This window comes from Cibotium barometz, chromosome 15, assembly GCF_041138505.1.
Source record: "Cibotium barometz isolate CiBa-2024 chromosome 15, ASM4113850v1, whole genome shotgun sequence".
Taxonomy (NCBI): Eukaryota; Viridiplantae; Streptophyta; class Polypodiopsida; order Cyatheales; family Cibotiaceae; genus Cibotium; species Cibotium barometz.
In genome coordinates this window covers 43,691,718-43,795,294 of record NC_141060.1, presented here as the reverse complement: position 1 = coordinate 43,795,294, position 103,577 = coordinate 43,691,718, and the positions used below count along the sequence as shown (strand labels likewise).

General features: G+C 44.0%; 1 protein-coding gene across 5 annotated transcripts; it reads left to right on the top strand.

Annotated features, from left to right (window-relative positions):
• Positions 1-41,570: 41,570 nt before the first annotated feature.
• Positions 41,571-85,386, top strand: LOC147631339 (uncharacterized). Of its 5 annotated transcripts, none has more exons than XM_086809734.1 (11): positions 41,571-41,931; positions 42,005-42,096; positions 60,805-60,971; positions 72,193-72,533; positions 72,885-73,035; positions 73,158-73,410; positions 82,575-82,679; positions 82,815-82,896; positions 83,387-83,507; positions 83,660-83,708; positions 85,010-85,386. In XM_086809734.1, the coding sequence occupies exons 1-10, from the start codon at positions 41,628-41,630 to the stop codon at positions 83,685-83,687; spliced, it is 1,644 nt and encodes a 547-aa protein (XP_086665860.1). In that variant the 5' UTR covers positions 41,571-41,627; the 3' UTR covers positions 83,688-83,708; positions 85,010-85,386. The 5 variants fall into 5 exon arrangements, 4 of the variants coding, with proteins under 4 accessions (XP_086665860.1, XP_086665861.1, XP_086665859.1 ...); XM_086809735.1 differs by lacking the exon at positions 85,010-85,386 and having other exon boundaries at positions 72,193-72,320; positions 72,432-72,533; positions 83,660-83,978; XR_015267564.1 differs by lacking the exon at positions 85,010-85,386 and having other exon boundaries at positions 83,107-83,507; positions 83,660-83,978.
• The last annotated feature ends 18,191 nt before the right edge of the window (positions 85,387-103,577 follow it).

The window sequence follows — 103,577 nt, the reverse complement described above, 5'->3', positions numbered from 1 at the left end:
CCAATGAGAAATGCTCGAGAAAGATTTAAAGCGAGTGCACACCATGTAAGTACATTATTGTAGCTTTGTAACACTGCACTAGCCTCCACTTTCAACATTGAAAGTGTCCATTTGAAGGAGAATGGCACATTTCTCTATGATTATAATTCTAAGGAGAGACTTGTGCACCTACCTATCAGACTGTGTGTATGGTCTTTTTTTTAACTCACATACACATCATGCATAAAAGAAGTGATTTTGGCATAGTCAAAATAAGTAACTTCATCAACTATTGATATTAGTTAATATGTTGATGTACATGGATTCTTTGAGAGGTGTTTTCTATATTCTCATAGATTAGAGCCAAAAATCAAAAAGCATCATCGAATAAAGTTTGAAAATCTTGCCATACATATTACCATGGCATATACTATGCATCTACATGTATACTACCATCCGCATGTATATTTACTTATGTTCTTTCATCTCTATATATTTGGTTTGATCTCTTTGTATGTACCATGTATGTATGTTTACTCGGTTTCTCCATCTAATCTATGTTCGGTCTCTTTAGTTTCTTGCTACTATGCATCTACACATAGTGTACAAATGCAAACCATATATGTTTACTTACATTGTTTATATGGTTTACCTAGAAATGTAAACCATATATGTTTATACTTGGTATGATTTAGACATAACGGGGCCTAGGAGGTCCTCAAAAGAGGGCCTCCTTAGAAAATTCTTATATCTATCTTTTGGTGCGAAGGTAAAAATTCCAACTACACTATTTTCACCCAAAAAGTAGGCCAGGCATATCTTGGTAGTAGGTCGTGACTAAAATTCTCTCTTAAAGACACTTCACTATCTGGATATATGAACTAATAAAATTTTATTACCATAAATGCAATGTCTCGGTAAGGAATTTATAACTATTACAACTCAAAATCTAAGGGAAAAGTTGAACCATTTTTCATATCTCAAAATCCATTTTGAGGACAAAATCATAAACAAGAAAACTCAAATTATTTCAAAATGGAAGCACCACAAACGACCTAATCAACTCTTGATTCATCCTAAAAATATATTTTTCATGCCCAATTAGCACTTAAGAATATATTGGTCAACCTAGGCATCATAATGGCAAAAGAAAGTTACAAGTACAAGAAGAGACACAACTTAGACGTGAGGATCTAAATTCTTATCTCTTTGGTGTAATGGTTTCTCTATATTCACATGATCAAATTTCAAATTCCTATCTAAATTCAATAACCCAATATCATTGCTACAATATATATAGGCAATGGAGATGGAGAGTTGAAAAGATGGAGATGGCAATATATATAGGCAATGGAGATGGAGAGTTGAAAAGATGCAAGGGAGAAGGGAGGTTGAGTTCTTGCAAGCACACACACAATCTCACAAACCCTAAAAAGAGAACACACAAGGTGAGAGGCTGAAAATTGCTCTTCTTCTTCTTTAACAAAAAGAGGTCACACAAAGAGATAGATGACTACCCTAGAAGAGAACACACAAGGTGAGAGGCTGAAAATTGTTCTTCTTCTTCTTCAACAAAAAGAGGTCATAGAAAGAGATAAAGTGACTAACACACATACTAGAGTATATACAAGCGCTTCATAATGTGAACACGCTAAAGTGGAGTGGGTAGGTGTGGACTAGTCACAGTGTATTCCAATTGTAGAATCTCTGGTGAAGATATGTTGGTGCCAGCTACCAAACCCGCCAGTGATGTAAATGTTGAACGGTCATGCAAGCGCCTCGTGAGTGTCAGCTCATGTTGAGCTTGACATCTCAACACTCCTCCTCAAGCTCAACTCCAGCTTGTGAACTCTAAGCATATCTCAAAATCTGCGGAGCTTCTCAGCTCCCAAGGCCTTCGTTAAGATGTCTGCGACATGATCCTATGTGTTGACGTAGGCCAAGTCAATGTCACCTTTCAAGACTCTCTTCCTGATGAAGTGGTAGTGTACCTTAATGTGTTTCATCTGTGCATGGAAAACTGAGTTCCTGGCCAACTGTATACTGCTAAGATTGTCACAATATATGACAACCTTTCTCTCCACATGCAGCAAGTAGCTTACGTAACCAATATACCTCACACGCTACCATCGCAGCTCCTCTGTACTTTACCTATGTACTCGACAAGGCAACTATGGTTGCTTCTTGCTGCTCCATGTCACAATAGCACTCTCCAATGAAAACATAAATCCACTAGTAAATCTACTGTCTGAGATGCTACGTGCCCAATGTGCATCTGTGTACTCATATAGCTCTAATGGTACACCTGCTGCATAATCAACAATGGCCCTCAAATACTGAAGTGTGTGTTGCACACTGTCAAGATGTGGTTTGCACGGAACTTGCATAAACTGGCTCTCTAAGCCAACAATGTAACTCAAATCTGGTCAGCTGATCGTGACATTGATTAAACTCCCCACAATCTTCATGTACATAGTGGGGTCCTCCAACACATAACCTGCATCTGCACTGAGCTTGCCATTTTGATCTAATGGCACCGAGATTAGCTTACAACCAGCCATCCCATACTTGGACAACATGTCCAATACATACTGTGTCTATTTGACAGCCAAATACCATCAGCAAGTGTGCGAAACCTCAATGCCCAAAAATTAGCGCAGATCTCTCAAATCCTTCATGTCAAACTTCCTTTTGAGAATACTTTTCACATGCTCAATCTCTTCCAAGTTGTCACCCCCCCAACAATAAGATCATCTACATAGATGGTGATGATCACAATACCCTTATCACTCTTGCGCACATACAAAGAGTGATCTGCATCTGCCATATGAAAACCAATAGTGACAAGAAACTCAACAATCTTGTCATGACATGCTCGTGCAGCTTTCTTCAACCCCATACAAGGCCTTACTAAAAAGCTTACATACATACTATGGGTGACCTGTATCCTCAAAACCAGGTGGCTAATCCATATACACTTCTTCTTATAAGTCACCTTGCAAGAACATATTTTTTACATCCATATGATGTAAAAACCAGCCTTTAGCTACAGCCACTACAATCATAGCTCTCACAATTGCCATCTTTACAATAACTAGGGCAAACATCTCCTCATAACCAATAGACTTCATTCTTTGCACATTTACATGCCTAATTCTCATATGCCAAATGTTTGTATCTGCAACAACTCCTGAACCATTTGCAAACATTGCACTTTAGGCATATTCACATTCAATGTAAACATTATGCCCACTCTGTTCCCTTTTGCAAACCAAGCTCCACTTATCTTTAAAGTCTTCTACATAATGGCCATCACGGTTAAACTGCACCTACAAACCTTGCTTAATCATTTGGCCAACATAAACTATATTCTTTGTAATGTTCAGAACATGAAGTATATCTGCAACGTACTTCACCTTTCCATCTTGCATAGAAAATGGCATATCTCCAACATGGGCAATCGGATGAACGGTGTCATCCCCTGTTTCAACAAAACCTGGTCTTTCAAGACTCTTCATTTCCTTGAACCACTCACCATGACTTGTCATATGGTTCGAAGCACATGAATCAACATACCATACATCATCCTTACATGCTGCTACATCCTTTCCAGACACTGCATTAACTACATGTTGCATAACAAACAACCTCATTATTATCCTCATTATTTCTATTAGAGGACGCATAGTTATTTTGCTGCACTTTTCCATTTCGCATGTCATTCTGCTTCTTATAACAGTCTGCCTGCACATGTCCAGGCTTACCACGGTAAAAATAGCCTCGTGTATTATTATGTTGCCTTTGCCAATTACCACGACCTCTTTGACTCCCCTGCCTCTAAACTGGCCTCTTCCACCTCTGTGTTGTTATTGTGATTCATGGGACTGTTGTTGCTGACCATAATTTTGATTACCTGTTCGGCACCACCTTGGCCATGTCCACGACCTCTACCTAAACTTGTGTAGAAGGCCTACTGCTCTGAATTGTTTTTATTTTATGAAGACTGTTGATCTTCACCCAAATTCTTCTCTTCAATGATCAACATTGACACCGAATCTGTAAAGTTGGGAATGTTTTCCCGAGTCTGAATAGATGTCTTCAATGCCTTGTATTGTGGCCCGAGACCATGTAGACATACTTTCACCTTATCATCATCATCAACAAAAACACCAATAGATGCAAGGGATTCTACAATGCCCTTGATCTTCAAGGCATAATCATTAGACATGTTTTTCTTCTCCATAGTATGAAGCTCATTCTTCAACTGAATCTTTCGTGCCTTGTATTAGTTTCATACAGCTTCACCAAGGTGTCCCATGCCTCCTTGGGTGACTTGGCATCATGTATATGCCCAATCATAGTGTCATGTATGCTAATAGAAAGCAATACATGACTTTCCTTGCTCCTTGATTCCAACCCTTGTATTCTTTTACATCTGCATTAGTTAGATTAATCTCCAATATCTCTGGTGCCTTCTCTCATGTTCACCTTCAGTGTAGTCCCAATAGCCTTTTCCCATCAGAAAATTTATTAATCTAAACCTCCAAGCATGGAAATCGTTCTTGTCAAGCTTCTTTGCAACAATCTGGTTAATTCCATCATTTGACATCTTGTCTACAAAACAAACTCACCCAAAACAGCACTCTTGTTTGACCTCCACAAACTGATGTATTCTTTGCAGCGGTATTATGCTACACCCAAACTGTCACAACCACTGATCTCAACTTACATACATATACCCAATAGCACTTATAAGACCTCTTCATAGTACACACAGTGTCTGCACAACCAATCGCCCTTCCTCCAGTACCAAAAATAGATTTCTATAGAGAATTGAAACTTATCGATAGTGCCCGCCTGGCGAACTGAAAAACGGAGGTCTAGAGCACCTGAAATGTATTTTTGGCCCGAAAAATATCGCCCGAAGAAGAACATTATAGTTGCATTTAAGCTCCACTTCTACGAAGAAAGCTCCTCAATCGGAATTCGTTTGTTGGTGCCTCCCGAAGCCGACAAGGGTGTAGTAGCCAACACAAAGGGGGAAGAGTAGATGAAGCTCTTACCCTCGAACCACTTCCTATGCTTCTCTTTCTTGCCGCTCAATTCTTAGCATGAACCATGCTCTAATACTATGAAAAGATGCAGGGGAGAAGGGAGCTTGAGCTCTTGCCAAGCACACACACAATCTCACAAACCCTAGAAGAGAACACACAAGGTGAGAGGTTGAAAATTGTTCTTGTTCTTCTTCAACAAAAAGAGGTCACACAAAGAGATAAAGTGACTGACACACATACTAGAGTGTATACAAGTGCTCCATAATGTGAACACGCATACTAGAGTGTATACAAGTGCTCCATAATGTGAACACGCTAAAGTGGAGTGGGTAAGTGTGGACTAGTCAGTGTATTCCAACTATAGAATCTCTGGCGAAGATATGTCGGTGCCAGCTACCAAACCCGACAGTGATATAAATGTTTAATGGTCACGCAGGTGCCTCGTGAGTGTTAGCTCATGTTGAACTTGACATCTCAACAAGATTTAGGCTTTCTAAGATATTACAAGAGATTAAGACAAGAAGCTATTATTAAAAGCAAACAAAATAGTTTCTAGAATTTTCATGTTCAATCATTATTATAAAACAATAAACATCATCAAAACCATATTTTATAACTCAAAAAAAAAAGATCAAGATATCGAAATATCTAAACTATCATGACTACATAACCAAAAAAGAAGAAGTAAAGGAGAATGAGAACTCTCAAGGCTTAAGCAAACACAATTGGGAATTCGAAGAGCAGACGTAAAGACTTTCTAAGTTTTGATCAATAAAAAATCCAAGGAGGTGCAAGAAAAGAAAACAAAATTCACACAATAAAGTAAGTAAATTGAATATTTCAATAACTTTCTTTGTATTATGTTCTTTGTGATTTTATTATGACATTGATCTTAATCTTGTGTACAAAACAATATCATCAAATTTTGCTAAAGACGGATAATCTAGGATAATGAAGATAAGTCTTCCACCACCTACTTCATAAATTTTTACACTTGTTAAAGACTCAAGGAGAAAGAGAGTATGAAAACTTATGGTGAATGATGTATTTAAGAAGATGGCAAAGTCGACGCATAGGGTTGATTTTATTTATACTTGTGATAGAGCTATAATAAGTAGAAAGGGATATGATGTTATGTATATCATCATAATAGATACATTGCACTATTAAGGATATTATAAATGTCTACCTTCAATGCCAAAAGAGGTATTCTATATCCCTTTATAAATTCTATTGATATTGGATGTGCCTACTTTTAATGCCAAAAAGAGGTATCTATGTCCCTTTATAAATCCTATTGATATTGGATGTGCCTACTTGTGATAGAGCTGTAATAAGTAGAAAGGGTATGTATATCATATTGATATTGGATGTGCCTACTTGTGATAGAGCTGTAATAAGTAGAAAGGGATATGATGTTATGTATATCATCATAATAGATACATTGCACTATTAAGGATATTATAAATGTCTACCTTCAATGCCAAAAGAGGTATTCTATATCCCTTTATAAATTCTATTGATATTGGATGTGCCTACTTTTAATGCCAAAAAGAGGTATCTATGTCCCTTTATAAATCCTATTGATATTGGATGTGCCTACTTTTAATGCCAAAAAGAGGTATCTATGTCCCTTTATAAATCCTATTGATATTGGATGTGCCTACTTTTAATGCCAAAAAGAGGTATCTATGTCCCTTTATAAATCCTATTGAATTTGAATGCGTTCTTTATCTTAGATATTTTAGTGTGATAGGTTCAAAAACAAAAAGCAACTCTGCACAAATGTAGTTTAAGATGAACTTGGAGAACATGATCAAAACGTGTTCTCTAATAATCAAGAAAAAAAACGTGTTTTCAAGCTTTCAAAAGAGAATGGCCTCTTACTTAATATTGAGAAACTAGAAGACTAGATAGTATGCTTCTACAACATCACTCCAGAATGTATTTACTTTTATAATATAATATTGTTCCTTATCATCTCATGAGGAATTAACTAAATCTAACTTATTACTGTCAATTTAGAGCACAAGAGGATACAATTTTAAATCAACATGGATGAATCCGAATTGAAGAAATCTCAAAAGCTTCAGGGGTGAGGTTTGTCTTGATAAACAATGGATTAATGGATGTTACAAATAAGATGCTCAAGGTTGATCCCATAGTTTTTATAGTGTCCATTCTGGGGAAGATACATGGTGGTTAGTTGATTTTCAAGTTCCAAAGGAGATCCATAATATTCTATCTTAGCTTTTCTCCCTCTTTGTAGCCACTAAAGGTGCCCACAATGAGACTATTGTAGCCTGAACCATCCTCATTGGACTGGTCTAGGACATCCTTATTTTCCTCTAGTACAGCTCAACCATCGAGCTAGACTAGAAAGGACCTCAAAGAATCTCCAAAAGCATAAGGCTCAAGCATCATTGAAGGCATTGCACGTTGATTGACATCTCTCATCAATCACCGATTGGCATCTTCCCCACCAACGCACCTTTGGACCAAAGATAGAGGATTCTCACCAATGGCATCCTCCGGTGGTGAGAGTCACTTGAGCAATTAAAGATGCATCAAAGGAACTGGGGGAGGGGGATGCAATCTAGCTCTTCATGCTACTCACCTTTAGCTCAGCCTCTTCATAATTGTCATTTTATTCATTCCTTGAGTCCTATAGTCATTGTCTTTTTATAGGTTTCCACCTCACTATGACCACTATTGGGTGTGCACGGTGTAGTGAGGAGTTGTAACAACATGTGGAAGTAATACAAGTGATTCAATCTTCTTCACATGTGTTCTATCTGTTGTGTGAGCTAAGGACTCTAAGACATATTGTCGAGAGTAGAACCACCACTCTCGTAGTGTACTAGGCAGGTAACCTTGCTACAAGTACACTAAAATTCTTATAACCACTAAGGGTGTCCACAATGTGACTGTTGCAGCCTGGACCATCCTTATTAGACTGGTCCAAGACACCACTCATTGGACTAGTCTAGTTGGACCGTCCAACTAGACTAGAATGGACCTCCAAGAATCTCTAAAAGCAGACGGCTCACACATCATTGAAGGCACTCCACGCTAATTGGTATCTCCCTCATCAACTGTTGCCGATTGGCATCTCCCCCACCGACACACCTTTGGACCAAAGGTAGAGGATTCTCACCAACGTCTTGAACCCCACCCCGATAAGTAGTTATGCCGTTTACCAGGGCTTCCATTTAAAGCTTATAATACTTCTCCTTTTTACCTTCTAGCACACCGGGGTGAGACTCGCTGAGGACTTTCCATGGCATTCAAAGACACATCAAAGGAACTTGGGGGGGGGGATGTGATCCAACTCTTCATGCTACTACTCACCTTCGGTTCATTCTCTTCGTCGTTGTCATTTTGTTCATTCATTGAGTCCTATAGTCACTGTCATTCTGTGGGATTCCACCTCACTGTGACCATAGGTGTGCACGGTGTAGTGAGGAGTTGTAAAGCAACATGTGGAGGTAATGCAAGTGATTCAGTCTTCTTTGCATTTGTTCTAACTTTACATTCAAGTTTGTTCAAGTGTTTTTGTGTTATGTGTGAGAGATAAGGACTCTAGGACATACTGTCTAGACTAGAACCACCACTCTCGTAGTGTGCCGGGCAGCTAACCCTACTACACTCTCTAATATCCCTTAGGTCATTCAAAAATAATCAAGCAGTGATAATCTTACAATCTCATATGTAATAGAATTTGAAATAGAATGGTACTTAAAAGCCAATCTTAAAATTATCAAATCTCTTAACGATTGTGAGCAAGGAGCCATGGTAAAATTTTACTGCCCATTTTACAAGACAAAGCATGTAATACAAAACGAGAATCGAGAAATAATATGGATTGTTAATATTGTTGAGAGCTACTAAAAAGTAATGTAATATGCTGACATGTCGTGGGTTAAGATCAATGAGGTGTCCCATAATACACATACACCAAACCACCCGCCCCCCCACCAATAGCCATGTCTCTCTCTCTCTCTCTCTCTCTCTCTCTCTCTCTCTCTCTCTCATAAGCCTAATGAAATTGTTTCTTATCAAACACCACAACAAAGGAGATGGGACAATTTGTGGATGGTATGTCTTGCAAAATGCTTAATCTAGGAGGAGTTCAAATGCAGTAAGTTAATTTTGTGGCTTTGCAAGGATAAAATCTTGAGGAAGATACAAAATGTAAAAATACTTTTGGGGATCCAAAACCAAACAAAAATGAGACTCTACTATCTAAGCAACTTCTTTGTATAATTTTGACTTACATGATTATTACACTTTCTATCATTAATCGTGTTTATAAGTCTTCTTTTTGAAATGCGTGCATGTGCGCGCACGCGCGTGTGTGTAACCAAACATATGAAATCTCAAATTATCTCGAAAATAGATATTAAAAATATTAATATATTCAAGCCAAAAAGTTGGCCTCGCGAAGGACCAAATACAACGGGGTATATCAATTAGACCTTCAAGCCACACGACCAACTCACTAATAAAATAATGTGTGTGTGTGTGTAACCAAACATATGAAATCTTAGATTATCTCAAAAATAGATATAAAAATATTATTATATTCAAGCCAAAAGTTGGCCTCACAGAAGGACCAAATATAATAGGGTATATCAATCAGACCTTCAAGCCGTGCCACCAGCTCATTGACAAAATTCTTGATTGATAATGATGCTTCCCTGCTTTTTCTAATAGTTAGGATTTCAAATACAAAATCTTGAGGATAGTAACCACATGTTAATGTCAAATAGAGACCAAGAAACTTCTGCCACCATTATCTTAAATTTGTGACCATTGGCATTCACCTTTATTAATACATTATTGTGAACCTCTTCTCTTAGTATTCAAGCCATCTCTACGCATCGTTAATTTTTTAAAACCTATGAAAGCCAAAAGAGAGGTGAAGTTCATGTGTCTTAATTATATACTTGAATTGAACACTTGATGTGGCTCAGCTTTTGATTACTCAATACGTTATTATCCCAATCTGATCCCAAAATCCTTAAGAAAGCATATGAGTGATCTGGAGGAAGCCTTGCCATTTTGGGAAGTGTTCCAATTTAATCTCAAAATTCCTAAGAAAGAATGTGATTGATCTGGAGGAAGCCTTGTCATTTCGAGAAGTTTTCACGAAATTCTCAAAAGCATTTATTGAAGTTTGGGGAGAATAACACTTTATATTCTACATGTTGAGAACTCTCTCTCTCTCTCTCTCTCTCTCTCTCTCTCTCTCTCTCTCTCTCTCTCTCTCTCTCTCTCTCTCACACACACACACACACACACACACACACACACACAGAGTTAATGTTTAGTTAGTCATGTCTGTCACAATGCGTGTGTCCTAGATTCTATGTTGGGATGATGCAACAAGCACAGTGGATCGTTTAATCCTTGTCATTTCACAAGCTCACTTACTATATATGAAATACTACCTCTCTCAACATACTCTCAACATACTCAACTACCTCTCAACATACTCAACTACCTCTCATATTGTACTCTATACTAATATGTAATATTTTCCCCCTTCTTTCAGCATATACTACAAGCACATGACTATTGGTACATTATTAAGGTCTCAAGATAGAGTGCACAAGGGATGGAGAAACCTCACCGGAGGGCACATGGTGCATATTTCAAGTGCACAAGGCATGGAGGTGAAAAAGGAAGCAATGCATTGAAAAGGCACCTGTTGTGGTTCTCATCAACTTGCAAAGCATAAGATGTGTGTGTTAATGCAGCATCTAAACCATAATTAAGTAGAGAGGAGAGAAAATCAAAACCAAGGATTCAATAGCAGCAAATGATTATTACAAGGATTTGGTGTTCACAATTAAAGCAATGCTCAGTTAGACCAAAAATTGTCTCTTATACACACACATATAATAAAACAATGCTGAGTTTAGACCAAAAAAATGTCTCTTGTACAAGGATTTGGTGTTTGCAATTAAAGTAATGCTTATTTTAGACAAAAATTTATCTCTTATAGATACACATATAGTAAGCATTCTCTCTCTCTCTCTCTCTCTCTCTCTCTCTCTCTCTCTCTCTCTCTCTTTGGGCATAGCAAGCAACATGTTGAAATTATTAAGACCAAGATTGAATACTACCACAATGATTTTACAAGAAGTTGAAGCTGGTTTCAATTTGTCTAGCTTGAGATATCCACTCAAAGACTCCATCACTTCCATAATAGCTCCAGTCATGTTCACATTATCAAATTAATTCCGGGGTTTCTCTTGATCTCAATCAACTCCCAAAATCCCTAGCACAACAACATTTAGATTCCCTACCTAATCAGCAGACAGTCAGCTTCTATACCTCTTAATACATACCACTATGCCCTTTACTTGGTTCCAAGACTCTTGGAATCTCCACATAAGTCTCTCTCTCCAAATGCATATCCATAGGAACTACCAACTTGTTTGCCTCTCTCTCCTTCCTTGTCAGCTCTGTGGCCTCGTATTCAAAGCACTCCCTAGCTGCATCCTCTAATAACAAATCTGCCATCCTCAGCTTTTAGGCATCATCATCCATATTATTGTTCAAAGCCACCAATTTAATCCTCCTAAGAAACTGGGTGACATCCTCACCCTTTTGACCTCTGAACACATCATATCCAAAATCAACCATTGGTCCTGATTTGATTAGCCAGTGGATTCCAACTTGCTAACCAAAGCCTTAAGCAAGAGCCTTCTGATCCTTATTGGGGGCACCAAAGCATGTGTAGTGACTGGGTGATGGCCTCTACTACACCACCAATAGACACATAAGAAGAAAATGTAACAGGATCAAAACTTGGGGACACTGAAATCCTAGCTCGAAGGGTACTAACCAACCTTGCTCCTATCATGAGCCCTCTAGCTGACACCTCCAAATACCTCAACACTCTCCCAACCTCCCTATCTAAACTAGCTGCCACCTCCAGCTGTCTTCTCAGCTCATCATTGACCTCCAAATGCTCTGATCTTTCACCTATCAGTCTCTCTTGACCTCAGTTGACTTCCAGCTGACCAGAAACCTCTTTGTCCTCTTCAGATACACAAGAACAACAATGTCTCAATAGCCTTGAGACATCGGCACCATCATATCAGAAGAAAACACAAAAGAAACTCAAGGATCCCTTACAAGAAGACCCCGGCGACACAACCAATCAAATCCATTGCCACGAATGACAGGCCTTTTCCACACAAAAATAGCACTCAACTGACAGAAGAAACTGATATGAATCAAGTATCTAACGAAGTTCAGCTCATCAAAGATCCTAGGGGACATACCTCTTACAAGACTCTCTCGTCTCTAGCTCTACCTCTGCTTTGATCCAAACAATTTATCTCACTGCGTTAATTTCTTCTTTTACAAACTTGAAAATATGCAAGAACTTTAGCCTACAACAAACACACCTACGGAGGAGCTCACTCAACTACGTAGTCTCTCACTAGCGGTCTTGCTCCTTGGTGGACACTCTTGCCATAATCTCAATGAGACACCGACAAAACTTCCCCCAATTCTCCTTTTCTCTCCTCGTCGCCCCCTCCTTTCCTTCTGGAATACTACGCAACCCGGTTCTTTAGATTGCCCATGTGCTTTCTATTTTCATTTGTGCATGTGTGCTTATCCACTCAATTGCCACACATCTTTTGCCACTTTGGATACATTTCACACCATGTTATACCCACTTCATGTATCTACACATCACGTTTAGGATGGGCTTGAGATTCCCCTCCCAACGTCTATAGGTTCATGTCCATAGGCTCACGTCTGTAAGCTCATATCTACAAGCTCATGCATCTAGGTTCATGTCTCTAGACTCACGTCTCTAGGCTCACATGTTCAAGTTCACATCTCTAGGCTCACGTCTACATAGTGGGCTCACTTTCCTTACCCCAGAGCTGGTTTAACCTAGATTTTTGTGGTTTTTGAGTTTTCTTAGAGTTGATAGGGTATGATCAATGATCCTAAACCTCTTGAATAAATGTTATATAAGTAATTAAATGGTTTTTTATTGTTTTTTGATGGATTTGCACACTTCTAAGCAAGATTCAATGGCATATAAGTTAGCAAGAAGAGGGAAGAGGAGAGCTCATAAGTAAAACTATTACAAGGGAATGATTCTACATTGCTATTATATACAAATGGTTAGTTTTCACACTAGACTAGCCAAATCTTAAAAATGGTTAGTTTTCACACTAGACTAGCCAAATCTTAAAAATAGTCTGGTCTCTATTACTAGTCTTAAGCAACTATGTTCATGAAGTCCGACCTCTATTACTACTCTTAAGCAACAATATTCATGGAGTCCATCTGACTTTCCCTATTTGACATTAAGCATAAGGCAAGGCCACTTCATATGTTTTAACACCATCTTATAAAGAATAAGTGCTCGTTTGAGCAGGTAAGATGGCAAAGCACCTTACGCGATAGGTGAAGTATGTGAAAACATAACTTACGGAGTGGTTAACATCAACCAAGCCAACCACCAAAGAAATGCCTTCCAAAAGAAAAAAAAGTTATAGGCCTTTAAGATAGTTGTGAAGATCAACCAATTGATGAAGTAGAGACAAACCTCTCAAAGATAAATAACTAGACATTGCAAAAGAGAAAGGCTTTCTAGACATGAAAATAGAGACCAACCCCATGAGCTTGACCAAGTAAAGAAAGATAAGTATGAAGTTTTACAAAGCTAAGAAAGATGTGAACCTGTAAGACCCCAGCCCCATCGTTTCCTCTAAGGGTTGGTTAGTGAATATCTCAACTTGAGGGGCAGGAAGACTTATTCTAGACCTCACCTTGAACGATGTCTCCACGAATGGCTAATTGGGTGGATCTCCTTCGCAACTCGGGCTAATTCCACTAGTCGAGAAAGGCACATGATTCCACTAGTTGGAACTATAAAGCTCTATCTGTGAGACCTCACTACTCTTTTTCTAGATTTTTTTGGATTACTTGGTTGACCCATCCCCAATATCCTTGGGTCTAGCCAATCGCTCGACCAATCAACTTTGGCAATCGGATCACACATAATTAAAATTTCTTATGCTTTCATGCACGTACATGACCACTAATGGAATACGCACACACACTCTTTTTGAAAACAATGTTTGAATCCAAATAGTCTTTCACAAGAATCAAATTCAACATTCTTTTTAAACCAGCATCATGGCTTGGGAATGGCATCCAGGTCCATATCCATATTATTCCATTCCAAAATCATAGTCATATCCACTTCTTATCCACCTCTATAGCCATATATCATGGCTGTCAACTTCCTCATCATGTGCCTCCAATGGCCTCCCGTGAGAAGTCCCCTCAGGTGCATCCAGCAACCTTCCTAAGAATAACTTCCTCTAGCATCATGTAGGATCACCTAGTTCTTTAACCCTCTCTCCAAGTGTGCCAAAATCATACCCTTTTGTATGACCCAACAAGGGGGTTACAACCTCAATAGATGGTCACATGAGCCACTACGAGGGGGTTACAACCTCAATACAAAGTCACATGGCACTCAATGGCAACATGACCCATGCGACTACCAAGGGGGTCACGACCTCGGTAGTAGATGGTCCCCATGAGGATGCACCCATGGGAAACAATGCGACTACCAAGGGGGTCACGACCTCGGTAGTAGATGGTCCCCATGAGGATGCACCCATGGGAAACAATTCCATTTCCTTGTGGAGGATTCTCCTTTATGACCACTCATAAACTTTCAATATAACAACATCATTCCGAGTATCAAGTAAAACAGTCCTCCTCAAAATAGGTTTTTTCATGCTTTAAACACTTTGTTTTGCTGGCTTAAAATGTGTCTGCATGTAAAGTTGGCACCCTTAGTACAAATCGAGGAGAAGAGTATATGTCAAAGGAGTTTCATGCATCCATGGTTGAAAGAGACATAAAACGTCAGTGCACGGTACCTTACACACCTCAGCAAAATGGTGTGGCTGAGAGGAAGAATAGATCTCTCATGGAGATGGCACGTTGCATGGTGAAAGGCAAGGACTTGCCCCTCATGTTCATTGGTTAGAGATTGTTATGTGTGTCACTTACCTCACACCAAGGCCTTGCAAACAATTACCCCTTATGAAGCTTGCACTGGCAAGAAGCCTTTTGTGGTGGCTAATTTGTGTGTTTTTTGATGTCTTGCTCTTGTGCCTGAGAAATAACTCTAAAAGCTGGATGATAAGGCACTAAATGCATTTTTATGGGATAGCACAAAAGCAAAGGGTGTAGACTCTACCATCCGACCAAAATGGATTTTGGTGAGTAAAGATGTCTTTGTTGAGAACTCAATTCAACCCATTCTTTTATGTAAAAAATAATAAAATGTATGGTGACTTCTATATTTGTATAATACTAGACATCCATTTGTGGAGTAAACGAATGCTTAACAAGATGTTGCAAATCAGCCCATACTAACTAAAAATCAGCTTGAATTTTAACCCATAAATCAACCTATTGATGGGGCAATTGTGGATGATGCAATGGATGTTGAGATACATAAACCTCCTCATGTAAATCACCATTCAAGAAGGGAGTCTTGATATCCAACTAATGTATATTCTATCTATGACACGCTGCCAATGCAATAATACACCTTACGAGACGTGAGAGCAAAGGTCTCATCATAATCTATGCCCTTCTTGAGTGTAACCCTTTGCAACAAGCCTTACCTTGTATCAGTCAATGATACCATCAGCATTACACTTAATCTTATAAACCTCAATGGCCTTTTTACCATAAGGCAAATATGCCAAATACCGGTGTCATTTTTGAGGATGAGTTGTACTCATCCTACATGGCTTACATCCCCAATGATCATTTTCCTATGCTTCCTTAAAGGAAACAGGTTCCTCTTCCTTGCATATAGTAGCAATGAGAGCATGATCCACAAAAGAATAAGAATGCATGATGCGAACCTACACGTGTCTCCTCCTAGGCAAAGGAGTAGCTAAATGCTATCCCACAATGTCTACACTGGCATATTCAAGAATGAATGTATGGCTGTGTTCATCAAAAGGGATAGGAGTCTAAAGTATGCAGGTTAAGAAAAGCTTTATATGGCATTAAGCAAGCTCCTAGAGTATGATATGAAAAAATAAATGAATAACTGGTTCAAATGGTTTTTACAATAATCCAAATGAGAGTACCTTTACGTAAAGAGGAGTAAACATTGTTTATTGGTCATCATTTCATACATTGATGACTGTTGGAATTATACATTTCATAAGGTATATCTTGGGCTTTCACCATACATCGTGCCATGAGAGACCTATTCTTCCCATCATCCACACCATTTTGCTGAGGTGTGTATGGCACTGTACATTGATGCCTTATGCCTTTTCCAGCCATATATGCATGAAATTCCTTGGACAAATACTCCCCCCCTTGATCTGAACGAAGGGTGCCAACTTTACATTCACATTCATTTTCAGCCATGGATACGAAGTGCGTAAAGCACATAAAAACCTTTGACTTCTACTTTAATGGATACATCCAGCTATATCTGGAGAATCAACAATAAAAGTGACGAAGTAGAGATATCCACCAATAGATGGTGTCCTCATAGGACCACATACATCACTATGTATAAGCTGTAATTTCTTAACAGCTATCATAGATCCATCCTTTGGAAATGATGCCCAATGTATTTTACCAAGAATACACCCTTCACATGCATGTTTAGTAGGGGTCTCAAGAGTTGGCAACTCAAACACCATATCATCATCTCCTTGCGTGCCTCTTCCCCTTGGTTCGGATTGCTCCTCATCCAGGTTCAAGTCGGCCTTTTTCTTCTATTAGCATCATGGCTAATCAATCTCCCTCGGCCAGGCAAACCATTGTTTTTTCCGAAGCTTAGCTCACGGTCCTCTACGCTGAAATAGAGAAAGACTAAAAAATGACCCTTATTGCCAAAATCTTTGGATCTCACCCGTTCTGCCTCTCCAAGCTTGGGATTGGGTCTTGGCGGCTCTGCCTTCTGACCTCGCTCCACACTTTCGAGATGTCAGGTTGCATGAAAGAGGTTTCTTCCAGGTGGATTTTGATTTCGAGGATGCAGCCTTAGAGGTTTTGATTTCGAGGATGCAGTCTTAGAGGTTTTGAAGGGCAGCCCTTTGCCATTGGGCCCGAGGAAGGTTTTTTTCTTCCCTACTTCAGCTATTTTGACCCTGTTGAGGAAGACTGGAACCGTTTCCCGATTACTCTCAGATTCCTAGGTCTTCCTCACACATATTGGCCTATGCTACAGGCCATCGGGTCTTCAAGTGCCCCCCCTCCAGCCTTTGGGCTGGTTCTTCAAGTGCCCCCCCTCCAGCCTTTGTCGACATCTTCTGCCTAGGTGGTCACTGCCTCAGCGAATGTTGTCCCTAGGGTCATGGTTCTTACCCGTGAAATTGAGCTCTTTGAGGACTATGTTTTGCTTCCAGGCCCTTTGAAGCAATGTATAGAGATTGCAGGTAAACCTGATCAGTGTTGGGTTTGTCACAACAGGGTCACTTTGCTCGAGATTGCCCTCGAACTCGGGGTCGTAGTAGGCCTCGTAAAGCATGCTTCTCAGGTGCCACCTCCCTTGGTTCCTTCCCGTCCTTCAGTCCACCAGGTGTGGCGAGATGTCTCTCATGCCCGCCGGTGCGATTTATGGGAAGGCCTCCTCAGATCATGTACAGATAGATGATGTTCCTGGTCAGAGGGATGTGTCAGAAGCTGATGCATCTTTACAGAGAGATGATATCTCAAATCATGATGATTCTGTTAAGTCCTCTCTACTTGGAGGGGGCGATATGCAGGATGTTCAGCGCAGTGGGGATCATGTATTGTAGGATTTTCAACATGATGCCATTGCCTTTGATGCCTCGTAGGGGGAATAGGTTTCTCGTACATATGCAGGTACTGTGCAGGGCCTCGAACAAGGGCATGTCAGAGTGAACTTTGCCCCGTGGATTTTCCCATCCTCCAGCATTATGAAAGGCGTCCTCACGCTACCCATCGTCTTCTTAGATCGGGGGTCAAACCCTCTTCTCTTCCATGAGAATTGTCTCATGGAATGTTCAAGGCCTTGGAGGGCTTCCCACCCATGGTAGGAAACACCTTCAGAAGGACCGGCTTCACCCTGCTGTTACAGGAGGGTCTATGGATGTACTTTTGTTGGCGGGAACACAAATTGGATAGATCGATGTGTGGCAAAACTAGTAAGATGCTTTCTGGCCACACTTTTTGGTCCTCGACAGTTGGGACTAGAGGGGCTGTTTGCATTTCAGTGGCAGCATCTGTTATGCCTCATGTTATTGGGCACGGTGTTATCATCCCTGCTAGAGCAGAGTGGATCTTGATCATGCATGAGGGTCAGAATTTGGGAATCTTGAATATCTATGCACCTAATGTGAGAGGTGAAAGGGTGGCCTTTTGGGACACCATTACAAATGTCATTCCCCAGATTGATCATTGGATAGTGGGAGGAGATTTTAATATTGTTGAGCAACCTTCTGACAACAAGAAGGGTGGACACGAAGGGGGTTTACACCCTTTGGAGCGAACCTCATGGGAGAGGTTCACGCTTTCCTTTTTTGGCAGGGATTGCTAGACTGAGGATGACTTCCAGAGATGTCCAAACTCCTTATCTTTCTCTTGGCATAACTGCAAGAGCAAGGATGAGAGCATCTTTGCATGTCTATACAGTTTTTATGTGGATGATTGGTCCTTGGACAGAGGAGGCACCATTGCTATTATGCCTGGCACCACCAAATCCGATCATTGCCCCTTCGTTTTCTATCTCAAGGAGCCTAGGGTTTGCTCGACCTCTCCCCATTCTGTATCCCTGACTATCTTTATCTAGATGCTGACATCTCCCTTGAGATCAGAGAGATATGGAGATCTTGGGACGGTCCTGATCCTCATCATAATATTGTGCTAGCTCTTGAGAGGACCAGCCATCATTATCATAGCACTGCCTTGTCCAAGAAGAAGGAGGCTTTGGACAAGGAGAGAGCTATTAGGCGTAGGATTGCTGCTCTTCAGAGGGAACATGAAAAGCATCCACATGCATCTTGGATTACAGACCTCTTGACCACAGTTAGAGTAGAGCTGCAGTTGACCATGGATAGGAGGGGTGAGTTCGCATTTCATGCGAATGAGGCTTTTTGGACTCAGATGGGTGGTAGATGCAACAAAGAGTTTTTTTCAGCACACAGGCTTTCCCATAGCAGGGATTCTATGAGGTACTTGCAGGATTCACAGGGTGAGGTTCAGATTGAGCCTGATAAGGTTAGGGGTGATACTTTAGATTTTTATCGATCTTTGTTGACTGCACAGGTGCCCTCTCCTCAGAGAGATGTGGCACGGCAAAAAGTTCAGGAGTGCATGCCCAAGCTCATTATAGATGCTATGTGTTCTTCCATGGATGCCCCTTTCTCGAAGGATGAATTCCTTCACGCACTCCATGCTCTTTCCAGTGGTTCATGCCTAGGGGATGATGGTCTTTCTCCCTCCTTCTTTATTCTTTTTTGGGATCATATTGGAGATGCTATCAGTGTTTCCCTTTAGGAAATGTGGTTGTCGGGTATGATGCTGCCATACCTCGGAGGGGCTGATTCACCTTATCCCCAAGAGTGGGGACAAGATTAACATCAAGCAATGGAGGCCCATCACCCTCCTTGGATCTGTATATAAAATCTTAGCTAAAGCCATGAGTATAAGGTTGCACCAAAGGACTACATGATACACAGAATGGGTTCCTCCAAGGAAGAAGTATATTTGATAACATCTTTTCTTTATGAGAAGTTGTCGAGTGGGCAAAGTCTAGTCAGTAGCCTCTGTCATTCTTTTGCTTGATTTTGAAAATGCATATGACAAAGTGGATTGGGATTTTTTGGAGGGCACTATGGCACACATGGGTTTTTTCCAAAATTGGATAAGAGGGGTGTCCTGCCTATACACAAAGGCTCATAGCACTGTTTTAGCCTGGGGGGGGACGGAAAGCGTTTTCAAATTTCTCGTTCAATGAGGCATGGATGTCCCATCGCCCCTTTAGTGTACCTCATTGTAGCTGAGGCTATGAGCAGCAGGTTTCTACCGGGCTGCCCCCTGGTGTTATGGGCCTCAGGCTACCTTTATGCACAGAGGAAGAGTTTTTGGACTTTGAGTTAGCAGATGATACGCCATTGTTCCTTGAGGCTTCACATGATTGGTTATGTGCTTTCCAAACAGCCTTGGAGGCCTTTTGTTTGGCAGCATGAGCTACTATCGATTGGCATAACTCAGTTGGTTTTTGGATCAGTGATTCTCCTCTTGCAGATTAGGGTACAGATGTTGGTTTTACTTGGATTGAGAGACGATGCTTTGCCATATACCCTGGTTGTCAGGTGGGCATTGACATCTCCCCTGCACACAAGTTTTCTCCAGTGCTCTTAAGCATTAAAAGCAAACTTCATCACTAGAGTAGGAGGAAGCTCAACTTGGCCTCTAGAGCTTTGGTGGTTAACCAAGTTTTGCTAGCCATGGCTTGGTTTATCACTTCCTTCTGGATTTTTCATAAGGGCTGCATTGGCCAGATTTCTTCGCCTTATTCGGAACTTTCTTTGGTTAGGGCTTGATGGAAATGCACACACCAGGGCAGAGTTGCTTGGGAAACCATTATCAGGTCTAAGCAGGAAGGGGATTGAATATCATTGACCCTAAGGAGCAATGTAAGGCTTTGATTTGTAAGCTTATTGTTGTTAGGGGCTTTCTTCTAAGCACTGAGTCATGGAAGGACTTTCTCATGCAGGAGATGACGAAGTGTATCCCTGTTCGCGGAGGTGACTGGACTCTCAGCTCACGCTTTATTTTTTCGGATGCAATTCACCGCTCCCCTTCATCCCCCCTGGTTAGGTCCCTCCTATGGGCCTAGGACTGCTTGAGGAGTTTTTTGGTACACATCCCCCCACGTTCAGCGGATGAAGTTAACCGGCAGCCCATTTTGTGGAATGATTTGATCTTAGATGTGCATGATGGTAGGCCTCTTGGGGCAGCTATGAATATTCTTTGGGTTGGTTGGGAGACCCTATGCCCCACAGTGCTGGTTTGGAAGAGGCTTCAGAGCCTCACCGAGGTGAAGAGATTGGATTTCACGCAGCATTTGAGAGGCTCTAGCCGGGGGATTGCACAGATTAATGTAGCCATTCCCAACCACTGGATTACTGGATCTTTCTTGGAAGGCCGTCATCATTCTTGGTTTGGGGTTTTTTCTGGGACAGGTGTTCCTCTTCAAGTTATGAGTCTCCCCTTGCCTAGGGAGGATGATGTAACGGTCTTTTTTTCTCTACTACAGGATGGATGGCAACTGTAGAGATGTGACGTGCAAGACATTATTGAGGGCCCCTAGATTCGTCCAGTCAGAGTTGTTGGCTGGTTAGGGAAGCACGTCTTTGTTGACCCCTCCAGGGATGTTCACAGAGAGTGTTAGCCTTTGGTTGTATGGTGGCTGCCCTATCAGACATTTGCATTGGGACCCCGGTGAGTGGGAGTGGAAGGATGCTTGTAACCCTTTGAAAAGCATGCTTTTTTTCAGTTATACGGTGCAGAATACCAAACATCTTATCTTGGGACACATTCAGAGGGTCCCTACTTTTAGACCCCATTGGCAATATTACGGCATTTCGATTGACATTCAGAGGGTATTTTGGCGGAGATTGTGGCATTCTTATAGGAAGCCACAGATTTCCCCCTTTATCTGGGTTTCTCTTCATGGTGGTCTAGCCACCAATCAGTGGAGGTCTGTTACTGGTGCTTGCCCAGCATGCCCTCGATGTGCAGGAGTTTCGGAGTCAGTTTACCATTGTTTATGGGAATGCAAGGAAGCACATAGGGTTTGGTCTTCGATTGCACACCTCTTTGGTAGGATTAAGAGCGATGCTATCATTTCTTTTGGTTCTATCATTTGGTTGACACAGTCTAGGCCTCAGCTGAGATTCGAGGGGACTGACAGGAGCTTGGCCATTATGGTTAGGCAAGGAGTTTCTTGGCAGTGTTGTCTTCAGGATTCGCCACTTTCACACTTTGTCCCTCCAGCACAGAGGTTAGACAGCTCTTGGAAGATTATTACTAGCATCTTAGCCTGGAATATCTGGAAGGCTAGATGTACTGAGGCCATTGAGGGTACTCCCATTCTTGTTTCTCATCAGTGTCTTTGCAGGATTTGGAGTGATACAATTAACACCATTATGGCTACCTAAGCCAGAATCTAGGGATCTTCAAGGGCTGCGGAGAGGAAGCGCGGCCAGTTTATGAGAGAGTGGGACATTGGTATCTTTTTCACATCCTCTCATTCGGGACCGTATTGGCAGCACAAGGCTCCTGATTGGTTAAGATCTCCACCTTGCTTGGTGTGAAATCTCCATTTTGTAGATTTTTTTTCATACTTCATAGAAGTCTTCTTTCTGAAAAAAAAACACCATATCATGTCTTTGAAGGCGTAACAAACTGCCATAATTCAGATGGCCAAATCATCCATGCCATAATTCTACATCACTCATAGCACGAGTCGTTAGAGACTGAGCAAGCATCATGCTGCAACTTCTCAAATACATCCATCTTGTATAGGTCATGAAACAAGGAACCTGAGGCAATGATAGAATAACCATCATTTCTATCCTGAACTCTACATCTATCATCCACAAATTTCACCATCAAGCGTGACAAGGCTAAGGCTAAGGCTAAGGCCGAAATTAACAGCAAGTTCTTCTTAATGCCTATCACATATAAAACTTTAGAAAGAGTAAATGTGCCCCCATTTGCAGCAGTGAGCACAACTCCACCAACTCCTTTGACAGGATATGAGGAACCATTTGCACATGTGACGGTTCCTGCACTTGGGACAGATTCCAAAGATGAGAACAATTTTTTTTGTGACGTAATGTGCTTACTAGCACCACTGTCAAAGTACTAAGCATCCAATTCTGCCATTGACATGCATACATCATGAGCAAAAGGGTCATAACTGCAATGTACAGTCCATGCCCAATCATCTTGAGCAAAACTTGTAGTTTTCTTTTTCTCTGCACTTGGTGCAGATGCATTGTTGGAATTAGGGTTGCAGGAATGCACACACAACTTCAAGAAGATGAGGAAGCTTGAGCACAACACAGTAGTGTATTATGAGTGCCAAAAATGAAAGATGACAAGCCCTAGAAGATAATGGGCGTATATACAATGCACGGGGGAAAAAACCTCCTAGTGAGGGAAAAAGTGCCCCGGCGGTCCTAAGTGTGTTCACACACATCACTACTATAATATGGTAACAAATCCCCCCTGGAGTGATGCGGTGAACAAGAGCTAGCACTCATGTATAGGGAAGTGTCTAGCTATGTGGACGAATCCACAAAAGGGAGTAAGCCCAAAGCTTTGCGAAAAGCTTCGAACTTCTCACGAGGCAGAGCCTTTGTGAAAAGGTCTGCAAGGTTATCCTGTGTTGGCACATAAGCCAAACTGATCTCTTCTGCAGAGAGTCTCTCCCTGACATAATGGTAGTGCACCTCAATGTGCTTCGTACGAGCATGGAACACTGGGTTCCGCGCAACTGCCAATGCGCTCTGACTGTCAGTGAAGATGGTGGTGGCAGATGGCTGCCCAACACCCAAATCAGCCATAAGGCGTCTGAGCCACACACACTCAACCGTAGCTGTGAAAGCTGCCCTGTACTCAGCTTCACAACTAGAAGTGGCCACAGTAGGCTGCTTCTTGCTCAACCATGATATGCATGAGCTTCCAAGCATGAAGCAAAAACCACTCGTGGACACGCGTGTGTCATAACAACCAGCCCAGTCAGAATCTGAAAAAACATGTAAATCTGGCGGCAATGATCCCCCCTTGGGATAAAACAACCCAAGATGCCGAGTACCACTCAAATAGCGAAAGATACGCTTCACTGCCTGCCAATGCTTAATGCCTGGGCTATGCATAAATCTGCTCACCTGTGAGACTGCAAACTGAATGTCTGGCCTCGTAATGCATACATAAATGAGGCAACCAACAGCTGTCTGATAGAGTGTGACATCAAAGTGATCTCCAGCATCATGAAGACTCAACTTCAAACCTGTCTCCATTGGAGTAGCAATAGGCTTGCAGTCTTCAAGGCCAAATCTCCGCAACAATGTTTCAATATACTTTGTCTGACACAAAGCAATACCTCCATCACACTGCTTAAATTGTATCCCCAAATAATGATGCAAATGCCCCTGATCTGACATCTCAAAAGAGGCATTCAAATCAGCCTTAAAATCAGCAATATGACTCTTATTTGGTCCTGTGAGCAGCATGTCATCGACATAGAGAGCAATGATTAGATGTACACCATCCACACGTTTAACATACAAAGTGCTTTCTGTTGGACTATTCTGAAACCCATGTGCAGTCAAATATGCATGTATTTTTTCATACCAAGCTCGTGGAGCTTGCTTTAAACCATATAAAGCCTTTTTTAACCTGCACACTTTGTTTTCCTGCCCTCTTTGAACAAAACCACGAGGCTGCGATACATACACCTCCTCATGCAAATCTCCATTTAAGAACGCAGTCTTTATGTCCAGCTGATGTACATTCCAACCATTATGAGCTGCTAATGCACAGATGCTACGAACAGTGGTCATACGACATGTGGGAGCAAAAGTCTCATCAAAATCAATGCCCTTCTCTTGAGCATAACCTTTTGCAACAAGCCTAGCCTTATGGCGATCCACTGTGCCATCAGGCTTACGCTTCAATTTGTATACCCACTTAGTGCCAATGGCCTTCTTGCCAGGGGGCAAGTCACATAAAGACCATGTACCATTCTTCATAATAGCATCGTATTCTGCTTGCATAGCAGCCATCCAATTTTCTGAACTTTGTGCCTCATCAAATGAAACAGGCTCACTTTCATCGCACATACTAGAAACAGCCAATGCATAACAATCTGACGCATAAGAGGCACCATGAGAGCCAGAACGAGTGCGACTAGACAAAGGGGCATCCAACTTGCTGTCACGCAAAGTCTGCACCAGCCATCTAGGCATATTCCTAGAGCCCTCAATCTCTTGTCTCTCATCCTCAAGTGCATCATGCACATCTGCATCAGATATAGGCTGATCTGTGCCATCATTTAAAACCTGCATAGGCTGAAAAACTGCCTCATGAGGTATTGCACTTGACTGTGCACCACTGAAAAGAGGCAACAATGTATCATAGACATCACGTGAGCTGATATCTGTCTCCTTAGTACATGAAACCAAGGGCTGAACTGCATCTTCCACAAATACAACATCACGGCTAACCAAAATGCGCTTTGTCTGTGGATGATACAAACGATAGCCTTTGCTCTCAGCACTATATCCAACAAAAATACATTTGACAGCTTTGTCATCCAATTTTCTGCGATGTTGCACAGGCACTAATGCATATGCCAGGCAACCAAAAACACGTAAATGGCCAACAGATGGCTTGCGGCCATGCCAAGCCTCATATGGAGTGACAACCTGTAATGCTTTGGTGGGACACCTGTTTAGTACATAAGTGGCACACATGACAGCCTCAAGCCAAAAACCATGTGGTAGACTTTGACTCTTAACCATACATCTTGCCATTTCCATGAGAGACCTGTTTTTTCTCTCAGCCACACCATTTTGCTGTGGTGTATACGGCACTGTACATTGGTGTTTTATCCCACGCTCAGCCAGAAATGCATTAAATTCTGAAGACATATACTCCCCCCCTCGATCTGAACGGAGGGTGCCCATCTTACTTTCTGACACATTTTCAGCCATAACCAAAAACTGTTTGAAGCACAAAAACACTTCGGACTTTGCCTTCAAAGGATATACCCATGCATGCCTGGTAAAATCATCAATGAAAGTCACGAAGTAAAGGTAGTTTCCAAATGATGGAGTTTGCATGGGACCACAAACATCACTGTGAACAAGCTGCAATCTGCGTTCAGCTCTCACTGATCCATCTTTGGGAAAGGAAGCACGCTGCATTTTACCCAATATGCAGCCCTCACAAACATGCTTGACAGGTGCCTCAAGCTTAGGCAAAGAAGACACCATTTCAGATTTCTGCAGGCGCAGCAAACTTGCAAAATTCAGATGACCAAAACGTGCATGCCACAGTTTTGCATTTGAAATAGCCTGCGTATCCATAATAGCACATGCTGAATCCTCTACACATTTGCCATCCATATTGAGCTTATACAGCCCTCGACATAGTGAACCAGATGCAACAATGATGTCACCACAAGAGAGATCATGAACAGTACATCTGTCATCCACAAATTTTACAACCAAACCTGTTTTGGCAAATGCGGAGACTGACAGCAGATTCTTTTTGATCCCTGGCACATACAATGCATCAAAAAGTGTAAAGGTGTTGCCATTTGCAACATTCAGCACAATCTGTCCAACTCCTTTAACGGGATAAGAGGAGTTATTGGCACAAGTGACAGTATTCCCTGTGGGAGCAGACTCAAGGAAAGTGAATAAACTGCGCTGCGAGGTGATATGCTTAGTGGCACCACTGTCAAAGTACCATACATCTGAATCTACTGCAGACATACATGTGTCATGCAAAGATGGGTCATAACTGCACTGCGCATTGAATGCCCATTCTGTATCTAGCACAACATTAGCAGATTCATTGTTAGAAGGAGAGGCATCTGCAACAGCCATACCAGCCTCTTTCTTCTTAGCCTCTTTCGCAGCCAGCTTAGGACACGCTTTGATGACATGATCATTTCCCTTACAGTACTTGCAAAATGTCTTCTGTTTGTCACCCTTCTTCTCATCTTTGTCTTCCTTCTTTGGTTGCGCAGCATTTGCAGATTTCTGCTTACTAGAAGAAAAGCCAGCTTTACCTTTCCCGCTTCTCTGACTAGCACCGAAAGCTTGATCTGCGACACGCATACTATTCCTGTTTTGCCTTGACTGGTCTTCTTGCAGCAAAACAGAAACTAACTCCTCAAATGATAAGGCATTGGGATTGCCTTTCATCATCAAGCGAAGAGTGGAAGCAAAACCCTGATAAGAATCTGGTAGACCATTCAAAACAGTCTGCACAAGTGAACTGTCTGACAGGATTTCATCTGCAGAAATGAGCTGCTCTTTGAAATCCTTGATCTTTGTCAAAAAGCTATCCATAGAATCACCTTCGTTCATATGCTCATTCTCCAACTGTTTTCGGAGATAAGCAACACGAGCCTCATTTCTTGCCTGATACAATGTGGCAAGTACATCCCAAGCATCCTTAGAAGTCCTGCAGGAGCGAATATGTGGGATAATGGTACGTTTGACAGACAGCGCAATCAAGGCATGAGCCTGCGCATCTCTACCATCCCAACGAATCTGCTCTGCTGAAAGTGGTGGTTCTCGAACAGCTGCTACAGCACTTGTGCCTGCACCATCATCAACAGTACCTGTTTCTGATGTATTTGCAGCATTCCCAGCCACAATAGGACGTGCATCAATACCCTGCACAATATTCCATAACCCCTTTGCTACCAATACATGTCGCATCATATATGCCCACAATGGATAGTTGGTGCCATCCAACTTATCCTCAGCAGCCAACATGCGGAATACATCATTGTTGTCAGCCATGGCCAATGATTGTACTACTAGATGTAAATGCTGTCTGCAAGAGGTAAACCTGTATAAAATCGACCTGTGCTATATAGCACAGCCCAAAACAGACGAATGGGCACCTGTCCTGCAGATTTTAATCTTGACAGAAAATCTGCACAGTAGGACGATTTTGCCTGCGCAGTACTTGGAATGCAAAAACGGAGGGCGAAATGACTTCAGATCGAAATTCTGAAACGACCAAGCCCTACGGGCTCTCCCACAGCATATACTAACCTGCAGACGCTCGTGAAACCTCGTTGCAATCGGAGGAGATGAAGCGGCAGGTGCCGGTGATGCTGCCCGGGAGGAGGAAGCCTGCTCTGATACCAATTGTTGGAATTAGGGTTGCAGGAATGCACACACAACTTCAAGAAGATGAGGAAGCTTGAGCACAACACAGTAGTGTATTATGAGTGCCAAAAATGAAAGATGACAAGCCCTAGAAGATAATGGGCGTATATACAATGCACGGGGGAAAAAACCTCCTAGTGAGGGAAAAAGTGCCCCGGCGGTCCTAAGTGTGTTCACACACATCACTACTATAATATGGTAACATGCATCAGCCACATCCATGCCCGATTCTTTCTTTTTCTCCTTCTCTAGCCTTTTCTTGCACTCATTTATGTAGTGCCCTGGTTTCTTGCAATAGTGAGACTTGCCCTTATTTTTAGGCTTATCGCCTTCTTTCTTTGTATCCTTACCTGAGGATTCTGATTTTGGCTTATAGCCACCATGTGAAGAAGCTTTACCTTGGCCTTTTTTTATTGGCAACAACAAAAGCTTGTTTACGAACTCGCATAATAGATCTGTTTTGCCTAGACTGCCCTTCTTGCAAGAGTATTGAAACCAGCTTAAATGTAAGGAAATTTGGATGTCCCTTCATCATGAGTCTAAGGGTAGAGGCAAAACTTTGATAAGAATCTGGCAATGCATTGAGAACTGTGGGCACCAATGTACTATCAGGATATATCTCATCCATACTAGCAAGTTGCTCCTTAAAATCTTTGATCTTGGTCAAGAAGTTGTTCATTGAGTCTCCCTCATTCATGTGCTCAGACTCCAACTATTTGCGTAGATATCCAACGCGTGCTTCATTGCACACCTGGTATAATGCAGCAAGTGCATTCCATGCCTATTTTGAAGTCTTACATGACCAAATATGAGGAATAATGGTTTGCTTCACATAAAGTGCAAGTAATGCATATGCCTGTGCATCTCTTCCATCCCATCTCGTTTGAGTAGCAGTGGGAGGTATTAGTGGTGCATGTGAAGGAGCCACATCTATATCAGATTCTACTTTAGATGTACCTGCAGCACCTGGTTGCACTGGTGGTTATGAAATAAGACGAGTTTCACTACCATTGACCACATTCCAAAGGCAGTACATGCCTCATCATATAGGACCACAATGGGTAGTTAGTCCCATCAAGTTTGTCCTCAGTAGAGACAACATGTTGAATACATCACTACTGCCAGCCATGACTTTCTACAAAATGCAAAATCTTTTAATACACTGCAAGACTCAGTATTCACTAAATGCAACCCTGGATGGCTGCCAACTGACTGAATCGCCTGCAAATTGTATGAAAAATAACACAGAGTAGAGAAGAGAGTGTTACTGGCAAAAGTATGACGGTCAATGTTGTTGAATACAGTATAGATACTGCTGCACACTAAATCTTTACCACTACACAGCCCAAACACCCAAAATCGAGCAGAACCAATCTGAAATGACGCCTCTCCATAACATCTTCAAAAACCTTGCAGGCGGTGCCCAAAATGCACCCAAATCGTGCCGTGGACCTCGAAAATTTAGTATACTTCGTATACAGCACACTACAGTATATACCTTCTTCTCCTAAGAGGGTATCTCAATCGGAGATAGAAAAACACGGTCGTGAAGAGGGAGGCAGACTACTAGATCAAGTGTTTAAGGAAGCTAGCTATGATACCAATTATTGGAATTAGGGTTAGGGTTGCAATAATGCACACACACAAGATAGAGAAGCTTGAGAGAACACAAACTCACTAGATTAGAATCAACAAATGTGTGCTAGATATTAAAGATAAGTACACACCCCAAAATGAGTAGATAAGAGGGTGTACATACGCACGGGGGAAAAAACCTCCTAGTGAGGGAAAAAGTACCCTGGCGGTCCTAAGTGTGTTCACACACATCACTACCATATAATGCTACAATGACATGCTTCCCACATGCCCTAGTGAGGAGAAGATTTCAGCCTTCAAGGCTGAATTAAATGGCGGTCCTAAGTGATGTGTTCACACACATCACTATCATATAATGCTACAATGACATGCTTCCCACATGCCCTAGTGAGGAGAAGATTTCAGCCTCTAAGACTGAATTACATGTGTGCCATTTGCGATGACACATTCAGGCTCATTACATTATTAGTTGCTACATAATTTATGTAACGTGGTGATGGTATTGTGATGTTATAATCAAAGTACATGTAGAGAGATTACTTACATTGAAGACTGTAAGCATGTTTCTATACTAGTAGAGAGATAAGTACTAGGCTCAATCTTCAAGATGTAGGTGAACCATTTGATGCATTCTTTATCAACGGGCTATTGGGTGCCTCATCTATCTCTGCAATATGAGGCCAAACAATCAATTTGGGGTCTCCTAGTTAAGCAAGTTAATGCATATTTCTGAGAGTATAAGCATCGAGATAGGTTGCCAAGCAATTATATCAATACTTGTAAGGTACTTGGGCTATTCTATGTTAAGAAAGGTGATAATCAGCTACATGCTTTCACTAATTTTGATTGGGCTAGATATTATGACACGTAAGTTTCCACTAGTGGCTTTTGCTTTAATCTCAGTGATTCATGTATGTCATGGCTTAGAAAGAAGCAGCCAATGGTAGCCACTTTCTAGCTATGAAGCTGAGTGCATGATAGCTTTTACCAAAATGACTGTGGAGTGAGTATAGCTCATATGCTTTTTGGTAGATCTTGGTGTTGTGTAGCAGTTCCCACCTCCATCTTCACTAAGAGCAAAAGAGTGCATTAGCCACTATTGCAAGAGGAACCTAATGTTTTATGCTCGCACAAAGCACATTGAAGTGCATTATCATTATATCATGGAGAGATTGATTACATAAGAGAAGAGATTAGCCTAGCTTATTATGTCTCTACACATGATAGTATGTGAAAGATATGTTCATAAAGGCTCTCTCACAAGAGGTCTCTAGACACAACAATGTGGCAAATATGTTCACAAGGCTCTCTCACAAGAGAAGTTTGAAGCTTTTTACAAATCTTTGGGCTTATTGCTATTTGGAAATTGATTAGTCACATGATCCCTATACATGTTCACATCATCACTCTATAGGATGGATCCCTGTACATGTTCACATCATCACTATAGGGTGGATTTGTATTTATATGGTAGTGATGTGCGGATGTAGGTTAATAAAAAGCCGGGGTACTTTTTTCCTCCATAGGAGGTTTTTCCCCCGAGCGTGTATATACACTCTTATGAGTGAATGTGTAAGTGACCTTATCATGTCACATCACTTCATTTGTACTCACTCATTCTCATCAATCTACTTTCAGTGTTGTGCTTCTTTCTATCTCTACTTGCTTGCTACATCCTAATGTGTTGTGCTTCTTTTTATCTCTACTTGCTTGCTACATCCCTGTGTGTGTTACTACTTTGTCTTCACTCCAACCCATGTAATTTGAAGACTTCTTTCAAGAAGATTTTGTAACACATCACTGTGAGTCTTCTTTGTGAGGATCACATAGGTGACCTTAGTTAATTTGTCCACCACTACTAAGATAGATTCATACCCTACATTGATGTGATTGGAGATAACCCTATAATGAAATCCATTCTTATGAACTCCCATTTCATCATATATCTAAGGGATGTAACCTTCCAAACATCCTTCTAAGCATTTTGACTTGCTTAGCTTTTGACACTATGACATATGAGACATTAGCATACATAATGTAACACATGTCTTTTGAGTTGATGCTGCTAAAAGAGACTTTTCTTTACTGATATGTAGGCTTTATATAGCCTAGGTGTCTTGCAACGAGACTAAATTGAGCTTTAGTCAGAATCCTTCTCTTTATTTTGATTTGGAATGCATGGTCGATTATTGTAATACAAGCATCCTTCCTCTATCGTATACCCTTGCACTTTCTTTAACTTCTGGGGAGTTTTGCTCTCCTACATGAGTAAAGCAATGATGGGTGCAAAGAAGCTATCCTAGTCGATCTTTTCTCTTACTTCCCTTAACAAGGGTTTTGAGAACACTAATATTGTAAGGAAGGAGACCTTCTTGCAAAGAACATCGATAGCCACGTTCTCTTTTCTTGGTCTATACATGATTTCAAAATGAAACGCTTGAAGAGTTTGTATCCATCTTCTTTAGCGCTCATAGAGACCACCTTAGGTAAATATCCATTTTAGGCTCTTAAACTCAGTAATCATTAGTGTGAATCTTTAACCTAGGAGATAATGTCTCTATGATTTTAATGCATAGACTATTGCAAGTAACATCAAATCATGGATGGCATCTTCCTGGACTCATACACCACTACATGGCCTATGGTAAACCACTAGCATCAGCAGTGAGAGAGCAGTGAGACCACTTTAAAAGGCTTACTGAATCTAGTACCTTAAGAGAAGGACTAGTTACATGAGCAACTTTCAATTAATTTGACACATGGGGGTCCATTGAAAAGGAGAATTCTTTTTTAGTAGGATATCTAGGCATATCATATCGAGTTATGAAAATTCTATACCATCCTATTAGCCCTAAGAATCCTCTGACTTCTCTAATTGTCTTGGGTTTTGGTTAATCTATCACATCTCGAACCTTGACAAGGTTAGCAAAATCCATCTTTTGAGATAACAGAACCCAAGTATTCTACTCAATCTATAAAGAAAGTTCACTTACTCTTTTTAACAAAGAGCTTGTGCTTCCTTAGAATCTTTTGAGATAACAAAACCCAAGTATTCTACTCGGTCTATAAAGAAAGTTCACTTACTCTTTTTAGCAAAGAGCTTGTGCTTCCTTTGAATCTTTTGAGATAACAAAACCCAAGTATTCTACTCGGTCTGTAAAGAAAGTACACTTACTCTATTTAGGAAAGAGCTTGTGCTTCCTTTGAATCTTTAGTGCTTTTTGTGCATGCATCCCATGGTCACAAGCATTCTTAGAATACACCAAGATATCATCAAAGAAAACCATCTAACTGTTCTTTGAAGATTTCATGCATATGAGACGGCTGAAAGTGGACTTTTGTCAACCCGAATGGCATCATTGTGAACTCATAGTGTCCATATTGAGTATTGAAAACTAAAACATCATATTAATCCTGATCTGATAGTTATGAGACTTTAGATCTATCGTTGTAAAGTGGACTCTTTCTCGGAGCACATCTAGCTCTGATGGTACTCAAATTACTTGTGCTGGATCTAGCTCTCGATTCACTAAAGTGGAATCTTTCTCAAAGCGATGACTAATGTACACAGAGACTCTGCCCAATCCATTAGAAACACTAGTGAGAGCTCATCCATCATTTCCTCTTCTAACCAGTGCTCTAAAGGTAGCTTTGTTGTAAAGCTAATAACAAACAAAGTTTTTTTATTTTAATTTTAAAGCAAAGCGATTTGTGAGCCTGAATAGCTCTATGGATGGTCTAAAATATATTTGAGAAGATATACAAAGGGAACAAGATCAACCCCAAAGGTGAAAGTAAGCCTTCTTTCATCCATGATTCATACATGAGGACATTGCCCTTGTTCCAAAGAACAAAAGCCAACCTAAGTAAATCCCTCAAGGTCATATGCAATCATACATGTTGCTTCTATCTCAACACAATGATGCTGATAGGATGACCTTATCCCTTGAGGTCATATGCAATCATACATCTTGCTTCTATCTCAACACAATGATGCTGATAGGATTACCTTATCCCTTGAGGTCATATGCAATCATACATGTTGCTTCTATCTCAACACAATGATGTGTCGATAGGATGACCTTATCCCTCAAGGTCATATGCAATCATGTTGAAATTTGAGCATAATGATGAGCTAAGGTGGATCATACACTAGAATCAACATGATTAACAAAATGATTAAGAAATAATTAAGACGTAATTAGTGAATAATTAGCAGATAGATTAATGTAGGCATGGATACTCAAAAACCAGCAAATTCTCATTAGGGCTATGCCTCAATTTATAGTGTTTACATCAAGCATCAAATCCCATTGATTTCTCCATGATTCACTCCCAGAATATCTCCACCTTTTGCCTGATTCTCTCCACCTCTTCTCTTTTCCCTGAATATCTCCCAGAATATCTCCACACTCCTAAATTCCCTCATGCTACCCATTATTCTCTCCCAGTAGATTCTTCTCACCTTTTCACAGGTTCTTTCACAATTACATCTTCTCTTTTACAGCCTCTATCCAAGAGCTTGTTCCCACACACACCCTATTCACTTGTATATTTCAACACCTCCCCTCAAGTGAATACTCCTAGTACACCTAGACCCTATACCAAATTTGTCTCCCCTTACTTGGAAGTCCGCGACCAGTGTCTACTCCTCCCCTCAAGTTATCTCAGCACACCTGGACCCTGTATCAAGTTTCTCTCTTACTTGACAGCCCGCGACCAGTGCCTCAAGTCCCTAAACTCCATAGTCCTTGACACTCTCTCTCTCTATGTGTCCAAGGCTACTATAAGTGCCCGCGACCTTGACTAAAGTGCTCACACATACATCTACCACTTGGCCTACATCATCAGTGGCTCAGAGGTGGTTTTACTTTATTGGGGCAGGTTACATTGGGTTGTGGGGTCTCTCTCTCTCTCTCTCTCTCTCTCTCTCTCTCTCTCTCAGAGATTTTTACATGGCTCCTCACTCTTTGGAGCCTCACATCTTCTCTTTTCTTCAGTCTTCTTCTCGTGGCAGCATCTCTTCACGTGTCCGTCTCTTCTTCCAGTCTTCTCGGGGCAGCTTCTCTTCTTGTGGCAGCTTCTCTTCTCGTGTCCATGTCTTCCTTCAGGTCTTCTTCTCGGTGTGGATCCTCTTCTTGGGAAGAGATATTCTTCTTCTTTCATGGCTGGGGCCATGAGCTCGTCCGTCAGGTCATTTTGCTCCATGTGAGCAACATGTTTCAATGTTTTGCTGACAGTTCCTTTGGGTTTTTGATGTTTATATTTTGTCATTATGCAATGCAAACCCAAATTTATGCGGGAGGTCTTACCTCTTGCCTTAATCTGGACAAGGGCAGTGTCTGTTCCCATTTTTACACTGATAAAATGTGCCCAATACATAATGCGTATAGCATTCATTCTTATGCACATTCCAAATGCAATTCTGGCTGTGAATAATCTTGAATTTGAGTGAGATTTATAGGCATTAACCAAGGGTTGAATGCAAAATGATGATTTTCACAAATTTATCAGCACAATTTTCCCAGAAATTACACTAAATTGAGAGTAACCAATTTGTACGGGATGGTTGGAGTATCAAACCAACTCCGATTTGAAATCTGAAGTTATAGGGATCTGTATCAGATACCTAATGGTTAATTTGAACCCTCAATTGCACCAAAGTACAGTGATTAGTACTGATTAATCACTGATTAGCAAATTAATGCTCTGGTTTGTGTGCAGAAAACAGAGTATGCGGGGAGCCCAGATCTGGTGCCTTCCACTTCAAATGAGCTCAAATGCTTTGAAAGGCATCAATAGCAATGAGTCTAGTAGAGGATTAAGCCAAGAAACACAAGATTTGACCAAATAATGAAAGCTTAATCTCTGTTTTACCAAAGTCACCTGCAGATTTGATGAAGAGCTTTGATCTCTCTGTAGACTTGATGAAATTGATTTCTGTCTTCACCAGCTTGTAGAGCATGCTTGATTACCCTTTGTGCTAAGAGGAATTGAAGACATTTGAACTGAGCAAAGAGCAATCTTCATTCTTCTGCAGAAAAAACGCGCCGGCGAAATTACTGATTTCTGCTTCGTTTTTGCGCCGTTTGCTTCGCCGTCTTGCTGAGCTTGAAGATGGAGATGTTAGCTACCTTGACCTAGAAGCTTGTGACCTAATTTGTAGTGTGCTAAGTGCTAGAGACCCTCCACTGGCTGGGGGTGAAGGGGAAGAGTGAAAACTCACTAAAACTGATTTTTTTTGCTAATTATCTTACTAATCTTGATTAATTCACTAATGGGCTCATAAATCTAGTTGATTCTAGGTATGGCTCTGATACCATGTTGAAATTTGAGCATAATGATGAGCTAAGGTGGATCATACACTAGAATCAACATGATTAACAAAATGATTAAGAAATGATTAAGACGTAATTAGTGAATAATTAGCAGATAGATTAATGTAGGCATGGATACTCAAAAACCAGCAAATTCTCATTAGGGCTATGCCTCAATTTATAGTGTTTACATCAAGCATCAAATCCCATTGATTTCTCCATGATTCACTCCCAGAATATCTCCACCTTTTGCCTGATTCTCTCCACCTCTTCTCTTTTCCCTGAATATCTCCCAGAATATCTCCACACTCCTAAATTCCCTCATGCTACCCATTATTCTCTCCCAGTAGATTCTTCTCACCTTTTCACAGGTTCTTTCACAATTACATCTTCTCTTTTACAGCCTCTATCCAAGAGCTTGTTCCCACACACACCCTATTCACTTGTATATTTCAACAAATCATACATCTTTCTTCTATGATCATGTCCCAATCTCTCATTTTCCCTTGTACTTTTAGTGAGTATGCTTTATGTCATGCGTAACTTAATCTTTACAAGCTCAATAACTATTAAAGGAGGAAGTAGGATGTATATTGAGGGGAGGAAGTAGGATGTATAATTATAATCAACCTTGAACATGGCTATTCCAAGGAGCCTTGCCCTTATTATAGAATGAGAATAATGATTTTAAAGATGAGAACTTTAGCCTTGTCCTCGTTATAGAATGAGGATAATGATTTTGAAGATGAGAACTTTAGCCTTGTCCTCGTTATAGAATGAGAATAATGATTTTGAAGATGCTAGTCGTATAAGGAGATTGATTTAGAAGATGTTAGTTGAGCGGCTATTCCAAGCATGAGAACTTAGCCTTGTTCTTGATTATTAAGTGGAGGAGGTAGGATTTTTAAATGAGAAGTTGTTAGTTGAATGGATATTCCAAGCATGAGAATTTAGCCTTGTTCTTAATTATTAAAGGAGGAGGAGGAGGAGGGATTTTGTAAATAAAAGAGCAAAAGTTAGTATAAAAAAGAAGATATAGTAAATGGAAAGAAACATGAAAGATATTCAAAATCCAATTTTCAAAAAAGTAAAGAAAGTGACCAATAGAAATGAACGGGATCTTACCTTGAATTACTATGAAAAAGAAGAGAACAAAATAATAAAGTGGCAAAAAGGTGTCTTAATAGATGTTCAAACAAGATTGTTGGTAATACTAGTGCAATAGTAATCATACAGCTAATCTTGTGTTGATGCATGTCTAGAAGGCGTGCAGGATTATCCCATATGTGGAACCATGGGAAGTTGAAGAGCCATATATAGGCTAGAGTGGCACCTTATTATAGGCATCTTCCTCGACGCATTGTTTTAGGGAGGGTTGGTGGGGTTGGAGATGGGAACCATGCCCTCTCATGGGGGTGCTTAGTTTACAGTTTCTTGTGATTTGGCTTTGTCATGGGTGCATATGCAAGCTATAAGTTTTCTACATGATATCAAAGCATGGTTTGATGGATCCTTGGGCTGCTTCCTCTCATGTTAGTCATGTGGTATGATTGGAGGGGGGTGTTGGAGTGGTAAATCACACAACTAAAATTCATGGCTGGAAGGTACATGTTGGATTAACCTATATGGATAATCATGGGAAGTGGAAGATCCTTATAGGCTAGAGTGGCACCTTGTCACAATCATCTCCTTGTTGGAGTGGTAAATTCACACAATTAATCTTGGGCTGATGCATGGCTGGAAGGTACATGTTGGATTAACTTATATGGGGAATCATGGGAAGTGGAAGAGCCATTTAGGCTAGAGTGGCACCTTGTCACAATCATCTCCTTAGGGCTCATTGTTTTGGGGAGGGGTGGTGGGGTAGGAGATGGGAGCTGATGGCCTCCCCACACCACGCGTTTGCATATATGCTAGAGTGGCACTTTCACACGGTCATATCCTTAGAGCTCATTGTTTTGGGATGGTGGGGTAGGAGATGGAAGATGGAGGCATCACCCACCACGCTCTCTCATGTGGGTGCTATTAGTTTACGGTCTCCTATTGTGTGCTATCATTGCCATGGGTGCATGAGTTGGCTACTATAGGTTTTCTACAAATACATGTGATTTGCATTGATAGAAATGTTGTTATATACATTAGTGTGTTTAAGTCACTAATCACAAGCTTATCTTCTTCATCCTCTTGTGGCCCAAATTTCACAAGCTTGCCATTGTCCATCTACTTAACCATTTGATAAAATCTTCTAGCCACATATTTCTCACACCTAGGTTCCAAATCTCACCAGAGGATTTTATCCAATTCGCGCTATGCTGTCCGTTTTTCATCGATTTGCGTTGATTGGTTTTTTCCTCCATTCTCCTTAACCGCATCGAATTGATGCAATATAAAGCATTAAGTCCACACCAAAGGAGCTGTTAAAGAGCCAAGAGTCAAGCCAAAGAGCAAAGAATAAGAGCCAAGAAGCATCCAACAATGCAAAGAAGGACACGACATCAACATGAAGCATGAAGTCAACAAGAAGGGATCTTCAATCAAGCAAAAGCAAGAAAATCTCAAGCAAGCAGCAGCACACTGAGTAATAGAAGAGTTACCAGCCACTACCTTAACCTAATCAGTTCATATGTTGTAAGCCACCAAATGTGTAGGTAAATCTATGTGTTTTTGTAAGCACGCTTGGCCACCTAAGAGTAGTCAGAGAGCACCTTCATCGGGGGAAGTGATGCAAATGTAAACACTCCTAACCACCTGAGAGTAGCTAGTCAAGCACCCACAGGGGGAGATGTTCTGCCAAATGTGTAGGCAAATCTATGTGTTTGTAAGCACGCTTTACTACCTAAGAGTAGCCAGAGATCACCCACAGGGGGAGATGTTCTGCCAAATGTGTAGGCAAATCTATGTGTTTGTAAGCACGCTTTACTACCTAAGAGTAGCCAGAGATCACCTAGGGGAAGTGATACAAATGTAAACACTCCTAATCACCTGAGAGTAGCTAGTCAAGCACCTCGGGGGGAGATGTTCCATGTCCAAGTCCAAATGTCAATCCACCTACCACTACATTAAGGGGGGTGAAGAAATTGTAAACCTCACATCCATGTCCAAGTCCAAATGTCAATCCACCTACCACCTACATTAAGGGGGGTGAAGAAATTGTAAACCTCACATCTGACCACCTTGTGTAGCCTAATATGGCAACAAGGGAGGTTGTTGATAAATGTAGTGCCATTGAGCACAAGAATTGATAGGGAGTGAGTATGAGTTGTCCAAATAAAGTACAAGCCTAGCAAGCAGCCACATGAGCAAAGGTGGAATTATCCCACATGAGCTAGCAAAGCCAATGTTATACCCACCCTTATAAAAAGGGGTCATTTCAAGTAATGAAACATGAAGCAAGCTCTCAAGCCTCTTTATGAGTATAAGTCTCAATATTATAGCCTAATTGTGCTCCAGTCTAAGCTTCATTAGTTTAGCAGTCAATCATCATGTTCATGCTTAGGTATCACCCACCTTAGATTAGCTTAATTACTAAATTAATATAGAATTAGCACTAATAACCATAGCCATGCACATACATATAGTACCCATGTATCTTCAATATTATAAGCCTAATTGTACTCCAGTAGTCTAAGCTTCATTAGTTTAGCAGTTAATCATCATGTTCATGCTTAGGTATCACCCACCTTAGAATAGCTTAATTACTAAATTAATATAAAATTAGCACTAATAACCATAGCCATGCACATACATATAGTACCCATGTATCTCAACAACTTTTGGGCCAATCATTCTTACCCATGTTGCTAAGAACCTTTGGAGATTATCCAACATTGTTTATGGGAATGTACACATGCAAGAATTATTTGGTATGGGATAGGCAGCATGGTTGGAAGATATGTATCATTTAGTATGGGACATACTGAATTTTACATAATCATTTGGTATGGGACAAACATAATCATTTGGTATGAGAATGTACACATGCAAGAATCATTTGGTATGGGATAGGCATTATGGTTGGAAGATATGTGTCTTCCATCACCTAAATGGCTCAGAGTTCAATTGCCTAGCTCCACTCTATGCTATTCTATGGGGGAGAGAAGTTATGTAAAGAGTCATCACAATACATCACCACATAGTTCAGTGTTGCCACTTAGATGAGGTGTTAATCTCTGAGTTTAAGACTTGCCATACACAAATTGACAACAGTTTGAGAGACTATTGCCATCATTATTGTGTGAAATATATGAAGAGTCTATATGCTGTTATAAGAATATTATTTAAATGATTATTTGAATGAGAAATTCTATGTGCATAAAATGTGTGCGATAAGTAGATCGCAGGGCTAGTGTTGGCATTGGATGACTCTCCTCCAATTTTTGCGTGATGACCATATCCATTTTGGCATTGTGGGCAGCCATCAATTATTTAGGCTATTTACTTAGACTACATCTTTAGCTTAACTCAATTAGACCATTTTAGAGTAGTCAATTTACTTGATTCATTATAATACTTTAGCTTAGTGAAATACGAGGTCGATAATTGAATGTATGCAACAAAGGAAAAAGTAAAATTTTCTTAAAAATAGACCTCTCCAAAGTAGTATATTTTTACATATGATGGAATTCAACTAAACGGTCTATGAGCTAGGTTGTAGACCAACACTGTTCTAGTAATTTTAAGTATGAACTCGACTATATTCTGGTGTAAGACTAGAGAGTAACAGCCGTTTTGCAAGTTGCAGGCCTGTACTTACATATAGGGAGCTAAGACAGGCTGCGACATGCAAACATCTATAGAGAGTATCAGTTTATTTTATTGTTTTTATTGAATGGTTTAATTATTGAGAGAGAGAGAGAGAGAGAGAGAGAGAGAGAGAGAGAGAGAGAACTCTATTAAACATGATTATAGGAATTCTAGTTTCCTCGGATGAAGTTCTCCTTTCTTTCTATATTCTCTTTTCTCCTCCGATGAGATAATGTCTCCTTTCTATCAAAGAGATTGATTGTACCAAATTACTTTATATCTTAATAAATCATTGAAATACTCATGTGTGAGACTGGGTCTCACACATGGGGGGGCAAATTGGATCCAATATGGTGTCTATGTCTTTATGCTTTATTTTCTTGTAAATGGAAGTGAATTGAAGTGAAAATTTGATTATTTTGATTTCAATTTGTTCCACTGTGCAACATATGCATAGAGGTGATTGACTTGAATACATCCATCAAAGGCACTCTGTCACGTTTGAGGTGACGTTGTACATACTTTGATGGCCACTTGGACCAGAGTACAGCTTCTCTAGATCTCTTTCTTCTCTCAAACTTCTTGGGCCTTATCTTGATGCTTTCAACTACTTTATGGCTCTTCAAATTTCTATGCTTCATTGTTTTGAATGCTGTTTTTATACTTTGAATCTTTCGTTTTTCATACTTCTTTTGTTTTGAAGAAAGAACACAGGGTCACACACTCTTTCATCTCTCTGTGGAGAGAAAGAGAAAGCTAGTTCCAAACCCCAAACCCTAAACCCTAAATAGGTTGCAAGGCACAACCCTTGTCCCCATACCCTCATACTTAATAATAATATACACAAGTGTGCTTATTTTTATTTTAAAAAAGTAATAACCCAAAAAAACTCATAATTTTTGATGGAAGCGGCGAGAGTGCGCAGATAGCAGCGTGGAAGGATGGAGGAGAAGGTGGTGGTCGTGGGGCGTCCCGCGGACACCAACCAGATGAGCCTGGCTCACGAGGGACGAGTGTTCGACCGGCGGGAGGGCCGAGGCGGGCGGCTGAGCTGCACCCTGGTCACGGGCTTCCTGGGCAGCGGCAAGACCACGCTGGTGCGCCACATCCTTCACAACCGCGCCCACCTGCGCGTGGCCGTGCTCGTCAACGACTACGCCGACGCCGACATTGATTCCCTTCTCCTCCTCGACGCTCCCTCCCTCAACTCCGCCTTCGGCCTCCCTTCCGTCTCCCTCGTTAATGGTATCAAAAACACATCTGCTTGTGAAATCTCTCCAATATATCATGGACTCATTGTGCTTTCTCTCTTGTATAGGATGTGCATGTTGCAACATCAGTGGGAAGTTCAAAGAAGCGGTCGACAAGGTTATTCGTAGCAAACACAATTTTGACTATCTTGTAATCGAGGTGAGCCAAAGGATCACTCTGCATATGGATTGTTATAAATCATGGTAAATTTAGAAGTAGTGTTCCTGGTTTATACAACAAAGGAAGGGCTTACTTAATAATTACGAGAGGGTTTTGGGCCATTATATTCAATGTCATTGACTATCCGGATGAGTGTTGTCTTGGATGAGTGTTAGTCTTGGGCTCTACCTTTTGCATTTCCAAGGCATGTGAAGCAAACTACGATGGTGGGGAAATCAAGACAATCTTGCAAGGGGAGACGGATGCAGCGGGTTCGAATCTTGACTTTTGAAATTGAAGAAATACCGCACATTCTATTCAGGGAAATTTGAAGTGCAGCACTTTGAAACATGCAGGCACACCACCATATATGTCTTATTTACAACGTACTATGCCAAGTGGCTAATGGGGTTTGAACTTGCGACATCATGCTAGCCTTCTAGGTTATAGAACACCCTATCCAACTAAGCTAACTCTTTCTAGTAGGCCTTAAGCCTATGAAGGAGCATGACATTCATTCAAAACCTTTTGCCTCATGTTTGATAGCATGCATAGGCAATTGTCTTTCATGAGATAGCCTGCGCTACCTTAGAGCACCGCCTCCAGCCTCTACAAACTTTTTTTTTTGTGAAAACACTGCAAACACCCAAGAAGAGGAGGCTGCCTTTCGGAATCATGTATTCACCACCCCGGTGTTTGCTTTTTCGAGATTGATTTTGTTCGGATTGGATTGAGAACAAAGAGCTTTTTGTGGATACTTGGGAACAACCAAAATGGGACGGGCGAAAGGCGTACGGGACCCGGGTGCGAATTTCCGAAAAGCGACTGGCGCAAGGCTTACGGGATTCTTTTTTTTTTAAAAATTCCACGTCAGCAGCGTTCCCACGTGGGGGAACGGCAGGCTCGCGTTCCCTCTCCTGTTCCGCCACCGTTCCCTGCCGTTCCACGTTTTTTCGACCACCTCAGCGTTCCAGCCCCCGTTTCCAACGTTCCACTGGTTCAAGCGATGGGGGAACGCGTTCCACCGTTCCCAATGGGGGGAAACGGGGTTCCCATATATTACAATATATATATATATATACACTCACATATATGTATATAGCAACAAGGTGATGGCACTTATAAATACGAAACTTGCTGCGTTACCTTCTTTGCTGCCGCTCATGCCTCTTCTTCTTCGTTTTCTTGCCATCGCATTGTTGACTTAAGACACTTCCCTGCCTCGTAGGCCTTAGCATTTGTGCATATCTGCAGTCAACCGTTGTGAGTAGCACTCCATTGAGATCCAAAATTAAAGCTGGCCGTAATTGAAATGAAGGGCTGGTTGGATCCTCCCAGGCTCGATACATCTTTGCATTAGGATGTCTCACACTACCACCTACATAACATCTCTCAGTTCAGTTCTCTGATTACTCTCATGCTTTTCAAACAACTCTGATGTCTCACACTACCACCTGCATAACATCTCTCAGTTCAGTTCTCTGATTACTCTCATGCTTTTCAAACAACTCTGATGGTCAAGGTGGAAAGCATGTGGAAGCAATGGCATGTATGTCTAAAGCATGTCAAGCAGGCACAAAGAGTGGGGTGCACCATCATGGTGTACATCTTCATCGACAACAAATAAAGACTTAGATGGCATCATTGTATTAGCCTCTAAGGCTCTAGGAACATATTTGTAAATCCTAGATAATCACACCTATATTCGAAACCTTGTATGCCTAATGTTATAAAGGCATCCTATGTCCAATACCACCTATTCCATTCTTTCATAGTTAGTATTGAGGGGGGCCAATGATCAAAACAAGGCTTCCACCCTTGCTTAAGTGGTTTGCTTTTAAATGTTCCTTCAACATATTAAGGGACTAAGGTTATGTAGAAGGGGAAGAGAAGGGTGTGAGTGTGAATGGACTTAAGGTCCACTAGCTCACCTATTTAAAGGTGGAGCTAGGAGGCATTTTGTATTAAGCAAGGCCTAGTTGTATCGTGTCATGAATAATAGTGGGCGTGTGGTGTCCTGTGTCTCTTGGCAACCTTTGTCCACTCCTCCTTAACTTCTTTCTTCACTATTGCAGCCCACCCTCGTTCAATCTCCCTTTTGGTCTCCACAATGTCCTCGTGAAGCTTCACCTTGAGGTCTGCAACTTCAGAGAGGATGGAGGGATTGATTTCTCCTTCTTCCTTCTTGTGGTCTTGTATTTCTTTATCCAACCTGGCAGTCTCTTTTTCCATTCCATCTACCTATCTAGCATGTTGTTCTTTCATCTTGGCCATCCCTCTCATATTTTTGCCATCTCCCATTCGTGGTGATCTTCTTGGATAGTCAAAATTTCTTTCAACAGCTGAAGGCAGTCTTTGGTAGTCCATTTGGTTTTGTACTTGCATTGACCTGGGCATCAATCTTGTTGAGCACTTTTTTCAATTTCCCTTGCAATCCATCCCACCTGCTCGATCTGGTCATTTTTGGCTTGGGCTACCTTTTGCCTTTTTAGGCTCAAGGACACGGGTGAAGATGGGAGCCGGCCCGATGCGCGATGAAGTAAGGGTGGGAGTGGCTTTTGGTTGATGGTTAAGCCAATACTCTGGTGTTGGGACACACAGTATAGCAGGGGGCGATGACAGAGGCGGAAACAGGAGGCAAAGGGTGCAGGGTCTGTTAGAGGTCATCTCCTGTCTATTTGTATACACCAGGGCCTCTGTTGTGGGTGTGCCCGCCCGTATATCATTTTTCCACACTCCCCGTATTTTTTCCCTATTTTTTCCATTTTTTCCTAGTGGTTGGAGGGCTGCTAGGTGATGCCAGGAGCACCCTATTGCTGGCCGACTGGATCTACATCAGTCGTGGGCTGTAGGAGTGCTGGCCGACTTGCTTTGCTCAGGCGTAGGCATCTGTAGCTAGCCGACTGCTATTTTTCAGCAGTCGTGGGTATTTTCTCAGTCGTGGGCACCATCTGTAGCTGGCCGACTGCTCACATGGAGATGTATATATTGCCCCTCAGCCCCCACCACTTTCTCATTCAGTTTTTCGGGATCTTGTGTATAGAGAAGAGTTTACACACCTATCTCTCTGTGTTTCTTGTGCTGATTATTTTCTGCAGTCTACTTGCTCTTGTCTACCCAAGTTTGGTTGTCATTTCCGCTGCATATTCTGACATGGTATCAGAGCCGTAGGCTCTAGGAGATCTTGGGCGTTTTTCTAAGCAAGAGGGGGAGCAACAGGTTGCTGATCGGTGGACTGTTTCGGGCTGAACGGGAAGAGAAGGTGCAAGAGGAAGGCGGGCAAAGGGGCTGGACAGCCACTTGCATATTTTCAGATTTTCAGATTTTCAGATTTTTCCCACCCACCCACCCTTTCAGGTTACTCTCCGAGATGGCAGATTTACTCGAGATGGCTGAGAAGCACGTGAAGATTCCGACTCTCCCCACGTTCCCAGTGGATCGTCAGTTGGACGGGTCCAATTACGGCATCTGGAAGGTCATGATGGAGTCAGTTCTGGAGTCATATGATCTTGCTGATTTTATTATCATAGGGGTGCCACGGCCGGAAGCTGAGGAAGGGGAGTTATTATCGACGAGGAAGGACCGAGAGGCACAGGCACACATGTGGGACCGTGTCAACGCCAGGGTCCGGTCGTTTATATTCCTCAATTGCACACCACAGGTGATCAACCATGTGAAGCACATGACGCTAGCGAGAGGCATATGGGAGCACTTGGCTTCTTTGTACAACAGGGTGTCACCCATGAAGCGGATATCCTTGGAAGTGCAGATGCGGGTTATGAACCCTGCAAAGTCTTCGACGATGCGGGAACACATTAACAAGCTGCAGGCCCTTCAGCAGGAAGTCCTTCAAGCTGGGAAAGTGATATCATCCGAAGATATGGTCATCACGTTACTTTCCCACTTGCCTGGTCAGTATTCTGCTTTCTATTCCTCGTTGATCACAAGTGGCAGGCTCAGCACCATTACTTGGGAGGAGCTTGTGCCAATGGTCTTGGACTAGGAGGAACGTTTCACGAACCCTCCTCACGGCGGAGGTTCGGAGGCCTTAACTGGCCAACGGTCGAAAGGCCGTAATACCAACAAGGGCAAAGGGAAGGCTTCACCGGAGAAGTCTTCTGAGAAGAAGCCTGATCCAAAACGAGAGAAGCTGAAGGTCGAAAGATCGTGTAATGATTGTGGCGAGAAAGGCCACTACTGGAGGAAGTGCCCTAAGCGGACAGGGAAGAGTGCTGATTCCTCAGCCTCAGCTGCGAAGACTCCGGCATTTGGGCACTTGGAGATGGTGGACTCCGATGCTTCATCATCTTCGTTGGCTTCACCGCGAAGGATACCCGGGAATGGATCCTCGACAGTGGTGCTTCCAGGCACATGACTCCATCCCGTGACTTCTTTCTGGATCTGAAACGGCAGTCAGGTCGTATCTTTATTGGCGATAACTTCACTATTCCGATTCATAGTGAGGGCCGGATGGAGATTATTCCTGACGGAAAGGGGGGCAAGCATGCTTCTCGTGTTCTTTATGTCCCTGCTCTGGGCTTTCATCTTTTGTCAGTGCATGAGGTATGCAAGACTGGCTTTCGGGTGGAATTTGAGGAGCATTCAGTTGCTCTGAGGGACCGTGAGACAGGCAAAGTTGTTTGGGAAGGCGGTGTGGAGAATGGCATCTACAAACTCTCTGCACTCTCCTCATTGACAGGCTCTCAGGTCGGAGATTTGTGGCACTTTCGTTTTGGCCACTTAAATGTGGATGCTTTGCGGCGTGCCTTCCAGGACCAGATGGTGGTTGGCTTGCCAGATGTTGGTAGTAGGCAAGGACGCTGCAGTTCTTGCATACGTGGTAAGCAGCACAGGGAATCCTTTCCGAAGCAGGCTTCCAGGCGGGCTTCGAAACCATTGGAGTTGATTCACACTGACTTGTGTGGACCACAGTAGATACCATCCTTGGGAGGATCTCTCTACTTCATGCTGCTTGTTGATGATTGTACCAGATTCACGTGGGTCTACTTTCTTTCACAGAAGGACCAGGCTTTTGCTCGGTTCAAGGATTGGCACGTGATGGTGGAGAAAGAGTCTGGATTTCACGTCAAGACTCTCAGGGCTGACAAAGGAGGGGAATTCTCCTTGACTGTATTTTTTCGGTTTTGTGCAGATCATGGCATCAAGAGGGAATTGGCCAATACCGGATCGCCTTCGGAGAATGGAGTTGTTGAACATAAGAACAGGACTGTGGTGGAGATGGCGAGGACCATGCTGGAGCATCGTGATCTTCCCCGTCCACTTTGGGGTGAGCTGTCCATACCATTAACTGCTCTCCGATGACTTCTGTACCCCATATGACTCCATTTGAGGCATATTTTGGCAGGAAACCCGATGTCTCGCACTTTCGTGTCTTTGGGAGTGACGCGTATGTACATATTCCGAAGAAGCAGAGGGGGAAGCTTGACTCCAAGTCCCGCAAGCTGGTATTTGTGGGGTATAACTCTCTTTCCAAGGGATACAGGTTGTATGATCCACAGAGGAACGAGATTGTTGTCAGCCGGGATGTGGTCTTTGACGAGCATGTTCCAGCATCCACTGTCGAGGAGCCGCCACTTCTTGGAGATCCAGAGGAGTCTGATGACGATTCCCAGTCTACCACTCCAGTTGATCCACCTCAGTCATCACAGGAGGTTGAGCCCGCAGCTGGAATTGAGCCCCCGCGACCACAGGAGGCTCCACGATCTGTTCGAGTACCTAGGTGGTTGTTAGACACCCTTCGGGAGTCAGGTGTCACGGAGCTACCCTCCGAGTGGACCACAGAGGACGGCCCTCGAAGATCACATCGAGTCCGAGATAAAAGCAACATGGCGGAGCTTCTTCAGGTGAACTATGCTCTGATGTCTCGTATCATGCGGGATAAAGAGCCCACTTCCGTAAAGGAAGCCCTTTCACAGGATACTTGGAGGGAAGCCATGCAGGTGGAACTTGATGCCATCGAGAAGAACAACACTTGGGAGTTGGTACCGAGGCCATCGAAGCGGTCAGTCATTGGTGTCAAATGGGTCTTTAAGACCAAGTACGCGGCTGATGGGTCGGTGGACAAACACAAAGCCAGGCTCGTGGCTAAGGGTTATGCTCAGCGGCCAGGCATCGACTACGAGGATACCTTTGCACCGACAGCGCGGATGACCACGATTCGGACCGTTCTAGCCCTTGCTTCTTCTCAGAGGTGGCCCGTGTACCAAATGGGTGTAAAATCGGCGTTCCTTAATGGTGACCTGCAGGAGGAGGTGTACGTTGAGCAGCCTCCAGGCTTTATTGTTCCAGGATCGGAAGGGATGGTTTACAGGTTACGTAAGGCCTTGTATGGTCTTAAGCAGGCTCCGAGGGCTTGGAATCAGAAGATTGATTCCTTCTTTATTCGGACTGGATTTCAGAGATCGGTTGCAGATCCGAACCTGTATCTCTTTCGGGAACGCGGCATGGTCACTCTTATCATCCTTTATGTGGATGATCTCATTCTCACCGGCGGTCATGTGGAGCACATTGGAGTGACGAAGGCTGCCTTGTCAAAGGAGTTTGAGATGACCGACTTAGGCTTACTCCACTTCTTCTTGGGATTGGAGATCTGGCAGACCCAGAGGGGGTTTTTCGTCTCTCAGCAGCGGTATGTTCATGAGTTGCTTGAGGCCTTTGGGATGGAGAACTGCAAGCCTATTACTTCGCCGCCGATGGACCCGAACATAAAGTTAACCGTTACAGATCCTTGTGAGCCAGTTGATGCCTCGCAGTACCGGAAGTTGGTTGGTTCATTGATCTGGTTGCTGAACACCAGATTGGACTTGAGCTTCTCCGTGGGGCTGTTGAGCTCTTTTATGCAAACGCCATTGAAGACTCATTGGGACGCAGGACTGCGGATCTTGCGGTATCTGCAGAGTACGAAGGATCTGGGACTCTTTTACACAGGAGGGAATGGAGTCAAGCTCCAAGGTTGGAGTGACTCAGATTGGGGAGGAGATCGAGACACGAGGAGATCTACTTCAGGATACACTTTTACCCTCGGCTCAGGAGCAGTTTCTTGGAGCAGCAAGAAGCAGCCAACTATTGCCCTTTCTTCGACAGAGGCAGAGTATCGGGCTGCTTGTGGTGCTGCTTGTGAGGTTGTATGGCTGCGGAGGCTGCTAGGCGAGATGGGGTTTCCACAGAGGGAGCCCACAGTCATCCAGTGTGATAACCAGAGTTGTATAGCTATTGCTCAGAACCCGGTTTTCCATGCCTGGACCAAGCATATAGAGATACAGTATCACTTTGTACGTGAGAAGATCTTGGCGGGTGACATCTTGCTACTTTATTGTTCGACGGAGGACAATGCTGCGGACCTCTTCACGAAGTCTCTACCTCAGGCTACGCTCAGGCGGCACTCCAGCTCCCTGGGGTTGGTTTCACAGCCAGGAGCTGAGAGGGGGTGTTAGAAGTCATCTCCTGTCTATTTGTATACACTAGGGCCTCTGTTGTGGGTGTGCCCGCCCGTATATCATTTTTCCACACTCCCCGTATTTTTTCCCTATTTTTCCCATTTTTTCCTAGTGGTTGGAGGGCTGCCAGGTGATGCCAGGAGCACCCTATTGCTGGCCGACTGGATCTACATCAGTCGTGGGCTGTAGGAGTGCTGGCCGACTTGCTTTGCTCAGGCGTAGGCATCTGTAGCTGGCCGACTGCTATTTTTCAGCAGTCGTGGGTATTTTCTCAGTCGTGGGCACCATCTGTAGCTGGCCGACTGCTCACATGGAGATGTATATATTGCCCCTCAGCCCCCACCACTTTCTCATTCAGTTTTTCGGGATCTTGTGTATAGAGAAGAGTTTACACACCTATCTCTCTGTGTTTCTTGTGCTGATTATTTTCTGCAGTCTACTTGCTCTTGTCTACCCAAGTTTGGTTGTCATTTCCGCTGCATATTCTGACAAGGTCGTGGTGCAGTCAGCACAGGGCCCGGGCCCGGCGGGATGCACGCAGTGTGGGTGGAGGCGGATAGAGAAATTGCGCAGCTAGGGCAGCGCGGGTAGGATGCGTGCAGCGTGAGTGGAGGCGGATAGAGCAACTACGGCAGGGCTACGGGTGGAGGCTCATGCCATGATGATAGGGCTACGGGCAGAGAGAGAGAGAAGAAAGAAAGATTTTATTAACGTCTTCTAAAGGCCAAAAAACGGCCTATGAAACAAAACCTGCGTACATCATCAAATTTTATTAACGTCTTCTAAAGGCCAAAAAACGGCCTATGAGACAACCTGTGTACATCATCATGTCTCAATGGACATCAAATGGATTATTATCATCTACGAGAGAGAAATGAAATGAAAATGAAATGATATATTAACGTCTTCAAAAGGCCAAAATGACCTATGAGACCAAAAAGGTTACAACAATTGGTGGATCTGATACAATGTTTGTGTAAGAAAAGCTAAAACAACTAAACAACTAACTGAAACTGAAACAACAACTATGAGGAAAAGTAAGGTACTAGGAGCTCCTAATGGATAACATCTGGGAAGGAAAACTCCAGCAACAAAGGTAAGCATCATATACATCACTATCCAAAGATGTCTCTCATCGGTCGATGGCGGATATCCTCAATGTCCTCCACGGTGAGTACTCTGACTGGACGTCTCCCATGCCATGCTAGTATGGTCCTGATCCTCTGTTGTAGTCTCCGCCGGTGTCGAGATGGGCCTCTCATCTTGGGGCGCCTGGACCGCCCCAGCTCTATAGCCCGATCAATCAGTGTACCTTTGGTGCGGCTATACTCTGGGGCTAGCTGCAATGCCTGCTGGCCTGACTGCTCAATCTCTGGTCGAAAGAAGTCTGTAATCTGCCTCTGTAGGTGTCTCTCCCTCTCTAATCCCCTCCCTCTCAAGAGACCCTCTCTATGTCTACGCAGCTCCAGCAAGTATAATCCGAGGCATCTCTGATCCTGGTATCTCATGACTGTGGAAAGTGGTCCGAAACCCTCTCTGAACAGGCAGTGAAAACAGCCCCGTATCTCATAATATACTGGACAGTGACATATGTAATGCAACTATCTCTGGCTCCATCTGGCACAACTGACAAATCCTGGCCTCAGCTGGTACTCCTCTGAATCTGCCAGTCTCAATCTCTAGCTGGTGTGAGGATGTGCGCATCTTACCAATAGCACACCGTACCCCATGAGAAAGATGAGTATCCGTGTAGCTGGGTCTAATCACAAACCCATCCTCCGTGAGCTGGAGAAGATGATCTCTATAGAAAGCCATCTTCGTACCAAGCTCGTGTGTGAGAGAGAGAGAGAGAGAGAGAGAGAGAGAGAGAGAGAGATTATTATCATCTACGAGAGAGAGAGAGAGAGTCTAGGGTGGAGAGATGCAGCCCATGAAGAGGGTTTGCACTACAAGACCTAGGTACAGTGAACTCTGTATTGGGAATGGCCTTGAATCATGAAGCATGGAGCAAGCTCTTTTTTGGAACGTGTGGAGCAGGCTGGCCTGAGCGTGGAGCACAACAGGCTAGAAACGGCTCTCAAACATGGAAATGCGTTTCTAGGTGTGGAGGTAGTTGTGCGCACAAATCAGGGCTGGACGTGGGCACTTTCACCGTTTCCAAATGCGATGTGGGTGCTGTGGGCATAATTATGTGAGTGTGGTTGATGGTCATTATTGCAGTTGGCATGGATTTTACCAAGACTTAGTAGCCTTATTAAGGCTAGTCAGGCTATTAGGCGTTTTTTTACAATGACCATGAGCTGAGCTGGATTCAAGCAAAAAAAAGCGAAACGGCCTATTTTGCATTGTCTGAAACGTTTCTCCCAGCCTGAAACGTGCCATATGAAACTTTTCAAAAATTGAAACGCATTTCGCCCAATCTCTCCCACATTTCACCGTTTCAAGGTAAAAAAGGGTCCGTTTTTGTCATTTCCTGCTTCTATGGTACCAAGAGCTATGGTCTTTTGTTTATTCTATTATCACCCTAGTCAGGTGATGTGGTCAGTTGGGTCTAGGTGGATATGATGTAGGGTGGCTGACATAGGCCGACCTTGCATATGACCTACCCTGGGTATATATAGAGGTGGCAGTTAGTGTTAAAAAACAAAAATAAAAAAACAAAAATTGTGAATATCCTAGATTTGGCAGTGATATTTGCATGTCAATGTGAACCTTCAAAAAATTCAATCTTTCCAAATGATATGTTTTTTGCACCATTTGGCTCCATTTTTGGCCTAATATTGTATATTCAATGATCAAAAAGCAAAAACGAAGGTCCTGGAGCAGACCTAGTTGCGACAGTGTGACCAAGTCTCCTAAAGCTTTGTTTTTGCTTTTTGATCATTGAATATGCAATATTAATAGAGTTCAGTAGCTTCCATTATAACTCCGGAGGTTTGACAGAAACTCATTACGAAGGGCTTTGTGTGAATATATGCTCTTATATGTGTGTGTGTGTGTGGAGTGCGTGTGTGAGAGCATATCTTGATACATAGTTCTACACCCACTATTGGGCACCGATGACATTAGTGGAAATGTCGTAGTATCTAGTCCATACTATCCATAATGGAGTTGATAGTTATATAGTCTTGTGGGTTGGCTACCATGAGTATATAACATGCACGTTCCTAAAAGGTGAATTTGGAGAACGGGTGGTGCACCAAGCAACAACCTAATGGGTGTCGTGTGCTGTGCCTGTGTGAGAGAGCTGCTGCTGTAACCTGCAAACGAAAGGCACAATGCAACGTTGATGCTGACCGTTCATGCTGAGAGCTACTGGTGCAACTGTGCTCTCTGAAGAGACGGAAAATTGACCGGTGAATGACCGTGTAAGCTCCCCGAACCTTGCTTGCGCCCCTGTGCCTGTGTCGCCTCTATGCCCCTTCCTTCCTCCGCCTCCCCCTGTCCTTCTCCGCCTTTGTGCCTTCATCACCCATTCTTTCCTCCGCCTCCCTTCTGTCCTTTCGCCCCTGCCTTTGCCCGCCTTCATCCCTCTGCGCAGCGATCATCTCCTCCGCCTCCCTTCTGTCCTTTCGCCCCTGCCTTTGCCCGCCTTCATCCCTGTGCGCAGCGATCATCTCCTCCGTCTCCCATCATTCCTCCTCCATTGGTCGCCCCTGCCTCTTCCTCCCCTTCATTCCTCTGCCTCATCCCTCTGCACAACTCATCCCTTCGTCTGTGTTTCTAGCTTCCCGTTATTATTATTATTATTTTTTCGTTTCTTTTCTTTTCTTTTTTCTTTTTTCTTTTTCCTTCTCTCTTTTCTCTCTTTTTTCTTTTTTTTTTCCTTTTTTCTTCCCTCCCTCCCTTCCTTTCTTTCGCCTCCTTGCCTGCCTCTTCCCCTTGGTTTGGATTGCTCCTCATCCGAGTTCAAGTTGGCCTTCTTTTTCGATTGGCATCATGGCTAATCATTCTCCCTCGGCCGGGCGAACCATTGTTTTTTCCAAAGACGAGCTCGCGGTCCTTTTCGCCGAAATCGAGAAAGACTCCAAAACGACTCTCATTGCCATAATCTTTGGATCTCACCCTTCCCGTCTTTGGGATTGGGTCCTGGTGGCTCTGCCTTCCGACCTCGCTCCACACTTTCGAGATGTCAGGTTGCTTGGAAGAGGTTTCTTCCAGGTGGATTTTGATTCCGAGGACGCAGCTCAGAGGTTTTGAAGGGCAGCCATTTGCCATTGGGCTCGAGGAAGGTTTTTTTTCTTCCCTACTCCAGCTATTGACCCTGTTGAGGAAGATCGAAACCGTTTCCCGATTACTCTCAGATTCCCAGGTCTTCTTCGCGCATATTGGCCTATGCTAGAGGCCATCGGGTCTGCCTTTGGGCTGGTTCTTCAAGTGCCCCCCCTCCACGCTTTGCCGACATCTTCTGCCTAGGTGGTTATTGCCTCGGCGGATGCTGTCCGCAGGGTCATGGTTCTTGCCCGTGACTGTGAGCTTTTTGAGGACTATGTTTTGCTTCCGGGCCCTAGTGATCTTTTGAAGCAACGTATGGAGATTGCAGGTAAACCCGATCAGTGCCGGGTTTGTCACCAATAGGGTCACTTTGCTCAAGATTGCCCTCGGGCTCGGGGTCACAAGAGGCCTCACAAGCGTGCTTCTCATGTGCCACCTCCCTTGGATCCTTCCCGTCCTCCTACAGTCCGCCAGGTGTGGCGAGCTGTCTCTCACGCCCGCCCCCTTGGTGTGATTGATGGGAAGACCTCCTCGGATCTTTCACCTTAGATGATGTTTCTGGGCAGAGGGATGTATCAGCTCATGCTTCTTTGCAGGGAGATGATATATCAGATCAGGATGATTTTGTTTAGTCCTCTCTACTTGGAGGGGGCGATATGCAGGATGCTCAGCGTAGTGGGGATCATGTATTGCAAGATTTTCAGCATGATGCCATTGCCCTTGATGCCCCGTAGGGCGCACAAGTTTCTCGTACATATGTAGGCAGGGCCCCGGACAAGGACATGTGAGTGGACTTTGCCCCGTGGAATATCCCGTCCTCTAGCAATATGAGAGGCGTCCTCAGGCTGCCCATAGTCTTCTTAGATCGGGGGTCAAACCCTCTTCTCTTCCATTAGAATCATCTCATGGAATGTTCAGGGCCTTGGAGGGCTTCCCACCTGTGGTAGGAAGCGCCTTCTAAAGGACCAGCTTCACCCTGCTGTTACAGGAGGGTCTTGCTTCAGATTTTTATCGGTCTTTGTTGACTGCAGAGGTGCCCTCTCCTCCAAGAGATGTGGCACGGCAGAAAGTCTGGGAGTGCATGCCCAAGCTCATTACAGATGCTATGTGTTCTTCCCTGGATGGCCCTTTCTCGAAGGATGAATTCCTTCACGCACTACATGCTCTTTCCAGTGGTTCATGCCCAGGGGATGATGGTCTTTCTGCCGCCTTCTTTATTCTTTTTTTGGATCATATTGGAGATGCTATCATTGTTGCCCTTCAGGAAATGTGGCTGTCAAGTATGATGCCGCCTTACCTCACGGAGGGGCTGATTCACCTTATCCCCAAGAGCAGGGACAAGACTGACATTAAACAATGGAGGCCCATCACTCTCCTTGGATCTGCATATAAGATCTTAGCTAAAGCCTTGAGTATAAGGTTGCAGCCGATTCTCCAAAGGACTATCCATGATACACAGAATGGGTTCCTCCAAGGAAGGAGTATATTTGATAACATCTTTTCTTTTTTGGAAGCTGTCAAGTGGGCAAAGTCTAGTCATTAGCCTCTTGCCATTCTTTTGCTTGATTTTGAAAAAGCTTATGACAGAGTGGATTGGGATTTTTTGGAGGGCACTATGGCACATATGGGGTTTTCCCAAAACTGGATCAGAGGGGTGTCCTGCCTATACAGGGAGGCTCATAGCACTGTCTTAGCTTGTGGGGGGCGCGGCGAGCGTTTTCAGATTTCCCGTTCGGTGAGGGAGGGTGTCCCCTCGCCCCTTTACTGTACCTCATTGTAGCTGAGGCTATGAGTAGGTTTCTTCGGGCTTCCCCTGGTGTTGTGGGTCTCAGGTTGCCTTTATGCACGGAGGAAGAGTTTTTGGACTCTGAGTTAGCAGATGATACGGCATTGTTCCTTGAGGCTTCACATGCTTGTTTATGTGCTTTCCGGACAGCCTTGGAGGCCTTTTGTTTGGCAGCAGGAGCTACTATCAATTGGCATAAATTAGTTGGTTTTTGGATCAGTGATTCTCCTCTTGTAGATTGGGGTACAGATGTTGGTTTTATTTGGATTGAGAGAGGATGCTCTACCAGATACCTTGGTTGTCAGGTGGGCATTGACATCTCCCCTGCACAACAGTTTGCTTCAGTGCTCTTAAGCATTAAAAGCAAACTTCATGACTGGAGTAGGAGGAAGCTCGACTTGGCCTCTAGAGCTTTGGTGGTTAACCAAGTTTTGCTAGCCACGTCTTGGTTTATTGCTCGGTGTTGGATTTTTCATAAGCGCTGCATTGGCCAGCTTCGTCGCCTTATTCGAAACTTTCTTTGGTCAAGGCTTGATGTGAATGCACACACCAGGGCCAGCGTTGCTGCACGTGCACACCCATCAGGTGTACAAGTGGCATGGCATCATCAGGCATATAATCAGGATATTCATTCAGGCATATATCAGTATGAGCATCATATGGGGGTGTCTCATCACCAACATCAGCATTTTAGTCATCATGAGCATATAAGGCATTAATGTGCATCAAGTCAGGGCTGTTAGCATCAGCCGACAGCATATCTACATCAGCCGACAGCCTTCAAGTCAGCCGACCAGCATTTGATGGCATTTATGGCATCCAGGTGCAGTTGTGAGCATTCAGGGCTAGCCGAGTGCAGCAAGGCTGGCCGACCAGCACCAGTTCACTCATATAAATAGAGGCGCATACCATTCAGTCCATCATCGCATCTGACATCAGCGTTTTCAGGCCATCAACGCATCCAGTTCAGTTCAGCCATCTCATCTAGTTCAGTCCATTACAGTTCAGCCAACGCTTCCATCTCCTCAGCGTTTCCTTCCCAGGCAACAGGAGAGCATCTGCGTTTTCAGCATCGCATCAGCATCGCATCAGTCCCAAAGCCATTCCTTCAGCGTTTCCTTCCCAGGAGACAACGGAAAGACAGTGGGACAGTAGTTCATTCAGCATATCAGTATATTCAGCATATAGGCAGCATATTCAGCATATAGTGCATCATACCTATCTCCTACATAGAGGGAAGCCGGCATCGAAGGGTGGACCTCAGCATTGGAGCAAGGAACAGTCCTCAGCATCAGCATTCAGCCATTCTTCTCATCCCGAGAAGGATATTCATCTAGGACAGCATCATAGATCTATTCAGATCTCATTGTAACCCATTCATCTAATATAGCTGCATTGCATTGCATTGACACTATCTGTCTTTTCTGAGTGCAGTTTAGTTAGACTAAGGTTGTGTTTACGACGGTCAAATCCTTCACATGTCACATTGGTATCAGAGCGTTACAGGGTAACCAGCCTTAGATCATTTTCATTCCATCAGTCATTCAGTCAGACATCATGTTAATCGCTTCCGCACAGTTAAACCCATTTTTCAAAATCTTGCAGGCCACCCTTAGGGATTTCCCCTTAGGTATGCATTAGTAACCCATCCATCTGCATTCTTGCACAGCATATAGGGTTGCACATGGGTTGCATAGCAGACATCTTAGCAGTTAGTCTTGCATCTGCAAGGCATACATGTTTACCCATGAATTCTCTGGGGAAGAATGACATCCATCATCAAAGGAGTACATAAGTTTTGGGCTTCAACTGGCAGCAGCAAGGGGTTCTCTTCCACAGCAGAAGACGGAAGTTGGCTCCAACATCGCCTCAGGAGGTTCAGAGCTTGAGGAACGACGGAGATGGTAGGTGAAAGGTTTCCACAGGCAGGTCAGGGGTGACTTAGGTATTTCCAAGCAGTTTTAGCGGCATTCGCCATTCAGTTCCCACAGTAGACAAAGTCTTTGGCTCAAAGGATTTCACTCCTACAGACGACCTTAGTCCTGGCAGAAGAAGTCAGAAGGGGGCAGTGGTTCGGTGGAGAAGGATCACCAGAGGAGCCGAAAGGTTGCCAGGTATACCACCCAGCAATAGTTTAGCGGAGGGGAATGTCACGTGCACACCCATCAGGTGTACAAGTGGCATGGCATCATCAGGCATATAATCAGGATATTCATTCAGGCATATATCAGTATGAGCATCCTATGGGGGTGTTTCATCACCAACATCAGCATTTTAGTCATCATGAGCATATAAGGCATCAATGTGCATCAAGTCAGGGTTGTTAGCACAGCATTTGATGGCATTTATGGCATCCAGGTGCAGTGCTAGCCGATTGCAGCAAGGCTGGCCGACCAGCACCAGTTCACTCATATAAATAGAGGCGCATACCATTCAGTCCTTCATCGCATCTGACATCAGCGTTTTCAGGCCATCAACGCATCCAGTTCAATTCAGCCATCTCATCTAGTTCAGTCCATTACAGTTCAGCCAACGCTTCCATATCCTCAGCGTTTCCTTCCCAGGCATCAGGAGAGCATCTGCGTTTTCAGCATCGCATCAGTCCCATAGCCATCCCTTCAGCGTTTCCTTCCCAGGAGACAAGGGAAAGACAGTGGGACAGCAGTTCATCCAGCATATCAGTATATTCAGCATATAGGCAGCATATTCAGCATATAGTGCATCATTCCTATCTCGTACATAGAGGGAAGCCGGCGTCGAAGGGTGGACCTAAGCATTGGAGCAAGGAACAGTCCTCAGCATCAGCATTCAGCCATTCTTCTCATCCCGAGAAGGATATTCATCTAGGACAGCATCATAGATCTATTCAGATCTCATTGTAACCCATTCATCTAATATAGCTGCATTGCATTGCATTGACACTGTCTGTCTTTTCTTAAGCATCATTGAGTGCATTTTAATTAGACTAAGGTTGTGTTTACAACGGTCAAATCCTTCACATGTCACAGTTGCTTGGGAAACCATTATCAGGCCTAAGCAGGAAGGGGGATTGAATATCATTGACCCCGAGGTGCAATGTAAGGCTTTGCTCTGTAAGCTTGTTGTTAGGGGCTTTCTTCTAGGCACTGAGCCGTGGAAGGACTTTCTCATGCAGCAGATTACGAAGTGTGTCCCTGTTCGCGGAGGTGACTGGACTCTCAGCTCACGGTTTATTTTTTCAGATGCAGTTCACCGCTCCCCTTCGTCCCCCCTTGTTAGGTCCCTCCTATGGGCCTGGGACTGCCTGAGGAGTTTTTTGGTACACATCCTCGCACGTTTAGCGGAGGAAGCTAACCGGCAGCCCATTCTATGGAATGATTTGATCTTAGATGGGCATGGTAGGCCTCTTGGGGCAGCTATGCATATTCTCTGGGCTGGCTGGGAGACTCTTTGCCCCACAGTGCTGGCTTGGAAGAGGTTTCAGAGCCTTACCGAGGTGCAGAGATTGGATATCATGCAGCACTTGAGGTGTTCTAGCCGGAGGACTGCACAGATTGATGCAGCCATTCCCAACCACTGGATTACTGGATCTTTTTTGGAAGGTCGTCATCATTCTTGGTTTGGGGTTTTCTCTGGGATAGGCGTTCCTCTTCAGGTTATGGGTATCTCCTCGCCTAGGAAGGATGATGTACCGGTCTTTTTTTATGTACAGGATGGATGGCAGCTTGAGGGATGTGATATGCAAGACCTTATTGAGGGCCCCCAGATTCGTCCAGTCAGAGTTGTTGGTAGGTTGGGGAAGCACGTCTTTGTTGAACCCCCCGCCCCCTAGGGATGATCACAGAGAGTGTTACCCTTTGGTTGTATGGTGGCTTCCCTATTAGACATTTGCCTTGGGACCCCGGTGCGTGGGAGTGGAAGGATGCTTGTAATCCTTTGAAAAGCATGCCTTAATTAGTTATACGGTGCGGAATGCCAGACATCTTATCTTGGGACACATTTAGAGTGTCCCTACTCTCTTAGACCCCATTGGGAGTCTTAGGGCATTTTGATTGACATTCAGAGGGCATTTTGGCGGAGATTGTGGCACTCTTATAGGAAGCCACATATTTCCTCCTTTATCTGGGTTTCCCTTCATGGTGGTCTGGCCACCAATCCGTGGAGGTCTGTTATATACATGTATATGTATATATATACATGTATATATATATATATATACATGTATATATATATGTATGTATGTATATATGTATGTATATATATATGTATGTATATATATATGTATCTATATATATATTATCAGTTTTGAGATCTACCTTGACTGTGTTGCTGCTCATTCACATTGCATACAGTCCTTCAATGTCGGATTGCTTGCAGGAGCACATGGGTGGAAGGTAATATTTATAGAGTTCGGTAGCTTCCATTATATAGAGATCATCAGTTTTGAGATCTACCTTCACTGTGCTGCCGTTCATTCACAATGCATACAGTCTGTCGTCCCAGTGTCTTTCTGGATTGCTTGCAGGAGCACATGGGTGGAAGGCAGTAACCATCAGTTGTAATGTCGGTTTGCAATTAGTAATTTGACATTATTCTCCATCTCTTCTCGTTGAGTTTTTGTTTTGTGAAGGTCCTGCTATTTGTGTCAACACACAAGTTGTAATTTCTTACACATCTTCAACACAATGAAAGAAAGTTTCAGCTTGGCTTTAATTAGAACTATGTTTGTTAAAAAATTAAGGTGGCTTTAATTAGAACTATGTTTGTTCAAAAATTAAGGATGGTGCATTTTTTCAAAGTCTCCCCTTTGGTAATTTCACTGACCTTGTTCTTGTTGGTGTTCTTGATGATGACTAATTTTTGCAAATGATGACTAATTCTTGTTGGTGTTCTTGATGATGACTAATTCTTGTTGGTGTTCTTGATGATGACTAACTTTTGCAAATGATTTTATCCCATTCCTTGCTTTTACATTGGTTTTTGAAAATTTGATCATCAATTCCTTAAGCAAGGGCTACAAATTCTATGCTAGGAACTTTTTTAGTTGTGAAATTTTTGCAAGTGAATGCATGACATAAGGTTTTAAGGTCTGATGCGGATGTGAGGATCGATCCAAAATTCCACATTATAAGCTGAGTGTAAATTCATGGAGTTGAACCAATAATATTTAGACAAAGAGGACAATGCTTTACGAACCGAATGGTGAATATGTATAATTTTATTTAAGCCCTTTCTAGCTGAAGTATCATTGTCATAACCTTGTTTTTGCAGACTTCAGGGCTAGCAGATCCTGTGAAGATTGCAAAAGATCTACAAGATATGGGTGTGCAGCTTGATGTCATTGCCACAGTAGTAGATGTGGAAGCACTTGATAAAGTTTTGACATTGCCCATTGCTTTGCAACAATTGACAATTGCAGATGTTGTGCTGGTAAACAAGTAAGTTGACAAAATGTGTTGTGCTATGAATGTAACTGGGGTACTTAGATTTCACATAATCAAGACAACTTCACATGTTGCAAATGGAGTATTGTCGGAGTTAGTCTGGAGTCTAGTCAAGTAGCTTGGTGGTGTGAACACCCTCTTATTTAGGGTCAAAAGATAAGGCCTTGGTGCCCATAAAAGCATTGTACATGTTGGAAAATAATCATAATTCATTCATCATTGTGTTGTGCCATCTTGCTGTCATGTGCACACCCTATTGGTGTACAAGTGACATGGCATTCTTAGCATCCATAAGCATTAATCAGATAGCATTCATGAGCATCAAGTATTATCCAGGCATTTTCAGCAGTTATTCACAGTAGATCACAGCATGAGCATCAGTGTAAGGGGCTGTTACGGCACCTACAGCAGGTACATAAGGCATCATAAGCATTTAGGGCATGTAGCATTTGCAGGTCGTGTCTTGGGAACCAGCCGACAGCATGTAAACCAGCCGACTAGGTGCTATCACCAGTTGTGGGAATTATCAGGCAACCGACAGTAGTTTAAAGCATTTAATGAAGTCGTGGAGGTCCAGATGACTGGCTGACAGCAGTAGGTACAGCCGACCAGCAGCATAAATCATATATAAGCAACGTCGCATCATTCAGTTCATTTATCTCTTATATCTGGCATCTTCTCAGTGTTTCCTTTCTAGGGAGCAAGAGCAAGTCAGCAGATCATCCTCATCATTCAGCATCAGCATATTCTGCATACAGATAGAAGAAGCATTCAATTCATCTCCTGCCTCCTACATAGAGGAAAGCCTGCATCCAAAGGGTGGACCTCAGCAGTGGAGAAGGGAACAATCATTCACCATCAGCATTCAGCATCTCTCTCTCATTCTGAGAAGGATATTCATTTAGTACAGGCATAGATCTATTTATAGATCTTTATTGTAACCATTGCATTTAATATAGCTGCCTTGCATTGACACCATTGTCTATCTGTGAAGTATAATTAAGTGCAGTTTAGTTAAGCCTAAGGTTGTTATACTACGATCAATCTCTCGCATGTCACATTGGTATCAAAGCGTTACAGGGTAACCAGCCTTAGTTCATGTTCATTCCAAAGGTCATTCAGTAAGTCAACATGTTAATCGCTTCCGCTCAGTTAAATGCAGGCCATCCTTGGGGTTTTCCTCTTATGCATGCATCAGTAACCCATCCATTTGCATTCTTGCATAGCATATAGGGTTGCACCTGTCTTGCATCAGCATAGTAGTCATCCTAGCAGTCAATCTAGCATCTTGCATCTGCAAGGCATACATGTTTTACCCATGAGTTTTCTGGGGAAGAATGACATCCATCATCAAAGGAGTAAATGGAGTTTTGGGCTTCGCCTGGCAGCAGGTGGTTCTCTTCCACATACGAAGACGGAAGTTTGCTCCAACATCACCTCAGGAGGTTTAGAGGTTCAGGAACAATGGAGATGGTGTGTGAAAGGATTCCATAGATAGGTTAGTGGTGACTCAGGTATTTCCAAGCAGATTTAGTAGCATTTGCCATGTAGTTCCCCGCAGTGGAGAAGTCTTTGGCTCAAAGGATTCAACTCCTGCAGTCGACCTCAGTCCCGATAGAAGAAGTCAGAAGGGGGCAGTGGTTTCAGTGGAGGAGGATTAGCAGGGGAGTCGAAAGGTTGCCATGTGTACCACCCAGCAACAGTTTAGTAGAGGGGAATGTCACGTGCACACCCTATTGGTGTACAAGTTACATGGCATTCTTAGCATCCATAAACATTAATCAGATAGCATTCATGAGTATCAAGTATTATCCAGGCGTTTTCAGCAGTTATTCACAGTAGATCACAGCATGAGCATCAGTGTAAGGGGCTGTTACAGCACCTACAGCAGGTACATAAGGCATCATAAGCATTTAGGGCATGTAGCATTTGCAGGTCGTGGCCTGGGAACCAGCCGACAGCATGTGAACTGGCCGATTAGGTATTATCACTAGTCGTGGGAATTATTAGGCAACCGACAATAGTTTAAAGCATTTAATGCAGTCGTGGAGGTCCAGATGACTGGCCGACAACAGTAGGTAGAGCCGACCAGCAGGATAAATCATATATAAGCAACATCGCATCATTCAGCTCATTTGTCTCTCATATCTTGGCATCTTCTCAGCGTTTCCTTTCTAGGGAGCAAGAGGAAGTCAGCAGATCATCCTCATCATTCAACATCAACATATTCCACATACCGATAGAAGAAAGCATTCAGTTCATGTGTCTATCTGGTTATCCTTCATGGTGCGTTTTCATGCTTCGGCCTGTAACCTCTTTCTTCTTGCGTTTTCCTCCTTGGTAGACATGTTGGCGTTTTTTGTCCTACCCACTGCTCTGATCTCTACGGTGCCAACTTGCTCTGTGTTTTCCAGTAGCAGCACCTCTGCCGCGTTTTTTCACTTAGCTCTGAGCAGCGTAGTCCGTGTTCTCTGATTTGAGCCGCCATCATCTTCATCCTCTAGGCGTCAAACACCTTGCACTTCAGCACATCTCCCCTCTGTCTCTGGTCGGACTGTTGATACTGCCGTTTCTGGTGATGATGCTATCACTTTTGATGCTGCTGATGTGGATGCGGATGCCAATGCCATGCTGCCCACTCTTGAATGATGCTATCGTTGTGCTGATGTTGGCGCCTGATGTTGACATTGCCACGAGCTTACTATTTGCAAATACACCTCCATGCCAGCATTTGTTGGTACACAACCCTCTCATAGGCCGAGTTCGGTCTTTTGGAAGACGTTAATAAAATCTTTCTTTCTTTCTTTCTTTCTTTCTCTCCTCTACATGACGATGAAGCCTTGCGTTTTTTGCTCACCTCTTCTACGACAGCTCCATGCTTTTTACTACCGCACTTCTCCACGGTAGCTCCACCTTGGCTTCATTTTGATGCTGTCACCCATATTACCACCTCCATTAAAGTTGAAAGCTTTACAAATATGTGGTAATAAACTCTCCCCTCAATATTAGTGTGATTTTTTTTTTCCCTCTTTGCAAAAGTTTGGGTCCTTTCGGTAAAATGGAGAGCCTCAAAGGGAGCTTTGGGATGGAGAGGTTTAGTGGAAACAATTTCTCTATCTAGTAGACGAAGCTTCGTCTCTATCGGATGAGGGACAACTTGTGGTTCTTGGTCAACGGAACCGACAAGAAACCTAGCAACAATGAGGGGGCTGAGAAAATTCTAATTTGGCAAGAATGTAATTACAAGGCCATCACTCTTATTGGGCTTGCATTTTCCGACGATCTTGTTTACATCATGTGGACTTCAACAAGACTGCTAATGAGGTATGGGACAAGTTGGAAAGTTTATTCGGGAACAAGGTTAATAACAAGGTTTTCTTGAAGTAGAAATTATTTGGTTTAAAGATGAGTGAAGAAGAGACTTTGGTGAGCATTTGAGTGAACTTGGCTCAATACTACAACAACTCTCCAACCTTGGAGTAAATGTTGAAGAAGATGATTAAAAGGTTGTTCTTCTATCTAGCATAGAGAGAATCTCTAAGTTTTTAGAGATCTTGACATTTTTGAGAGTGGCCAGGCACCCTTTGATAACATGCTTTCAGTGTTAATTGAAGAACACCGTCGTCTTAAGGTGCAAGGTACAAAGATATTTGATTTAGACAGTGCTATGGTAGGCAAATGGAAAGGCAAAAAAGGGGGGAAGCCAGTTATTGCAACAGGCTTGGTCACACAGAAGAAAAGTGCTTCAAGAAAATGGTAAAGGAGTAGAAAAAGGAGCATGCAGAAGGGAGAATCTTTCTCTCAAAGAGGAAGATTATGATTGGGCCTTCTAGTTCCCATTGTGTTTGAGTCAAGGGTTCTCTGCTCGAGTAGTCCCCTAAAATTTGAGTTACATATTTTGGATCCTTTTGGATTTTGTAATGCCTTGTTTCTATAAAAGGTAGATAGGTAGAGAGAGAGAGAGAGAGAGAAATGAAATGAAATGTTATATTAACGTCTTCAAAAGGCCAAAGTGACCTATGAGACCAAAGTTACAACCATGTGACATCTGATACACTGTCTGGAAAAGAAAAGAAAGAACTGAAGGTAAGTATCTACAAATGCTCCCTCCAGCATTCTGGCGTAAGATAATCCTTTAAGAAAACAGGGTTTCTATGCAAGTTTTCAGTTTGATTTTCTTTTGAATACAAGGACAACAATATATGGCTGGAGTGGTAATCATCCTAGGAGCTCTAGCATGGGTCTTTGCCGGATGGCCTGGATATCTGCCATAGTGAGATGCCTGGTCGGACAAGCTCGATGCCTCGCAAAATGATGCTCTGAATCCTCCGGTGTAGGCACCGTCTCCGATGTGAGGATCCGCGAGCCCTCGAGCGTCTGGATCTGCCCAACTGGATAGCTCTCTCAACTAGAGTCCCATGGGGTGCCCACTGCTGGGCTGTTGGCTGTGTCCTCCCGGGTAGTCCCTCTAAAGAAGTTAGTAATCTGTCTCTGTGTGGACTCCCTGCCAGTCGGGCGTCTGCTCCTGAAGAGAGAGAGAGAGAGAGAGAGAGAGAGAGCTATATTAACGTCTACGGAAGACCCCAAGGGCTTGAGACCAAAAGTAATACAATAGTACCATGGATATACTAAGCCATGGAAAATTGAACGAAAAAGTAAAATGAAAACATCTGACAGTACATGTAATCAACAGATGATCCTTTGTAGAGTGAGATATGCTATGATCAGCTAATGACGATACCCACCTTGGCGAGAACTGATCTGATGGTGGAGTGAATTTCAGGCCTTTGTGATGGGAGTGTGTCATGTCGGCGGAGAACCGCACGAATTTGTCTCTGTGTGGTGGAGGGACCTGATGCTCTGGGTCCAGGACGTCTGGCTCATAAAATGGATCGATCTCTCTCACTAAGAACTCCTCTGGGGCGTGGAGTTGGAGTGTGGGTACGGGTGGTGGGCTTTGATGTTGTAGAGGAACTGTTGTGGGGAGTGGATTCCGATGTGGATGTATGTACCACAAAGAAATCTGTGATGGCTCTCTGTGAGGTAACTTATCGTAGCCGGGACTGTCTCTCAGCATGCTGCCTCAACACTACATCCCTGTGTCGTCTAAGCTCCATCAAGTACATGCCCAAGCACCTTTGATTCTCAAACTGTATCACTTATGTGAGTGGTCTGAATCCCTCTCGGAAGAGGCAATGGAATCTCCTCCATATCTCGTAGTAAGCCGGGCAACTGAACATATAATGGGCCTCATCCTATACTGCTCTTGTGGTGCATACTGTGCATGTTCTCTCTTCATGTGGGATATCCTCAGCTCTGTCAGTCTCTACTTTGAGGCGGTGGGAGGATACCTTGAGCTGGCCGATCGTTATATGCATAGCATGTGACATGTGTATTTGTATGTATCCCGGGATCTCAAAGAATCCATCCTCGAGGAGTCTCAAGAAGCGATCTCTGTAGAATTGACACTTCTTACCAATCTCTGACGGAGACACCCATGTCTGGTGTATGTGTAGCTCGAGTAGATCTAACCGGATGATCCGGTTGATCTCCTATCGTGAGAGAAAAATGAAGAAAGATATGTTAAGCATCTACTAAAGACCCAATGGGCCTATAAGACCGAAGTGATACAATAATGTCCATGGCATATCTCATCATGGAATGGAAAATAAAACAGAAAGAAAACATAAACATAGCTATCTCACTGGGGTGATACAAAACTGTCCATGGAAACTCATCATGGAATACTAAGAACATAGAAACATGAGAGCAGCATCAGCTCCGAGTAGATGTTATACCACTCTCCAAAATATCAAGCAGGGGGCTAATGAGGATGGCCAAGAGGTCTCCCTCAGCTATGTCACGTCGAAAGGTAGCTTGATGGCGGTGGAGCATGTCCTGGATCTGGAGCGGCTGAGGTGATTGTGGCCACTCTGAGGCGAGAGAGAGAAATGAAATGATACATTAACGTCTCTAAGAGGCCATGATGGTCTATGAGACCAAAACCGAGAGTACATCTGAAGTTGGTGTCTCATCAAAGAGAACAACCAAATGAAACTGAAAAGTACAATAAACTGACTATCTTACAGTTATAAGAATTGTAAGTAAGACTCCTAGATGATACTGAGTAGAAAATACTGAAAAATGTATATCAAGTAGATCCATGTATGCTGATCAGTTGAAGTGCTTCCCTCTCCTCAAATCAAATATCTTCGCCATGGGGATGTCTAGAATGGAGAGGTTGTAGAAGCAAGGTAGGCGCCTTCGATGTCGAGCAATAATGGCTCTGATCTGGCGATGGTGAGGATGCCGTGGTCGGAATCCTGGTGGGCGTGGCCGACGAGCACGACATAAGACGACTGCTCTATCAATGGTGACAACCTAGGAGCGTGGCTGGTGTCGTGATGGCCCAATGGAGGAGGTATCAGGAGGTGTGTGGGCTGGGCTACTAGTGTTGGTGTTGGAGAAATCTATCAGGATCCTCTGTCTAGGTACATAATGGCTCGGTCTCCTGTTTGCCAAGAGGGTCTCTTTGTGTCACCTGAGCTTAAGTAGGAACAATCCCAGGCATCTCTGATCCTCAAACTCCATGACCCTGCGTAATGGCCCAAAACCCTCTCGGAAGAGGCAGTGATACTCCCTCGGATCTCATAATAGATTGTACATCGGCAAATGTAGCGCTCCTCTGTCTATATAAATTACCACTGACCAGTAACCAGAAGAACTATTGGAAAATACAACTTCGAAGAGTGTGGGATCTTCAAAGTACAACTCATCAACATCTAGACCTAATTCTAGGACTAGATACATGACAGTAAAACAGCACTCCAACAAAATATATATGTATACCCCAGTAATCACCTTTGCTCTGTATCCTTCTCTTCAGCAGCATCCAGTTGTAAAGACTGCCACACCACCTAAAAAGTGGCAGCTCCTCTCTTTGGCGGCTTCCCTGTCCTCCTCCTTCTTCAGCGCAGTCAACACTCCACGCCTTCCACTTCTTACGATGTGCTCCAGCTTCCGCCACATCCAAACAACCCTTTCCCAATACACGCCTTCTTGCTGTGGATACTCCCCCCACCTCTCAGCTCTCTCTTCTTTACGTTTCAGCCATCACTTCTGTATCCTTCGTGCTATCAGCTCCCGTCAGCGCTAAACCTCCTGGCGCCTTGTTTCCCTTGTATTCCCTGCCTGCAGTTGACGTCCCCCAGCAAGTCGCCCGTCCCCTCTGCAGCTCTGCTCTGCAGACGACCATTACCTCGAAGATCTCAGGATCTTTCCAGCCCTTCTACGCTTGTCACCACGGCCACACACCACCAGTGCTTGCTGACCACCTTCGACCTTCAACTCCGGCTCTCTCGGCTCCCTAATCCATCGCCAGCATGACTCGTCGGCCCTTTGTCTGTCCCCTTACTTCGACGCCAGCCTGCAAGCCTTTGACGTCAAGCTTGCCACAGTCGATCAGTAGCTTCAGTAGCTCACCCCAAGGCGGCTCCTCTGCACGCCTTCGCTAGCTCAACACCAAGAAAAAAACGGCCACCTTCCCACGTACTTGCTCTGTCCGCTCTAGAGAGGCTTTCCTGCTGCGCCTAGCCACACACCACCAGTGCTTCTCTTGCCTGCTTGCGTCTGCACACGCCCAGAGCTCCGTCTGCTAGGCGGCTCCCTCACAATGACCAGGCCCCCCCTATCACACGAGGCAGCCACCCTCTTTTTCCTGCCGACTCTCATGCTTCGCCAACTTTCCAAAGCACCCGCTGGCAGCAGCGCTGGCATCAAATCAAGTAGCCATGTGGCTGTTCTATAAATTGGCCACGTTATTATATCATTTTTTTATTTTTTCCTTTTCCCTAAGGCCTAGAAGATGGCCACACAATGCTTTCCATTTCACACCAAAGCTCAAGGATTTAAGGCAACCTTGGCCCCTTCAACCTTAAATGCTCCCATGCTCCACATACTCTTCAATGCAGCTTCCAGTGCCCACTGTACTTGGGACGCGCACACAAATTCAGAGCCATCAAACAGCCGATACCACCTACAGCCAGCCTCACTCCGAACAGGCCTGTACAAAGCCTACAGCCAAACCATTCTCTTTGTACAACTGCCAAGGCGTTCCCGAGCAAAACTCTCACACAGGCCATGCATCCATATGCACACAAGCCCAAAATATCTCTCAGAAAAACGCCTGACATACTTTGCCAACCCCCCAGCCTGCTAGAGCATTTATGCTCAGCAGCAAAAAGATAAAGTCCAGTAACTATCCACCAGGATCAAAAAGAAATCTCGGTGCATCTACCTTCGAATCCTTCAAGTATTTTCCTCTGTCAAATAACCATTGATATATCCTGTTATGGTCTTCCACTTTCAGCAACCCCCTGGGCTCTTCATATATGGCTTCATCAATATATACTGCATTTCCTTCTCCATACCAGCTCACATGGTCTTGTGATGGAAACAACCATTCTTCACCTCTACTCCCTTCTGACACATTTGATTCCCACTCATAATCATATACTGATTTTACAAACACCTGATCTTCAACTCCCACCTCATGATCATCCAATTTGCAACCTGCATCATTGGCTTCCAACTCTGCCTCTGGACAAACTGCCAGACCAAGACTATAGGCAAACCACTCATCCATATGCTGAGCATCAACATGTGGTGTGTCCACCATAAACCCATTTCCCTTCAGCCCATCAACATCAAACACAGCAACTTCATGCACTGTAGACTCATCGTTGTCACTTCCTTGTAGTTTCTCCAGCTTCAAGACCATTGGTGATCCTTCAAGATTCTCCACATCTTGCACAGGCATCTCTACCAAGTCTAAGCTCCCTAAACTCCCAGGCAAAGCATCTTGGTTCCCTCGACCAACAACAATAGCCTCACATGCATTCTCACTACTGACAACCGACTCATTCTCTTGGGCATGACAAGGAACACACACCTTATGATCAGCAACCGCACCTGCGAAATCTATCACGTCATCATCCAAAGTAGCATCCAACTCATCATCAGTCACACCACCACTCCCTTCCTGCACAATTGGTATGCAAGCATTTGTCCTTTTTCCGTTGGTGCTCGAGTAACATACGTTCTCGATCAAGCTCACGTTGGTGTTCCTGAGCGGCGAGTTCAGCCTGACGCCAGTCTTCGTCGATCCTGCGATGGGCTTCCTCATAGTCCCGTCTTTCTGCTGTTTCTCTTTTCCTTCGGGCCTCATCCTCTCTCCTTTGTTGTTCCATCTGAAAGAAGAGGGAGATGTAGTCGGCTGCTGCTGGAGGTGTAGAAGGACGTGCTGCTGCTGCCTCCAAGAGTTGGAGATGCTCCATGAGCAGCTGGTTCTGAGCTCTAAGAAGAGCTATGGTGTCTGCTGTAGGTGGAAGAACATGGTCTCCTTCGGGGGAGACGTCTTCTAGCTGATGAGTACTCTCTTCTGTAGACATGATGCTGAAGTCGGTGGTCGTGTTGGAACCCAATCTAACCATCCAAGGATGCCCCCACGCTAGGATACGGTGTGTGGACAATCTGAATCTGATACCAATGTGATATGCACCGAAAGTCTTTGTATTGGAAGATCCTGTCACACAAATGCTCACACCGTCTTCTGTATCCTGAGTTTCGTGAGTTTAGCAATCCACTTTAATACTTCAAACTTTAAAGAGATATGAGAGAGAGATATGAGAACTGTACACCAGATTGGGTCCCGAATTACCCACTGAAGGGCCCCCTATCCCGATAACGAGATAGTATTTGCTTTATTTCTTTAGAGAGAATGACTGTGGACTGTAGATAAGCCAAACGCAAGATCTCAGAGGATCGGAAGCTTGGTTGAACTGTACACGGCTGTAGAAACACCTCGATGAACTGATCTTGAGCCTATGCACTCTTCCCAAGGGCATGAGGAAGGGCTGCACACCTGCGGCTGAGAAAAGAAGATGGTGGACTGTTCTAAGCTATGTTAGAATGCTGTAAATGCTTACGAATGCTATGTTACCTTCACCAGAGGGCTGGTATATGACTGGATGATGCTGAATACTGATGTAAACTGCTGTGGGACTGAAAATGCATGAAAGGGGCTGCTGGAACTCTGCAAACGCAGGACTGAATGGCTGTTTTCTGGCGTGGAACTGAGGCTGGATTGAAACGCTTGCTACAGGACTGTTCTGGACAGAAATGCTGAACTGGAGGTGCTGCAGATCTGTAAACGCAGGCTGATTGTAGGTGGCTGATTCACATGCAGAAAGACGCAGGTGTTTATGCTGACTTGGGGGCTGATCTGATGCGCTTATGGCTGGAGGGACTGCTGAAGATGCATGCGTTGGAGAACCAAGATTGGCTGAAGCTAACTCAAGCTCTCCAAGGGCTGGATGAGACTAGTCTAGTGCTGAAGGCAAGGGAACTCCTAGGGCTGAGGAGGAAAGCTCTTAGCACACTGAAGACAGAATGAGAAACTAAGCCCTGTGCAAGCCTATTTATACTAACTAGAGGTTGGTCAAGTTGGCTAGTCATTTAATAAAGTTTATATTTATAAATGACAATAAATGCTAAATAAATACTATAAAATATGGGAAAAATACCAGATAAATCCTAGTAAAGTTCCTAAGGCTTCTGGGATGTTCTAAATGATGCACAGGCATATGAATGCATATTATGCAAGATGCAGAGTGCTCTCTGATGCAAACCCTAAGGCTTCTACTGACTCTACATGCATGAATGATTCTCTCCAAGTGGGTTAAGGGACTTGACTGACTGATTGACCCGCTAAGGCTGAGGAATGACCTACGTAGCTCGTGCCTGACTTATCCTGGACTGAGGATGTACAATGGGGTCACGGCGTACGACAAATATCATCGTACTGGGTTCTAATACTGTACAACTGTTGCACTGCTGATGATGAGCCAGTTTGTCACCATGCACCGAGTGCAGAGTGCATGTGACATTTTCATAGAGAAGATTGGACTAGTGAAGGTAGCTCGAAGATAGACATATGAGTGCACCCCCTCAATCCTGCAACCCATGTAAGTGATCTCTGTACGGCCTGCAAAACTGGGTATAGGAGGTGTGGAATACCATAACCATGTGTGTGTGTGTGTGTGTGTGTGTGTGAGAGAGAGAGAGAGAGAGAGAGAGAGAGAGAGAGAGAGAGAGGATTAATTAATCCTCAAGTACAAGGAACTACAAGATTGACCATTTTATTTGTGAACCTTAGGTGTGATCTGGCAAGCTTGGGTACAATATCAGATGTTGAGGATCGAATTGAGAGAGAGACTGGGGGATCTAAGGCGGTACGCTGCAGGTTTTGCAGGGTTCCTCTTGACCTCGTGTTAGATGTATCAAGTTATGAAGCATCTCCTTCTGTAACAGTTGCAATGACAGAAGCTTTTGATGGTATTCTATCACATGAAAGCTATTCAGGATCACCTTATTTTAGGCCTTCAATTCATTCAGATAGTGTGTCCACAAGCAAAGGAACTTTGAAGAAGAGAAACGTGGACATGGGTTGTGCAAGGAGCATGATGGAGCATGAAAGCATGGAGCTGTCAAACTTAAGTATGGTCACCTGTTTGAGATCTTCATGAATCATCTGACATAGTGCGCATATATGTAAATATGTATATTTTGTACATGCGTGTGGACAAGTGCATGCACCTGCGGGTGTGATACATTTTTTGGGGTGTTTTATTATGTTAAATTATAAGTATTTTTTAGTGATAGAAAACATCACGTCAGCAGGTGTGGCTAGCAGGGTTTGAACCCAGGTCCTGACCCAGCAAAGTGGAATTCCTTCACCACTACGCTGTGTGTGCCTGTGGAGTTCCTTGGGTCTTTTAGTGTTTTGGTCGAGTCTTTTAGTGATTTCAAGCTGAACAGAGTTTTGCATATGTATTGGCTGTGGTATAGGCATGCATCCCTTGGCCTCTATATCTTCGGTCACATTTTCCAGTTCTGTACCATTGTGTATGGTCAAGCTGCAGAGCATTATAACAAATCAGATGTTTCATATGAAGGGTCTGTTAAGGGCCAAGGGAGTTCTGTGGCTGAATGAAAGCAGGTGATTTCCTTCAAACTAATGTGTCTTGCCTTGACTTTTTGTTCAATGTATAGTGTACTTGATGTCTCTTCTCACTTCACTTTCCACTAATGATTGTAACATGTTGATATTTTCTGGTTCAGACATATTCGTTTGATCTTCCATTGGAGTGGAAAGAAAAGGTCAGAGGCCACTTTTGGTGGGCAATGGGAGTGCCCGCCAACTACATCTGTGGTATTCATTGGCTTAAATAATGATGAATTGGAGTTACTGCAGCATGCATTCACAAATGCTCAGGTTGACCATCAGATTAGCATAGCAAACGTTTTTCCTAATGGACAAGAAAATGTAGCAAGCCGGTTTGCTGAGATTATAGCTGCAGACACCAGATTCAAGGTATTTTTCTGCTGATTGCCATTGTGTAGCTGTATGCTTGCAAAGTGCAATTTCAATCATGCAAACTGCATTGGCATTATCAATGTAAAGGTACCTATTTCCCCCATAAAAGAATGTGGCAACGCATCCCAAAAAGTCGACAGGAAAGGCTGTAGTAAAACATGAAGGTAGGAATATGCTAACAAATACCTTTAAACCCTCCCAAAAATTATAAATTACAGATTGGTTCCAAACTATGTGCTAATCCGATTTGGGAGACTTTGAATTTGAAAGCGTAAGAAAATTATTGAAGTAAAGAAAATTATGTAAGTTAAACAGATTACAGAGGTAAAGTCTGGGAAACGGAGGGTAGGGGTTCCTCCATGGCCTAGGGGGCAAGAACCTTATTGGGGGCCTTAATGCCAAGTAATGCTGGGGCTCTGGATGTATAAGCTACCGGTCACTCTTTCATAGCCCTCTCTGGAGCTGCCCTCAAGAAGGCGCTTCCATTGGCTATGGACCTAGGTGGGGTAGATAGATTATGCAGGAGGGGTTGTTAGGTGGGGTAGATAGACTATGTAGGAGGGGGTTGTGGATGCCTGATGAGTTATCGTGACATTTATCTACTGGTACGACAATGTTAGAAGTCATCTCCTGTCTTTATCAGACACCAGGGCCTCTGTTGTGGGTGTGCCCGCCCTGTATAGGTGTTTTATCATTTTTCCTCACTCCCCGTATTTTTTCCCCATTTTTCCCCCATTTTTCCATGGTGTGGGTGGCTGCCATAGGCTGGCAGGAGACTTCAGATACTGGCCGACTGCACTCTTGTACACGTGGAGCTGGCCGACCTGATCAGAAGGTGTCGTGGAGTTTTTACTGCTGGCCGACTGGATGTGCCCAGTCGTGAGGGCTGGCGGCGCATGCTAGCGCTGGCCGACTGCATGATGGGGCCATATAAATAGGCCCCATTGCCCCACATTGTATTCATTCAGTTTTTTCCTCGGGATCTTGTGTATAGAGAAGAGTTATACGCCTATCTCTCTCCTTCTCTTGTGCTGTCTATTTTCTGCACTCTACTTGCTCTTGTGGTCTCAGATTTGGTTGTCATTTCCGCCGCGTATTTTGACATGGTATCAGAGCCCTAAGCTCTTGAAAGATCTTGGGAGTTTTCTAAGCAAGAGGGGGATTGTTACGTTGCTGATTGGTGGATTGTTTGGACTGTTCAGGAAGAGAAGTAGCAAGAGGAAGGCGGGGCAAGTTGCTGGACAACCACTTGCTACCCACCCTTTCAGTTACATCCCCGCGATGGCAGATTTATTAGAGATGGCTGAGAAGCATGTGAAAATCCCGACTCTCCCCACGTTCCCAGTGGACCGTTAGACGGGAACAATTACGGCATCTGGAAGGTTATGATGGAGTCTGTGCTGGAGTCATATGACCTTGCTGATTTCATCATTTTATCGGGGTTCCACGGCCGGAATGTCATGGACGCCTGATTAGTTATCGTGACAGTCTCAGTGTCAAATATTTAACACTTTCTCCAGACGGGCTACGAAGGTGTGGCCTCTGGCTAGTCTATTGGCTAGTCGATCAGTGGAGGCAAAAGTGGGGACCTGTAGAGGTCACTCCGAGGTATACATACCTCTTGACAATCTCGACAGGGCATCCCTGGACAAGAAGGATAGCTGTATGCAACATCATAGGTTTTTTAAAAGACCATGACTTTGGCTGCTCTCTGCACTAACATTACTCCATATAGCCATAGAGCTGATCTCTCAGCCATAGAGCTTATCTCTGCCTCTAAAAGACCATGACTTTGGCTGCTCTCTGCACTAACATTACTCCATATGTCTTGGCCATTGTGTGGCCAATCATGATAGTCTTGTAGTTATTCGTATCCATGGAGTTTCCTGCTTTGTGGATGGACACAATGGTGTTTGTGGTCCACTGATATGACCCTCCTGTGCTAACTGTCTCGAATACTCGAGAGTCAACCATGGGACGCGGTCTCTGTTTAATGTGTAAATATGACGTATATCTGTAATGGTGTGGATGATCTGGTGTTGTGTCATGTGCACAGTGGGTATCTACCGTGTGCTATACGCATGCAAGACTAGTTTCGAGGCTTGGGGAAGCTTGGAACTAGGCAGGCTGATTGACGAGCTGAGTTAGGGATATACTAACGAGCGGGCACCCAAGTATGGACGGGCGGGCGGCCAAGTGTGGACGCCCGATGACCGGCCAAGAGCCTATAAAAGGGTGGCCAAGGTTAGTTATTGGATACAGAGAGTCTCACGAGTTTGTGAGAGCTCTATGGTCTTGGAGCCTGGATCTTGTGCAGACGTGCACCTGCTTTATGCAGCCGAGGCCGGTAGCAGTCTCGAGGCCCGCGAGGGCAGCTTCGTGACGGTATGGGACATCACGAGGAGGAGGTTGGTCGGTACGTCAACCTAGTTAGCTCAGCTCGTGGCTCGGTGGGGACAGCCAAGACTGTGGGCTCGCCCACGGCTGTCATGGTTGGGAGGTGAGTCGGGCCTGCACCCCCTTGCTTGTTTGTTGTTCGTTTGTTTGCAGGATCCGAGTTTCGAACCAAGATTGATCACGAGGGGATCCGTGGGGACTTGACAGTGGTATCAGAGCATACCTCGTGAACGAGCAAGTCGGTAGGTAGAGAAGAAGAGGTCGAAGAACGGTATGTGTTAAAAAAGCTTGCTGTTTTTTCTCTGCATACTGCAGTTTTCAGATTTTGTATGTGTTTTTTCTTCATCAAAGAACCCCATGTTGATGGGAGATGGTAGTTTTGGTAGGGTTGATTGCTTTTGCAAAGAAGGGGAGTCGTGTTGTACAGTTGCATGAGAGAAAACAGAAAAACAGGGGAAAAAAAAAGCATGATGCTTTTCGTTTCTTTTCGTTGAACGAACGAGAGAGGGAGAGCAAGAGAACTGCTGGATCACTTAATCATTGGCGAATGGGTTTGTTGGCGAGTTTTGTTGACGTGGCAGGCGAGCAGGAGCGTATACAGGCGGGCGCATGGGCCTGCGTGGCCAGGCGCCCAGGCCCATGTAGGCGCCCAGGCCAGCCCAGGCCTACGCAGGCGCCCCAGCCAGGCAGCGCCTAGGCCAGGCCTGCGCAGCCAACCCAGGCAACGCCCAGGCGCATGTGGACGGGTGACCCCACCTATGCAGGGCTGGCGCAGGCGCATTCGCAGACAGTTCTGGCGTCGGCAGCCATGACGACAGCAGCATCGGCCAGCTCTCCACGTCAGCAGGCAGCGGCGGGCTAATCCAGGCGCCAGGAGGGAAGCGAAAAAAAAAAACACGTAAGGAAAGCATCGTTTTAGTGCTTTCGTTTTTGTTTTTTTTAGGGGAGTTTAAATTTTTTTTAAAAAAGGTTTAAAAGTCCTCCCCTCTCTAAGGTTTCCAAGGTTTTTATTTTTAAGACAAGAGAATATATATATCCAGATATATATATATATTAATATATATATATATATATATATTTATTCACCAAAAAAAAAACACAAAAGCTAAAGCAAAAGCTAAGCTTAGCTCTTCGAGATTTTTTGGCTTTTGGGAAACCTTTATAAACCCCTCTAGTGGGCTTCTTGCCACACATCTCTCGAGTTCTCAAGTTCTCAAGTTTTCAAGCTCTCAAGCTCTCGAGTTCGTTCGCACTTTTGTTGTGCAAAGACCAAATTTTCTCTCCACGTACCCTCTTCACGATGTCGACCCAAGAATCAGAGTTGGAGCCCCTTGTGGAACGTGAAGGCTTGCCGGCTACGGAAGGCACTGATGCCGATCTTTTTGACGAGTTTGTGTCAAAATCAGATTTCCAAGAGTTCAAAGTAGCTCTCGAAGCTTCTTCGTCGGAACGTCAGGCACAAATCGCAGCCCAGATGCAGGCTTTGCAGAACTCCATCGCTCTCTTGACCACTACCCTCTCTACTTTCTCGGGAATGGATACCTTAGCTTCTGCTTTAGGTCCCAATATTACTCCGGAACCGTTCGGGGGCGAGCAAAAGCAGAGAACCAAGGAGATCGTGGACACTTGGCTACACAAGTGGCAAGTTCACTTTCAGTTTCATCCATATGATGATGGAAAGAAGATACAGTTAGCAGCAGGTTTCCTGTCCGGCAAAGCTTTGCTTTGGTGGAAGGAACTGAATCCAAAGCCAACGACTTGGGCACAATTTGAAGACATTTTCAAGAAAGAATTCCTCAAGAAAGAGGATGACTATGATGTTGTTGCCTGGTTTTCAGCTTTGACCATGACCTCGCAGCACCTCACTTATGAGGTCTACCTCCAGAAGTTTCGTGACTTGCAGATGAAAGCTACAAAGATGGATCCCACTACTCTTTTGGGGTTTTTCGTAGCTGGTTTACCAGACTCGTACCGATTACAGGTTAAAAATAACAAATGTAAAACATTGGACGAGGCCATTCATTCAGCTCGTATCTATGATGATACGATGGTCTCTTCCAAGTCGAAACCCGTTACCGAGCAGGGGAACAAGTATAAAAGAAAGTTCTCCGCACCTATGGCTAACACGACTGAAGGCAAGTCTTCGGACCAACCTTCGAAGAATTCAAGTTCGACACCAGCGAAGAAGAAACGACTCCTTAGGGCTTTAAAGCTCAAGAAAGAAGGACGTTGTTTTATCTGCGAAGAAAAAGGACACATGCGTAATGAGTGCCCAAAGCAAAAGGGTACCAAGTCAAACGCAGGACCCAAGCCAAAGGCAGCTAACCAGTTGTCTTTGACAGGTACGTCAATTACTGTACTTTCTCGCCCTAGTACTTGTTCTGATTGTCTGTTCAATTCTAAGGTATTTGGCATGCATGATCTTCTCCGAGTTTATGGAGAAGTGAATGGCCATAAAATTCACATTCTTTTAGACCCTGGCAGTTCGCATAACTGGGCAGACAATTTTGGGATCGCAAGGTGGAGATGCTTCCAATCCAGATTCAGGACTACAAAGACACTCTGGAATGCTATGTCATGCATCTGGAAAATGTAGACTTGTTATTAGGGATTGAGTGGTTTAAGACTCTTGACGTCCAGATAGATTGGTCTAGTCATATTTTTTCTTTTCAGCATAGGGACACCAAGTATAGTATTTTAGGTTATTGTATTCATCCCTCTCAGGGACCTCTTGTAAATACTATTGATTTTGGAAATATAATGAATTCTTCTTTGTACACCGCTTTCCATTGTGTCTTGATTCCACTTTCTTCTTTTCTCATCCCTTCTTTGGATGTGAATGAATTAAGTGTGTTTGAAAGCAAAGAATTACAGAAGATACTTGATTCGTTTCAAGACGTATTTCCTAAGGAATTGCCATCGGGTTTACCACCTGAACGGGCAGTAGATCATCGTATTGACTTGATCCGTGGTGCTCATCCTGTGAGTATTCCACCTTATAGGATGAGCCAAGCTGAGGAAGATGAGTTGGCTAAACAACTCGAAGATTATTTGAGGATGGGCCAGATCCGTCCAAGTAAATCACCTTGGGGTGCACCTGTGTTGCTTAGGAGAAAGAAGGACAATACTTGGAGAATGTGTATAGATTACAAAAGATTGAACAAGTTGACAATTAAGAACCGTTATCCTCTCCCTAGATCAGATGACCTAATTGACCGGTTAGCAGGAGCGAAATATTTCACGAAGATAGATTTGCGTACTGGCTATCACCAGATACGTATTCATGAAAGGCATGTCGAAAGAACCGCCTTTCGGACTAGGTATGGCCATTACGAGTTTCTCGTATTACCTTTTGGGTTAACCAATGCTCCAGCCACTTTCCAACAAATGATGAACGATCTTTTTCGTAAACATTTGGGGAAATTTGTGGTGGTGTTCCTGGATAATATTCTGATTTATAGTCGTACTCTTGAGGATCATGTCAGACACCTCATGATTGTCTTATCTATTTTAAGACAGAATCGACTATATGCTAAATTCAGTAAATGTGAGTTCTTTATGACCGACATCATTTACTTGGGACACAAGATCACTAGAGATGGATTGAGCATTGACTATGACCGAGTTCAGAAGGTTTTGGACTGGCCTATACCGCGAACAGTGAAACAACTTCGTTCTTTTCTCGGTTTTGTAGTGTTTCTTCGGAAATCTGTACGGGAGTACTCTCAGCTCACACTACCGATGACCGACTTATTGAAAGGTCGTGGACGGAAGTCCAATCAGCCTATCACTTGGAATAATGATTTGGATATGGCCTTCAGACTTTTGAAAGATAAAGTCAAGGAAGCACCTATCTTAGCATTGCCTGATCCTAGTCGGCCTTATGTTCTTGAAACTGATGCCAGTGACTATGCTATTGGGGCTGCTTTATTTCAAGATGGTAGACTGGTTGCTTTTGAAAGTAAAAAGCTAGACGACACTCAATCTCGTTGGCCAACCCTTGAGAAGGAGCTTTATGCTGTGATTCATGCTCTCAAGGTTTGGAGACATTATTTATATGGCTCCAAGTTTGTGGTATTGACTGATCATCAGTCAATCAAGTATGTGTGTAATGCGGATGATTTGAGAGGAAGGAAAGCTCGTTGGGCAGAGTTAATGCAAGATTTTGATTTTGAGATCCGTTATCGGAAAGGGTCCATGAATAATATTGCAGATGCGCTTAGTCGGATTAGAGAGGTGAATACTTTGTCGTTCACCGAGATTTCTACTGACTTATTTCAGTCATTGAGAGGGCTTTGCAGGACTGATAGTTATTTTGGTCCATTTTGGGAGAAGATCCAGGACGGGAGCTCATTGATTGACCAAGACTCGGTGACTGCGCAGTCTACCATTCAGGCTGCAGGAGGTCAGTGGATGATTCGGAATGGTTTACTATTTCGTAATGACAAAATTTGTGTACCACAGATCCCGGACATTAGGTCCAAGATTCTGAGGGAGTGTCACGACGCCCCTTGTGCTGGACACCCTGGGGTACACAGGACACTATCGTTAGTGAAACACACTTTTTATTGGCCGAAGATGAAAGGGTATGTAGAAGATTATGTTCTCAAGTGTCAGATTTGTCAGGCAAATAAAGCTGAACGCTTTAGACAGGCTGGGTTGTTGCATCCTTTGCAAATCCCAGGTAATAAGTGGGAAAGTATTTCCATGGATTTTATTACCGGATTGCCAAGAACACATCAAGGCCACGATTCTATTTGGGTTGTGGTAGATCGCTTGACAAAAATGGCTAGATTTTTACCGACCCGGAAGACTATTACAGCTACGCAATTAGCTCGGCAGTTTATCGAGCAATTGTTTAGACTGTACGGGTTACCGCAGGACATAGTCAGTGATAGGGACTCTAAGTTTACGAGTGATTTTTGGAAACTTGTTTTCGAGAAGTTGGAAACAACTTTGAATTTGAGTTCCTCTGATCATCCTCAATCTGATGGCCAGACTGAAAGAGTGAATCAGATTTTGGAGGATATGCTTCGAGCATATGTATCCAAAAGACAGTTCATGGGAGGATTATCTTCCTATGTTAGAATTTGCATATAACAGTACTAAGCATACGAGTACAGGGTTTAGTCCTTTCATGCTTATGTACGGTTTTCAACCAAGATCACCTGTTACAGTAGGATTCTCAGGACTTTAGCATGATGCAGCACGTAATTTTTTGCAAGATATGCAGGAAATGTTACAAGTTGCAAAGGAATCTATTAGAAGTGCTCAAGACCGAGACAGGTTTTATTCTAATAGACATCGTTCACCTAGAGAGTTCTCTGAAGGAACGATGGTGTATTTGCGAGTTCCGAAAGATTCCGAGACTTTACGGACAGGTAGATCTCCGAAATTATCCCCTAGATACTGTGGACCATTTCATGTTACACGACGGATTGGTTCAGTTGCATATGAATTGGATTTGCCTTCTCATGTGAAAGTTCATCCTGTATTTCATGTCAGTAGACTTAAAGAAGTACTGGGTGGAGCAGATCAGTTAGTTACTCCTCAAGAAATTATAGATGTCCAGGACATGACATTTGTTCCGCACGAACTTGAAAAGATTCTTGGCTTTCGTGAACGAAGATTGCGTCATACGCTTATCACGGAATACAAGATCAAGTGGAAGGATCGTGTTGAGGAGGACGCTACATGGGAGACATTGACTTCTCTTCAGAGAGATTACCTTGGCTTTTTAGTGAGCTCAGGAGTGAGCTCTTAGAGGAAGGGGAGTATGTCATGTGCACAGTGTCTATCTACCGTGTGTTATACGCATGCAAGACTAGTTTCGAGGCTTGGGGAAGCTTGGAACTAGGCAGGCTGATTGACGAGCTGAGTTAGGGATATACTAACGGGCGGGAGGCCAAATGTGGACGCCCGATGACCGGCCAAGAGCCTATAAAAGGGTGGCCAAGGTTAGTTATTGGATACAGAGAGTCTCGCGAGTTTGTGAGAGCTCTATGGTCTTGGAGCCTGGATCTAGTGCAGACGTGCACCTGCTTTATGCAGCCGAGGCCGGCAGCAGTCTCGAGGCCCGCGAGGGCAGCTTCGTGGCGGTATGGGACGTCACGAGGAGGAGGTTGGTCGGTACGTCAACCTAGTTAGCTCAGCTCGTGGCTCGGTGGGGACAGCCAAGACTGTGGGCTCGCCCACGGCTGTCATGGTTGGGAGGCGAGTCAGGCCTGCACCCCCTTGCTTGTTTGTTGTTCGTTTGTTTGCAGGATTCGAGTTTCGAACCAAGATCGATCACGAGGGGATCCGTGGGGACTTGACATGCTGATCCGAACTCAGCCAAAACTATAGCATGTGGCATGGAGGGCTTGCTCCCCAATCATGGGTGATAACATCATAACCTACATTTTCTCCAGTCTCCTCAGGTCCTCTCCCAAATATGATCCCTAGAAAGAACTACAAAGAGAGAGATGTATGACAACATTCCAAACATGACTTTGTTAATGCAAGAGACCTTTTCTTATTAACCCACCGAATAGGGTAAGCTGTCCATGGATAAAGTTATGTTACTTCTGAAGTTGTAGATGACTAAGATTGTGATAAGTTGTTAAATTTTTTAAAAGTCTCAACTTATTTTTTAGAAATTGCAGGGTGCTATTGAAGCTTTTGCTACCCCTATACATGGTTTGTACTTTCAGTTTTTAGAGCTGACATAGTTCATCCAGTAATCTGCTATATATCCTTAAAAGTTTCTTATGGCATTTTTTTAGGTACATGAAAGAGCATATCAGTCTCAAGCACAGGATTCTTCAATTGATAATCATGCCTGTGTTGTTTTTGGCTTGGTCGGTTCTCCTTTGCGGGGCATTCATGAGGTATATTTTAACTGTGCAAACCCAACTGACATAAATGTTCACACCAGCTCACTGAATGGTTTTTTGTAGCTACAGCTAGAGGCATGCAGGAGTAGTAGGAAAAAAACCTGATTTGATCTGATTAAGAAATTTCAGGCTGATTTGAATGGAGCACTGATGCACTTAGTCAATGCTCGAGGAGTCCTTTTTCTAACAGCCGTCACATCTTCAAGCGAAGGTAACTTTGAGTTTCTTATGGATGCAAATATCTATCATGTCATTTAAGAATTGTGATAGCTTATTTAGAAGGATGCCAATGTAGTTACATTATTCCTGTTTGCCAAGTTCTTTAGTAAGGCTTCAGCTTCCCAAGTTGGCTTTACTCTAAGAATTTATACAAGAAAAGATAGAAGGACGCCAATGTAGTTACATTATTCCTGTTCTTTAGCTTTGTTTGCCAGGCTCTTTATTAAGTCTTCAGCTTCCCAATTTGGCTATACTCTATGAATTTATACAAGCAGAGATAGAAGCTTAGTCAATGTAAGGGATGTGTGCACAGAACAAGATGCATAAAGGAAATGGAAATTTGATGTATGGCAGTGACAGAAGGCTAGCAAATGGCTTCTTAATTCAAATGGTGGAGTGTTTGCTTTGGAAGAAAGTCTTGTTTTTATTAATGAGGGGTTTTGCCACACTGGTTGACCTGCCAAAAAACTAATGCATGATAGATCACTTGCTACAAGTTGCTTTCGAGAACGGAAGTCATCCTTTGGAAAACTTGTGGAATGAGCTATCTATGGCAGCAACCTCTGTGCGGGCCAGACTTTTCAAAGATACACACCTCTGCAGGTTTGAGCCCCTCTCTGTTGGTTGAAAAATGAAGTGGCTTCTTCCAAATGGTAAAATATTTTTGACACAGCAGAGATTTTGTTAAGTGCATTTAATTAATTCTTTGATTTACATGAGGTGCACTCATGTGTGTGTGTTTTATGGCGATGCAGGTGTGACTTGAAACATCATAATCATTAGACCCATGTTGATGTATATAAGGTGGTTCTCTTGACACTCGCATCTCTAGAATCCTCTTCAAAACAATGCTACCTGATTCCTCATGTATTAAGTAAAATAATAGCCTCCATTAGGTGCTGTGATGAGTGATATGCGAAAAACAAAGAATGAAAGAAAGATTTTATTAACTCTACTGAAGATCCAATGGGTCTAAATGACACAAAAGTAAAGTAAGTACTACAAGAGTTCCATGTGTAAACTAGAGAGAAAGAAAGAAAGAAAGATACATTAACCGTCTACTAAAGACCCAATGGGCCTATGAGACCAAAGTGATACAATAATGTCCATGGCATATCTCATCATGGAATGGAAAATAAAACAGAAAGAAAAAATAAACATAGCTATCTCACTTAGGTGATACAAAACTGTCCATGGAAACTCATCATGGAAATACTAAGAACATAGAAACATGAGAGCAGCATCAGCTTCGAGTAGATGGTATACCACTCTCCAAAATATCACGTATGGGGCTAATGAGTATGGCCGAGAGGTCTCCCTCAGCTATGTTGCGTGGAAAGGTAGCTCAATGGCGGTGGAGCATGTCCTGGATCTGGAGCTGATGAGGTGATCATGAGAGAGAGAGAGAGAGAGAATTATATTAACGTTGTCAAAAGACCCTAAGGGTCTATGAGACCAAAATGATGTATACAGCGTCCATGAAATCTCGTCATGGATGAAAAAAGAAAAAGCAACAGTGAGCAAAAACTGAAAACTGAAAGCTAAGATCTCAGACTCTGAGATTATACAAGATGAAAAATCTAGATCCTACTATGCCAAGTATAGGGTACCATAAGTGATGGGATATGGAAAAGCTGAATAAAAATAGTCAATCAACCCTGTATGCTGGGCAAGGGCCCATCCAAGATGTCTGTCCACCATGGGTGATACAAGAAGGTTAAAGATGTCGATAGTGTGCTGTGAGGCCGCTCGATGGCAGGCCAGGATGTCCTTAAATTGGGGCTGATGAGCTGGGGGTGGCGGGGTCGACGGGACGAGGGGGTCTAACTCTCTGGAGTGTGCTTGCCCGATCTGATGTGAATCCCTTTTTTTTTTGTTTTTTTTTTTTGGGAGGGGGGGGGGGGGGGGGGGGTTTACTATGGTATAGGCTCCCGTATCCACCATGGTGGGCTGTGGTGCCTCCCTATCCACCCTTCTAGGCTGGAAAAAACTGGTGATGGTAAGCGGAGAGGGGTGTTGGGGGCGAGGATCTCTGAGTAGTGACTCTCTGTGTCGGCTGAGAGAGAGAGAGAGAGAGAGAGAGAGATGATATTCCATTTCCTTAGATGGACAGGACTTTGGCATATTTGGACTACACGGAATGGGTTCATCTTTGATTCCTTGTCTGGAATACATGGGCACATTCTACGTATCTGTGGTTTGCTGCTTTGGCAGTTTTCTTCTCTTCTCTCAGCTCAGCTACTGGATGCAGATGTTATTTCGTTATGGTCTACGGCGGCTCGGCTGGCTCATCTTTGATGCTTTTATCTGGGATGCTTATTTGGCTAGGAGGCTTTCTTATTAGTGTACAGGTTTGCATGGTCATGATCCTTTAGAGGATCTTTTGTGGGGGTTTTTTTGGGGCCATAGGTTCTGTGTGAGCCATGTGGCTAATGTACATTTTTACATATAATATAAAACACCATTTCATGAAAAAAAAAAAAAAGAGAGAGAGAGAGAGTTATATTAAAATTTAAATGTCTCCTGAGGGTCTATGAGACCAAAGTGATACAATGCTATCCACAGTAAGTCTCATTGTGGAAAAGAAAAACAAAAGCAAGTACAAACAACATAGCTTTCTAAAAGTAGAGGCTGATACAATGATCATCATGGGGTATAAGCACTAGTCATCATGGAGTACATGAGAATATGAAGCATGTGGGGCACATCATCCTCCAGTAGAGGGTACACCTCTCTCAAGTATGTGGAGAATGGGGTTACTAAGTATGGCTGAGATGTCCCCTTTTGTCAGGGTACGTGGGAAGGTGGTGTGATGGCGGTGGAGCATGTCCTGATTCTGGAGCTGATGGGAGGATTGTGGTTGGTGTTCTGTGGGCTGGGGATGTTGGGTATGCCGAGGCACGCAACCTGTTCTGAAGTGACTCCTTGGGGATAGGGTGGAGCTGAGGTATCCTGTGGTGGACCCATGGGATCCTCTATACCAATATCCTTTCCATGGGCCAGGAAGAAACTAGTGATGGTCGGCTGGTGAGGAAGGAGGGGTGGTGGTTGTGGCTGACACTTTCTTAGGAGTATATCTTTGTGTTTGCAAAGCTCCAGTAGGAAGAGTCCTAGGCAGCGCTGGTCCGGGAAGTCCATGATCCTAGATAATTGGCCAAAACCCTCACGGAAGAGACAGTGGTATCTCTAGTGGATCTCATAGTACATTGGGTAGTGACAGGTATAGTGCTCTGTCTCTTAATCTGCAGATCCTCTCCTCCTGAGGTCTTTGTATGCTCCATCTGTGAATATGCGCTCTGTTCACCTTGTCTCCACCCATAGGCGGTGGGAGGATACCCATAGCTGGCCAATTGCGATCCGCATGTGAATACACAGGTAGCCTGGCTGCTGGATGAAGCCATCCTCTGTGAGCCCGAGGAAATGATCTCTGTAGAAGTGGATCTTCAGTGGGAACTCCGAATTTGCAATCCATGTGCTGTGTATGTGGAGGCTAAGGAGGTCGAACTGGATAGCTCGGGAGCTGGATAAAAGGGGAGTCCAAGCTGTACTGAAGAGGTGGGAGGTGGTCCATATGGAGCCCGTGTCCGAAAAACCAGGTGGAAACGCGGGTGTACCGTGCTCTAGTGTCATCGTGAGGACTCTAAGGCAAGCCTCGGGTATCTGTGGGGGCTCATCGTGGTGATGCGGTGGAGGTAGGTGACTGTCTGAAAAAGTGTCTGCAGTGAACTTTGCCTGAATGATCGCATGTGGGACTGATGGTTTGCTGCGAATCATGCGAGAGAAGATCATGACCTGGGGCCTCTCCACACGCTGCCAATCCTGCTTTGATAGATCTGGTCCGAGAAAGGTGCTCCATACATCCAGGCTGAGTTAGTCACAGGACGGGTGAGAGCCCCCACAGGGCTAGTGGGGTGAAACAGGGCTGCCCTTTATCACCAACTCTCGTTGGCCTGTAAATTGATGAGATCTCGAGCTTCATAGACAGATTAGGCGGGCCAGGTGGGTGCAGGCATATTCATTCCCCTCCTACTCTGCGCAGATGACATTGTGCTCATATCAGATTCAGCCAAGGGGCTTCAGAGACACGTGGACGCTCTACAGGTTTTCTATACACAACGAGATCTCAATGTTAACCTTGATAAAACCAAGGTCATGGTTTTCAACACCTCCCACCCCTACACATCCAGATTGTGTTTCATATATAGGGGACCTGGTGGAGATTGTCCCATCATATGTATACCTTGGAGCTACTTTTAGTGGCTCTCGCTTTACCATGACCACAGCAGCACACACTAGAGTGACACGGGGATATGTAGATTTGGCCCTACTTGAGAGACAGTGCTTCTAGGCCCATTTCCAGGAGCCCAGCACGAAGGGTTGGCTCTTCAACACCCTCTTCACACTCATAAAGAGCGATGATGCTTCAACACCCTCTTCAACACCCTCTTCACCCTCTTCACACTCATAAAGAGCGATGATGCTCCAAATCATGTTGGGTGGAACCGCGATGTCCTATAGACGCTGGAGTTTGCGGAAGTCCACAAAGCAGCAATAGATCCTCTGATGGCATGCTCTGCCCTCGTGGATGATGGCTGGAAGGGTGAAGATGTGGTCAAGGGTAGAGTAGCTCCGTCGGAAGCGTGCTTGTCTTGGGGTCCTACATCCATGTCTCTCTGCCAATGAACTGAGTTCCGTCTCTAGCACTGATCCATTTAGATTGGCCAATGTGTGGCCAATCATGATCATCTTGTAGTTATTGAGGTCAAGTGGATATCCGGCTGGAGGATGGAGATGACGGTGCTAGTGGATCAGGAAGGTGGCAATCCCTCACACATGGCTCTATTGAACATGTAGGCTAGTAAGGGCGCAAGTGTGTCATCGGCCTAGGAGATGTACTCAATGGTGAGTCCCTCATGATCTAGTGCTCGCCCATTATGTAGTCTACAAATGGTCGTGAGTACCGTGCCCTGTGTAAAGGTGGAGGTGGCAGCGCAGGGGTGTGGGGGGGAAAAGGTGGCTGGTTAGGGATGTGATAGAGTGTGGGGGGGAAAAGGTGGCTGGTTAGGGATGTGATAGAGTGTGCATATGAGTACAAAGTTTCTGGGCATGTGATGGCGTGGGGGGGTGGTGCTCACGGAGTTCTCTCCAAGCATCCTTGTAGTTAGGCCCCAAGAAGAGTCCATACAATTCATCCTCTTTCCGAGCATATAACTCTTATTTCTTGCGTTTGGTGTCACCATTTGGCCACCCAACTAGTCCACCCTTGCTTTCTCATTATGTATGTTCATTGGAATGCAGTTGCATATGCCAGGGATTGATGCCACTCATGTGATACTGTGGACTTGGCTTTCTGCTGGGACTTGTGCCTGTGAGTACATGCCCGGAAATTCTTCCAGGATCGGTGTTGCATTGGGTCTGGTACCTTGTGTACTTGCCTCGAACATGTCTATTTTAGTATAGTCTAATGAACGGGGATTGTCCATATCAATGCTGCATTGCATAGCATCTTTATGTGCTTGTCTGCAATTGAATTTGCATGTTGTTTTCATGCTTGCTTGACCAATGTGTAGTTTCAAGTAAGGGGATGCCCGCCTGTGAACCGTGCGTGTGAAATTGTCTTCTGACATGGTTATGTGGCATGTGACAAGTGGTAAGTATTGGTCAAAACCTAGCCTTAGGAACTTGCATTAATTTATAAGTGAGTGTGTACACACTTCATTAAGTTTTGGACGACCAAAACTCACTTATAAATTATGACCAGCCCTGTGTTTGCACATACTAATGTCTCGAGGTGGACAAAGCTCAATGCCCACCGCCCAAACCTTATCCTCTTTGTTCAACCAGCTATATGTCCATCCCAGCTTGCACCACAAGTCACTTGTCCTCTCTTCTTGACACCCAGGGTGGACACTTATCATCTCTCTCTTCCCTCTCTCCCTAGAAGTAGGCGCCTCCCTTCGTGAGCCTCTTTGGCTGTATTTTTTGCACTTTCTCCTTCCCAACTCCATATCCAAGCTTGCTGGTGTCTTTTCCAAGCTTCCAATAGTGTTTCTAGGTGGTGTTTAGTCTCCTACATACTCCCAATGACTGAAACTTAGCAAAACCCTAATTTCAACATTCCTTTCTCAAGTTCAATCATAGGGAAGCTTTCCCAGGGTTCCCTTTATCCTCTTGAAGACTTTTGTTGCGGCAGGTTGAAGATTTCTCAACACTCCAGACACTTGCATCGCGAATACTTCCGTTGTCATCGACTTTGCTTGCCATTGGAAAGCTTTAATGTTTAATAATGGAAGCAAGTGTTCTCTTGTCCTACGTGCTCTCTTGTAGATTGTTGCTACCCTGTGTTGGTGGAACAATAGAGAGCAGATGGTAAGGAACGTGGGCACTTGAGAGGGTAGTTTGAGTTGCAGATCTTCACCAACGACCATATTGATTGCAATATTGTATTCGTATGCATTGGTATGGAAATCTGGTCAGAAACGCTCATGACACTATGTACTTGATTCTCCCAAGATTAATATACTCTATCTGAGGGAGGGACCGGCCTTTCCAGCTCATTGTGCATCTCTTGTCAATTCAGTAAATTACATCTTGTATTGTGCTCGTTGTCCATTAAATCTTGGTGTATTTAACTGTATTGATTTGCATTGTGTTCATCCAAGCATTGCGACGGGTGGAATTATGTCTGGCAATGTATCAGGAAGTCCGTTGTGCTAAGAGTCTCAAGCTTTGCCCAACGCATACCTCGTTCTTGAGACGGGAGCAGGTGGCCTGGCATTCATCATCATACCAACCATTCTAGGGCATTGCAAGGTGACTTGGTGGTGGAGTGGGGTGTGCATCTGAAGGAGGTGGTGGCAGATTTGTGAAGGATGGTGGTGAGCTGGGATGTGAGGGTGGCAAGGGGGGCAAGAGGGTCCACATCCTGGAGGTGGCAATAAATGTGGTTTGAGCAAACACCATCATGCTTGTGATCAAAATGGATATGGGTGTAGTGAGAGGTGGGGCGTGTTCATGGGGGGGTGGCTAGTGTGCACATGAGAGTGAAGTGGAGATGGGTGTGTTGGCGCCAATGGGGGGTGGCGGGGTGGAGAAATCAGGGATGAGGCGTGCCAAAGCCAGAGATCCCAGTAGGTAAGCCACGGTGCTGGAGCCACCTTGGCGTAGAAAGTAAGTGAAGGCGTCTGAAGAGGGCCAGCGGCGGGGCATTGCGTATAAATAACGAGATTGTCTGCAGCTCCGAGCTCCAAGAGGTATCTCCTAGATGTTGTCACCTTCATATCATGTGATGATCTCATGAGGCCACTCCATGACATTACTGTAGGGTGGTAGGAAAGGTGACTGGCCATCCTGCTCAGCATAAGGGAGTGGCTCAGTGGGAAACAACTTACTGCAATATGGATAGCTCTTTCTTCAGTCAGTTGTAGCCGCACCCATAGATACCGTGCCTCCTTGTCTTCCAAACGATGCTAAGAATCTGAGTGACTGGTGGTGTCAAGGAAGCGGATGAGAATAGGCCTCTCACAAGTCATGTCTTTCCCAATTATCCACGCATCTGCAAAAGGGGTCCGCTCTACCCCGAGTTTCTGGCATAGGGTAAGTGCATCGGCATTGGGAGAGGCCCCTATCGGTAACCCTCGGATGCACACATGTAGGGCCCTTGCCTTCCGACGTCTCTCCTCCTCCAAGGTTTTATTCATGGTAGCTTGTGGGGCCCTCTGTTTTTTTTAACCATTTTATCCAGTCAGATTTTGTGGTCTGTAGCTCTTCCCACAGCTTGTCATCGGCAGCCTTTAGCTGCTCCGCATCGGCTGCAAGTACCTGGTGTTTGCTGAGTTCTGTCCTCCATATCTTGTTTAATGGTGGCCTCAAGTGCCACCATTTGGTCCCGAAGTTCCCGCACACTTTTTAACAAACCCTCTGCAAACAAACCACCCCCCCCCCCCTCTTGCGGGTGGCGGATTAATTTTTCTTAATTATAAATAAACCTCTATTTCTTTTCCCCCCCAAAAAGTTTGAAAAAAACATGGTCACATCTGTGCAGGCATGTGGTCATGTAGGCTGGCCAAGTGGCCAAGCCCTGGCCATGTGGGGATCTGGCGGATGAGGGACCATTCACGACCTGTGTGCATTCGCGATGGATCTCCAATGATGGTAGTCATTTTAGGCGTTTGTGTGGATCTCAAGCGGCGGTCTTCGCCTTTCCACTGAGAGTGCCAATAAATGAGCGACTGCACCAAAGAAAGAGAGTATCGTCCCGCGCAGCAGCCAGGTGAGCTGTCAAGTGAGAGGGAGAGGTTCCTAGTTTGTTAAAGAGAGAGAGAAAGAGAGAGAGAGCAGTCCCAACTTAGTAGACATTGATAGTTGGTTGAGTCCCGAAAGGTTGGCAGATGAGAGAGAGTTGTATTAACGTCTACGGAAGACCCCAAGGGCCACCCAAAGGCCTATGAGACTAAAAGTAATACAATGGTACAATGGATATACTGAGCCATGGAAAACTTTAAAAAAAGTAAAATGAAAACATCTGACAGTACATGTGATCAACAGATGATCCTGTGTAGAGTGAGATATGCCGTCTCACGAATCTGTCTCTGTGTGGTGGAGTGTCCTGAAGCTTTGGGTCGGGGACGTCTAGCTTGTAGAATGGATCGAGCTCTGTCGCTAAGAACTCCTCTGGGGCGTGGAGCTGGAGTGTGGGTACAGGTGGTGGGCTCTGATGTCGTAGTAAAGGAATTGTTGTGGGGAGTGGATTCCGATGTGGATGTGTGTGCCACAGAAATCTGTGATGGCTCTTTGTGATGTGTCCTATCGGAGCGGGGGCCGTCTCTCAGCATGCTGCCTCAAACACTACATCCTTGTGTCGTTTGAGCTCCATCAAGTACATGCCCAAGCACCTCTGATCCTCAAACTGTATTACCTGTGTGAGTGGTCCGAATCCCTCTCAGAAGAGGCAGTGGAATCTCCCCTTGTATCTCATAGTAAGCTGGGCAACTGAACATATAATGGGCCTCATCCTCTACTGCTCCTGTGATGCATATTGTGCATGTCCTCTCCTCATGTGGGATATCCTTAGCTCTGCCAGTCTCTACTCTAAGGCGTGGGAGGATACCCTAAGCTAGCCGATCGTGATACGCATAGCATGTGACATGTGTAGATGTATGTATCCCGGGATCTCAAAGAATCCATTCTCAGAGAGTCTCAAGAAGAGATCTCTATAGAACTCACACTTATTACCAATCTCTGACGGAGACACCCATGTCTGGTGTATGTGTAGCCCGAGTAGATCTAACTGGATGATCCGGTCGATCTCCTATCATGAGACATCAAGGGAGGGGGGATCGAGGCTATATTGAAACGGGGGGGGGGGGGGGGGGGGGGGGGGGGGGGGGGGGGGGCCATGTGCATGAAACCACTCGACTACCTCAGAGTGCCATGCATGTGTCTTTAATGGTGATGGCTGTGTCGTTGAGGAGGGCAGTCCAGCTCGTCTGAATTGCTCCCTCTCCCTCTCGCAGTATAATTGCATAGAGGATTGTAGTGCTAGTCGTGGCAGTGGGGCCACCCCAAACTTTGCATGTAGAATGTCATGTGGTACAAATGGCTTACTCCTAATCATGTATGACAACATTATCACCTGTAGCCTCTCTATGCTCCTCCAGTGATCCTTCCCTAGGCCTAGCCCCCGAAAGGTTGCACCATACATAGCCGTTGGCTGTACTAGAGTATCAAAGAGCCAACACTTAGTATGCGAGGTTCTTGGAAATGTGCCTGGAAACACTCTCTCCATACGGGCTAGGGAGGCATGCCCCCTCGCAAGTCGGTTAGTGGCAGCTGTGGTCATGTAGAACAAACGGCCCGTAAAAGCGACTCCTAGATACACATACTTCTTATTCTTTCTATCTTTAGCGGTGCATTTGCCCTATCAACTGCTTATTTGCTGTACTAATTCTTTCTATTTGCTACTTCCCTTAGTGCTAGGCTTCATTATGGCTGAGTTTGCCCTGCATCTTCGGAGGTTTGACAAAAACTCAGTACGAAGGGCTTTGTGTGAAGATATGCTCTTATGTGTGTGTGTGTGTGTGTGTGTGTGTGTGTGTGTGTGTGGAGTGCGTGTGTGAGAACATATCTTGATACAGAGTTAGTTCTATACCCACTATTGGGCACTGATGACGTTAGTGGGGATGTCGTAGTATCTAGTCCATACTGTGCATAATGGAGTTGATAGTACCATGAGTATATAACATGCACGTTCCTAAAAGGTGAATTTGTGCATGTTCTTGGATTCATCTAGGTATATATATATATGTACTTCTGCACAATCTCCACTGGGGCATCTCTGTATATGAAAGAAAATCGTGTGGCAATTGCATAAGATGTGTTGAAGACCATAACCTTGGTTTTACCCAAATTGACTATAAGGTCTCTCTCCTTGCAAAATCTGTCCAATGCATTTAAGTGTTTCTGTAAACCCTCGGCTGAATCTGAGATCAAGACAATGTCGTCAGCATATATCAATATGGGCACTCTTGTCTAAGCCAATGGTGAACCTCTACCTCCGAAACTATCCACAAATACTGCGATCTCATCAATGTATAGGCCAAAGAGTGTAGGTGAGAGTGGGCAGCCCTGCTTAACCCCAATAGTGCTACATATATCTCTCGAGGTCCCACTAGGTGCACGTACTCGGCCGAGTACTACCTCATATAGTGCCATCACACCGCATATCTTCTCATGTGAGAACTTGAGCTCTTGCAAGCGTCCTATCCGACAGGATCGAGGGACGGAGTCAAAGGCTTTGCAGAAATCCACAAAGTAGCAGTACACACGTCTCTTTGAGGACCTTGACTCCTCTATGATAGCCCGTGAAGTAAAGATATGGTCCAGCATGGAGAAGTTTCTCCTGAAGCTTGCCTGGCTTGATGCTCTGTTTCCCATCCGAGAGAACGGAATAACAAGTCGACTGGGAACAACAAAAGCTAGAGAGAAAGAAGGACGAAAAGGCAAGTAGAGACGGGAAGGCAAAAATTTGAAGTAGAGAAGGACAAAGAGATGTGGGGATAAACCACCGAAGGGACATAGCTGAAGATGGCGAGGAAGGAGAGACAAAAAGACAACACGTAAAGCCACGCACAGGAAGGAAAAGTATGGGCAAGAAGAGCAAGAAACCCGAAGATGAAGGGAGAAAATCGAGAAGAGAAGAAAGAATGCCGAGCAAGGAAGTGCAAAGGCACCGCATGCAACCGGAAAGGTGAAGAACCAGGGAGAAGAAATAGCAAAGCAAATAAAGCCGGTAAAATGCCCAAGAACTAAACGGTTACCCGACAATGGTGACCCAAGAAGCAGCCCTAAAAAGAAAAAATGGTGCATCGGAAGCAGGAAATTTTTTCCATCAATCCCCTCCACCCTAATGAGGCACTCCACGCCTACGACTGCCAACCCATCCAAAACAGAGATCTTCTCAGTAAGCAATTATTCAAGCAACTAGGCTCCGCAATTATCATGGACAACCTAACCTCATTTGCAACCACCTTAATGGCTAGTCTCATTCACATCAACACTCAATCTCCTATCCCAAACCATGTGTAAGGGTTGAAGAAAGTAAAATATAAGAGTCGAAGAAAGTGGTGTGTTGGAGTTTTCACTTGAAGCTACACAGGCACACCTTTGGCCCGATGCCCATGCATGATACATGCAATATACACGAGCTCTGCATTTAGTGTACAAACCTATCAGGAATAGGCACCACAAATATCAAGCAGCTTCACTAAGCCTCATTGTCGAGACAGCCATCCAGGTACATTTTTGGATGGGGGACCATGGTGGGCATAAGCCTAACCCATGGTATAACCCATCAATGGCCTGTATTCTCCTTAAATTAGTAGGCACCTCTTGTAGCCTCTTCTTTGGTCACACAAATCATTGATCCACACTAGTTGTATCCCACATGCTTATTTTCAAGTAATGGTCCATCCACTATTATTAGTCTTAAGCAACTATGTACACTAGTCTCGATTTGACAATAAGCAAAATAGAAGTGACTAGTGTGAACACTATTCACTTGTATTATATAAGTCAATTTTGACAATAAGAAATATGCAGTCATTGCCTTACAATAGAATACTTGTGATGTGCATGTATGCTATTGAATCTTGCTTGGTTTATGGATGCATGGTAGATAGGTTTGTTTGTAGGTTTCCCTCTTCCATTAGCTTCGTCCTTATCCACCTTTTGTGAGAGAGAACCACCATAAAGGCTGTCTCTTCTTGCCTCCAACTAGGCATAGAGAGCTCTTCCTTAACCCCCTCAGCAAAGAAGCATTCCATAAGGCTAAGGAAGTACTTGACTTGAACAAGCACTCTCTTGCAGTTTTGAGATTAGTATTTGAGAACGATAAGAACATGTTGTTCATTTCAGTATGAAGGTATTTACTTATTAATGTTTGTTTGTATTAATAAGTTCTATATTGCACTAATGTTTTATTTATCTTTTCGATAAGTTTTTCGCAAGCTATAATAGTTTGTGTTTTGTTGATTTTAAAGGTCTAAAGATTTTTACAATATTCTCCTTTAGAGTAGATAGCTAGAACCATATTCAAAGTGATCACCTTCACATTAGAAGGTGTAAATTGGTGTAGGCCAAAGTGGCAATACCCAAGGCTTTGGTGGATCTGCATCCTCCTACTCAAGACTTAGTTCCTAACATATGGCTACCTTCAAGGTCCCAACTAAGTCTTTAGCACCTTCATATTTGACCATTTGCTGTATCCTAGCCTTTAACCCAGGTGTGAATTATTGCAAGATCAACCCATCAATCTCTACCATGATTGATGAGGCTTCCTTGATCCTAGCTATGTGTAATTGATGTTCAAAGTGCTGTCTCAACTTGGTGGCATTCATCGTAACCCTTGACAGAATCAATGCTTTGAGAAAGATGTGCGACCTCAATTAGCAGTTGACCATACTTCTTAGGTAAGAATTCATCCAAGAAGGCTGCACTTAGCTTATCTTAGTAACTAACACTTCTTCCTCTTGTCCTTATACCCACTTTTTTTCATAGCCCGCCCTTCTAAAAATGAAGGCAATAACTGTAACCATTCTGTAGGCGTCCCATCCCCATTACTAATGCAACCCCTTTTAAACTCACTAAGGTAAGTCTGGATCCTCCCCAGGGTTACCATAAAAGATGGGCATCTTCCATTATGACTTAAACGGGTTACCATTTTTTATGGTAATCCCCCCAGGGTTACAATAAAAGATGGAAATCTTTTCCATTATAAATAATAGGGAAAAAAAAAGAGAAAGAACAAGATCCCCAGATTTAAAATTGATTATCTCCTCCATTCTATATATATAACAGGGACATAATACACCCCCAACTTGCAAGTTTAATCAGTATACCGAGCATACAATATGTTATATCCATGAGTCACACCCAAAAGGAAGAATCCTCCTCTCAAGCAAAGGGTTACCATGCATATTGGGCATAAGAGTCTGAGGTGATTGATGCATCGAGGACAATAACACATATATCTTCCTCTCGTCTTGATTAAGGCACACAACCTTAAAATAAGATCAATACACGTACATCCCATGTTATTTCATATTTAAGTATGGGAAGAATAAGGGTTGAGGTGATTGCAAGATTTCCCTTAATTTCTCGGCACCAAAAAGAGATGCAATGAGTTATTGATGGAAAATATTTTGACTCACCATAAGATTCATAGACAAGGTAGGGGAGGGTTAAAAGGATTGACTGGGTTAAATGGAAAGATTTAGGCAAAACATTGAGACAACATGAATGAGCTTTTACGTCCCCTTTGAATAAGATTGATCTCCTTTAATCATGAATATGCTTGAGCCAATTCATATGTAGGTTGAAAACTTAACTTTACTAACACAAAAATCAACCCCACCATAACAACTTTGTATGAAGTATACTAAGGAAGGTAATTCATTCTCGTTTCTTTACTGCTACATGATCCCTTCTACATAGTCTGTCTTAAAGTTTTATATATATATATATATATAACTAGACCTCCTCCTCTAGAGATAGTATATGAATGTGTGTGTGTGTGTGTGTGTGTGTGTGTGTGTGTGTGAGAGAGAGAGAGAGAGAGAGAGAGAGAGAAAGAAAGAAAGAAAGAAAGATTTTATTAACGTCTTCCAAAAGACCGAACTCGGCCTATGAGACAAATCGGAGTACCTGTATGGGGTATCCTCTGTCATCCCAACAAAATGAAAAAGTACTGAATAAAAAAGCTGAATCTGGGTGTGCAGGGGATGGAGCTCTACTACTAGACGAATGCAAAGCTATATGCATGGAGTATACAATCATGATATGCAACCTAGCTAGCTCCATCCTGTACCATACTGGGGGTATAAAATGGTATACATCAGTGAAGGGGGTGTCCACAGCTCCCTGAAGAACATGCCTGGGTGTGCTCTGAAGCGAGCCAGTCGCTCCGCACCCTCTCTGTGAAACTGAGCTCTGATCTCTGTCATCTCTCTCTGGTATAGGCGTGGTGTCCGAAAGCCAGGTGTCCTCTGTCTCCTGCGGGCTCTAAGTGTCTCTGCTCTCTGGAGAGTAATTCCCTGCCGTGTAGGGGTTGGGAGGGGTATGGATCTCTGAAAAAATGTAGTAATCTGTGTCTGTCGCCCCCCCTCTGGAGCCGTCTGAGCCTGTAATAATGTCTCTCTGTGGCGCTGTATGTCTAGAATGTATCTCCCCAGTATGCGCTGGTCTGCTGCCTCAAAGATCTGGCGTAGGGAATGTGGCTCTCTGAATAAAATGGGATATCTCTCTCTGATGGCTGTATATGCTCTGCATCTGCATACATAATGCTCCTCACTCTCCACCTCCTCTCTGCACAATCTGCATACCCTCTCCTCTCGGGGGATCCGTGCTGCTCTGCCAGTCTCAATCTCCAATCGGTGTGATGAAACTCTGAGCTGACCAATAGCCACTCGGGAGCCGTGTGGTAAAAAGCCCTCCATGTATCTAGGCCTCTCTATAAATCCATCATCAGTGATACTCATGAAGTGATCTCTGTAGTATAGCATCTTCGGTGGCAGAGGCTGTGTAGGCGATATCCATGTCTCTCGTGTATAGAGCTGCCATAGATCCTGTCTCAATACTCTGTTCCTCTCACTATGAGAGAGACGGATATGTGGTGCATCCCTGTCATACTGGAACGGTGGTAGATGATCCATGTCTAGGCCATGCTGTGAGAACCAATGTGTGACCTGTGCATACCATGATCCTCTGTCTCCTGCCTCAGCCAACTGTCTAGATGCCTGAAAAGCTCTGTATGATAATCTGTCCTGTGGCATCTCTCTGAATCTGTCTAGCAGGCATATAGTCTGAAATATGGCCTCTACCATCATAGGAGGCGCAGCAAACTCTGCTCGGATAATGTCATGAGGTACTGATGGTTTGCTGCGTATCATGCGTGCCATCATGAGGGCCTGTGGTCTCTCTATCTGTGTCCACCAATGGGTAGCAAGGCCTGGCGCCCATACTGCTGCTCCATACATCAATGCCGGTGTGACTAATGTGTCAAATAGCCACCCCTTCGTCCGGGGCTCCTGAAAATGCGCCTGGTGGCACTGTCTCTCTAGCATAGCCAATGCTACATATCCCCGTGTCAATCTAGCTCTGGCTGCTGAACCCATGGTAAAGCGTGTGGCTGCTGTAGAGAAGGTAACCCCTAGGTACACGTATGATGTCACCACCTCCACCTGGCATCCTGCGAGAGTGAATGTCAGCTGACTCCTGCCCTGTCTCGATGTATGAAAGACCATAACCTTGGTTTTCCCAAGGTTCACAGTAAGACCCCTCTGTGTGCAGAAATCATCGACTGCATGTAGATGCTGCTGTAGACCACCTGGGGACTCAGACACTAATACAATATCATCAGCATAGAGCATAATATGTACTGAGGTACCTGCTAAATCAACTCCATCTCCGCCTCCCCGTGTAATGAAGTCAGCCGCCTCATCAATGTATAACCCAAATAGCGTGGGGGAAAGTGGGCATCCTTGCTTCACACCAATGGTGCTAGCAATAGTCTCGGACATACCTCCTAGACATCTGACTCGCCCAAAAACCTGCTCATATAATGCATAGATACCCCATGTCATATCTGCTGGTATGCCAAGAGATTGCAGGCGCTGAAAGAGCCTCTCTCGTGGTACTGTGTCAAATGCCTTGCGGAAATCCACAAAGCAGCAATAGAGCTTTCTCTTCCTCACTCTGGCCTGATCAATCATACATCTCAAAGTGAATACATGGTCAGTGGTAGAGAAAGCTCTCCTGAAGCCTGCCTGCCCTGATGAGCGTAAACCTGCTCGCTCAGCATATAAGCTAAGCTCTTGCTCCAGCACTGCACCATAGAGTTTGGCCAGCACGTGGCCAACCATAACCGTCCTGTAGTTGCTCGGATCGAGCATATCCCCTGTTTTGTGAATCGGCACAATGGTGTGCATCGTCCACTCCGCAGGCAAACCCTCTGCTAGTGCCCTATTAAACAGGTGTGCAAGAAAAGGAGCTAAAGAATCTACTGCATATATGAGATGCTCACCCTGCAGGCCCATATGGTTAGCGGCCCGTCCATGCTGTAGGCGGCGGATAGCTTCCTGTACCATCGAGTGGGTAAAGAAGCTAGCTGTGGTAGGTCGAGGCTCCTGTGGCTGAGGTATAGGTGGCTGCTGTGGGGCATGGTATAGACCCTCTGCATATGTGTGCCATGTCTGTGGGTCTGCAATAGGTGTCGGGGTCCGGGGCTCTCTGAAGTGTCGCCATGAGACAGGGCTATCTCTACTCATGAAGAAATGAAAGATCTCTAGCTCCTGTGTCTCTGCGAAGGCCCGCCTTTTGCGGCGAGTAAGTCTCCTCATCTCTCTCCTCGACTCCTGCTCTGTGATGGCTCCCAAGGCTCTCTGTATGCGGAGCCGTGAGTATAGGGCTCTGCACTCGTCATCATACCATCTGTTCTGGGGCATAGTCCCAGGTCTCGCAGGCTCTCCTGAGTGTACACGATGTGGAAAGCTCTGTAATGCAGCCGTGTGTAGGAGTGATGCGAGCTGGGCTGTAATGGTATCCATAGATGCCAGGGGATCCATGAGTAGGAGCCCATCCTCTACTCTGCCAGTGTATATGTCTGCCATGTCATGTGTGAAGTAGATGGTAGTGTGTGGCGTCGGTATGTGGGGGGCTGGTGATACTGGTGATCCGGCTAGTGAAAATGCCAAGTATGTATGATCTGCCCCAATAGGACGAGGTGGAATGGAGAATGAGGTGACAAGCTGTGATGCCTCCAAAGACCCCATAATGTAGTCTACCACCGTGCCTCCGGTCCGTGTATGACCCCCATGTGGGAAGCATGTCAGCCCTCCTGATCCCGGCCACTGTAGCATCCCATTATAAATAACGAGACGATGTCTGGCTCCCAACTCTAGTAAGTGGTCCCCATAATGTCCTCTGTCTGGTCCAGTGTCCTCTGATGCCCGACTAGCCCCTATCTCCTCTGGATCCACAGGGTGGAGGATCTCCATGTCATCATAGTCATACACCTCACACTGTCTGCTCTGTGTGTGGGCATTGAAGTCGCCCGTAAGAAATACTTCCCCTAGTGTAGAATAATGCATAATCTCCTCTGACAGACAAGTGTATGGCGAGGCTCCTGTCTCCTCCTCCTGTGGCATATCCTCTGTAATGACATAGGAGGATCCTGATGGAGAAAAGTAACATAGAGCTATGTATATAACCCTGTCCTGTGAGAGCTGTAAGCTGATCCACATGTATCTGGCCTCTGGATCCTGTGCTACCACTCTCAGTCTCCCCTGTAGCTCCCGTCTAAATAGAACTGCTACTCCCCCCGACCCTCTCGAGGTACCCTGGCGCGTGGTCCTCCTGTATGCTAACTCCCACTGGAATCCCTCTACTCGAGGTAGCCCTCTCTCTGGGCTTTGATGTGTCTCTGTCAGAAGTATGATGTCTCTCCCCACCATAACATGCTCCAGTCGTCCAGGCTGCACCCATAGTGAACCATTAGAGAGAGAGAGAGAGAGAGAGAGAGAGAGAGAACAGTCTCCTTCCGCCTGCCCCTCCTCCTCGCGCACAGTAGGAGGCACCCTCCTCCTTGCAACAAGAATTATGAATGTGCGAGAGAGAGAGAGAGAGAGAGAGAGAGAGAGAGAGAGAGAGAGAGAGAGCGTTCTCTGCACCTCAGAATAGACAAGAGAGACCTCCCGCAGAGAGAGAGAGAGAGAGAGAGAGAGAGAGAGAGAGAGCTTCCCCATGCTGCTCTGAACCTTTCCTATGATGTGTCCCATTGTAGAAGCCATTATGGGCGAAAGCCATTGTGCTGTGTTTGTTTCATTGTAGAAGCCGTTATGGGCGAGAGACATGGAATGAATATGGAAGCATGTGTCCTCAAGGAGATCGTGCTTGCGCAGCCTCTTTGAGGGCATCTATACAAGATAAAGGACAACTGCCCCTCCCTCCCTCCATGTGGGCAAAGGAGGAGGCATTTATTCAAATCTATCTATCTACTACCCTTTTTAAGTGGAGAAAGGAGAGGGAGAATTTTTGAAAAGGAGAAAGGAAAAGAAAAGACACTCTTTGGGGGTTTCTTTCCCACACACCTAGATGCATTGGGGCTCACAATTAATTGTCACCATCAGTCCATTTTCTCATTGAATGAGTTTCTTTTATATATATATATATATATATATATATATAATACATTAGAAAGCAAATTGTCCACCCTTCCACATACACACACATATATATATCTTCTAATATTATATTATGTACATGTGTACACACACTCACTCACATGTACAAACATGTATACACATACACTCACTTACACAAACATATGCATAGAGTTGCACGTTTGTATACGCATACATGCACATGTACACTCACCTACACAAACACACACCTGCATGCATGGATACGCAAACACACACAGAGATATGCATACTTACACACAATTAATTATCACCATTAAGTCATTTGCTCATTGAATTATCTTCTAATATTATATTATGTGCATGTGTAAGGATACGTGCACACGCACACAAACACACATACACATCGCATGCATGGACACACGTGCACACATAGAGATATGTACACACACACACACACACACACACACACACAAGCTTACACATACACATACATGTGTATATATGCACACAAGCACATACATACACTCACATACACAAGTACATGCATGCACACATGTATACATAGATGGAAACGCATATTCACACATGTTACATGCACACATGTATACATAGATGGAAACGCATATACATTCACACATGTTACATGCACACACACACACACACGTGTACGCGCACACACATAGACCCAAAGATGTACATACGAACATATTCACATGTTCACACAAACGTATATGCACACACTCGCACATGGATACACACAAACATAAACATACACACCACGTATACATACATACACTAACCATACGCACAATCAAGACACTTGCACGACGCATGAAGTCGAGATTATACAATCACACGTATATATGTGCACACATAGTCACACACATGCGTGCAAGTGTGTGTGTGGAGAGAGAGAGAGAGAGAGAATGTGTGTGTGAGGGGGTGTGAAGAGAGAGTGCATGTGCATGTGTATGCATAAGAGAGGGGTGTGTGTGTGTGTGTGTGTGTGAGAGAGAGAGAGAGAGAGGTGTATTGCACGTGTATGTGCATGCATGTGAGAAGATAGGATGTTTGTGTGTGTGTGCGTGGGAGATTGTGTCTTTGTGAGACACGCACACACACATACATGCACACACATGAACGTACATGTATTCATGCACACACACACTTAAGCTTACACACACATATACATGCATATGCATGCACATAAGTATATACATATATATACACACATACACAAACTCACACATACAAGTACACTTGTGCACACCCACATGCACATCCATGTATACATAGATGCACACGCATACACATTTACACGTGTACATGCACACATAGACACAAAGCTGCACACACAAACACATTCACATGCTCACACTCGCACATGGACATACAAACACAAACATACACGTACACACATTCACACCGTATACACAAACACATGCACATACACACACTAGCACATGCGCGCAATCAAGACACTTGCACGATACATGCAGGCAAGAAGTCGACATTACATAATCACAGACACGTGTGTATGTACACACACAGTCACACAGATGAGTGTGCAAGTATGTATGTGTGCGTGTGTGTGTGGGGGGAGAGAGAGAGAGAGTTTCTATGTATGTGAAGGGATGTGAGAAGAGACAGTACATGTGCATATGTATGCGTGTGCGAGAGAGAGAGGTGTGGTTGTGTGTGTGTATGTGAGAGAGAAAGAGAGAGAGGACGGGTGCACGTGCATGTGTATATGTATATGTGAGGATGTTTGTATGCACATACGTGGGAGATTGAGTGTCTCTGTGAGAGACACACACGCATGTACACATGCATACATACACGCATGCACATGCATACATGAACATACACACATACACACTTGCACATATAAACACGTGTATATACATGGCATGCACACCACATAGAGTACATGCACACACACTTAGATGTACACACACTCACTCACATGTACAAA

What these genes read in the sequence shown, in the direction of transcription:
- LOC147631339 (XM_086809734.1), top strand. Translation starts at nt 41,628, where the DNA reads ATGGAGGAGAAGGTGGTGGTCGTGGGGCGTCCCGCGGACACCAACCAG. An exon ending in CTTTGCGGGGCATTCATGAG is followed by an intron (nt 82,680 to 82,814) that starts GTATATTTTAAC and finishes AAGAAATTTCAG; the next exon opens with GCTGATTTGAATGGAGCACT. An exon ending in AAAGATACACACCTCTGCAG is followed by an intron (nt 83,508 to 83,659) that starts GTTTGAGCCCCT and finishes ATGGCGATGCAG; the next exon opens with GTGTGACTTGAAACATCATA.